This window comes from Passer montanus, unplaced genomic scaffold (genome assembly GCF_014805655.1).
Source record: "Passer montanus isolate IOZ18808 unplaced genomic scaffold, ASM1480565v1 scaffold19, whole genome shotgun sequence".
NCBI lineage: Eukaryota > Metazoa > Chordata > Aves > Passeriformes > Passeridae > Passer > Passer montanus.
Window position 1 is genome coordinate 10,463,471 of NW_024366480.1, and position 144,179 is coordinate 10,607,649.

At 41.7% G+C, this 144,179-nt stretch overlaps 1 protein-coding gene and 1 long non-coding RNA gene across 3 annotated transcripts; both read right to left on the reverse strand.

Annotated features, from left to right (window-relative positions):
- Positions 1 to 14,135: 14,135 nt before the first annotated feature.
- On the reverse strand, positions 14,136 to 116,791 carry MTCL1 (microtubule crosslinking factor 1). The gene is made up of 16 exons (XM_039706372.1): positions 116,162 to 116,791; positions 104,665 to 104,889; positions 102,997 to 103,155; positions 63,020 to 63,079; positions 55,826 to 57,151; positions 54,721 to 54,876; positions 47,114 to 47,206; positions 44,073 to 44,303; positions 42,328 to 42,516; positions 36,106 to 36,273; positions 32,174 to 32,428; positions 27,657 to 27,962; positions 25,377 to 25,408; positions 22,194 to 23,748; positions 18,501 to 18,558; positions 14,136 to 15,380 (listed from the first exon to the last, which is right to left on the reverse strand). Exons 2-15 carry the CDS (start codon positions 104,860 to 104,862, stop codon positions 18,520 to 18,522), a joined length of 4,767 nt encoding a protein of 1,588 aa, XP_039562306.1. The 5' UTR covers positions 104,863 to 104,889; positions 116,162 to 116,791; the 3' UTR covers positions 14,136 to 15,380; positions 18,501 to 18,519.
- Positions 116,792 to 120,590: 3,799 nt separating this feature from the next.
- LOC120500839 lies at positions 120,591 to 139,853 on the reverse strand. Of its 2 annotated transcripts, XR_005627186.1 has the most exons (4): positions 132,310 to 139,853; positions 131,987 to 132,065; positions 130,378 to 130,435; positions 120,591 to 125,806 (listed from the first exon to the last, which is right to left on the reverse strand). It is a non-coding gene; the product is annotated as an uncharacterized LOC120500839 (long non-coding RNA). The 2 variants fall into 2 exon arrangements; XR_005627185.1 differs by lacking the exon at positions 120,591 to 125,806 and having other exon boundaries at positions 128,844 to 130,435.
- Positions 139,854 to 144,179: the final 4,326 nt, after the last annotated feature.

The following is a 144,179-nucleotide window of genomic DNA, read 5'->3' on the forward strand; positions in this document are numbered from 1 at the left end:
ACATGAATACCTCTTACCTGGCAGCCCAAATCCCCATCTCCACTTCTGTCCAGCACCTGTCATCCTTGCTCATGTCCTGGGATGCTGATTCCTCATTTCTGCCTGGACATACTGCAGCACTCAGGTGGCTGCTACAGGAGGGCACTGAGTTTCTTCTTCATTCATATCTCCCTTCACACCAGGCTTCCTGTGAAAATCCAAACTTAATTTAACAGGACCTGGAAAACAGGTTACAAATGGAATTGGCGTTAGACGTAATCCAAGCCTACTCACACTAGAAATTCTTCCTGGCTTCTTTGATGTGTCTCACCCAGGGGCCCTAAGGCATCTTTTAGCTTTGTATAGTCCAAGTGTCAAGGCCATTACAGTTGTTTTCTTCTGTTTCTACACAGGCCAGCTGGAGCTACTAAAACATTCCTATTATTTTACTAGATAACTGTTGAACATATATTCTGTACAGATTTAATTCTCAGTTGGTTTTGCCAGCTTTCTACAGACCACACAAGATGTTATTAACTAGAGAATGGGTTGTGTTACTTTTCTGTGTTACAGGTTTATTAATGATGACTGTGATGAGGTCCCTTCTGGGAAGATAGTTACCTTTTTCACAATAGTTGACACAGCACAAATTGTTTTAGGATTGAAGGAGATAAGTTGAAACAGCTGAGGGACTGGAGCATGACTGTAATTACATAAAGCAGAGAAATCCACATGTAAAAAAACATCCAGTCTGTCAAGCCTCCCTTTCTAAAAATTTGGAACAAACTCATTTTGCATCTTGTATATGACTCAAATGTTTACAGAGCTCATGTTGTTTAGTAAGGATTTGAAGCAAAGCCTAAAGAAAACAGCTACACAATACACAATTCATTTTAAAGATGCGTCTGGCACCTACTTTTATGAGAACATATGGTGAATATTTAGAGAACAAATCTATGCAATTCAATTTCACCTACAATATGCATATTTTCAGAGTGTGGCTTAAGGCCAAACAGGATAATACCCCTTGTGGGATCCCCTACACCACTCCCAATTGATTCAAGACAACAAATTTAATGGGGGGGGGGGGGGGTGCCAGTCATTTGTGGATTCTGTAATTTGAATGCTTTTCCAGACATTAACCCACATGGGTCTAAGCACTCTCCTCTCTCTGGTACACAGGGGAAAGCTCCTATGGTAGCTAGATGCATTATTTTTGATTTGATGGTAATTTAGGAGTTTGATATTCTCAGCTCATGGAGCCTCTGTGGCATCTTAATATTTAAAAATATCCCTTATTTTATAGTGGGAAACTGATAATGTACTGACTCTTAGCTAGTATTAACAAAAATTGAAGCATTTTTTGTTTTAATACTATTTTCTCTGGTAATTTTGTGTGGTTTTCTTGATTTGAAACCACACTGTTGTAACAGGATCAAGATGAGTGAGTGCCCATAAAAACTCTAACTTGGAAAAGCTGGTTGGTTGCAAAACTATTTACCCCTGTTTAAGAGGTTTAGAGCCAATACTGCTCTTCAAAGCATTTTCTCAATTTTCCTTGATGGCAAGAATAGTTTGAGCTATTTTGTTTTTCAGTGGAAGTTAAAATTTGTTACCCTACTTAATATAAAAGGTTGGAAATCTTCCATCCCCAAGGCAGCAAATATTTATTGTTCTAATGGCCCAACCGTAGAAAAACTGTTGCTGTCACAGTGTATTATCATGCATCCTTACCGTTATCTTCATTTTTATTGCTATCTGTAGTATAATATGACTGACATACTGCAAGGCTGTTGCACATGGAACAGTGTATGAGACAGGAACAAGAAGTCTTAAAAGTCAGAAAAGTTGATTCTGACTCTGAAATACATCTCAGCAAAATCCAGGAATTTAAGTTGGATGAAAATCAGGAGAAGAATTGCACCTAGGAGTACATTTTGAAATGGAGTGGAAGAGATCCCAGGGTAATCTCTGCTCTCTATCTGTAAGGGGGGTCCTCCAGACATGCTGGCAGTGCTCTGGTCTCTGTGTCTTCATTTTCCTATTCAGAGAGAGCACAGAAATGGCATTGAGTCAAAGTATGTAGGTTGGCCTTTCTGCCTGTATCACTTTGGTGACTCTCAGTGCAAGTAGCAGAGTCATTTCTGCAGAGTTTCATCCATGGGCTATTTTACATAGATGTAAATGTCTTCAGAAGTTGCCAGGAGGATCAAGCCTTGCAATATATTTTCTGGCCAAAGTTTTAAAATCAGTAAGAATTTCTGGCAAGAGCCAGGGTCTTGGTCTGTGTCTGAAACATTTGTGCTTTGGTAAAGAATGGAATAGAGCAATAACTGAAACTTTGCCTGGAAATAAGAAACAGCTTAGAATGAGTCCTTTCTCTCCTGTCAGAATGTGAGAGATGAACACACCTGTGGATGGACAGAGGGTGGTCCCTGGGAGGAAGAAGAGGTGCTCATGAAGATATCTGCTAAATTCTTAGCTTCCTCAGCTGTCTGCACAGCCTGAGAAGGCAGAAGTACTCCTCCATCACTGTAATCCTTGTGCTGTTGATCTTTATCAAGTAATGCCAGTTAAACTACAGGCTTTAGATACACCTACACATAGGATGGTTCAGTTTGTTTTTTACCTGGACACTTATTATGTCTTCTTTTCAAATGTAATGTAAAATGGAGTATGAAACTTTTGATGAGTAGTTTGGATGCCAATCTCATGAAATGCCATCTTCAGGCCTGAGCAGCTTTGTGTCCTGCCCTTGCTCTGCTGCTCAGCAGGAGCAGGGAGTGGGTTCTGTTTCTGGGCTCTGGCACAGGGATTGATTTGCTGTGAGAGCCACAGAGCTGTAAATGCTGCCAGCTGGGGGCCCAGTGGGAGCCAATTTCTTTATACTCTGCATGCTGCCAGGGCCTGATCCCATATCCTCTTCCTTTCTAAATCCCTCGTGTGCTTTGTGTACATGGAGAATGGAGAATTGTGGCCCAATACCACAGAAGAAAGGGAAGCTGAGTTCTGTAAAGAAATTACAGAATTACCAATACTTCTAGAGCCCAAGCAGAGTAACTGGCCAGAGTTACTGAATCACATGAGGAGAGGAAGATGCAATCTATAGTATTCCATGTCTGCCTTGGTTTCTATCAATAATTTGAATGCTTAAGATTTCAATGAAGAATTATGAAGAAATACGAGGGTGACATTTGAGAGGAGTGGAGAAAATTCAACTATTAATAAACAGAGCAAAATTATGTATAATGATGAACAATGCTCTAAACCCATGATCTTTCTGCCCTCCTCAAATTTTGAAGCAGAAAGCAGGCTTCTCTTCTTGACACTAAAGGAGAATATGTTTCCAGTTTCGCTGGAATGTCATAGCGAAACTGCTCGGCCATAAAAATACCAGGATTATTTAGAACAATACGAGGGTGACATTTGAGAGGAGTGGAGAAAATTCAACTATTAATAAACAGAGCAAAGTTATGTATAATGATGAACAATGCTCTAAATCCATGATCTTTCTGCCCTCCTCAAATTTTAAAGCAGAAAAAACAGGCTTCTCTTCTTGATACTAAAGGAGAATAAGGCTGGAATGTCATAGCCAAACTGCTCAGCCATAAAAATACCAGGATTATTTAGAACGCTTTGTCTTTTAAAATTGTGCCCTGATCTTATTGAGAATGTGTGAAGGAATCGTTTGATGCTTTGATACTGCTAACAGCAAGTCTTACTCATTTCCGAGAACAGCACTGGATTTCCAAGAACAGTTTTGCCACATTTCCCTCTAGAGGAATCCAGTGCCCACAGAATCGATGCTGGAGTGGTTTCACTCAGTTTCACTGGAGTGCTCAGCCGACAACAGGCACTACATGAATCCTCCTTTTCCATGCCAGGCCCTGAGGAGCTGAGTGAGGACAGAGCTGGGAAGGAGGGCTCTGCAGGTACTGAGGGCTCTTTCAGCAGCACAGTAAAACCCTGTCCCAGCTGCTTTGCTATGCTGGTTCCCACCACAAAAGAGTACAAGCAAAGGTTCTAGGCACAGACAAGCAGGCACAGATGAAAACCTGGTGCTATCCACAGAGCTGAAAGGGGCATTAAACAAAGCTGACCTTTTTGTTTTGTTCTTTCTTTTTACTTTTAACTCAAGTCCCACTCTCAGTGCAGGAAGCATAAATAAGTGGTTCAAGGTGATACCAGAATTCATTTTCCCAACCTGCAGCACTGTACTTGCTGTACAGAGAGCTCCACACAATGTCCTGCTCCTTGCCAAACTGGCCTTTAGATGTGCTGAGTGGTGGCAGGAGGCCAGCACCACCTTTGAGACTGATCTCACTGCCAGTCTGTGACATGCCTGCAAGCAACATATTTTGTAAGAATCCATGATCCTCACTCACCACTGAGACCAATCCCCATTTGGGTTTAAATCCCCAATATGGCAGAGTGCCACCTGCAACTCCCAGGAAGTCCTCAAAAATGTTGGCTGAACTGAAAGGTATTTTCCATGATTGTACACAAGGCGTGTGCATATTTCACACTCTGGGTGCTAGGAAAAGAGTTAAAATGTGGTATTTATGATGCTGCTGTTTTGTGCTGTCCTTTTTGGCAAAATTGGGAAACATAAATGGAGGTGGATCTGTGGAGACACCCACTCGAGCTGCCCTGTTTATCCTGCTTCACTCTCCCTCGTGTGCCAACCACGCAGCACAGCAGCCTGGTGGGAGGCAGGTTCTGTCCTCTGCCTCTGGGGAGATCGAGAGAGACAGCAGTGAAAGCCCATGGCCAGGATCCTTGCAGCCAGGGCTGCTCTCCTCATGGAGAAAGCCCAGCAGCACCCAGAGCTGGTCTCTGGACAGTTTTGCCTTGAACAGGATGGTGCAGTCCAGAGGAATCCAGTCCAGGTCTACAGCAGCTAGAGGTCATGTCTGTGGCTGTAATACTCTGTCTGCTCTCACTGGTGAAGCTTTAGGCAGTATGAGATGAGACTCAGTAACTTCCTTAAGGAACTTGCCAACTAGAGTATTTGGCAATGCTAAGACACCAGCTCCATGACACCAGAGGATGCTCTCCTCCTGCAGGTTCACCTTCTCTAGACTGATGGCCCCTTCTTGGAAAAACTCACAGACTCACAGGATTTGGAAACTTTTATTAAACCTTGCCATTGATCCACTGGAAAGGCAGCCTGCTGTACTCAATGCAGCCTAGTAAGGAACAGGAACTGGGTGTTTTCCAAGCCCTAGTGTGCCTCTGTAAATAAATTATTTAACATCTAAATACCTCAGTTTTTCAGCTGGGAGAACAACAACCATAATCGGAGAGCAAACAAACTTCCGCATGTTCCCAAGAAGTAAATGCCTGTGTAAGCACTGCCTGAGCTCAGATAGAATCTGAGCAGAGAGCCAGTAGCAAAATTCAGACAGGTACATGCAAAGCAGGCTGACAGTCAGACACAGTCCTGCTGAGTTCTTCACCTTGGCCCCTGGAATTTGGATGAGCAGTTGTAGTTTCTTACATCTGCTGTCACTTATTTTCTCTGTGATGCTGCCTGACCCCTCCTGCTCAGGCTTGCTGAACTCTCTGGATTAGCACCATTTCCACTGCTGGATTTTCCATCCAAGTTAAAAACATACAAATTCATCTGCACAGAGAGCACACACATCTAGAAAAAAAGAGCATTCCTGTCTTCAGTCATGGGACAGAGCCAGCTAAAGGGCACACAGGCTGTATTATGACAATAACTAGAAGCTGATAATTTCTTGCATAGCATGGCTACTGCATTAATGTATTTCCTGAATGGCTACGGATATTTCCTATTCAAAGAGGCCAGGTTCCAAAAAGCTCCCTGTAAATATATTTCCCCTGCTGCCAAAAACAGAGAGACAAAGAAATTCCTTTCTCCTGCCTCTACTTGCTTAAATTTAATTAGTACCAAAATTTCTTCCTGTACTAAGGAAATGGCTTCTTCTTCTCCAGGTCACTCCAGCACAACAGACACTACTATAAAAACAAATTCCCAGTAAAATGCTGTAATATAGAGAAAACTCCTCAAAACTGGTAACTGGTATATGATAATTGGTCAAGCTCTTTGGGTCCATATTACCAGGTACTGTATGTACCAGCTATGGCTAAAACTCATGTAAGACTCCAGATTTTCTGAAACCACTCAGTCACACTGTTTGTTTATGCTGCTAAAAACAGTGAACACCTTCCTGACACAGCTGTGGTGTATCCAGAGAAGGATGAGATGTGTCTGGGCAGCCCCTTCTGGGGGCCCTCCTAAGCCTCAGCCTCCCCATTCTTTCAGGCTGAACCCCAGCACTCCTGCCCAAGGTATGAGCCACGTTTGCTTTTATCTTCCTCTCTCTGCCAAGCTCACATGGACGTGTGTGTGCCTGTGTAATTGCGTATTTTTCGGTGTGCACACATAAGAAAAGCAGTTTCCAGTGCACACAGGTCTTTCCCGAGGGAGATGACAAGCAAATGCATTATGAGACAGATGTTAGTCATACTGCTTATTAAACCACGGCATGGTAGTGTCCAAATGCTGAAGTGGTAAGAGTGACAGGACTGAGTAGAAGAGGGAAAGTTATTTTCAGGTGTCTGTTTCTAATAACAACATTTTCGGAGGGGGTGAGCACACAGAACCTCTTTGATTTCATTTGGGACATAATGTTCCATTCCCACTGCTCATTTGGAAAACACTGGGATAACTGGGGGTAGCTCTACCTCAAGTGATACCTTCCCATGCAACGCAGTTGTTCAATCAGGTGCCCCTTGAACTCTTCAAAACCTCCCAGTGAACACTGGTGCCTTCTTAATATTATTTTTATCTTGCTGCTAAAACTAGTTACCAGAAAATCATTCAATAATCTAAACTCCAGTCAACATGGTTTAATCTGAGATTTATGCCCATTTCCTCTGCTTTCTAATCCATAAAGCATTGGGACATTTAACTGCTGTTACGTATGGCTTTTGAATATACAGCTGAGGGCATAGGTGTTCCAGGGAAGGTTTTGCAAAACATCTGCTCTGTGAAAGTAATGCCTGCCTGTTCTAAAGAGACATTGTGCCATAGTCCTACAGAATTCGTTGGATGTTTTACATTTTTACAATCTGATGGCACGCTATAAACCGTGTCTTTGGTGGGGGAGGATTTGCATGCTGTTTGATGTATGTGCCAGCTCGTGGCCTGCTGCTCCCTAAAGCAAAGGCTTGTTTGCACAAAACATGCATCAAAAGGAGGTTTGCTTGCGTGGTAGCACACTCAGATGCCTGCTGGAGAAAGGGAACTCACCGTGATGGAGGTTGAAAATATACGCATGTATCTTTTGATGTGTCTGTATGCTCCATCTGATCAAACTGATACAGAAAAGAACCCAAAATTTATCAAAGTAAATGATTTAGAAAGAAAAGAGAAAACAACAACACCAGCCATGGCTTATGTTCTATTCCCCAGACATTTCTTCAGTGACCATCTTAACTAGTCCCTCATTAGCAGAGAAAAAATTGCTAGACTTTAATCACAAAGACTTCCTAAGTAGATTAAAGGCCAATTTTCACTGTCCATTTAACTTATCTTTAAAGCTCTGTATTGTATTTCTCTTCTTAATCTGAGCTGAGCTTTTGCACACAAATACTGTTTAAAAACAGCAGAGCAAATACTATTTCCAAAGATCAGGTTTGCAGCAGTCTGGTTAAAAGTTGTGTGATGCTGGTATGGGACAAAAGACAATACTAAGAGGTCTGGGAAAGTCTGTTTGGTGTAAAGAACGTCTCCTCCACCCTGTTGTGGAAAAGGCCACTTCATAGACCTTGCAAAGTGTCTGTTATTAGGGGTCTGGTGTTATTCCTGTACTTACACATATGCATTGCTAGACATAAAAAGAGGCTTTCTGTTTTACAGATAGACAGACACAAATTGATACTTTTTTTTTTCCTCCATCTTCCTTTAGGAGACTGTTTTCAAGATATATATTTAATTGTGCTATCTTCTGTGACTACATCAGCTGTTGGTCTTTAGCTGATGTACTTTTAGGAAGATTTAATGCCCAGTGTGCTGCCTGATGTATTTTATTTTTCCATAGCAGCTGTGGAGGTGCTGCCTCTAGGCAGCTGCAAATGAACCTGCTGCATGTGATACATTATTTTCTCTTTAAATGATTGTTTCTAGGCTGTAATTACTGTGTCTGCACTGCAATATGCACCGAGCTTAATCAGTTCATCTGTCAGCATTGTCTGCTACACTGACAAGAGACTAAAACCACTGCAGGCCTGACCTAATAGATGCCAAGGTTTAAACATGTCCTACTGCTTCTTCAGGTTGACTGTTTCTGCTGCAAGATCAATGGAGGCTTCAGAGAAAATGTGTGTGGATTTTTAAACCAGATTTTACTGAGTGACCTGACTCCCACAGAAAGAAGCATTTCCACATATCCAAAGCTTTCTAGTATGTAGGTCACAATCAATTTAGTTAACTTGCTAAGTGGCTCAAATGATAATTTAATTTCGGTGTAGGGTGGTGTGTTTTCTTTTTTCCATTCAGGTCAGAAGTGGCCTCAGGTAACAGTGGTCTAGTTCCTCACTCCATTCTCCATCCTGGCTGCACTGGAGTTTCAGAGTTGCCTCTGCCTAACCTGAAGAACCAGCACCAGAAGAATATTCTGTGCTCGTGGTGGGATGATTTCAGGGTAACTAACTCCTCTTGGAGAAACCAGAAACCCTGGTAGTGGGAGTAGCTAAATAAACCAGTTCTGGTTCTGGGAGCTGGCAGGAGCTAAGTGGTGCTTGTGAGAGGGTGTCCATAGCAAGTGGAGGTTCTCCCAATTCTTCATGGAGGATTGATGTTGATCAGAGGGGCTGCTGGTCACCTTAACCAGGCCTGCTCACCAAGAGTTCAGGCAGACTCTTCTAAGTGGGGAAATTCTAAGTACTAAATTATTTAGCTCTGTGCTAGGAAGATGCACTAATTATTGGCTGAATAAAAATAACCCACCTACCCGAGGAGGTGTTATCCCATAGTGCTGCAGTTTCTGAATAATTTTGCTTCTGTTCTTGATGTGAAAAATATTGCATAATTCAGGGAATAATGTCCCACCATATCTCCTCCACTGAGTGTCACTGTGCTCTTCAGGACTCATGGCTTGGCAAGTCAGTCTGTCCTGCTGAAGACTCTGGGGCTTTTTGAGATAATCACAGCACAGTGCAGCTCATCAGCTGGAGTTTTCCTGTCACTCAAACGTGGACTGCTGCTGAGAGATGCTGTCAGTGTTATAGACAGGCAAGGTTTGTCCCTTTGTGTGTCCTCCCATGAAAGTGACACCACTCAAGGTTTGCTAAAGCCAAGGCACAGGTCCGGGGCTGCTCTCCAGGAAATCAGAATGAGACTCCTTGTTTACCAAACACAGTTCAGGGTGTTGGTTTCCAGGGCTCTGTCTTTCCCAACTTCTTATTGCTGTTTTCCTTCCAACTATTTAATTGTCCTATTGCTCAAAAATAAAAAAATCTTTTGTTCGAATATGCATCAGAACCTACTTGTAATACATCTAAGATGCCTGTGCAACATATTTAACTTACATTTTAATGTGTACATTATGAAACAGAGGTGTTGTTTGTCAGAAGCATCCCAGACTAAGAGGAACACAGATAATTTGTGAAGCCAGGGCTTTGTTTTTTGTTTGGAATGTGATTTCCATGACAAACCACAGTGACATTGTAGTAAGAAAACTCCCTCTCAAAAGTCTTCAGTTTTGTCATGGAAATAGCTGTGACAAAATCATGGCCTTTATTGTTCTTCCTCTCATTCATATATGCAAAGTGGATTTTTTCAGTCCTGACAAGGCAGAGTGCAGAAAATGCAATGAGGAACAACACAATACATGTCTTCTCCCAGAAAACATCAGGAATTGAGGCTATATTTTAAAGAAAAACACACTGAAGCTGCAATCAAGGATTTGTGATAAAAGTTCTCCCAACGTCTTAAGCTGCATAATTTTCTTCCCTGAGCAGATAATCAATGAGATTTATGTTCTAAATTGCTAAGCACTTAATATTGCAATTCTTAATAGCTAAAATGTAGGGACTGCTCTTCTCCTATTTTAAAGGGGTAATTTTTTCAACCCTAGAATGATATCCTATTCCATTATGGCAGAGCTTGATATTTTTGAGCTAGGTGGGTTCCAACCGGCTCCGTGAGAAAGAGGTACCTGCTGAGCAAAGCCTGTGGGATGAGCCTATCCATTTGCATGCAGCTCTTTCTTTCCTCTGCAGGCTAATCTAGACAGATCACAGTAGGAGACAGGAGCAGGAGGAGGATTAGGACAGTACCTCAGTCCATGACATTTTTGTGTGTAAACATATTCTAAAGTCTTACTGTAGAAATTATAAAACACAATTAAGATATATTAAAAAAACCCAAACCCCAAACAAACCACCTAGAGATTTAAAAGGACAAACCAAAATTTGCTATTTGCTGTTGTTGAAATTTAATAGGATTCACATTTCATAGCCTAACAGCACTCTTCCCTTTTAGTGCAGTATCTGCTTACATTGCTCAGCCAGGCTTGTTCCCATCTAGAGAATCATATAAAACTCAATATCCAAACCACCTTCTTTATTCTCCTCATTGAGATATCCATCTACTTGCAGCTGCCAAGTACACTGACTTTTTCTTTTTCTAAGTCCTTCTTTCCTCAGATCTCAGACTACCACCCTGGGCTCCCTGGCTGTGTCCCCAGAAGGGGAACATTCTGCCATGCACCTCTTGACCTCCTGCAGCTCTAACCTGCAAGTGGTGGCTGTCAAATCAGGGGCTTGGCTGTCAAATCAGGGGCTTGGCTGCCAAACCAGGGACTTCTGAGGAGCTACTTTGGACCTGTGCAGCCTCAGCCCCAGCTTTGCCTCCAAACACTTGCTCAATATGGAGCATCACCTTTCTTCACGCCAGCTTCAGGATGAAGGTCTGCAATGCCTCTGCTGAGCAGCCCATTGATCCCTCCCTCAATGGTGGAATCCTTCCCGAATCTCCAAGTGCTCTCAGGATTTCTCACGTGTTTTTTCAGAGGGTGACAATACTGGCCTCCAGAAAGTGTTGGTATGCCAAAAAAAAGAAGATTGAATAATGACGGAAGTCCTAAATCTGCTCTGATAGGGAATAAAAAATGATTTTCAGCAACAGGTGTTAGTCTTTTATTCTAGAGACATCTATAGCAAGGCAGTAACATATTTCACCCAAATCTGAAGGCACAATGTCTCATATTCCCACAAGATGGATAAGGGGATGATAACAGGGAAGGGAAGCAGACTTTGCTCAAAGCTATTAAGCCTCTCTGTGAAGCAGGCTGGGCTGTGTGGAGACTGAAGACATTAACTGTCATTTTGTATGAAAATTATATGTACTCAGCAGCTTAATAATACACCAGCAGGTTACAATGATTTACATATAACAAAGTAAAAACTGGGGAACAGGGAGTGAGCGAGAAATGGGATACCTCAGAGAGATCATGGAGGAGCTTGGGGGTTCCGATACTCAGGAAAGGAAGGGATGAGGGGAAAATTCATACTTTGGGGTAATGTATGGTCATGGAGATTCCCTCTGTGCAGAGGAGGATGTGAAAGGAAAAGGGTAATGGGGTAGGATGGTCCAGGATTGGTCATTTTCTAGGCACTGCACAGGGGAGGTATTGCCAGGTTGTCCTATTTTGGGTATTTTCTTGTGAGCTTGGGTCAGTGAATTAAGAGGCTGTACACCATTGCCACTGGTATTTTGATATTTATCCACTGGTATTGTCTCCCTGGCCTGCAGAGCAGAGGGCAGCGTGCCATGAGCAGGTGACTGTGAACAGGCAGGAAGTAAAGTGGGAGAAAGGGGGGACTTCTCCTCATGGTACCCACACAGACACAGCAGTGTTGTGACATGAGGGATACCTCATCACCTTGGGGTGCCACAGCCACCTCGAAAGCTGTCTGGACTGGGAGGGATGCCACAGGTCACAGTCCTGCTCCTGATATCATATCAGGCGATATCCCAAGGCCATTGTCTCTGGCACCACAACCCCGTGGGTGAAATCCAGCTATTTCAGCCTTACCAAAAAAAGCTGTGACACATGTATTCACATCTCCTTACACTAACTTGTGTGCTAATCTGTGAGGCTTCTCTTGCCCTGATTATTCATGAGGCAATAATTCAGATCCCACATAGACACTGAGCTGCAGACTTTCTAAAAAGGCTTTTTAATTTTCTCTCAGATTGTAAAAGGACTTCAGATGGACTAGAGACTTGTCATTTGTTTTATGATTTATGTAAGCAATTATGGAGCATGATGGAATAATGTGAAGGTGGGTAGGAATGTCCCAAACCCACCAGTAGCTGTATTGGAAGAGAAAAACCCTGTTGTTTCCAAAGAGCCAGTAGAAACATGGGATATTTCTCGATGTCACTGTATTCACTAATTAGACTAGAAAGAAGATTATGTTTAATTAATGTTGTTCTTTTTAAGATTGCCCACAGAATCTCTATTTGTGCTTAACTGTCTCCTTCTTTCTATTACTTGCTCTCTCACTTTTGTTTCAGTGATTCCTGCTGTTTCAGAAGCACTTTACCTGTCAAACCACAGACAGCTGCTTATCCTCATGGATCTTCAGGATGGCCAGCAGCTATTTCAGCAAACTGGGGCATCCTTGACTTGGAAGGCAAATACCATCCTCTGGCATCAAAGTAAGAGATTAGTACCCTGAATTTTCTGGTGCATAATTAACAAAAAATTACAGCTGTCACAAGAAACAGAACATAATTTTTACTTGCTGGTTGTCAACATTGCTAATTCATTTGCAACTTGCAATTGCTTCATGAAGGAGAAATAGCTTTTAAGAAAGCAGTAAACTTCACCTTATCCCTGCAAAGCTACTATGAAAACAAACAAGGATTTTTCAGTTGTGGCTTAGTCTTCTCCAATAATCATTGTGACTCTTGTGGTTCACCTTCAAAACACTTTTTGCATGTACTTCTCCTTCCACTCCCAAACCAAAATTAGTGCAACAATTCAGCAATGTGTTGCACGAGGAAGATTTTCAAGCAAACAGGGTGGCCACCACTGACAATTTTAGGTATTCAGACTTGGGGATTACATTTAACTAATGAAAAAGGCTACACTGAGGCTTTGAGACAGTTGGGAAGGCAGCTATCACTAACATGGCTATTGCTGCTCCTCAGGCACTGGACATCCGTTGCTGTGTGACTGTGACTGTGTCACCAGAGAGCCATCAGAGAGCAGCACTGTTCAGTCACTGCCCATTTGGTAAGTGGCCATTTTTGTATGATGTCCCACAGGTGGACATTTTGACCCCAGGTCAATAGCCACAGCCCTACCTGATACGGGAGTAATCAGAACTAAATTGGCTGAGATTTGGGAGACAGGGAGTTTGTTCTTATCCAACAGCTGAACTAAACTTCCTAGAAAGCCGGCTTGACACAGCAGGACAGGATGTGAAGGGCTTATTTTTTGACAGAGCTAACCAGGAAGGCTTCTAGGGAGCCCAGATGGTGCTCTTCAACAAATGAGCCTCAGAAAACCTCAGCTAAGGAAACAGAATAGGAATGAGCCAGTTCAGCAATGGGATAACTAGTCCGAGCAGTTCTGAGGCTCCAGAGGAAGCATGTGGCCAAACAGATGGTCCCAGGCAAAGTAGCTTGAGAGGTTTCTACCTCTCAGAAGTGTGAACTTTTGGCTGCATTTACTTCTCACTGTTAGCCTTCAGTTTTACGAAAGCCCCGTTTATTGGTCTCTGTGTGTAATGCAGATGGTACATAAGCTCAGATTAATACTGGACATGTCATATTTCTGGTGCTCCATTTAGCTGGCTGGTTTTCACTCCCATGAGTGAGAAAACAACAAGCCATAGGGCCTCAGAGAAACTAAGAAGATGGGTACTACAATCCGTGTGAGTAGATGTGGAGTTCAGGGAGGGAATTTAGAAAGCTTCCCATGGTCTGATCCAATGTTCACAGGAGTCCGTGGAGCACAGCATAATAGTTGGTTTTGCTGTGATTTATATCATATAAGGAAGTTTTTTCTTCCCTTATGAATAAAGGAGGAGCTCAGGGGTCTTTATGTCCCCCAGTTAAATGAAGCTGAGAAGTACCATCATAAAAAAAACATTATGAAGCACTCGAGCAGCTTGTAAATACTGAGGGTTTTATTTCCACTTCACATGGTCTCAAACAGACTCTTCAACAAGACCAGTTACAATTTTGTGTGCCCAGAGATTTCCATGGTTTTTCCAAAACAAAGGAAGTTCTCAGTAAACACTGTACATAGCCAGTTGAACTGCTAACAATAATTTAAAAACTCTTTTTTGTATAGTCAATGCAAGAATACCAACAATAAAAGTACAGTACAGGTAAATTCACAACAATATTACAGTGAAACAGATCGACTCACATTTACGTGATGGTACAGTAGCAGTATGTACATGCACTAAAGTGCGAGGACCCAGAGGCATGCAAGTCAAGTATTGTAGGTGTATTTTACAGCTAACTCTGTAAGACTTTCTGAGGCATTCTTTTCTTTTTTTTTTACACATTTACTTGTGTTTACCTGTATTCCCCTCCATCTCAATTAATTACTAGTGAACGAGCTTAATGGCTTTCTTCACTACTTAAAAGGTATCGCTTCAGACAGTTGAAGCATCTTTAAGAACCTTACCTTTAAAAACTGATAACACTGACATTAAAATAGAATAAAATTAACTTAAGACCCTAGTTTTACATGAAATTAAAAAAAATACCAACCCAAAATACCCAAAACCAAAACTGAAAACGTAACAGTGCAAATATAACCAAAAGGCAGTCAGTATTTGGAGAGAGCGCGAGCACGTATTCAAATTCCCTTACAACTTAATTTACATTTTATTTTAAATCTTACTTTATATCATTTTAACCCCTTTTTTTTGTTGTTTTTGTTAATATACTGTATGTAGAAAAGATGGAGACAAAAATAGTTTTCTCAGCTATGAAAAAAATTAAGTTATTACAGGCACATTAACTGTTTCATTCCAGAAACACCTCTGTTTCCCAGGTTGCACATTCAGCAGCTGTGTCTGAGAACATTCTTTGACCTCTCCAAGCGGGCCTCCCTCCTTCGTGGCAGAGACGGCTGGCGGGCGACCTGGCGGAGGCGAGCGGTGGCCCGCCCTGTTCCCGCGCGGAGTCAGGCCGGCTCGCCGCCCTGGCTGGGGGTCTCTGCCAGCAGCTCCTTGCTTCCGCACTCCTCTGAGGAAGTCAGGTCTCCGGTGGACTGCGACTGTGAGGCAGTAGGGGAATGTGAGGCCCATCGTGATGGTGGGCGCCGGTTCGCTGGTCTCTCTGGCCGGGAGAAGCAGGGTTGGAGGGACGGGGCTAGTGCAGAACAAGGCAGTTCCTTGGCAGCCAAGAGAGCAAAACAGCGGTTAGTGACTTGCGTTAGAGACCGTCGGGATGCGCAAAGAATTAAGAAACAAAACCGCCAAACTAAAGCTAAGCGTGTGTCAAAAGCAAGCAGCGAACACCCGGCTGCGTGAGGGCTCCAGGTATCTGCACGTGTGCCCGTGATTTATGGAACAGGTAAGGAGACAATGAAAGAAAGATGGTGAGCTGGAGTAGCTGACACACTTTCAACTGCTATTTTTCCTTGTGCTAGAAAGAGAAGAGCTGAAAAGTACATTTGAATAATAATTCAGGAAAATCCACTATTCAACACTTAGTACTCTAAGAGCTGACCTGGCAAAAAAGGCTAGGTTTGGCATTTGCAAGACAGGTGAAATATCAACCACTGTCTCCTTTTTTCCTCCTTCAGAATTCAGACTTGACATGCAGGAGACCAGGGCACAGGATAATGACTGCAGGGGTAGTTATGATCTCCAGCTGGGTTAAAGATGAGGATTAGCTACAGATTTCATTTTCTGGAACACTACTGTTAACTGCCAGCTGCTGAAGCCTGAATTACAGGATTCAGAAGTACTCTGTGTTAAAGGCAACATTCACAGAAACTGAAAAAATTGGAAATTTTATTCCCTCACCAAGTTTCCACTGCTCTGGCTTGGTTAGCTTCCCATTGCAATTAGAAACAATCTGCAGTTGTGATTTTTCACCCTGTCACTAAGTTGGTAATGCCTCTAATATCCATGGACTTTGCTCAAAGTACAGTTGTGCTTCCTGCCTTGCTCTGAATGCTCCCTACATCAAGATGAGTGACTGTGGAACCCAGTCTGTCTCATAGGGCCAAAGCCAAACTTCTGAATTTCACTACATACTTTGAAATTTATAAAAGCAAATCAGAGCAGTTTGCCAACATCTAGCAATGTGTACACCAAGCAGCAGTCACTGGAATGTAGTTAAAAAAAAAAAAAACAGAGTTAGAATGTAAACCAGTGATAAATGAAGAGAGAGATCAGAAATGATTCAATGCAAAGGAAAAGCTGTGGCACAGTAAGACGCAGGGACACCAAGGCAGCAGGGAAGCCAGGATTCAGCACACTGTTTCTCATGGAGAAGGAGAAAAGTCACTAAAAGTGGAGAATATTGGAGTAGGTAACATGATGTGATTGACAGTGAACAAACAAGGTGATACAACATTGAACTTCTCAATTGCAGTGGAAGACCAAACATGAATGTCATAGGACAGAAGGACCAATTTTGAAGACACAGAGCTGAGGTATGAGAAATGGAGCTGGTGACATCTGTTTTGGAGAGAGTGCGTTGTTGGACTCGGGGAAGCCTCGGTGAAGGGTCAGCCCAGGTGCTTTTGGGCAGCATGCAGCCAGTGGGGTGATCTAGAGCTGCGCACCAGTGCTTGAGGAAGAGCCATGACCAGCTGCCCTCAGCACCTGCAGAGCACCTCAGCCTGCACCCCCTCCTCTCTGCATCCTCACTCCCCACCCCATTGCTGTGCCATTAACTTCACAACCCTTGCTAAAACAGCAGTAAGGCTGAAATGGAAATTGGTGCTAACAAAAAGATTGACTGTGTGTCCTTACTTCACCTTATCCCATAGTGCCTGGGGCAGCATATGGTGTGTGAAAGCTGCCACTAGACTCAGATTTGTTGAGAAATCCATCTGCACAGCAACAGTCATGGGCAGCACAACACACTGAATTGAGGCTATGAGATTTGCGGGTTTTGTCTTAGCCTCTTTCAAAAAGGAGGCTTAAAATGATATCTTTATAGTGCTGCTTGCTCCGGGCTGCTTTATCCTAGTTTCAGAGCAGTAAATCAGAGTTAGGACAGCAATAACAAAATTTATTTCCACTGCTGCCTCCCCATTCAAAAGCCTCTCTCCAGCATGCCTGCAGATGTTGGTCAGCTTTTACCAAACAGAAAGGTTAAGCTCATCTTATCTGTGATGTACACATGCCCAGCAGCACACAAGGCTGTGCTGGTGATGGATGTTGCTCCAGGGCCAAAATTGACTGGCAGCATAATCTTATAAAGTGCTGGCTGCTGAGTCAGTCACCCCCACCTGCAGCATGGAAATCCAGCCATGACAAGGAAACTCTGCAGAATGGTTTGTGAAAACCCCTCCTCCCTTACTACATGTAGCTGTCATAGCTAGAAATGTTTTTTTTTTTTTCTAAATAAATAACCTGTGGATAATTTAGTTTGGTAGTTGCTCAGGAGTGTGGGTGGATAGGCAGCATTTCTTAGCCTGAACACTGGAAATGGGAAAGATGATTTCAGCTTCAGTTTCTAGCTATTTCCTAAAACAGGCTGTCAGCCACCATGGCTATGTCTACATTAATAAATAAAGAAAACAATTTTCTCTTCTCTCTGAGGCAGAATGGATGGTCACAGCTTATGTCTGCAGTGTCTTCCCTCTACTGTGGCAACTGCACCCACTGGACAGAACTGGGCCCAGAACTGCTTAATGAGCAAAGGTGACTTTAACCTTTATCCCCAGGCTGGTGCTGAAGCCCCTTCCCAGCCCTCTCCACCTGCTGCTGTAGCCAGAACTGGAGGGAAGGCATTCTGGGGCAGCCAGAAGCCCTGTGCAGTGCTGTGCATTTGTCAAAAAAAAAAAGAAAAAAAAAAGGAAAAAAAAAAGAAAAAAAAATTAAAAAAAAAATTAAAAGTTTGTCACAAATCTGAATCCCTCCCCAGCATTTTTGCATACCTTTGTGTTGGTCTTAAATTTTGCTAATTTTTAAAAGCTTAGCAAAAAATCCCAACAGCACAAATTTTGACTTAAGTGTGACGTCCTCCCAGCCTGTGCTGCTGCAGGACACAGCAGATGAGCTCCTGTCCTGACCTCTTCCTGACTGCCCCATACAAAGAACCCCAGGGATGTCAGGTGCGTGCCTCTTCCTGACTGCCCCATACAAAGAACCCCAGGGATGTCAGGTGCGTGCCTCTTCCTGACTGCCCCATACAAAGAACCCCACAGGGATGTCAGGTGCGTGCCTCTGGATACCTCTGGAGCTGTGGTCATTTATTTCCCTCTGTTAACGCACGTGTTCAAGAATGACCGGTTTCGGAAAGCTCTGGAAACAAGGTAGAAAGGACTTACAGCAGTGAGGCAGGCAGGGTTAGAGTCCCCAGGGGGTAGTTAATAAGACAGTTTGGTTCTGGACAGAACAGACAGAAAAGAAAAAGAAAGCAAGTAGGTTGGAAAGAACTGTTTTAATTGATTATTTGTTTAAAGTGAAGATTTCATGTCAGCAAGGAAGAAGTCTTCTGATGTTACTACTCATTCAGATCATGTTACCAGTGTTATCACAGGGAAACTAATAATCAAAAATAAAAGCCAAGCCACTGGAAGAAAAAGACTTAGAAAGAAAGGAAGCAAACAAACCAACCTTTTATAATCCTAGCACAGTTTCAGAAGTGGACATAGCAATAAACAAATCAAACATTTCTACTCAGCAGAGAAAGATATGTTTTTCTTTGCCAACCTTGATTGGGGCTAGGGAAAAACCACATGTTTCAGAAGTGGACATAGCAATAAACAAATCAAACATTTCTACTCAGCAGAGAAAGATATCTGTTTTTCTTTGCCAACCTTGACTGGGGCTAGGGAAAAACCACATTACTATGAGAGGAATAAAGCTGTATTTTTTTCCCCTTCATTTGATTTCAGGAGAGAGTTTCTGCTTAGGAAATCTTTAACAAGCAAGAAAATGGCTATTATTGTTTGTTGCTTACACTTCTATTGCTCAGGTTTAATGACAACTTTAATGCCTCACCTTTCTCCGTTGTTTCTCTTCAGCGGTGAGGCTGGATGGGAAACTCAAACTTAACCAAAAGCCCTTTAATTCTGTCAACCACTTCTCTGATTTTCAACATTGCTTCTCCCATGCTGAATGGTTCAGTGACAAGCCTGTGGCAATTGCTTTGTCCTGGCGAGCAGAGGGTGCAGCACCTGCTCTCTCATCTGTGGGTCTGTGTGGATGGTCCTTTCACAGTGTTGTCTCCAGAAATGAGTCTGACTCCCAGTCCAGGAGTGTTGTGTAACCTCCAAGATCTACACCCTTGCTAGTCATAACAGCAAAAATGTTCCTAAAGCTCTTATGTTGTTACTTAGGTGATGCTAATGTGCATTTTAAAAAGTAAAATGTATAAATCCTATGATACACACCTAAGATAGGGGTTTAGTGAATTAGCAGGATAAGACACTAGGAGGCCATACTCTGAGGATATGAATTTGCCTGTAAGCAGCTCTGGGCAAGTCAGAAAACACAAAGTTATTGCTGTTCTGTATGCATATACACTGACATGCACATGCACTTGTACATAAATAGATAAATATATGAACTAGATTTCATATTTGCAGCAGGAATATAGAAGGAAATAATGTAACTAAACAATTCAGAAGCTCAAATTGAGGAAAAGTCACCAACAGGTGCTGCATGCAGATTTAAAAGTCATTAATATGCCATGGCTGCAGAACCCAGAAGGCGTTTGGTGGTAAGAAGGGCACTTGTCTTGGCCAGAAACCCACAGGTCAGAGGGAAGCAGAGCAGGGATCTACTGGAGGGTGGAAGCATTGTGTCAGTGCTGCCCCAAGCACAAACCTGCCTCCTTCAAGATCATAATTCTCTGAACAGCTGTGTCTGGCTTTGTACAAAATGTGCTAAGAGAATTTGTACAAAGTGTAATTTGTGTGGTCAGGGTAATCCACAAATAACCCAAGGCACCTGCAGAGTCTAAACTTATTTGTGGGTGTTTTTTTTCAGCAGTAAACCCACGCTTTCCTTGAGTACATCTTCCAGAGCACCACCTCAGTTAGGAAAAGATAAGCTCATTGTGTGAATGCCCACCAGTTTCCTTTTCAATCCACATTCCTGAGAAATGCCAAGAGCAGCCAAAGAACAAAACCTGTGCATCTAGACTACAGTCATAACAGTCATGTAGGAGGTTCAAGGAGAAACAAGTCTTAGCTCTAAGGCTCGTAACTCAAACAATTAGACAAAAGATACTGAGAATTCACAAAAAGGAGCAATTTTTCTGCCAGTTTGATGGCCAATGGGTTTTTGTTAAATAGCATTGACCCAAATCTCTCTGTGCATCAAACTCAGGTACTGTTGCTAGTTTGTGTTTTGCCAGCAGCAATTTGTGATATCTACCTATATTTGAAACCTACTGAGGCAGTTAAAAGATACAGGAGGAAATCAAGAGTTTCCAGGGTTACTTTGAAGGAAAAGCTGAATTGAGCTAGTTAGAGTACAGCACACTCCCTAATACATACCAGTAGTGTATTCCCAGTGTTTCAGACTAAGGACAAAATACAGAAATAGCTGGAAAAAGTCAAATTAATGAGGCTGCTTCCCACCTTTATTCACTCTGAGGTTTGTGCACAAAGACCACTTTCACTCACTGGTATTTATAATGTGCATGTGGTTTTCTTTTCTTTTCCTTTTTTAATTGAAAAATTTCCCTGGTTATAACTGTTTAAACTGCACATAGGTAATAAATCCTTAGGTTTGGATTGTCTGTCAGGAAAAAAAGATCACATCCTCTGAGCAATACCTACAAAAAAGGAACAGACTGTACATTGAGAACCACCCACTAGGGCAAGGCGAGCTGCAGACCAAAGGTTTCAGCACTCAGGTCCTTCATGCCAAATGTTGAGTTTGAGAACAGGGTTTGAACCTTCCCTGTTGAGGTATCTGAGGCAGGGGTAGTAGGAGTCTGCCCAGTGGAGGCAAGGTGGATGTATGGGGTGTGCAGGGGTGTATGGGGTGTACAGGGGTCACAGAGCTGCTTCCCTGGAGCTAAGACTCACCACCAGGCCAGGATGCTAAAGGGGCAGCAGAGAGGATGAGAAATGCTCACCTCTGCCCTGGGGACTGTCACCAACCCGCAGTCCACACCCCTTTTCATGGCTGCACCAGAAAGGCAACCTATGCATGTAAGAGCTGGGCATAATTCAGCTTTTCTGGGCTTCTTAAGAGTAAGAGTCTCAAGTGCTCTCAAAGGTTCACCAGAAACAGGAGGTTTAAATACTGGTAACTGAAAGCTTTCATCCATCATTACACCTTCTTTTTCTGTTGATTGCTGTTGCACCTGAGACTGACCCCCAACATCTGGGCACACTTGCCGAGACAGATGATGACTGGACAAAATATCAGCAAGGAGTTCTTAAACACAAAAGAGGGATGTGTCTAGATTAGTTGATTATATGTGTGTTTTTTGCTTTTTGTTATTTTTGTGAGGCAGCAGCAGTCAGTACCAAACATCATGCCATTCAATCACATTCACAGACCTGAGCCAAACTTAATCAGATACATTCAGAAAAGATATGCTGAAGGCCCTGGAATTTTGCTCCAGAGTACTGTAGAGACTATTTTTCACACAAACTCATTAAGACCCATTCTTGTGTAGGAGAAAGAATCTGTCTTTCCATCCAGCTTAAAAATTTATTCAAACCTAGTATCCCTAGAGCATCTGTAACATGTTGTGTATTTTGTGACAGAAAACCCTTATCCCAGCCGTTCAGGGAAGAACCATATTTTATCCCATAAAGGATAAAAACTCTTCAGATGGTTTCAAGCCAAATAAGCTGCCAGGATAGAAATTCAATTCTTTCATGCATTCTTCAGGGACTAATCCAAAGTTTCATGCCTGGAAATTGCTGGTGGTACCTGGACAGGACTAGGATATTCACTGTAAATACTCAGTAGGACTGCAAGAGATCTCATAATACATTTGCTCAAAGAAGAGTGCACTTAGCTATAGGAGGAAAAACAAGCAAATTCATTACCTCTATGGACCCTGGATCTACTTTGACAATTTCTCCTGTGCTGTTGTCATTGCTAAGATTTGGTGGGCTGTGTGAAGGTAGCCTTCTCTCTTCCTTTAAGGCATGCTCCAAAAGTTTCTTATTCAAGATCCTGGCAGCATTTTCTGCAAGTGTGTACCCTGGAGGAGCAGATAAGTCCTGCCTGATACTTGTCACCTCAGATCCTTCTTCCTTTTGTGTCTCTGTCCCCAGACGGAGAGGACTGGGTGATCTGCCACGGGCATTTGTACATGGCTCCTGCAACGTGCCCAGTTCCGGTCTGGGTTCGGCTGACCTGGACCGGCTGCCAGATCTGGGGCATTTTTGGAAGGTCTCATGAAAGATGGGGCTATGGTCAATGATGTTGAACAAACTGGACAGGCCATCGTTGATAGTGGTGTGGACAGGACTCTCCCGTGTGGTAGTTGATCGAGCCCAAGCGGACTCACTGAATCCTTTCTGAGGTGTGCCAGGCAAAGTCCGGTTATTTGGCTGGTCAGATTTGGGAAGGGCTTTTCTTTGCAGCTTTGGAGAGCCGTATTTGGGGGAGCAGCATGTGCGTTCAAACTTAGCCTGGACCTTTTCAATGACGGGGGTCACCTGCCTGCTTCTGAGGCTTCTGGATGGTGAAGAGACAGGCGTGGACCCCCCCTTTGGTGTCAGACACTTGTGTGGACTGCTGGTGATACTGCGCAGGGTTTCCGTCTGCAAGCCGACGCTGATGGTCTGGGTGGTCTGCGTCCCTGTCGTTCTCATGCCGTTGGTTTGGCACGCCGTGTCCTTGAACTGAGGCTCCGTGGAGTTGGAGCGTATTGCGTTCCGGACAGAGAAAGCGACCTCCTTCATGTCATCACTCATGTTCTTGGACATCTCCAAGCTGTGCAAGGGTGAGGCAAAGCCCACAGTAGTGCAAATAGGACGTTCAATGGGATGAAGACCGTTCTCCAGAAAATCTTTGTGGTGTTTGGCCAGGTCACAAGACCACCTTCCAAACATGTCCGAGGAAGCACCTTTTGTCTCAGTGACATTCCCCATAGCTTTGGTCACAGAAAACAGGAAGTCTGGCTCAGTCTGGTTTTTCCCTTCACTGCCAGCTATCACTGAGTTATCAAACCTACGGACAACGGGTGGGCTGTGAAATACCCGCACTCCCATTTTGTCAGTAACACTGTGACTCCTTGTTGGCTGCTTTTGGCAGTGCTCTGGGCTGGTCATGGTGTTGGTGGTCATAGTGACACTGGTGGTGAGGTACCATGAGGATGCCTGGAATGGATCTGAAGCAGGATCATTGCCGGCTTTTCCAATTTCTGTCCTTTCTGCCCAACCCTCTGCAGGCTTCTCAGTTGCCCCACCATGGTTCCTAGTATTACTGTAATCCCAGTTTTTGTTGAACTCCTCAATGTATTTCAGATCATCAGGAGACAAGGGAGGTGTTATATCATCTTTGCTGCCAGATGAAGGCAAATTTTTTTCTGGTAGAAATGGAGAAATATCCATCAGGCGCTGAAATTCGGACATGGAAGAAACGGACATTGCCCTGGAGAGAGGAGCATAAGAGAGTCACTCATGTGCGTGGAAGTTGTTGCAGAGTAACTTATTTTCACCAGCAAATTCTGGAAACCCAAAAATCACCATCTGCTTACATATAAAACCACTTCAGTAATTGAATTGTGGACTGTCCTGAGTTGGAAGGGACCCACAAGGATCATCCAAGTCTTGCTCCTGCACAGGATACCCCAAAAATGACACCATGTGCCTGAAAGAATAGTCTTTCTGACTATTCTTTCTTCAGAAAGACTATTTTCTTTCTTCAGAAAACACTTTCTGAACTCTGACAGGCTTGACATCATGACCACTTCCCTGGGGAGCCTGTGCCCAAGTACCCTCTGTGTGAAAAATTCTACAAAGCCCTTTCTTTTATTTAAGTCCCCTTTTATTATCTCTGAAATAGCTGTGAACACAAACATCTGTGATGTGCCATTAAAAGTACCAAATGGTTCAGCAGAGGTTCTTAATTTACTGCTTTCTCATGGATTACTGCTAGGCAAATATCTGTAATGTGGAGCAGTAGGATGCATCTCAGAATTATACCATTCATGAGAAATTAGTGTTTGACAACACAAGCCACCCTGTTCAAAGCAAGTGTAGAGTATTTCTGACCTGCCGGGGAATCATCAAGTCCACCCCCACTCCTGAGACTGCCCAGGCTGCACAGCTGGTGTGCAGCGGGGTGGCACATCCAGCAAAAATGCTGCTACATTGAACTGGCTTGGCGAGTTGAGCTCATGCTGAAATTTAACCAAGGGAATCTCTCTAGGTGATAATGCTGAATTCTTGGCTCTCCCACATTTCACTATGTTGTGCAAATCACAGGCATTCACATGAATTATCCTACTGCTTTATTTTAAGGGAAAAAAATTTTGAATGGGACTAAATAAAAATGCAAATGAGCATAGTTATCAGAGTTAGTTAATGAGGTAACTCGTTGAGAAGTCAGCAAGCAGTGGTTTTCATGGATCAGTGATCCAAAGGATACAGCCAAGTCACACTGTGAGTTTTTAATCAAGAGCTCCTGCTGGAGTTTGGGTGTGTCTCTGTTAGGGATTCGGGTGAGTATGGTTTCTAAATGGATCTCCTAGTCACATGCTCTGGTTTGCATCAGGAGGGCAATCTCAGAGAGCACAGGCTTTGTTCCTTTGGGATGAAAATGAGCTGGAAGATGCTCTCCACAAGCACAACTAATGCATTCTAGGGTTAGGTGGGTATTCAACCCATGGGATAAGACCAGAACCAGTCCAAAGCAAAATATCCCTGACATGCAGCAGCATATCAGGTCCTCAGCACTGAGTGTTTTCCCTTATATATGGATGTCTGCAGTGTGTACTGCACTGCTTGCTAAGGCAGGCATAGATTTCACTGTAAGCTGCAGCTTCATGTACTTTCATAGAGTTTGATCTTTATGCATGATAGCTGAATGTGGCCCAAGTGAATCAGAGTAGAACTGAAGCATATTGAGACAAATTAATGCCTGGGTGAATCCATTAATCTGGTTTGCAGGCTGTTTAAGAGGTGGCATGGCTATGTCCTGGGCTTGTGGCTTGGATGCAGAGTCATACCTCCAGCAAGTGAGTATTTGTTGGGCTTTCCCCTGTAAGTTTTACTCACCTTTGAAGATTTCCTTTGTGTGTTTCTTCCTCCTGAATGAAAACAGAAACAAGCAGGATAAGTTATTTCTAAAGGTGTTGGTGGCATTAGCTTATGGGTGTTTTGTCATTCACTTCCCATTAGTTGCACCAGGTATGTTTGTCTCTAAAAAGTGTCTGATCTTCTCTCTGATATAGATTCTTAAAGTGCCAGTGGGAATATTCTTCACTTTGTACATAGGCAGGAGAGTGGGCAATCCCATCAGGATACCATACTGCACAGGTAAAGCCTGTATGCAAAATCTACAACAGCTTTGAACTTTTATATTCCCATGCAATCACAAATAGAAGTAGGCCAAAAAAGGCTTTTCCCCCCCAATATTTTGTTTCAGACTATATATTATTGAATGACTTTTTTCTGTGAAGGCAATCTACTTTATGCTAGAGGCACAGCTGTGCTGAAATAAAAGATAAACTGAGTTTCTTTGACATAATATTTCATTATACATTTTCTAGGACCCAACAAGTGGCACCAGTTGAAATTCCTTAAGCTTGATATATTGTGTGGGAAGACTTGCTTGTTTCATAGGCAGAATACCTACAGCTTGCTAACAGCATTAAGATGTTTTTATGGCAGTTATTTCCCTGCGACAATTCCCGTAATGAGTTGGGGTTTTAAATAGCTACTTCTGAAGCATTTGCTCTACAGTTATTCTAATATTTACTTATATTTCTAAGTAAACTACAGGGAACGCAAAATAGGATTGGGGGGAAAAAAGGGCATTGGTACCATACATATTTTATTTGACCTCGTGAAATCAAGAGCATTACCAAAAGTGCATTTCAAATTGGGACTGTTTAAGAAAAGCAGTGCTTAACTCAGCAAATACCTTTCTGGTATTTGGCCCAGGTCAGGGAAAAAAATAGTAGTAAACTGATCCTCCTTGCATTCACTGTGGTAGAATTCTAGAATAGCATTGGTAACTTCAGTGGAGTTTACTGCAGAGTAAATCTGACCTAACTGAATGCATAATCAGGGTGAAGGCTGGATTGACTTCTACTGCAGTTAGTACCAAAAAGAAAATAGAGTGGAAGGTAGAGTCAGCAAGCTGCAGTTGCCTCTGTGCATCCTCAGTTAAGCTACTCATTAAACTTCAATCAGTTTTGCTTCAGCAAACCTTCTGAGGGGAAAATTACTTTGCCCAGGTTTGCCCAAAACATGCTTTGAAGGAAAGAAGCTATGCAAATATCACCAAGGACAAATTTTGCTGCCCACCCTTTTGTTAATGGTGGTAATATCTGAAAAACAGAAGAGGGAAGAGAGATTTTCTCTGAAAATCAGACTGAATTTGAAGGAATGGGAAGGGCAATCAAAATTAAGCACAAAACTTAATTCCCTGATAGTGTTACCAACATTCTTCGCTGAGCACTTGGACATGTAGGAAAAAAAGGCTAAGAAATAATAAATATGGGATCCCACACTGCCAGCAATACACTTATGGCACTGAGGGAAGAAAATCTAACTGGAACACATAGCTACCTACAGCTATGTAACAAGGACAGTCACATTTTTTTTCCTCTGTAAATCTTTTTTTCTCTTCTTCCTCTCAAAGAACTTGATTTCTCAATTCTTTAGTTTTTATACCAGCATTTGGGGACAGGGATGCTTGGTTTCATTCAGAAACAATATAAACAAATTGTGAAGATCTGGATTGATGAAACTAAGCCTGCCATGGTGGAGGACACAGACTTCATTCACCATTTCCTGCTGTCATCTTTTAGCACTGTGTTTTATATCTTTATAGCTTGATGGTGTGACTTCAGGGTAAGTACTTTGCTGATGAATAATATTATTTTTTTAATGTCTCACTTACTCATGCTGATCTGTTCAGAAGGAACCACAGCAGAACAATCAGAAGTGCCTCTCTACAGCACTTACCGCTTTACTAACAAAGTAAAGCCTGTGTTTCTTCATAAATATGTATCTACTTATAACTGGAAAAGATTTAAGACCTTCAAAGCCAATATGTGGTGTCAAATATAGTTCTCATACATAACATAAATGGCCACAAGATGAAGTAATCTTTGGGACCTTCAGGCTGGCTCCCAGTTTCTCAGGTGACTGACGCTGGTCTAATCAGCTTACAAGAAGGAATGAAAACTTGTCCATACCAAATTTACCACTGGGTAACTGTAAGCAGTGTCTGTGACACAATATCTCACTTCCTACAGCAGGGAAGCTGCACTGATCCTGACAGAAGAGATACCATGACAGCATGATAAAATACAGAAGAGCTCATACTTCTGTTAGTCCAGTCAAGAATTTCTCCCTCTCCAGCTGCCGAGAGCGATGCTCATCAGGCTCGTCGGGGGAGTCGAGGGACAGCGATTCCAGAAAGAGGTTTTCCGTGGCACTGCACCGGTCGCTCTCCTTCAGCTTGGACAGCGAGCGCTCGTCAAACTGAATGGTGTCGGAGTCAGAGTAGGACCTGGACCCCATGGAACGGGGCACGCGGAGGCTCCCCTGCGGCGTAAACGGCCGGCGGCTGCTCTCGCCCTGGTCGCACATCAAACCGCCTCCTCTCCGTGGGCTCGCTTCCTTCTGGAGCTGGAGACCAGGCAGATCAAAAGGAACAGCAATTACTTCTGTGGTGTATGGCATTTGGCAGAACTCATCCTTCCCCAGAAGCAAGGCACCCATGCCCTGGGGATTACAGCCCTGCCCCAGGGGTGCACCTCCAAGGGACACTGGCCTTGCTCTACTGGTCATTCCACAAAGGGAGACTTCTCCAGAACTTTGATCCCATTACTCATTGGATTTTGAGTGAGGAAATGTGTACACGCACAGTTTTGCTTATTTACATATGTATGTATACATATATACACACTGAGTATATTCATATATACAAAATAATGCATCTGACTGTAATCTGGTTTTTAAAGAAACAAATCAACACAAGCTGTTATTTAAAAGCAATCTCGATAGCAATACAAGTGGAAGCTGATGCAAGGGTGAGTGAATTGCCTTCTCATCAAAACAAAGACATTTTTCTTCTGGTCAGCAACACAAAGATTGTGCTTTTATGTATATCACTTGTTTCCAGAGGTGGAAAATTATGCTTAAAAAACCACAAAAGCTTTATTTTATAAATGGCCTAGCCTGAATGCATGGCTGGAATGCTGAGCACAGAACAACATTGTCAAAGGGATGAATTAGGCATGCAGCACATGTTCAAAGAAAATGTGTATTTAGAGAAGGGGCATCAAAGCCATTTACTCTACTGTTTTCAAAAACTGCTGAAGAGAGAGTGAACCATTAGTGAAATTGCCAATATTAAAATTAGATTATGTGATCAGATTCTCTTTTAATTATAAATACAACAGGATAGATTAAGTAAGTGAGCATTTCAAACATGATAAATGTCCACAGGAATCTGATAAGAACTCTGATGTTTTGCTAGAGCAGCATGTTAAGATTAGTGACAATAAACTGAAAATGCAAGTCATTCCCTAGGGCCTTGGAAACTGAGAACCTACAAAACGTATTCATCTTGCTGCTTGTGTTTGGAGAAATAAACAGACATTGTATGGCTTAATTTAGACCAAACCATTTTAGGTCCCAAATGATTAAATTTACACTTGAGCTGAAAACAGTGAGATTTTTTCTTGATTTTTTTTCTTGATTCTGAAAAAGGGAAATGCATCTTCAGTGTTTTGCTCATGATATACAAAACCTGAAAGAGTTTTATTAAAAGGAGGTGTCCTATAAAGGCAGGGGCTGGAAGGTATATATCAAGAAATTCTGGAGGCCATTCCTAGCATATGAGCAAGATTCAAAGGAAGAAGAAAGGAAAACCTGAAAGAGTTTTATTATAAGGAGGTGTCCTATAAAGGCAGGGGCTGGAAGGTATATATCAAGAAATTATGGAGACCATTCCTGAGCATATGAGCAAGATTCAAAGGAAGGAGAAAGAGCAATTACATGCTTTCTGTATAGATAGCTCCAATTACAAGCCCTTCAGAGTTTTAGGGATCCTATAAGGATAACGTTCTGGAAACTTTTATGAGAGGACAGTACCAATACTGTCCTACTCTCTGAAACTCAGAGAGCTGACAGGAGAATTAAACTGACAAATACTGTCCTAACTTTTTAATAATGGCTAATAATTTTGAGTCCCCATGTGTTTATACCTTTAAATACACAACTTTTCATACAGGTGATCTTGTGGGTTGAAATATTTGTCAGTGTGCTCTGTGCACAATTAGCTTTAGGAGCACAGGGGAGGGAGATTCTCTAAGGGAAAATGAAGTGACAGAGTACTTAAAAAGAAAAAACAACTGTGAGCTCTGAAGAAAGTAGGTCATCATGTGTTTTTCTATGCGAGCAGTATTCCCATCACCATCCAGAGTAAAGTACTTTATATATTTTATACATTGGTGTGACTTCCCTCTTATCATACATGTATTATTCAGGAGCTGTGTGAAAGCAGACTGGCATAAAGCATTAGAATGAAATGTGGCACACACTCTTCTGCTATCTCTTGGACTTTGTTTCAAACATACACAGTGGTGTAGTCTCCTCACCCTCAGTGTATTGCCATACATGGAATACACACACCAAAACCCTGGAGAGTAGGACTTCAGAGATATACTAATTGTTTCCATATAAAGCAGGGCATGACTGCAATCTGAGAGGATATTCAACTAAAAGCTTGCAAATATTTGGAAGCTTTCTGTCACACAGGGAAATGTTTGATTATAAGCAAAGATGGAGTTATGAAGTTTTGTAGGGAGGTAGCCAAGATTTCAAATGCTATTTCTGGTCATTTAGTCCTCTGAAGTTAGCTTGATATAATATTTTTTATTTCCTCTATTTGTTGCCAATTCTGTGTACAACTCTGTTGGCACAGTAAATACATAGTTAAAGCCCAGAGGTTTCAGAAACATAACAAAGGAATCAGTTCCAGCACTAGCTAAGAGCTATTTTGTAGGGTCTCCCGGGATGACACTGAGAGGTTATGTTAGGTTTAAGAGAATTAAAAGCTAGGTAACATTAACAGGGATTTCTCTGTGGCTTCCTTCAATGTGCCCCATTCCCGGGGAATGGAAAAAGCAGTCTTTAACCAGTTTAAGTTCCTCAAGCTATTGAGGATATACCTAAAACCCCACAATTAAGGACAGGAAAAGAAACATACAAAGAGATACCAGTGTCTCTCCAAATAAAAGTTTCTGTCTATGTCCTTAGGATATTGGAAAATTTTCTGAGGGTTATTTAATTCCCATTGTGCATGAAGAATCCATAGGAGGTAGTTTGGCCACTACAACCCAACAGTCAGAAACCAGCCCAGTCAAGCCATGGAGAACTAAGTAAGTACCTTCTGCCACTGAACTCTGCAAGTTAGCAACTTGTCATGATGAGCTTTGCTATAAGGCTCACAGGCTCTGATGATTTTAACTTAGGAGATTAACTTAGGTTTTAACTTAGCACTACTGTGTTGCATTATAAAGACTAGCTCAAAAAGCTGCATGAAATATACACAAAACCCCTCAGATATATAGGAGATTAAAAAATCAGAATAGAGTTTGTTGATATTTTGAAATTTAGAAGCTCAAAAATCACCTTTCTTGGTCTATAAAGCCTTCATGTTTGGCACTGTCCACCCAGGCCTACACTTTTAGCATTGATTTTTGAAATACCCATATGAGCTTTGGATTTTCCTAAGTGCTTCTCTGTGGGTTTAATAGCCACAGCAAGGTTTAGTCTTGTACTCATAATGGTTCCAGCCTAGTCTCTTTTCTTTAACTTCTTGTTGCAGCCCTGACATGGGAACATGAGATGCAGGCAATGAATCCTTTTCAAAAATTTGTCATGAAGTTACACTGGGCTTTCATTGATTTTAACCTGTGAGGCCATTCTGTGCTTTTCTCAAGTATAATGCTCTCTAAAGAGCATGCACAGGTCTGGGGTGGTTCCATTTCTGATGTCCTAAGGACAGAAAGCATTCAGTTAGTTGGAGACCCACAATTTCAGTTCTTTCTCTAGCTTTTCCTGGAATGCATGACTCAGAGCTGAACAATGTTCAGTCAAAAGAGGTGTTTTAACTCCCCCTCATAAAATTTCATTTTTTGTGCTGCTTCCAGACTAATAATAAATTTCTTAGGTATTATTTGTCTCTAGTACTAAGCAGATGAAAATACAGATAGGCATGAAAACAAGAGGGTAGGTATGCTTTTCCAAAATTTGCAAATGATAACATAGGTTTGCACAAAATTCATGTGGCCAATATTCATCTGAATATTTAGTACTGATAACTGTGTTTGTTATCAGTCAGGACTCTTCAAGTTAACCCCTGTGCTCCTTTGCCAGAGAAAAAGAATCCAGTTAAGACTGAATAGTTGCAGCAGCTGCATCTTTGGTGGCTAAATCGCAGCTGAACAGCCTCTTTCAGCAAGAAGCTGTATACCAAACCCCGAGTAACTCTGTGGGTTGAGTGTTCTAGCACAGAGATGCACTAAAGCTTTCAAACAGAATGTGACCATGCTTGTCCAGGGTAATTGAAATGACCTCTAACCTAGAGCTGATTTCTCATAAGTGGTCTTTTATAGGGATTATGGGCATTTTCCTTTTACTCCCTTGTGTATATAAATTGTTTCATAACATGAGAAACATTGATGTAGCCGAGGAAGAAAGATCATTCCTGCACTGCTTCTTAATGCTGTCCCTTGAGCTTGGCCTGAGTGTAGTAATGGTGCAATGGCCTCATTCTTTCAGACAGGCACTGCTCACCCAGGATGACTCCTTACCTGGCGGCTCCTTACCTGCTCTATCCGCCTGAGCAGCTCCTTCTTTTGACGGTCCCATTCCCGCCGGTCTCTGTCAAGCCTGTCCAAGAGCTCCACCTTCTCCCGGTTCCAGTTCTTTTCACTGTGCTGGATTTGCCAGCGGAGGTCCATCACCACACTGTGACTGTCAGCCAGAAGCTTCTTGTGCTCCTCTCTTTCCCTTTTAAAAGCTCCCTTTGCATCTGAACCAAGACCTGTTTCTCCAGAGGTGTTCTCACTCTTCCCTTCCAGCTGGCAATAAAGTCAAATGTTACTGGGATTACTTTCTGCAATAAAAACCTGTGCCTGTTTCTCCAGAGGTGCTCTCACTCTTCCCTTCCAGCTGGCAATAAAGTCAAATATTACTAGGATGTTAAACCTTCTGCAATAAAAACCTGTGTCTGACAATAGATTAGAGTTAAAGACCTAACTTTATACAGGTAATGGTAGAATAGTAACAATTATAACATCTTAGGACCTCAATAAATGATCAAATATGTTCAGAGTGGAAAAAGTTTTAAAATTAGTGAAAGACAGTGAAAACTACAGGGAATAACTTCTCAAGCTCTACCAGTTCATGTCCCGGTTCCAGTTCTTCTCACTGTGCTGGATTTGCCAGCGGAGGTCCATCACCACACTGTGACTGTCAGCCAGAAGCTTCTTGTGCTCCTCTCTTTCCCTTTTAAAAGCTCCCTTTGCATCTGAACCGAGACCTGTTTCTCCAGAGGTGCTCTCACTCTTCCCTTCCAGCTGGCAATAAAGTCAAATATTACTAGGATGTTAAACCTTCTGCAATAAAAACCTGTGTCTGACAATAGATTAGAGTTAAAGACCTAACTTTACAAAGGAAATGTCAGAATAATAACAATTATTACATCTTAGGACCTCAACAAATTATCAAATATGTTCATAGTGGAAAAAGTTTTAAAATCAAGACAGTGAAAACTACAGGGAGTAACTTCTCAAGCTCTACCAGTTCATCCTCTTAAGGCACCAGTTATGGTCTTTCTGATGGATATATGGGTACCAGCAATGAAGGAAACATGGAGATAAACTCCAACCTCATCATTATCTCTGAGACAATTTCCAGGACAATGTCCTCAGCTACTGCTCTGCTTTTGTGCTCTTGCTCAGTGCACCTGAATCCTAAGGAGAATGAATTAATCTTCTGAAGAAGCCTATCTCACAACAACCCTCAGCAGTGGTGCTCTTGTATGACTCTCCTGCCTTCCAAAAAGAGAAGTTGTTAGCAGCAGCAGCAGCAGATGCACCAAGATCATCCCCCTCATCTCTGAACTGCTTTTGTGCTCTTGCTCAGTGCACCTGAATCCTAAGGAGAGTGAATTAATCTTCTGAAGAAGCCTCTCCCACAACAACCCTCAGCAGTGGTGCTCTTATATGACTCTCCTGCCTTCCAAAAAGAGAAGTTGTTAGCAGCAGCAGCAGATGCACCAAAATCACCCCCCTCATCTCTGAGGTTCTGGACTCTGAACTGATTTCAAGGGCAATTATCTGATGCCACCTTCCCTCCCTTCTTCAATTTCATGGTCAGGGGTTAGCTTAAACAGATCAGAAGAGCTGGCCCAAGGTAATAGATTAATAGGAAAATATAAGCTTCGTGGGGTGTCAGGAAGTCTCTTGTTGAACCCTCTCCTTCCAGCATGGTACACTCTGAGGTCTCAATGGGTTGTACAGGACTTTGTTCAGTTGGATCCTGAAAAACCTCCAAGTGCAGAGATCGTACAACCTCTGTGGTCAAGCTGGGCCAGTGCTGGACTGTCAGAAGGAAAAAGTGCTCAGTGGTTTTGTGTAAGTTCAAGTGAGTGAAGAATTTATCCTTGGAATCTGACCTTCTGTTGACAGTTCAGTAGATGTGTGTGTGACTCAGAATGGGATACATCTCCATCCCCTAGCTCTGCAGGTGAAATGGAGTGAAAAGCAGCAAAAACTCATTTCCATCTCTGGAGGATGTTGAGACATTGTTTTTGAGACGTTGTCCTCAAAAATGAGAGGCAGCAGGTCTGCTGGGAAGCATATTCCTCTAGCAGGAGAGAAGGACAACACCTTCACCTTGCCCTACGTGGAAAATAAGCCCAAACTTTCTGAGCAAAAAAATTTCACACTGAGTTCAGGAGTGATGCTTGACTAGTTTCTGGAACAGCCTCCCCAAACAATTGACTGAGAGATTATTGCCTGAGTTACTTAAATTGTACGGAGCTGCAGAGAACATCCTGTTACGCCCACTTGCAGTGACAGGGAAATCTTAAAAACACCAGCATCTTCTACCACTAATTTTCACAGTCCATTTGTTTTCTTTGAAATGACCAAACAACCAAACAAAAAAAAATCAATTTTGAAAGAGCAGCATCCTATTTTAACGAAGTCTACATTATATAATCTTTCTCACACCTGTGTACCACATGATATGATATATGACATGATATATTATATTTCCCCCAGGCATCCTGAAGCTGGACCATTGGTCAGAGTCCTGGTGAGGGACTCCCATATCCTTAATGGGTCCCATGTCCTCAATGCAAATTCTCAAAGCATATGCAGGGCTTGGCCCCTAATACTAACTCCCTAACAAGAAACACCCATTGCCCAGACATTACCTAATGTTGTATATGATTTCCAGTGTAGCAGTGGAGGTAACAAAGTGCCTCATAAATGCCCCAGAAGGAGGGGTGGAAACCCTTAAGCTGGAGTGGCAGCAGTGTCCTGGTGCCAAACACCAGCCAAAGTGGCAGCCTGGAAGTTTATTGCCCATGCAAAGGCAAAGTAGGAAAGCTTGGCAGTTCTGTGGTCAAAATTTCTCCAAGTTTCATTCTTTGTTGCCATCTTGAGCTTAAGGTAAATCTGTGAGCAAGATTTTTTAGAAGGAGCCAAAACAGGAACTGATTTTGTTTCCTTTTTCAAGTGATGCAGTGTTCAGAAACACTGGTGCACTGAGAAGCAGTGGAACTAAGAATTTGAATCTTCTGGGGGAAGACTGTACTAAAAATGAAAGCTGCCTCCTTCATTCTGGGAAAGCAGCCCGCAGTACCTGGGCAGGAAAAGCAGTGCTCACATCTCAGCTCTGTGTGTCACAGTGAGTCTCTAAAATTTAGTACATCCTTCTAAATGTACCACCCTTCCAACAGTGAATATTTTTACTATATTTTATTTCTGCAGAGAAGCTCTATGATTTTTCTCAAGATCCAAATGTACTAATTCTCCCACCCCTTCCCTCTTCAATGTGTAAAATAAGAGCTTTTATGCCGTCAGCTTTGGAAATAAATTCTTGTGGGTTTTTTGCTGATTTCTTTTCATGCTGCTCCAGAGACGGTACATATTCTGTGAACTGCCATACATGACACTGAAGCACCTGGCACCAGGTTTTATACAAATACTTCTAACAGTATCCCATGGCAGGTAGCAAGAGCTTTCTCTTCCATCACTAACCAGCAGCTTTGAATGGCTGGTTTTATATCAATATATTGATCTATTACTTCAGTGTTGTTGAATCACTCTTTTCTCTGCTCTAAATCAAATACTGCAGCTGTTACATACCAAGGCACAGTGATGAACTAATTGTGAGCATGCCAACCACAAGACATTTTTCTCTCCAATAAATACAGACACCCACAAGTCTAATTACCACAGCTGATACATCACCACCCTACTCTGCTGAGAAAATACAGCAAGAGGTTCAGCTCCTTTGTTCTCACCTACGAGACATGGTGCCCACTGCATGGGCCCTTGTACTGGGACAACTGGAAATCTAAGAGGAAACTCAAAGGGCAAAGCTTTGATCAGGCTTCAGGAGAGGGCTTTCAGACACCAGAATAAAATGCATGAATGAAGTCCCTTTTCATTTTGTCGTAAATTTCCTGTTTCATCAAGCACCTCAGCTATTCTTTACAGGTGTTGGACTCAGGGCACGTTACCTGTTGGAGGCGACACTTGAGTTCAGTGACCTCCACCTCCCAGGCTGCCTTGTGCAGGGCATACTGCTGCTGGAGCCCCTGGCGCTCGCGCTCCTCGTCCCGCAGCTCCGAGCGGAACTCATCCAGCAAACCCTTCAGAGCGTTCAGCAGCTTCCGGTTTTCACTTGCCTGACACGACAAAGCAGACAAAATGCTGTCATTGATACTGGCTTTAATCCCCACTTTCATTTTTTTAGAACAAAAGATGACTGTTTGTCCACTGCACGGAAGAGAAAGTGCCTGGGTTAACTCTTGCATGAGAAAACTAAGAATAGCAATGTCTTAGCTCTGTCTACAGGCTGCTCAGGAAGTGGTTGAGTCACCATCCCTGGAGGTATTTAAATGATGTGTGGATGTGACACTGTGGTATGTGGTTTAGTGGTGGAATTGGCAGTGTTATGTTTATGGTTGGACTCGATGATCTTGAAGGGCTTTTCCAACATAAAAGATTCTGTGATTCTGCTTCTCATTAGCCCTAGTGCTGATGCTTCCTGAAAGCCAAAGGTACTTAAGTTACTCTGAAAAAGGCACTAAGCATCTTTCTGGACTGAGGACATCATTAATAACTTTTTTTTTTGTACTGTAAACCAAAGCTAGAGTATCATTCCTGAGGTTTGTTGGGTAGTTACATGTCTGTCTCACACATACAGTCATTGCTCTGTATCAAATGCCAAATATTTGTAAACTACATAAAAAGAAAGGGGATAACTTTTTAATGCTTTTACATTATCAGATAAAATTGTTTTGGGAAATACAGTGAGGCTTTGAGCTGAGTATCTCTGCTGAGGTGTTTCAGTAGTCTGTACTTCACATTCCTGCTCCACGCCAGGCAGCTGCACCCAGGTTAGCTGTGCAGCAGCACCCTTCTGGGTACCAAAGGCTTGAAGGGCAGGGAGGCCACCTTCCCTCTTGCAGAGGGGATCAAAGAGCAAAGCCCCATTCATGTCTTGTTGAGAGTGTCATGGCCATGCTGAAAATGTCAGAGCTCTTGTGGTAGCCAGAAGTCAAGAGCAGAGCTAAATTGAAAGTCTAGTCCAGAGGTGACATCACATATTCTTACTCAAATCTTATTTCTTTTCCCTTACTTTTGGCCTTTTCCTTCTGCACATTCTCTGGGCATTTGCAAAACTTGCCATTTTTGTGACAAATATAAAAAAGCATTTTCTAAATACTCATTTTGGATTAGTAAAAGAAAAGGTTTCCCACAATTTTTTGCAGTTATTGAATCAGAAAACAAAAATATATGATTCATTTGTCCAAAATTTAAATAAAATATTCCCAATGAGCCTCTCAAGCACCAGGGGGTAGCCAGAGATTGTATCTGACAAGTTATCCTAACTAGAAAATACTTTTATGAAAATTATACTTGACTAGCAGACACAGCAAGGGGTAGAAAAATAGGAAAACTTACTAAAAAAATTCAGCATTTAATTACCTGGTTCTCAGGAATGCATTAACTCCATTGGGAAGGCCTAACTCAAATTAGTTGTCTCCATCCTTGCATGATACTCTAATCAATTTTTTTAAAAATTTCTTTTCTGAAGAGAAGGCTTCCTGCATTCCCTCTTATCTGGTATTTAATGAACTAACTACATGGAGGCTTCTTTGAAGACAAGTCAAGTAAACAGAAGTACACAAAAATCTAAATATTTGTCATGTGCTTTTTCCAATGACAACACTTATAAAATTTTATGCAGACAACTAAGCTGACTTCATATGCTCATCAGATTTTTGGCATCACTGAACCCACCTCACCCATTTTTGTAATCACTAATTATACTTGCTAAGGTGCCTTTTTTCTTTAAAAAACAAACAAACGTGGTCTACTTTTTCCAAGCCATTTGATGCATCAGCAAAAATATGCTAGATGTAGGGAAATGACTGCAGGTGCTCACTGACTGACCTATCATCTTGGGCTAATGAAATGTGATGAGGTACAAGATGGGGTTTTGCAAGAAACGCACCCACAGAAGCAGAATTAATTCCATTAACATTTAATGCCAATTAGCAGTTTCCTGCTATCCAGCAGCAGTCTCCATCATGCATATAAGATCACCTACTATTCAATATGCAATGAGATTTTATGTTTCCACTATGCATTTTCATTCTACTACCTAATTAAAGCTAAAGTCTCCAAACATTTCAAGCCCCTTGTGTAATAATCAGAATAAGAACTCCTTTGAAGTTTTGCCCTTAATGTCACAACAGGAGCTGCTGGGTATTGGAGGCATCAAAATCTGGTCTCATACTCTTTGAAAACCCTGACTCCAAATGTCTGTGAAGTGCTTTCGTTCAACAGCCAAGTTCTGTGTTTTCTGGTGTGCTGTACAAACCTTTCTTTGGCAAAGCAGTCAAAAGGCTCCACAAGAGAAATGAGGCAGAAGAAAAACAAAGCCAAATGACACCAATGCAAGTTACAACTCTCATTCCTGTGCATACATTTGATAATTTTAGAGTTCTATAAAATTTGGCTTGCAAAGAAAGAAGATAAGGACTAGTACATAAAGTCCATAAAGAAAAAAGAGCCTCATTGCAGGTTTGTAGCCTACTGTGTTGAGGGCATTTCTTATTTCTAGAGGCATTACATCAATGTCACTGTTATGAGACAAGTAACCCAGGTGCCCCCTGGCTTGCTGGGATTTTAATTACCTTGCCAATTTAAATCCAATTTTGGTTACATACTTTGGACTCCTGCAGAGAAGTCTCTTCTGCATGACTCTGTATTTATAGTTTGGAGTTTGAGAAGTCTGTGAAATTATTTTTTCTGTTTTGCCAAACTGGAGTGGTTTTGGGGAACAAAGAAAGTACTTTTGAGAGAATGTGCTCTGAAATATAAGGTTTACAACTAGCCATGGTTTAGATTTTGTTTGCAAAAAAGCTTATTCAGAAGACCAAGTCCTGTAAATACACAACAAGTATTGTTATAACCTTCCCCTTCCTTTCAGACATGTTGCACAGCAGAAATTTGGCATGGCTGTGATTCTCTGGACAGTCTTCCATGCAAGGAGGCGGCTCTTTAGCACCTTAGCTGTTTATAAAATTTAAAGCTTAGAGGAATCTCACTGATTTACAACTGATCTAAGACAAGATAATTACAAAGGCTTTACAAAAGTTTAAGGACTTGTATCCACAGCTCTGGATTTATGGGAAAAATAGCTGACAGCAAACAAAACCTTTATGTAGGCTCCAATGCAGGACAATGGAGCATTTACTAAGTTGAGTCAACTACAGAAACAGGAACATCCAGCTCTAGAATAAAGTTTTGGACAAGAGCAGTTTGCAGTTTGGTTCTTCTTTCAATCACAACTCATTTTTCTCTGAGAATTTCCCTTGAGAATTTCACTGAAGACTTTAGCCACAGGCTGGTATTACAAGCAGTTTAGTAGAGCAGTCAATTAAAAACGCAAGGTCAGGAGCCTAAACAGCAAACCAGAACCATGTATTTTTTCTGTCTAATCACAGATCTAGGCAAAAGATAAGCTGGATCTTGGTGCAACACATTTCAGAATATTCAGGGCTTAATGACTATACCTTTGAGTTTTTCTCTTAGCTAAGCTTTGAAAACAAACATTGCATGAATGAAAAGAGATCTAATTGGGGATTTTCTTAAAAACCCTCCCAGCAACAACATCACTGTACTGTTTTTCAATGCTTTTTCTACTGGACCATAGATAAACTCTCTACTCCTTATTCCCATATCATATACCATCTAACAGGCATCTCACCCTTCATAGTCAAGTGAAACAAAGCTCTTCCTTTATCCACAGGCTGCTCTCCTCTGCTTTGCCACCAGTCCACCTTGTTTATCTCCTAAATACAAACAAACTTCCAGCCTGGCTCTTAACCTTGCCTGACACTTTCTGCTGTGTCCCTCAGCCACCAGCCAAGGGACAATGTCATGCAGGGAAATATGAACAGACCCCTCTCAGACTTGCGATCTACTCTGCCTCTTATCATTTTTACTTTTTTCTCCCCTTTCTGCTCTGCCTTGCCCAGATCCCTCCACACACTGTCCAAATAAAAATCCCAGACAAGACAGACTGGTGTATATTTCAGCAAGCTGACTATCTCAAATAATAGCAATATAAAATTAAAAGCTGCATGTTGAAATTATGGCCTTTGGGTTTATAATTTTTCTCAAAACAATTCCACTTTCCGGGCAGGGGAAGAAAGTCAGCAGCAAGAGTGCAGTCTGAAAACACAAGCCATTAAATATTAAAATGAAATGTTAAAAATAAATATGGGTAACCTCAGGTTACTGTATGCCCTTTCTTTTTTCTGACCTAGTTATCTCAGCCACTCCTAGACTAACTAAAAGTTTCATTACTGATGTGAAGTGTGTGCTGATGCATTTAATCTTGGAGCTTGTCAGGCAGATCCAGCAACTTTGGGTTCTTCTGGGTGGGTGCAAACCTTGGAGACTTCCAGCTGCAGCAGTCATTCCAATTTCATGTATAAACACTGTTTTTTTCCAGTTGTGGGCTTAAGGAACCTGCAGAAAGCCCCTCAAAACTCAGTATGTTTTTCAGCACAGCAGGGCTTGTGAGAAGATGCCCCAGCATGTGCAAGCAGAACAAATAATAGTGATTAAAATGAGAAATATTTAGCAAACTTATTCATTCTTGCAGTGTCAAAATAACATTTTTTCTGGTTGGGGAGAAAGGAATCTGTTTTATCCTGATAAGTTCATTTGGACTATTTATCATCTTGGGGGTCTTGGGGAGTACCAAGATGTGGTTAGTTCCTATGGATCAATTCTTCAAGCAAGATTAGCTGGAACTGCTGTGATTTATATCAAAATGAATTATAATCAATTTACTGCCCATTTCTGCCACCTTAACTGAGATTAATGTCTAAGCAATGATTATTTCAAAGAGTACATAATTCATTTGAATGTTCTATTTTAAGAGCTCTATATGGAAAGTTATTACATGATGGAGTTTGTAAAGAAACAACATTTTGGTACATATTTATTTTACTAATTCCAGAATAAATCAGTGTGCAGATGGAATGCAGTCAGATGGTGTATTCGTGAGCATCTCTTGATCATGCCTCCTACAGCCTTTTACCAGCAAAGAGCTTGCTGAGAGGAAGACAGTGATGGGTCTGGGTGACCAGCAAGACAGAACCTTTCCAAATGCCAAACCATCAAATGAATACTAACTTGGTAGCACCCTCCACAGAAAATATCCTTTTTATAGGCTAGAGACTTCCTGCTGCCTGCTGCAACACATAGGCAGTTAGTAAACAGGTTGTCCATAATCATGAGGGTCTGGGGAATTCAATGTGAAGAGCTCAGATGCAAAGAGACACAATCCCCAGGCCTGCAGTGACTCCAGCTAAATATTGTGATCATAGGGAGTACGTGTTTTCCTGGGAGCTGTCACTGTGGAGCAGGCTCCCAAGTCAAAGAGAAGGGACATCAGGCTTAAAGACTGAAGACTTTTTTTTCCCCTGAATTTCTTTTTCACATAGAATTCTTGCTCCATTCTATTTAGGATTGAAAATAAATCCATGTAACAGGATGGTCTCATATGAATGGTTTTCATTTAAAAATATACTAAACCTGTCTTCTTTTTCTATTTGTATTCTTACAAATAGATGAGGATAGTTAGTATATTAAATGTACAAAGGAAAAAGCTAGGATATATGGCAGTGCTCTGACACACACTCAGGGCACAGGAGATGCCAGGGAAAAGTTAGTATGATTTGATTTCAGGCTTTTAAAAATAAGTCCAGTGACAGGAAGGAACTTTTACATCATTTTCCCATCATCTCTAAGGGAAACATTAAATACATGTGCTAGTTTCTTAAATTATTTAAAGGAAACAAAATCACATGTTCTTGCTAAAAGCTTGACAGTAGAGTACAATAGATGTGCTCAGACAAGAGGAGCCTGTAAATTCTGTAAACCATCACACACTGATAGATGTTTCTGGGCAAACAGCCACAAGAGGAAATAGGATTTTTCACTGATAGCATCTGTCAACAGAAGAACAGTAATCATGTGGCTCGTGATTAAATTTAAATGTAAATATAATGGATGAAATCCACTGTAATTGCTGTGAAGCTAGAAGTATTTACACAAGGATAATTCTAGGTGATTTAACACAGCAGCACAGAACTCTTTCAGAAAATCCACAGTTTCCATTTCCAGGGCAAGATATATAAATAGTGTAGTACCTGCTTCTGCTGCTGCAGTAATTCTGCAGTCTGCAGCTGTGGTCCATGATCAGTGCTCTCCGTGGTGGGATGCTGGGAGAAATCTGTCAGTGCAAACACAACATCCTCTTCCTCCTCCTCTTGTTCTGCATCATTTGCCTTCTGCTCAGGCTGAATGCTGAAGTCTGGCAGGACCTCAGGGTGCTCGATCTAGAATGCAAGGAGACAGGAATGCAGGAACACAGGAACACATTTTTGCCATTCACCTCTGGGGCCAGGAATCTACTGAAGGACTAAGGGAAGGGACTGCATCTCTGTGGTGGCATATATTGACTTCAGCTCAGGCTACAGAACTCATCTTTGAGTGACACATCGCATACTGCATGTGTGAACACACCACAATGCAGGCCTGCAACACAGGGGATTTATGCAACTGAGATGGGTCTCATGTCACATGAAGGATATAATCCATCACACATTAATCAAGAACTATACAAAACACTGGTGTATTTTGTGATGAAGTAATGGAGATTAGGAAGTATCCAAATCTATTTTTTTATTTTCTGCAAAGCATAAGGAAAACATGGCTCCAATACATCTGGGCTGGTAATAAATTAAGCAGTTAAAAAATCCAAACAGTTCAGTATTAGAAGATGAGCTAATTTACACAGAAGCAAATTAACACTGCTGAAGTAAAGTAGAAGCTAATTATTTCTAAATAGCTACTCCTCTCTTGTTTCTGACTCATATTACCAGCAGATGAATCTAAAGATGTTAAGCCACTCTTTATCTAAGAAAACAAAACATTGGAGTATTCAGCTTAAGCACACTCTGACCAGACCTGAAAGATTACTTGTACTGCCAAATGCAGCAAACCTTGAAAAACACTAGGCATAAAAGGACGAGAAATACTGAGAAAAATTGCTTTGTTGCTTACCAAATCGCTTCAGAATTGCATGAACCTGCAAAACAAATCTATTGTTCTCAATAATTTAGTGAACAATATCAGAATGGGAAAACACTTTATTTTTTTTTTCTTTAGCTAAGAAGAAAATGGTAATCCTGGGTGTGCAATTCAACACTTCCTTCCCAGTGCATGTTGGCTGGCAACCACACCCCTGCTGAGATGTGTCAGCTTGGGGATTCCAGGTTGTTAAGTACTTCTGAAATTCCTGGTCTTGATTTAGCCTCTACTTAGAAAAGCACCATGATGACGACTGATGTACTGCTGCTGACGGTGACAGACGTGTGTGTATAGAGAAGGGGAACAAATAAGGATGATTCACTGTAAGTTCCCACATGAAGCTGTATAATTCTCCTGCCAACACAGAAACAGAGCTTCCCTCCATCTGTATTGCTGAAGGCTTTGTAAGGAACACACTGTGCACTGGATGAGAAAAACAACAGCACTCAATCCATCTAAATAGATTTGACTCCCTCACCTTGCTAATGTGCTTTTTTCCTTTTTTAAAAATTACTCAGGAGTCATATCTTTGAGACCTAATTAATTTTTCATTTACCATGTGAGAGTATTTAGGACCAGCTGTTTGTACTAGTTAAGTGTTTCGCTTTAAAGATGTGTGATCTGTAACATATCATGCAGAATATACTTCAGCACAAGCCAACACCAGCTTTCATGTTTAATTTGAATCCCCTTTCAACATATATGCAATTTGAAAGCTGCTGGTGTCACATCATATTTCAAGTCTACACTTAAAGAAGGGACATCCCAGTACTCATCAGAGTTATTAAGGTGGGACAGTTACCTCTAATGTGTCCTCCCCTTCCTCCTCCATTCGCTTGCCTTGCCGCCAGTGTTTCAGCAGCCACTTCAGTTTGACATACAGGAGAAAGGTGTCCTGCTTGAAATGCCTGAGTTCCTGCTGCAGCAGATTTTTCTCCTGACTCCAGGTCTTCTCCTCCAGTTTGTTCTGCAAAGTCAAGCTCTGCACTTCCAAGTCTTTTCTCCGCAGGGTCTGCATATGCTCCTCCTCCAGCTTAAATGGAATAACAGGCAACATGTCAACAGAGTGGTGTCCTGGGGCAGTCTCCAGGAGTTGTTCTTCACTGGGTGAGACAAACTGAAATCACTAATTTTCATCAGTAGTGAGTTTGGCTCAGTCTTGGCTCAATAAGTTCTTCAGCAGTTATGACTGCTGAGGAAATTAGAGGATAGCAGATTATAAGCTTTTCTGAGATAACCATATGAAAGTAACCTGCTGTGGAAGTGGATATTTACTTCAATGATGCACAAGATCTCTGAAGCTGGTTAAACATTTTACACCACTCATATTTTCCTCCCTCTCTTGATTGTATCTCTGCAGTAGGTTCCCAGCAGAGCTACCAGCCCACACTGCTGCACATATCACACTATGAAATGCATTTGCAGCCATTTGGACAAGGTGGGACCACAGCTGCCCTTCAGACAACCTGGAATATTTGCCTTGAAACTTCCCCCCACAGGCACAGGTTAAATCTGTCCACAGTTGCTACGTCTCACTCTGCCTCTGGAAGGGCAACACTTCTGAAGAAAACACTTCCAGTACCTCAGATACCACTACTGGTCCCTCACTTCTTGGAGTTCATACTGAATGATACCACAGTAAATGGTCTCTCATTCTGGCATGATTTTATCTGGGACACAAGCAGGAACTGAAGAGACAGGAACAGATTGCAACTCAGCACTCAACGTGTCTCAGCCTCAGTACTAAAATCACCAAGAAAAGCTCATTCCTTAGAGAAAACGAATAACTACACCTGTTTCAATGCAAGGTCACCTGAAACATCGTTCTTTAAACATGACCTCTCCCTCAATATATAAAAAAAACCCATGGCATGACCTGCAGCCAACAGAACTTGTACAAATTAGTTGCACAAAGATGAGAAAGTTTTTCCACTTCAACCAAGCTGTGCCTTCTTCATGGATGAAGAAAATGCAGATGGAAAATGAGTACAGAGTCACTGTTTAGAGGTGCCAGTTTTTATTTTCCAGTCTGCAGAACAACAGCCTCTCCTTTTCCTGACCAGCTCCATAGATAAAATCTATGAAAGCCACAGTACACTTACGACCACAACAATCCAAACCATCGGAACACGCCCTGCAACAAACAATGCTCACATAAGAATAAAGAATAATTCAGGGATTAGCACTCCCTAGCAATAAATACTGCTAAGAAATATATGGTTGATTTTCATGGCAACATTCAGATGCTTCTGAAATAGGGTGCCAGTCCATATGAGATACTTTCCTAAGGACTTGCCTGCCATCTACATGATGTGCTCCAGCATAATGCACATTTTTAGCATCTATGCTACTATGACTTAAAAAGTTCACGATTAAATTGAAATTATTTACAGTAGTGGCTAGCTTAAATGTGTTTAAATGAGGCTTAAAAGTAGTCTGGAACAAAATTAGCCATAATGGTCCAAAAAAACATACACACAACTCCTAATAACACTCAGGGAGATTATACACTGGTGGCACCCATCAATTTGATGTCATTAAACATTCCTAAAAGTAAAAAAGTAAAAGAAGAGCTGATTTTAAATTTAGTTTTTACTAAAACTAAAAGAAAGAAAGAAGTAGATTTGATGTTGATGACCATATTTTCACCAAATAAATTTATGGTTAAATACAGCAAAAATCTGAGTAATTTCCACCAGAAATCCTGGAAAGTGATAAAAAAGGAATATTATCAACAGAACGGGCATAATCTGGAAAAAAAATGAAGAATCCAGAAAATCCTTTTATTCTTCTATTTCTGCTGGCTATCAACATGAACAGCTAGCTTTGATTTTGGTGCATTTTTTATCATTTTGACAAGCTGTTATATTTCAAATCCTTGTGGTCATGAATTCTTGCAGAAGACCCTAGTGGAGGTAGATTCATAGAGTGTTATGCTTTTTCAATGGATAGCAATTGCACAAGAAAAGAACTTTAAGAGATGGACATAGCTTCCAAAAAGCATTCATAGGTGAGGCAACTAGGAAGGAAATCAATTGACTGGTTGCCTTCAAAACTCCAGTGGAAAGCTCCTGTGGAGATCAACTGGAAATTAAAGCTAGTTATGAAAAAACAGAGAGATACTACTTGGGCATAAAGAGATTAGTTGGCACAAGGAAAAATTCATTACAGTATGCAACAATTATGCTGAATTTAGTCCATAAAGTAAATTTCAAAAGAAAACTTCAGTTAAGAGCCAAACAGCCTGCAGAAATTAGCAACAGATTTTTTTCGCTCTAGGAACTAGAGATCAGAAAACGATTGACTAATCTTAGTTCCAGCCTTCAAAAGAGCAGGGGGAGCTCATGTAAAAAAAATATTATTTATTCACTAGCTATTAGTAAGAAGATTGGAAGCACTGAGTACTGAAAAATACAGGAATTAATGTCCTGATTTGTTTCTCAGCTATGTGCCCATAACTCCTCTGACTTCAGAGAGGTGCTGGATTTTCTTTTGACTAGGAGGAGTCAGAATGAGATATGGAGTCAAACTGAGCTCCCATGGATCAAACACACCCTTCCCCAGCTCACAGAGAGCTGAAGGGTGACAGAATTCTCCATGCAGTATTTAATATCTCTACCACAATTTCCCCAGCAGAGGGGAGGACAAAAATTCTGTCCACCAAGCAGAGAAGCCAGATTTGCAGTGGCAAAATGGGCTTGAGTTTAGATTTCTCAAATTCCAGATTCTTCATTTACTCAGATGAGGTCACACATCAGGACACAAGTTCCCACAGTCCTGACAAACAAGGCTCATGTCACACATCATGGTCATGCGTCTCTCCCAGGTGGGTTTTGTATTTACCTGGATGATCCTTTCTGAAAACTTTTCTTGCTCCTCTCGGTGAAGTCTTGTCTCCTGCTCAAGCTGAGCCTGAAGCTCCTGTATCGATACATTCTGTACAGGTAAAACATGGGAATCCCTGAGCTGATCAGCAGGACAAAGGGAAATGTTTAGCAGAAAATGTGTCTCGGAGGTGTGAAAAAAATGAAAAAGAAAAGAGCCATGGGACAGACATCTGCACAACTCAAGATTATCAATAGTTAAAACCAAAGCACAGTGTGCAAATAAATAACAGTGTCCTAAATCTGTGTGGGAATTTCCTGTGTGCCTTCTTCTGGAAACTAAAACTGGAATGCTGATGTTACACATTGGATATTCTCCTCAGGCCTCTGCTCTGGGTTTGGCCTTGAATAGCTGAGACTCCTGTTTGCAGGATTATGTATTTGGTGGTGCATTTCTTCATCATAATCAAAGCTGAAAATTTTAACACCTCTGCACAAGATTAATCTAATGCATGCATACTGAACTTAATTATTTATTCATTTGCAGCAGTTTTGATAGGGCAGTTAATGCGATAGCATTTATTAAACCAAGGATACATAAGATCCCTTTCTTCAGATACAAGACAGTTCTTTGCACAAATCAACTTCATTTTGTGATTTCTACTCAAAATAATTACGACAAAAATGTCACAGTGATAAGCTGTGTGAGCCTGAGATCTGACCAAAATAATTAAGTATCCCCCGCTTCAGGTCCCATACTGTTTTAATCTTAATAGCTTCAATTTTATGATCTCATTAAGTTTGGCATCCCATCAACTTTACTCCTGAAAGTTACTTAACTCAAAAATAAAGACCCAAGAAGGCAGAGTCAGATCTCATTATTCACACTACGGTAATTAATCTTGTGGCACTTATATTTCTGACCAGAACTTTCTGTGCCCTTCACTTTGTGTCTCTCACATTGGTGCCAAAACTGATTTATCTGCACAAAAGTGATGCTCAGCTGGATGCCATCCTCTTCACGTGTGCAACCACAGAAAGCTACTCCTACTTCCCAGAGCAAAAATGTACTTAATGACAGGGTTGCTTCAGGCTTCAAAGTGTAAGCCTAAATTCTTATCTGGCCCATGTCCTGTGTGCTCCAGCCTCAGCAGCTGCAAGGACATAACAAAGGTCGTGGGACCGCTCTCCTGGGCTGTGGTGCCATTTCTCCATCTCCATCAGCCCCGGCATCCACCTCCTCACCACTCCTCCCACCTCCCAGAGCAAAACCTCCATCCACCTCCTCACCACTCCTCCCAGAGCAAAGCCAGCAGCTGCTGCTGTTCAGGCCACACAGCCCTTGCTGGAACATTTTGGTTATTCAAAATGTATTTCTCCCTGGAACAGACACGCCTCACCCCTCCTCTAGGGAAAAATGAGATAAGGCACATGGAAGCATCCCAAAATCTAGCTGCAGGACCACACTCTGCTGAAAACCAAAAGTGGACCTACACAGACTTTCTGGGCCCTATCAGTTCCTTCTTTACTTGAGTCATTTATTGACTTGTGCATGTCTGTTTTGTACCTGAGGAAAAGACACTTCCATCCTTCTGAAAGGTACACATAAAGTGATTAAGAGAACATGACCTGCCTTAGCAATTTAATCTGTTTCTGTAATATGTCTGCAGATATTTTGTAGTGCATAAGGTCAAAATTTGGTTTTGAAAAGAACTGCTTATGATGGGATTTGTGAGTTTGGCACAATCATTTGTAAATTCTTTATTTAATTCTCTCATGCAATAAAGGAAAAATTACTTTCATCAGGAATTTCTGCATTATTTTATTCTGATCAGGCTTCTTTAGGAATATGGCAAACAAAAACCAATGTATCAGTTCATTAATGTATAATTTGAAAAAAAGATGTTATTTCCCTTTATGAATTCAAAATTATTAACCCATCCAATATTTTTATAAATATGTAGCCCATCAAAGCCAAATTTCAGGAAACTTCAGTGCCAGGATTATGTGGGAACTGTTGCAATTACTGAAAATAAATTAAATATATCATGAAGGCAGATGCAGTATTACATGTATGCTAAAATCACATCACAACTGCTTTGCCTCTTAAAGGACTATACATTTTTGTAGGTCCTAAAGTAAATTTAAGTTAGAAAGCAGCTAGTGCATGAATGCAGAGCTGCACACCTTTTCTCTTCCAATGCAACCTGAGAACTCTTCACAGCCCATAATTATATATAATGTTATTTCTAGCAGAGGTGCTGGGATAGCTCCACTGCTCAAAATCATGAGAAATAAGGCCTCTTACATACCTAATAGAGTGCTGCTAAACAATCTATTAGGATTGTAAATAAATAAGACTTATAAATGTATAGTGTAATATTTTTGTATGCAGTTCAGGTACCCGATACTGCTCTGATGGATGTCTGGATGCTTACATGTGGAAATCAGTCCCCTATCATGCAACCAGCAGGCTGCAGTCTGTGGCACAACTGTGGTTTTGTTTTGTTTTAAAAAGGAACATTACTACAAAATGGACACAACAGTTGATAACCTGTTATATTCCATTCTTTGTTTCCTTTGTTCTCATTGAGGAGCGTGCTACACGAGGAACAGAAGACACCCCGAATACGACAGCCACTGCACAATGTGCAGACATCACAGGACAGACACACACTCACTACAAGACGTACAAACACAATACTATGGGAGCTACGAGCTACTGCTACTCTACCACAGCACCACGGAAACAGCTGCACTTCATGCACAGCTCAACACCGACCAACAGTGTCCCATTATCCCAGGTATTGCATTACCAGACACACTTCCACTCCTGTCCCCTCAGACAGCACTGCCAAATCCTTCTGCCCAGTCCTTTTATCTCACCTGTTATCACTCCAGAACAAGCTAATCCATGCTGTTGTCTTTACCTCAAGAGGATGCACAGAGAAAAGTCATCTTGGGGACTTCACCACTGCTCCCTCATTTTACCGACCCCTTTCCTCACCTCTCAGAGTGCTGACAGCTTTTTAGGTTACTTTGCAGCTCACACAATCCCACATATCTGCCATGACTTGTTTTTACAAGATTGCCATCCAAGACAAAGTATGACTAGGTTTTATTTTTCTGCTTTCTCCATTTTACCGTAGCTAATTGCAACCTCAATTCGCCTGCAAACCTAATCAATTTATATGCAACAACCGTGAACATGAAATTTCATGGAATCTTTCTCTTAAGCTTTCCCTCCCACCCCCAGAAATCATCAAACAAATAAGTCCTGAGGAGGCAGGGTAGAATGATGCTTTCTTTCCAGCATTTGCATGCAATTCGAAGTCAAAAGATTATTATTTTATACTGCCTCTCTAAAGCTACATTATAATGCTTTGATATTTGGACCTTACATTTGAACACATAGTTTAAAAATTGCTACTTTTTCACAGACTGACAGCTGGCCATTGCATGTGTCAGAAAGTTCCAGTGCCTTTTGTTATACCTTTTACATGCAATTCCCATCTAACTGAATTTGCAAAGGCTGCTTCTGAAGATGTACTCTTCTTCTCACCCCTTAAAAATAGACAACACATATTTCATTTGCTAGTGTAGAATAGGCAGCTGTGTGGTTATTTGTCTCTGCTTATATGAAAAGTCTCTGAGTTTGGGAAAACACAGAACACTTCGAGTCTTTAAAAATCCCTCATTGTATGGATAGTACACAAAGTCTCACCAAGTTCAGTTAGAACTCAAATATCCAGATTTACATCATAAAGGATCTTTTAAGCCATTACACTGTCAGCCTCTACAGAATCTTACACAGCAAGAAAGAATACAATACATCAAAGTAAATTATTCTTGCATCCCCTAATCTTGGTGGGAAGGAATAATCACAGCAGCAGTTTATCTTTCTCCTTCCCACATTTTGCATTGGAGGAATAGTGGACATAAGACATACAACTTTCTATGTAGTCCTTCGTTGTTGTTGTTGGGTTTTTTTGCTTTTTTACCAAAAGAAAAAAAAATCACAATGTGTAAACGTTCACTGTTTCCTTTCTGGAAAAACAAAACCTTTAACCAGAGAAATGCACATGCAAATTTTCAGCACATGGCTGGGAGCTGCTACAAAAACCATCCAGCTGAAAAACACTCACATGGAGGTATGAAAATTGCACAGAAACAGCACCAGTCAAAAACCAGAACTGTCAAAATATAGGTCAAGATTCTCCTCATAGGTCCAAAATGGATCCATACAGAAGTTTTCATTCAAAGCAGGTGGCAAATTGACTTACCTAAGTTGCACATCACTGTATCTTGTTGGTCCACATTTAACCCAGTAATTAACTTAGACTTATACATTCCTTATCAGCATGATAAGTAAGGAGAATAGATAAACATATTAAAAGTGGCTTATATGCTATTCCTATTTTATTACTAGACCTTGTGGAAAACTTGGTGTTTAAGACATGCTCTCACCTTCTCCAGCCTAGTTGCTTTTATTTTAAATCTCTGATGACAATTCACTCCTTTTAAATGAATTCCCTTCAGTGGTTCTTTTTCCATAACATATGAGTGTCAGAGAGTTTATGGTAATTTTCTACACAGAAGTAAATGGTAAGTCTTTAAAAGCCATGTATGAAAACAATCAAAATCTGAAATGCAAAGTGTTTTTGCCTTTGATATACACTTGCTCAGGAAAAGGCAGAACTGAGATCCTCTGAAGGAAGAGAACTAGCAGAACAGCTCAAATTTAGAGCATCAGGTATTAAATGGACCAAGCCATATCTGGTCATTTGAAAGAGAGAATTTTTTCTTCTTCTGAATGTCTTCTGACTTCTGAATAAACAGGAAGCAATTGCTTGAGGAGACTGTCTTTTGTTTATGGATATTCCATTGGCAGAAATCACCAGGTGAAAAATTATTTACTGTTTTTCCCATTGCTTTCCATCTATTGCCATAAGATGTTTGCTCCATGCTACCTGTTTTAGTTCTCCTGTTTATTTTAGTCAGGGCAATTCTTACTAGTTCACCTGCTTTTTCCTTGGATAGTAAAGAATGATTTCCCCATCCCACCACAACAGAGCTCTGCTAAAATAATGAATAATGGATGGAACATCCACCCCAATGGGCTCCAGCCTCCCACAACAGCAGCTGAAAGGCTTGTTTCAGCAAGAAAACAAAGCCCTGCTCTTAAGGCAATTTCAAGATATAATTTCCCTTGGACTGGGACTCTAACCCACCTCTTTAACATGCAAATACATTCTAATAATCCTGTTGCACTAACAACTAAAGTGAAAAGCCCAAACAACAGCACATGTTTATAGTTAGGCCACAGGGTGGTTTCAAGCACATGTCTGTCTGCATTTATTATTTTTAATAAAACAATTAAGCTCCCATGGTGCTCATTTTTAAAAATAGAAGGAATTGTTAAATGGAAGCTGTGTGCCATTGCTTGTAAAAATTTTAATTTAAAATTCAGCTTGGAAAAAATAATTTAGACAAATAAGCTTGCTTGAATAAAAAGAAAACATTTTCCTCAGTGAAATGAAAGGCCAGTGCATATATTTTCACTTCTTAAGTCAAAGCAGATAAAGACTCATGTATAGCCATATCCACTGCTGGCATTTGAGTCTCCATTTGAAATTTCTGGGGTAATAAAAAGACACCTTCAGTATTCGAATAGTATTCTTTCCTGCTCATTCACCAGGAACAAAAAAATTACAGTTTTTGTTAGTGCAGTGTTTGAAATTAAAAAAAAAAATTAAAATAAATTGAAATACTTAAAGTGAATAATAACATTAAATTGAATAACAAAATAATAAAATGATATCTTCCAAAATGATTTTGAGAAATCTTCTGCTTCACTTGACCACTACAGATTTTAAGATTTCAAGATTTCAGTGGGCTGCCTTCCCACTAAAAAGTTTTAGCATAAAGCAATATAATATTCTTTTTTGCTTAAGTGATCATGACTGTAAAAACACATTAGTCTTCCACATTTTCTCAAGTTAGACTATTTGAGCCCCAGCCTAGGTCATGTTTTGAGCACATCTGGTGCTAAACTGGTTATTCTGTACCTTTGATTATAACTACTGGTTTGGTCCTTGCTAGGCTGCGGTGTGAAAACTTTCCCTTCTCTGTTCAAGTACAGTTTACTGTACATATTTTATACCTCATCCCATCCTGGGAGAGGAAAAAAAAAAGGTATTGTGCCAAAAATAGCCAAATCCCTCATCTAACAGAGGGCATACATATACAGGCCTTAATATAATAACAACACTGATCTAAGATGTAGGAGGAACCAATAAATATGACAGAATTTAAACAGAAATATTGTAATATTTAAATATTGCTGGAGTAATTTTCTGACCTTATCTACCGTAACTGTCAAGCAATATCAGTTTCTGATTGCAAAGGGATCCATGCTGAACAAGATTTCTTTACCTCACTGGCCCCTTTCACAGCTGAAGAATTACTTTACTCTTCAGTGAGAAGCTTATGGTGTCCTGGATTTATCAGATATCCTTCCTGAGGTCTATTATCACTGTTACAAGTGAAAAGTTGGAAGGGACGCTGCTGAACAAATTTATTGTTCTAATCCTACCAAAGATCTGTGCTGTTGGGATATTTTAAACCAAACCAAACAAAACCAGCAAAGAATTACCTGTGTTAAGGTGAAGGGCCACTTTCATATCCACATCATCACGCTGTTTGGCTACCAGCTGCCCTGAAGTTTTTATCTTCTTACCCCTGCTTTCTAGGCCTTGCAATTGCTTACTTGCTAACCCAGCTGTCCTAGCCACCTGTCCCCTTTCTCCAGACTGAGTTAGGGTTTCAGATCTATTAAGTCTTCTTCATGTGTCTATAGAATTAAAAGCACATTAAAACTCATCCCTCACTAGAAGCTACTCTAACCATCACAGTTTCAAGAACTGGCTTGCCAGTGGCCAGCAGAAAAATTTCTCACTAGTCCAAGCCCACCTTTATGGAGACAGATTTGAAGTTGTTTTCTTCATGACCAGTTCCATTGTCTGAACAATCTGTGTTCATGAGAAAGCAGCTAAGGAGATGTTTACTGAGGCAGATATGGCCTCTGCATGAATGAAGATTTAAATAAAAATGGATTGATGCTTTTGACAAATGGAAAAGTACTCAACAACTGAAACAATGGAGACTTATGCTTTAAATAAGCTTTTTTGGAAGCTGCAGGGTGCTGCATTCCTGCGTGGTGTTGAGAATCACCATGCACATCAGCATCTACTGACAGTCAAAATGCAAAGGATTCTGTCTGTGGACTTTCCAGATTTAAAATATCCACATGCTAAAACCTGGAAGCATGATCAAATATCAGGGATTGCAACCTCTTCTGGAGTTCTTTCATTTCTCTACTCAGTTGTAAAGGGTCCCTGAGCTGTACTTTCCCCCTTGGCAAGGCTACTTGGAGTAGGGTGATGGCTTAAAAGCTAGGACAAATTTGCTTTTCTGAAGCTGCATGGGGAAAATGAGATCAACCACAAATTTCACAACAGGGGTGCCGTGTTTGGTCTAATTTACTCCCCCAACCCTTGGCTTCTGTTACTCATCTCCTGGCTAAGGCAGCAGGAGGCAGTGAGTAAGATGGGCTGCTTTGCTGACCTCTAGACTGAAACAGCCCTTGTCTCCTGGCCTGTAGAGTTTAATGTCTCCATCAGCTCTGCGGTGTGGGTCGGTGGTGGCTCGCTGGTGGCGAATCTCTTGCTCCTCTCCACGATCTTGTCTGAGCTGCCACTCCATCTGATCCCTCAGTTTGGACTGTTAGATGCATGGGCGGTTTATAACAAAAAAACAAAAGGACAGGAGGGAATAAAGAAAACAAAAATGGGTAAGGTAGACGACTGAAAAACTACAAGACAAAGAAAAGCGTGAACAGAAAAAACAACTTAAATACAGTGGCATAAGAAAGTGAAGAGAACAAAACCAAAATGAGGATGAGCAAAATGATGGGCTGAAACATCTGAAAAGCAAAAAAGAGAAAGAGAGGAAAAAAGAATGCAAACACTGGTTATGAGGCGCATGCAATGAGGATGCATGAGTCAAACCAACAGCAAGCATACAAGTCATGAAGGATATGGGACACAAGGCTCTTCCTTCCTTACTTGTGCGGTGCAGAAAAGCCATATCCAGTGTGGCAGTTGTGGCAGTTTAGACATGCGCCCATGGGCAACGCTTTAGGCAAGGCAGTCCTTCGCTGGCTACAGAGCTTCTCACTCGCTGCTCGGTTAGGGGAGTGAGCTGTAAGCAGGCTTTTCAAAACACATCACTTAGAAAACTGCATTTGGTTGGGTTCTTTTGGCAAGGCTTTTGAGAACATGCCTGACCCTTTTACAAGAGAGCATAATAAAGACCTCCTCACATTTCTTAGCAAGGCTTCTAATTTACATTCACCAGATTTTTTTTTTTTAAATTAATCTCCTTTTTTTCATGGGGAAACACTGCTGTTACAGACAAAAACAAGACAGATCTCTTTAACACCAATGGATTAGCCTTTTTGCCACGAGGAACCGCCTCTGAATCAAAGGAGTTGTGCAAATAAATAAAAGAAAAAAAACTATAAAGTGTTTGTTTAACATTACACACTTAATACACTGCGGGTCTGAAATCATAACAAAGCAGCTGTGAGGAAAATTAGCTCTAGGGTAGCAATTGCCAGAAAGAAAGAGAAACGATAAAGAGAAAGAAGGCAAGTAAGAGGCTGACCTACCTGGAAGTCAGTGATCAATTCCTTCCCCAGGTTACCAATGGGAGAGTCTCGGGACATGGAGGTCATTGTGGATAGGAAACTGGAAGACTCTGTGAGATGGGGAAGGGGGGACAGGTCCTCCATCTGCTCCTTAAGGCCCTCTCCAATGTGATCGACCTTTTCCAGGAAGGTCTGAAGCTCCTTCCGGAAAGCTTTCATCCTGGAGTTGACAGTATCCAGAAGCTCTGGCTCATGCTTATCTTCTCCCCTTTCCTCACCACTTCTGAAATCCTGCTCAGGGGATGGGCTGCTGGTTACGTGCACCTTTGCATCATAAATCAAGCTGTCTGTATCGGTGATAAGGCGCTCCACAGTCCTTTCCAGTCGCTCAGCCTCACGTTTGATGTTAATTAATGACTCGGTGTCCTCTTTCACTCTCATGAGCTCGGTGGAGCACAGGTCGCTGACTTCTGATGGCTTCCCACTCCCAAAACCCGACGTCTTCTCATAGACTTCTTCGGAGTCGCTCTCGCCCCCAATGGGCCCCTCTCTCTTTGGCTGTGGTGGACGACCATCTTCGCTGTCACTCTCTTTTTTCCCGGCATCACTGTCGGCGTCGCTGTCCCTGGGGCTGGAGGTGCGCAGGCCCAGGTGAGAGGCAAGATCGTAACGCTGGACGTTGGACATCAGGACCCTGTTCTCATACTGGAGCTTCATCACTTTCCCACTCAGCTCATTGATTTGTGACCTGGCCGACTTCAGCTCCTCTTGCAAGGTCCCACCACCCTTGGATGCTGCATCATCCAACCAGCCTGGCTCCTGGCCTGGCTCGAACTTGAATTTGTTCAGCTCATTTGTTAGCTGCTTGTTGTGATCCTCAATTTCAGAGATTGACCTCCTCAGCAGCTCTGCTTCCTCTTCCACAAACTGCAGGTGCCTGCGTAGCTCCGTGGCTGACTCCACAGAGTCTCCGTAGGGCGAGGTAGGAATGCTTGAAATGTGGTCCCTGCTGAGACACTCTTTTTCATACTGGCACCTCATATCCTCCATCTCAGCTTTAATCCCCCTGTTCTCCACCTCCAGTTCCACTATTTTTCTGCCCAGTATGTTGGCTTCCTCCTCCACCAGCTTCAAACGAAGCTTCAGCTCAGCCTCCCTGGTGCTGGGTGGGCCCCCTGCTTCCCCAGTAGGCAGGGGACTGTCCACATCTCCATAGATGGACTTGTACTTCTGGAGCTCCTGCTCCAGTTCGTCCTTTTCCCTCCCCAGTTTGGCCATCTTCTTACGCATCAGCGCTGCCTCCTCTTTGGCAAACTGGAGCTGGCACTTCAAATCAGCACTGTCCTCCTGCCAAGAATAATCACCCCCCCAACCCAAGATGATATTACAATACAAGAACAACCAGCAGCTTATTTTCCAAAATCTCCACCTCCCCATCCTCTGAGCTGTATCTGTTAAGTATGCAAACAATTCACAGACAGAGCTGCGCAAACCACACAGCTGGCACGTTTCATGGCTTGGTCTTGGTTAAATTGGCAAAGCAGCTTGACCAGAGTTATGAGGGAGAAAAAAAAAGTGTGCCTGTGCAAGTGTTCAGTGATGCAAGACTGCCAACACAATATTTTTTCTCAAATGCTGAGCAAACTTTGTGGAAAATAATGAGTCAAATGAAAAGGTTCCATGATTTGCTGGCACTTTTTGTTCCATTTACTTTTTGTACCATTTACCTTTAGTGACACACTTGTTCCCCTTAAGCACCATGAAATAAAGACTACTCAGATGAATTTGCTCATCATAATCTCAATTTTTGGGCTCCTTCAGCTAGAAAGCAGAACAAGGGTGTGCTAAACTGCATGGTTGCCTTGAAAAGTGAAGACTTTAATTACTGTGATCTCATAATGCTGTGAAATAGACGAAGTTCCTAACTTGCTTTCCAAATAGGAAACACACTGTTGTCTCTACTGCTGTTATTATTAGGACAGAGCAGATTGTGATCTGTTTCTGGGATGAACAACTGTTCACAAGGGAGATGGGTGAAAACATGTGAAAAAGGGAAGAAAAATTCATTAAATTGTGTTTACATCCAAATCCATCCCATGTGAAAACCTGCATTTTTCAGGAAGTATCAGGGTATTGAATGACTGTTTGGGGTTTTTTGTGTGTGTTGGGCATTAAAAATACTGCATCTCATCTCAAATGAAAACTCCAGTGTGTATTGTGCTGAAATAAGAGACAAGGTTAAGTAAATTCTAAGCCAATGAACAATTTCTTTGCATGAATCACTTTCATGAATTGTTATGGAGATACAGGCACTTGGCCTCAAAAGAGACACATTTATCAGCATTAGCAGTATAATGGAAGGCAGGCTTTGAAAGATGATCTCCTGAGACAGCAGATTTTATCGTTGTTGGTAGGCCATGTGGACATATGTGCAATTATATATGGAAACTTCATTTCGGTCTCCGGAGCACTGTTATCTTTCATGAGCACCATTTTGTTTTAATTCCTAATAATGGAAACCAAATTCAGAGGAAAACATGACTGACTTTAATTGTTCACAGAGATCAGGCCATGAAAAATAAAAAAAAATTTACACAACTAATTATGTCTCAGCAATCTGAGGAAATTATTTAATTTGTATAGCACAGATCCTAGCATACTGGTCTTCTATGTTATCTAGATTAATTTTGCCACATTCTAGTTGCATAAATACTAATTATTACTTAATTTCAGCTGTTAATGACTGAACAGACACAAAAGTGATTGGTTTTATACTTCTGAACCCAGTTAGCTTTCTGATTGATACTGCCTGCTGCAGGTTGTGACTTTAAAATGCTAAATAGAAAAAAAGCTAACTTACATATTAAAAACATGATAGAGGTAAAAATTAGTCAAACTTTCTGTTAATATGTGGTTTTAATTGACAACCAAGAGCCAAACACAACTGCAATCAGCTCATGTGTTGACTAAAATTTTGGTCATCATGTTTCTGGCATCAGAAATACAAGTTTTAAATTAATTCAAGCACTATGATTGATTAGAAGCAGAGCCTCTAGGAGGTGGACTTTCTGTCCTCTCTATTGTCTCCTTGCATACACATTTCTTTTTTTCACATATATATTTATAAATTGCTTTTCTCTTTATAACTTAGAAATGCAAATTAAGAATCAAATTAAAGCCTTGCAAAATCCTATACAGCCTCTATTGCAGTCACTCTGAATTTTGCTTGCTCTGGCTGGATAAGGCTGTATGATTAAAGCGCCATCTTTGTCCAGGGCTGTGCAACACATTACCTCTATTTTTCCTATCATGGTGAATCAGTTTATCCTCAGAGCTCTAGGCTTTGCTTTTAGGGAAATATAAAGATCACAAGGAAAGTTACAGCCAGACTAGTGCTGCACATCAGAACCCACAGGTGGGATGATTACTCCAGGTTATTTATTTATTTATCTGTTAATAGCTGGTTGGACACTTTCTTTATTCTGTCTTTGTAATCCTGCATTTTTTACCCAACTTCTTGTCTGCCTGTGGCTTCAAGAGCCCAGCTGTCTGTGGCAGTAGCTGTGCCTTGCCCCTCCCCAGCTGCAGGCAGCTGGAGCGATGCCTGAGTGATGCCTGCCCCACTCCTCTGCTCTGCCTGGGAGCACCAGGGACCCTCTGCCACCCTGGGCTCAGAGGGACCTCCAGGCAGACACCCACTGCCCCTCAGACAGTACAAATAACAGCACTTGGGACAACATGCTCAGAGCTTGGGAGCTTTTGAAGAAAAGGGAAAGGCTTTGATGGGTTTAGGGTCAGGGCCCCAATGTTTTTGCTCAGCATCACTGCACAACTCAGTGCATCTCTGGAGTTAGTGTGTTATTACTGCAGGACAAAACCACTTTTAACTCCTTTAATGGAGTTACTTTATTGACAGGTTTTGTCTCAGCCATTTTTTTTTAAAAGGATCAAATTTTCCAGTTTCGTTTTTTCGCAAGAGCTGAAACAAGCAAGATTTTTTTCATTAAACAAACACAAGCCTCATACAAAACAACAGAGCTGATGGATGTTAATCTTGCCTACTAAATATGGATCCCATCTGGAAAGGTGAGAAAGCTCTAGATCTTCCTCTCTTCCCTGCCAGGGAACATCCCATTCCCCTGACAGCATTTTTTCCAAAGGAAAAGAATGGTCAGGAGAGATTTATCAGCCAGATCTAAGCATGCCAGAAGGGTAGGACTCCAACCTTCATGCATCTGTCCCTCTGAAACTTTGTGTACAGAAATATCACTGATTTCTTGATCAGTTGAAACCAAGTAGAAACAGTGAGAGGGTGAGACACCCACACAGGCAAAGCAGAATTTTAACATATAAGGCAAACTAAAGAGAGGCCAAATCACTGAAACTAAGAATAGCTCATTATTAGTTAAATTGTGAATGAAAAGACAGGAGAGGGGAAAAAAGAAAAAAAGAAGGAGAATAGCTTTTCCATGGTTTTGGAGGAACAAGAGGCTCAAATCCCAGGGGCTGAATACGGGCAATGGCCTCCTGACTGTATAAAACATCCAGTATGTGGATGCTTTCCTAAAATGTGTACATGGGGCAAATCATAAAGAAAGAAAAGAAACAGCAGTGCAAAGATGTGACAGTCACGGTGCCAGTCATGGGCTTTGAGAGATCATTAAGGATAAATGGGAGTTAACGATTACCGATGGTGATAATTTGCATGCGATTGCACTGTGGCTCTGCATGGCACTTCAGAAGGATGTAAATGGATAAAAAAAGCAGAAGAAAAAAACCCAGATTCTTCCCCACATAGTCTGTGCTCTAATGTAGACAGAATGTGGAAATAAAGAAATGAAATGTATAGGAAATAAATTAAGTTAATTATGCAATGTAAATACATAATGTGTGAGAGATGTGATGAGAATAAAGAGCTGATCAAAAATTCCCCAATACAATATTTCTTTTCTGGCAAGAAGACACAAAGCTAGATAGAGGCCAACACCATCTCCTCTACCACCACCACCAGCTCAAGGGAACTGCCAGGCAGAAGACTGGTAAGCAATTTTGGGGTTGCAAGTCTGATGACAAGGCAGTACAACCAGCACCCAAGCATCTGGCTGAGTGCCAGCACTCCTACCTTGCGCTGGAGAACCACTTTTCTTTGTGTTTTGCCTGGTGCCTGGTATTTTCCAAGAAGCTCCGTTTTGCAATTCTGCTGAATAAAAACTTTTTTTCTTCAATACTGCTAGAGGTGGGAGAGTGCTGCTACAAATTCTGCTTTACACAACTCCAAGACAATCAACTTCATGGGTGTTATTTGCTCTGTGTGCCTTGTGGTGGGTGTGAAGCTCCAGCTAATTTTCATTATGAGCTCTCAGTAAGTAAAAACACCAGTCTTGCCACATGCTGTGTGTATCTGTACACATGTGGATGCACAGAATCTAAGTTTGAGGCCTTCTCAGTCACAAAATATATAATGGGTGTTCATTCTAGGTATTTAAGATATCTGTCCCCGAAGAGCAGCATTTTGAACCTCCTGAGCTGTGTCTGTACCAACCCTTTAGGGCCATGCCCAGGACCTGGCAGCTGTTTGACTAGGTCAGGCATTGATGTCAACCAGCAAATACCTCTGAATGGATGCCTGGGTTTGGAGACAGCTATGGGTAAAATCCTAGAGCAAGGAGAAAGCCAGGACATGTACATATAGGCTGGACTATGTTAGTATATAAGGTTATTTCCCAGTCTTTTTTACCTTAAAGAGTTGGTGAAGAAAACTGAATGGCCACCTTGTAGAGTGCTGATACAATGGTTTTCCTTTCCAGCCCCAAGTCCTTTGCTTGCAAGAGTTATGATGTGTGTGTGTAGAGGGTAAAACTTCTCTCCCTGTGTCGCTTCTGGGATCACTTCCCTTTGTTGCAAGTGGTGCTGAGCTCACACTTGGTTACCCAGTTAATTTTGTGAAGTTAATTTTGTTAATTTTGTGAAGTCCTTTTTAAGGCTTTCCAAAGCAAACTGAGGCTGCTCTTAATGCCTGGATTTGGGTGGAGGAAGCAAGCACGAGAATCCATTCTCTTTGCACTGTTCTGTATTTCCAGGAATGAGGAAAGAAGGACAGTGCTGCTCACAAACCCCTATGGATACAATTGTGCCTGCATGTAGCTTCATCTGTAAATTTGCATGTGTGTGGGCATGTGCATCTATTTCATCCATATATTTTACATAGTTGCAGAAAAACAAACTCTGACCTGACTGATGACTTAAATAATTCTCCATAGCAAGTGCCTCATTTTAAGGTATGATTAAGCCATGCTTGTGTCATCTTGGCGGGGACACTCAGTCTGCTGTGTCCTGGGAAAGCAGGCTGAAGTGCCCTGGCCACTGGCCAGTCCCCCAGTATGCCCACTCAGCTGCCTGCCCAACCCCCTCAAGTTCAACATATTGTAGTGATTTATGATGGTTTCCATTACAAATCAATGGATATTAAGCCTAGACAGCCCATAGGTCTTGGCTGTGTCCATGAGCCTGCCGAGGGGGCAGCAGGGGAAGCGCATCCCTTCTCTAATGAAGGCACAGTGTCTCTCCTGGCTCCTTTCCCAGCAAGGTGAAATACTATCCCCATCTCCCTGGCTATAAACAGTAACTGTGCGGCTGCTGGGAAAAGCTTTAACTCCTACAGTCAGCACAAAAAGCAGAGGAAACCAGGCAGACTGCTTTCCTGAGAAGGACTGGCCAAAGAGATTCCAGTAAAACCCACGTCCAAGGAGAGACTGAGTGGGCAGCTTGGGCTCCCTGAGGTACCTCAGCTTTGGGGAGCACAAGTTCCTGCAACAACAGGGAGATCAAAGGAGACACGAGAGCTTGTGAGGTGTCACTGCAGTGTGTGAACTGCATTCCTGCCAAGACACTCATTAGCACAAAACCTTTGGCACAGTGTATAAATTTAGTTAGTCCCTAAGCTGTGATCCAATTATTTTGTGAGGCAAGGTGATTTGCTCCTCTTGTAGCAAACCTGCAGCCTTAACAAGCACAATGAGCCTGAGAAGCTGCAGAGTTTAGAGACTGCACTTTTGTCCTAAATTGCTTCTACATTATCTCTGGGAGGTCTCAGTAGATTAAGGCCTAATTGCACTCAAGTTAATATACCTGATGGCCCTGTCAAAACCCATAAAAATAAATTTTGAGTTGTATCATGTGATTTTGCTCAAAGTTGCATGTTCATGGAAACCATACCTGGGTAAATGTCTTTTTTTCTTTGTGGATTTCTCTGCTGCCTCTCCTCTTCAGGGAACTCTGCAACAAAAGCAACTCTGTGTTATTGATAAGCTAAATGCAAAGCCTGCAAGTCTGGCAGGTTTCACCACTATACAATTAATTAAGGAAACAGAAAGAAAGAAAGAATATTCTCCTAAACAGCAGGGGATTTAATTTTTCATAATAATCCTTAAAAGAACAAGATGATCAGGTCCTTGTCAGTGAATCTTTTAATGCCCAAAATTTCCCACCAACACAAGGAATAAAATTAGTTAAAACTTCACAGAGGGAGGAACATCCCCCCCCCCCCCCCCCATTTTCTTCTATGGACCACCACAACTTTTGGCTAAACTTTCTTTTTGCACGGGGCAATGATTCACGTTTGATTAATCCAGGGCAGAAGTCCAAGAATCTTACTCACAGTCAATGTGAAACACGTGGTGGAAACCTCAGAGGAAAGCAACCCCCCAAAAAATAGGCAAGGACATGCATGTTTAAGCTATGTGGCATAACATTATTTGTTAATCTGTGCTAGCAAACATGCTGAGGAGCCCAGATAAAGACCAGATAATTCTCCGGTATTTTTGAATTTACTTCATAAACCAGATTTTATAGGTTTTGCAAATCTTTTGCAAACCTTTTATAAGCAAATATTTTTAAGACATGGAAATTGTCATCATCACTCCTTCACTGAGAAACCTCTCATTTCCCAAGTAGAAAACACAGTTTTCCTGAGAAGTGAGAGGTAGAGCACTATCAGGATGTTACCAATGTTTACTTGTGTGTCAAGACTGGTTTCCAAACCAGTGTGAGCTGGGCATATTTAGGAAAGGCATAAATTTGACACTTTTCAGGTTGAGGCATCAGATGGGATCAAAAGGTATCAGAGAAAAAAAGAAAAAAAGAAAAAAATCAGAAAGCTGGGAACTGCAGAATTTGAATTCAAAGCAGGCCATGTTGCTCTGTCTGCACCAAGAGCCTGAAGGCCAATAGTTCCCAGATCACCCCGATATTCTGGCCTCTTTTAGTTATTACTTCTGTTTATATTTGCTCTGTGGAGGACAATTTTCAGCTGAGGTATAGCCTGGGCTATCATGGGTTGCCCACAGTTGCAAGATGGGTTGCCCTCCTCTCTGGTCCATGTGATGGAGCAGCGTCCCCAAAAAAAAAAAAAAAAAAAAAGCAGAAAGCTGGGAACTGTAGAATTTGAATTCAAAGCAGGCCGTGTTGCTCTGTCTGCACCCAGACCCTGAAGGCCAATAGTTCCCAGATCACCCCTATATTCTGTCCTCTTTTATTTATTACTTCTGTTTATATTTGCTCTGAGATAAAGCATGGGCTGCCATGGGTTGCCCACAGTTGGCAAGATGGGTTGCCCTCCTCCTCTGGTCCATGTGATGGAGAAGTGTCCCTGGACCAGAGCCTGCTCCCAGTTCAGGAGGGTAAATCCCAGTCTCTGTAACTCACACTAACCCAGCACTGCAAACCAGGAGTGAAGAGGAAGGGACAGCAGGGAGAGGCATCCTGTTAATTAGCTAAGTCCAGCCTCGTGCCCAGCCATGAGCTGGCAGAAAACACCATGTGAGCTCGGGGACCAGCACATGCACCACGCACAAATCTGAACCAAAAGCTTTCCCTGGCTTTGTGGTTTCTGCCTGTTCAGCTATGCAGCTACTGCACATTATAATTATTGCACACTAAGACAAATCTCTCCTTCTACTCTTTGTTATACACAGATAAGTAGTTAAAACCCATTCATACACAGCACCATATGCCCAAGACATACTACTGTTTATTCTTGCTAATCTGCTCTCTACTTTAATCCAGTGATTTCCTATAATTAATGAAGCTTAGTAAGAGAAATGTCTTTTTCTGGGTACTGAAACATTTCAATAAAAAAAAACACTTTAGACACTAAAATCATCGTATGAAAACCTGTTACACAAGCTTAGGCAGGATAAACAGTTACTGTTTTCTCTTTTTTTTTTTTTAATGTGGTGTTATTCTAGAAGCAGATATGTAACTGAAAGCAATCACCAGTCAGCAGCATCACTCCCAGGCACACAAGTGGGGTCATTCTGGTTGAAGAGAGATGGGACATAGCCCTGGTGCTCACATTCACTTCTTTTCCATGTGACTTCAAGCAAGAACAACTTGAGTGAAAGGAGGTTGTCTGGATACTGCATTTAATTTGTGAGCCCTTAGAGTCAGGGATGAGGCTATCAATTTCTGTAGAGGCCCCAATGCCCAGTTATAGCAAATAGCTACTCATCATGCTAGAAATGAAAAGCCTTGTGCCAAATGCTAAAAACCTCTTGCTCTTACCTGTAGGCAAAAGGTTACACTTAAACACATCCAGCTTGAGAAGCTAGAGGATATAAACACATGGACTATGGTGGACAAGAGAAACTAATAAAGACTTTGCAGTGTAGTATGGGATAACACTTGGAAAACAAGAGGAAGGGAATTAAAATTAAGGTAGATGACATGGATGACAGGCTGAGAAACAGGTAGGGAGCAATCCGGCTTTGGAAACTGTAAGCTCCACTCCTCACTGAAACAATGAATTTCACAGATCCAGACTAACAGGTTTGTAACATATTGTCCTAGATGAGGCCTCATTTTAAGCATTTTCACACTGTGCTATTTGGATTTGCATAAGAACAAACTTGTAATCAGTGCTCAGGTGGGAGCTTTGTATTTCCATAAGGCAGAGACTCAACCTTAGGCTGAGTCTGTCCTCGGTGTAAGAAAAAGACAGGAACATTTACCTTTAGGGACTGCCAGTGGATTACAGGGAGAAATTTCCCATACCTGTATCAGTGGAGGACTTGAACACAAGCATGGCCATGAGGCATTGCCTGCCCATAACCCCCTAAGCCCTACATGAAAACAAGGCAATATTTCCATTTCAGCACTATGGGACCAGGCTGCACACGTGTGTGAAACACCAACCAACACAGCTGCTGTTTTAGCTGGACTAAGGGCAGAGGCTGCTGCTGCTAAAAGTAGGGGAATGTGCTACAAGCTTAAATTATTTAAAATGCAAAAATGGTTAATAAATGAGCATTTCTATTTGTTGTACAGGAGATTGACATCAGAAGCTGATACAAATTAATGCTAGAAGGAACATTTCTATACTATTTTCTATACTCAAGAGACCAGCCAGGGTTGGCTGTCTACCAAAAAGTCTTTCAATGATGGTTAAACAAGATTTCATTCGTCCTTTGGTTAGGAGAGTCTCTTAAGAAAGTGGTTACTTGTGCAGACATTTCCTACCTCTACAGTTTCACTGCAATTTCTGATGGACCTCTTTGCTACCAAGGAGAGCTAATGTATGGAGGCCCAGTGTTTTAAAAGTTAAACTTCCCAAAAGATTATTGGGTGTAGGGATTACAGTAGTAACAGCGGGAAGAGTCACTATTACTTTTACTTTCCCTAGGAACCTAACAGGGATGGGAAGAGGTAATTTGCATTTTCTGGTGAATTCCATTTTTACCAGGTCAAAGAAGAGTTCTGCAAACTGAGCAGTGAAAGTGAGCAGTGAAACTCATGGTGGGGACAGCAAGCAGGAGTCAATGCACTAGAATTGGAGGTTGAGCAAAATATGGGAATAAAATTTGAGTTAAGCGCAATTGTACATGTAAACATATGATAGACTCCAAATTTTCATACTGAAGCAAGTGCTGAGTAGGATGAGAAAAGTGCTGCAAACAGGCATTTGCAGAGAAGGATTTGGAAAATGAGAGAACCAAGAGTCCCTAAGAGCTGCCATCCTGTCACTTTATTCACTGCTGCTGAGAGGAGCAAGTAATTTGGGTGGCAGTCTGACATCTGCAGGCAAGCGTGGGCTTGCTATCATATGTGCATCAAACTGAACCTGTAAAATCCAGTAGCCAGTCCTGGAATGACAATGTCTGCAACTCAGAAACAGAGAGGCTGCATTAGAAAGTCCAGCCCTGAAGGCAGTTTCTATTACTGTGATGTGCGAGGAATTATACACCAGCATCACTGGCACTTAAGAGCTGTACAAATAATGTTCTGTGCCAACGATGGCTTGCTACTGATTGCTTTGAAATGGATAATCACAATTTTCATTTGCATTCATTAGAAGATACTGCCTGTGAGGGACCTGACAGTAGTTTAAAAAATTATGCACAATTGACCGAATCCACTTGCTCCAAATCCAGCATCAGGTGAAGCAGACCACTTGCAGACTACCAGTAACTGCAAGGCTAACAGCTTCAGAGCTGCACATTGGCATTCCATAACAAGAGCTAAATTCTTGCTGTGTTCAAGAATATTCTCTCATGTTCAAGAATGAACAAACCATCCAGAGAGACATAATCTCTGCCCCACAGAATGTGACTCATCAAGAGATCCTGCCAATGGACCGACTTTTTCATAGCACTTACTCTCCAAGAAACACCAGTGGTTTAAATGAAGGTAATTCTGCTTGGCATCTATGAGAATCAGAAGAAAACCAGATCTTCTTGTTAACAGATGGTCAGAGGGTGGATTTATCCCCAAAAGATGTAAACTGGTGCTCATTAAGTGCACCACTAATCAGGAACATTTCACTGCAAGCATTTTCCAGGCACTGTGCAGGACTGCATAAGAAGATTCTGTCATGAGATGAAAAAGGATGAGGATCTCCATGTTCCTTCTCCAGCAAACCCCATCCACGCAAATGAAGCTCTGCTGGCCACTGCATGCTGTTTCCCTCTTAACTTTTTGCAGCTTTGGACTTGCCAGACCCTGATACTGATGATGTGCATGATTCTCCTTCATCTCATTGTTTTAGAGCTCTCCCCGTTTGTCCAGTCTTGCAGATAAAGGAAGAAACCCTTTGTGCAGAGGTCTGCCATTCTTAAATCAGTGATGAATAAACTCTTCTAAGAAGAAAAAGACATGTCCTGGACAATGACCAGAACCTGTTCCTTTAGAAGGAGTCTGATAGATAGTCTAATAGACAGTGCAGTGTGATACATTTCAGCTATCACACTGCACTGTCCTTTACTGTTACCTGCCCGCTTGGGAAAAGGAAGCATTTCCCATTTCTGTAACAATATCCTTTATTTAAGGTAGGACAGGGTGACTTTCCATCCTTTCTTTAGGCCTGAAGTGTCTCTAAGTCCCAAGTATTCGACTGAAGATTTGCTTTGCTGCCATCCCATTCTTCTCTATTTCGACAGCTGCGCAGTGAAAGTGCAGCTTTTTCATTGTGAACTCTTGTACATATCTACAGGATGGTTAATGGAACTGGAAAGTACAATGAAATTCTAATTGCTTTTCAATTGCTGTAGGCCCTTGAAAAAGATATCTCACCAACGCCTGATAAAGCTGGGCTTGACGCAAGTGATCTCTATCTCCATTCATTCCTGTGTATGTTTCCTTTACTGGAAACCTCTAAATACCGTGATATTCATCATTCACATGACCTAGCGAAGCAAGCTATGTCTGAAATATCATAAGCATTACAGTTCAGGATAAAAGGCATCCCTTGAGTAAAAGAGCAGCAAAGCACACTAGCTTTCAGCACCAGCTTAAATTTCCCTAACGCTGCATTACTCTATTGTGCTAAGCTTATGAATAGGAGCCTCTTTCTTTTGCCTCTCACAGAACATAGCGCACTGTCTGTCTCATGTGGCTTCCTGGTGCCCTTCACATGCAGGCTGTGATATTAGCTCTCTTGGTGTTTACAAATAATGTGGTGTGACAGGTCTGGGAGCATGCTGGGGATGGAAGCAGCAGGGTTGCACCTGCTGTCTGAAGTCCTGGAAGGTTAGACGGCAGCTCTTGGGAGGATGGGAGACAGCTGGGCTGGCTCTGTGTTCAGCTCACAACACTTAGGAGCCATTTCACTTAATATTTGGTCAGTGCAGGCTGATATGGGGACCAGAAACCAATATAATCTTTCTTATTAATAAAATAATTACTAAATAATTGCAGAAATAATTGGTAAAAGATATAGCCCAGTGATACAATTGTTATCAATATAATAAAATAAATCTGCCACAGACAGCTGAGATCCTAACCAACGTGTATCGCTACCTTACACAGTTCTTCTGCCCAAACATTTCCTAGTAACTTGTTAAATTCATTAAAATATATTTTAAAAGTCCCTGTCTGTCCCATTTTGTTAAGATATAATTTTATATACATTTTATTGCAATTTTATTACTTTTGTCACAATACATAAAGAAAATTTTAACACACTGAGATCAGACTTCTGTTTCTTAGGGGAGGTCTTATTTCAGGTGAAGAAAAACAGGAAAGAAGCCAGGCAGATGATTGCAGACAGTGCTGTTTTTTCCCCTCCTACTACACTAGTAGAGTGACACTGATGTGCCAGGAGCAAACATCTCTCTGAATGAAGGGTGAATGTTGTCACCCTTCCACTCGTGCAGCTGTTAAATGTGAGTTCTGCACACTGTGCCCGTTCCTTCACCCCGCACCACGAGCACGTGTGCTAGCCCTCTGCCCGGGCACCACCTGAGTCTGAGGAGGAAACCACTGCCACCACATCCCTCACAATCCTGCCAGGCAGGGTGGCATCCATGCCAACCGCAGCAGCAGGCTGCTGCCAGGCCTCTGCTGCTCCAGTCCCACCACATTGTGCCTGTAATGCCCATGGTAACCATCGCTAGGATCACCCTCCCCCTCCTCCCCACTGGCACAGGGGGCAGGAGCAGCACCCCAAATTCCTCTTCATCAGCTGAGCTGCAGTGACCAAGCACCAGCCTGCAAAAGGGAGCCATGTCAACCTGCACCCCTTTGGGAAAGAACTTGTGGAAGAGTCAGGCTTAATCCGAGTGGTATGTGCTGTGCTGACACTGCCTGAGCCCTCTAATTACCTCGTTAGTGTAATCCCCTAGCAGACAGCCCGTGAAAAATGTGCTGGGCACTATGTACACACAGAAACACAGAAAGAGACCTGCCTGGAACAACTTGGCAAGAGGAACGGTGCTTATCATCAGCCATGAAACCCCATAGCAAGACACACGCCTGGTGCTCATAGCCCAGGCAAGACTTCAGCGTGCCCAGAGGGAAACAGCATCTCTCACTGTGAGCGCAGGCACCCTGCCAGCCCCTTGGCCAGCACTTTGGGCTCCCTTCTCCACCTCTCTGGACCAAACAACTTGTACAACCATTTTAAAGCCTTCTTCTTCTCTCTTGTGATGACTCTTCAGTAGCCTGAGCAAAATAGACAGCTGCCAGAAAAAGCCACACCTGACATACCTGCCCTGCCATCCACCACCCACCTTGCACTGCTTGGCATCACCTGCTCACCCAGTGCTACATGTAAACTGCCTGAAAACAGAGGCTGACTGTCCTTCCCTCCTGTTCTCCATGAAAAAAATGCTTCCCTAGAATGCTTTACTGAATGGGACTGCAGGCCAGGTAGTGCTCAGAGATGGGATTGGGAGTTTGCATTCCCAAAGGAAGACAATGTGAGAGCATCTGTTGCTGGTCACTGCACACCCAGTAGCACAGCAGACCTATTGCAAGCATAAATGTTGTTTGTTTGTTTGTTTTCCAGAAGAAGGGTAAGTAAGCAGTATATACACAGGCAATAGACACCTGCTGTCCGGTTGCAGAGGCAGACTCTACTAATTCTCTGCACCAAGGCCTTTTAGAACGTAATACTATGTAGCTGAGAGTCCCATTATCAGGACAGACTTCCTGAGGACCAGAGGAACAAACTGGAGAGTTTGACAGTGAGGGGACAAAGCAGACTTAGACATGATTTGGACAGTGATGTTAAAGGAGAGGAGAGGAGCTGAGTAATGCTCCAAGCCCATACTAGGTCAGGAGGTTACTGCAACCATTTACAAAACTGGGAGAGGGAGAAAACATACAGCTCTGCAATCTCTGTAGTGTTCAAGGTATGGGCCTAAAGAGCAAATTTCACATAACCTAGAAAAAAAGAAGATTTTTGGAAGTCTTTTTGCAGAGAAAGATATTCACACCTGCACAACATCTGTGCTGTCCACACTAATAGATCAGCACTCAAGGGATTGTTCTTTACATTGGGGATGGAAAGGAAAATTTTCCTTGAGCAGACAACTATGAGTACAAGCATCATCAATTTCCCCTGGATTAGAGCAACTTGCTGTTTCTATGAAGTATTAAATGAAATTCTAAAGAAGCAGAGAGATTAAAGGCCAACTTCAATGATCTCCAACAAACATATCCCAGACAGTCTTTGTAATCCTCGGTTGCCCAGCTATTATTTCACAGTTTTAAGGACATTGCAGTCTGAAAAAGGGGCTTATAAAAATAGAGCAGAAAGACAGCAAATTCACATTTGGACAGCTGGTGACATTTTTGAACTTTGGATAGCTGCTACCTGCAGTGCACTTTCCTATACATCATTCAATGCACACACTAATTCACTGCCAGGTAATGGGTCACCCCCAAGACATTCGTATTCAGCCAGCCACAGGAGCCACAGTTCAAGCCCAAATAAAGATAGTTCTGCTACAATGAACAAGGCCATCAATTACAGGAATGAAATTCAAGCCAAAGTGTAGCATTTGTAACTAAGAAACAGCGAAACCATGGCAGGCACAAGAGACAAGAAGGGGACAGAGCTCCTCAGAGCATGTCAGTGCAATGTCCACCCACTCTCCCAGCACAACCTGTAAAGGAAGAGTTGCCCTCGTGGGAGAAACGTGCTAGGCTACCTATGTGCCAAACTGCAGCTGGAAATGGACAGGGAGGAAAGAAATTGTTAGGAGAGCATATAATTGCAAATCTGCAGTTCCTTAGTGAAACCAGTCTACAAAGATGTGTCAGCAGCAACCCTGTAAATATCAAATGAAAAGCTCTACATGGTTGATATAACTTCACAAAAATGTGCTTAGAAAGGAGTATGACAAGCTCAAGTAGGAACACAGTGTTTCAAGCATAAAAATTAAAAATGCACAGAAAAATTATAAATATTCCATAAATGCTAACAGAGAAATTGTGAAGCATGATTCTGAGGAGACCTCAACCTGTGCAGGTATTTGAGTTATTCTTAACTATTTTGCCTGCTCCTGGGGCTGGACTGTGATTGCCTGGGAATCTCTACTGATTGCCTATGGGGAGCTGGGGTGGCTGTGTAAGTGTGCAGGGGCTGCACTCTCTCAGGCTATTGCTGCTTTGAAGCCTAAAATGAGCTGCCTCAAGCTCCTTGCTGGGATTCAGGGTCTCTGCTTCTGGATACAGAAGGATGCTCTGACTCTGTGGATAAAAGCAAAAATTAGAGATAAACTGTGCATTACTGGGTGTTATGTGGGGAAGCAAGACCCAGGAGAAGGTGTCAAAGGTCTCAGACCTCTGAGAGATGGGTGAAAGCAGAGCTTGGGATAATGATTCTTAGTTTGCTCTGTAGCTCCTAGGAAGGACAGACAGGTTTTCCATGCCTTGACAGGGGAGCTGACTGCCCTGAGCCTCCCCATTGCACTGCCTCAGTGCTTCAAAGAGCTGGTTTCTGAGGAGGCCACAGTGCTCAGCACTTGCATAAAAGGAGAAATTCACATCTCAGCTTTGTTGCATTTATCCCTCTCTAAATGCATCCTATTGGGGGCCTAAGTTCTGTACTTTGATTTGATACAGATTTGTTACAAATGAAAATGTTTTATCTGTTTTCTTTTCCACTGCATAACAGAAAGAAAAAGAGGATGACCCATTTATAGTCCCCTAAATGAGAAAAAGAATTTGTTTCCAGACTTATCTGAGAACTTATCCCACTGCTTTCCTCTCTGCCTTGCTAATTTCAAAACAAGCACAAGAAGCCTGAAATAGTAACATGGATGCACTTTAAAAAAACCCCAACTAACCAAACAAAACATTAATCATACCACTTTTGCATGCTCTTGTGTGGGATGAGCTGCAGTCACACAGCCAGGGCTGGTTTCAGGAGCTGCTTCTGGATAAGAACCCTCCAGAAACTGTAGGATCCACCAGAGCAGTGCAAGGTCACCACAGCCATGGTCACCACAGTCCCAAGACAAGGCAGTGAGCAGGAAGGGACCATGTCTGTACTGTTAGGCAGCTCAGGAAACTTGTACCATTTCTCTTCTTTGGAGGGAATGAATATGTAACCCTAATCACACTGCACATGGTAATTTTATTATGTAATTATTATGATAACAAATGAAGACTGACAGCTAATGAGTCCAACCCCAAGTATAGAATAAAATATGAAAAAGGTGAGCAGCACTGTTGACTTCACAACAGTCCCTGAAAAATGATGGCAGTCAGTGTATCCTTGGTTGTAACCACACACCAGAACACGTGGGAAGAGCTTACGGATCCCTTTGCAGACCTTGCTGTTGTTGCTTCCTAGTAAAGGAATCATCTTTCTGAAGATGATTTTGCAAACCAGCTTCTGAAAAGTCATTTTTAGACTGTAACTCCAAAGACCTTCTAATCTCTGTGCGCCTCTCATGCTGAAGTACATCAGAGCAGGAACATCCTGATGTGCTTTGTATTTGATTTGCCTACTCCTAAGAACCGCTTCGTATGTGGAAATCTTTGCAAAGCATTCAGGTAGAGCAAAGCAGCTCCTGCTGGGGACTGCAGTCTGGGAAGATAATCAGGGGAAATACCCTTTTGTTATACTTCTTAACCAAAACATAAAGTAGCACTTTGATTTTCTTACTATAAATGAGCAAATGAAGTGCAGGATTTTACCACATACAAATGGGTAAATACCTGATACCAGAGTGGAATTCAATTCTGTGCCAAAATCATACCCATCTCTACTTCTTTAATGCCTTTAAAAAAAAAGTCTCACATTTTCATTAACTTCAGTAAGGCTTGGAGTAAGGCCTCAGGCAGCATAAGGCTCTCATTGTCCCCACTGAAACAGGAGTTTGTAGGAGACCAGGCATCATTCAGGGGCTGCTGAAGAGAGGTATCTAATTAGGAACAACTAATCCACGATTACTGTTGTTCTGCAGTGATTAAAATAAGGCAGCAGGGATGCCTGATGAAAGGAGGCGATCAGGTCACATCCTGAAGCCCTACCAAGGTCTGACAGGCGAGGATACAAATCTAGGATTATTCCACAAAGCCTGAAGAAAAAGCAAGCGCAGATTTGGAGGGGACTTGATAAATCTTCACCTTTTTTCTCTGACTAGCAAAGCAAAGCAAAAAGGGAAAAGAAGAAGGAAAACTTCAAGCCATGAGCTAAATAGTCTTTCTCTACCACTGGTCAATGCAAGAATTCACAAAAAGCTTTTACTCTCCCAGGAATAACAAAATGGAAATGCCGGGGCTAGATCAGTGGAAGAGCTTTTGAACTGAAACATGGCAGCTAATAGCAGAATAGGCTTTATACCAGCCTGGCTGCAGGAGGATAATGACTATGAATAATATGTATGCATTAGCGTGAATAATGACAGCCCTGAAGAAGGACTGGCAGAGACCAACAATTTTTTTTAGATCATTATTTCTCAGATGACAGAAACTATTACCACAAGGAAATTATTGCACTTTTCATTTTTCTAATTAAAACACGAAAACTGTTTCTCTCTATCACTCAGTTCATTGCTGGCTCTTTCTTTCTCCCTCTTTGGCCACCTGGTAAAAGCATCTCCTCATAGGTAAGCTTTTTCTTTAGGCTGAGGGCCCAACCTATCTCAAAGGGTACTACCATATCAGTGCTTAAAGTGAGGGCAAAAATAGCTATGTTAAGGATTTCCACAGCAAAACAATTGTGTAATTTGAATTCTTGGTGCTTCTAAAGCAGGCATGTTAAGGTCACTACCTGGAATAAAACTGCATGTATGACTGATCTTCCCATGCTCATTAACAGGGCGAATTTTACGTGATTATAGGTTTTATGGAGGATTTTGATAAAATGTTCATTCCTAGTCTGTTCTTAGAAGTTTCAGTGCGGTGATTTTTTGCTTGTTTGAGAAACCTGAAGTCTCTGGATCCTTTTGTAAGCTCTTTTCTAAGATCCTACCAGCCCTGACACCTAAAATATTGGGAGGGACAGACAAAATAAAATCACAGGCAATTAGCATCTGGTCTCAAGCAAGGCATCACTTCCACCACTTACTTCTCCTTCCCTGGCTGCCCTACCCTCCTGAAGGGAGCTCTGAGATAAACAGAAATGGAGAAGCATGCATTTTTTCTCCCTGTAAATCTCTAAAGTGAGGCAAAGCCCAGGAATCTCTCTCCAGACACTGATTCTCCCCCATCTTTGGCAGTGTTTTGCCTCTAAATGCAAAGCAGGGAGAAGAATACTCTTGTTCTGAGGGGGACATTGGACTCTGCTTATTGGGATCAGGGAGTGAGGAGTGAAAGCCATCAGAGATCCCTGGCAGCTCTTCAAAAAAGAGCCCAAAACCAGGAAAAAAAATAGAAGAAGAAGGTAGAAATTAAACGAATGCTACTTGGCTCACCTGTCAATGCAGGAAAAGCTCTTCCTGGCCACACCAAATGCCCTGAATGACACCCAATTTCCTAATCTGGCTTTGTTATTTTCTCCTTATTTTGCATATAACTAGAGTATGAATTTATAACATGTTTTCATTTACATAGGAAAAACTGGAGAAAGCAGTTTGTGTCCCAGAAGGAGACAAAGAAACTTGAAGTAAAGGTAGATCTAGAATTACGTAAAATAAAACTCTAATTGGCATAATTATTGCTAATGACTTGGAACTGAAACTCATTTGGATGAATCCTCTTCAGATTTTGCCTATTAATTTCCCTAACTGTCAATATAAAATGGCAGTTGTTTGTCAATATTTAGCCAAATAGTCTAGGCTTATAAGAAAATATAATAGAAATGAAAGAAATAGAATGAAAGCTTGTTGCAGCCTTAAATTCTAAGAGGAACAAATTAACACTTTTATTAGAAGGCATATCCTTATCTGAAATCTCCTTCCCACTTTTCAGATAATAAATAATAGAACTACTTACTTTAGAAACAGCAAATGATTGATTCTGACTGGTGCATAAAGTAAATACTTCAGGTTTTTAACATCACTTTCTGCCACTGGGCTCTCTACAGCCCAGTATACACTATCACTTGTTGCTATGATTGCAGCAGTGCTTGCAGACACTGCAAGATGAAAAAAGTAGTCTCTACATTCCTTCCAAATGGTTTAGCAGGTATTCTCTTTAAAAACAAAACTTCTTGAACATCATTCAGCAACACTGAGACATAAAAAAGGTTCTAGCCACAAATGAGAGAAAAATAATATCAAAATAAAATGAAAAAACCTGATCTACCCACAACCAAAATTCAGTGCCCATCTCCATTTCTGCAAAGTGAATCTATAGCATTCACTGCAGCTATTCATGCTCCAAAGCTGTGCTGCACTATTGATGTGAGCGGTTCATTATTCCTCATGCAAGGCATCCCACTGACCTCACCTCTGTAGGAACTGCAGAATCACAGTCCTATTATGGGCAGGCCCAATATTTATGCACACTCGTCAGATTTCACACAGCATCTCTGAATGACGTGCTGTCCTCTGGTCCTGCCTGTCTTCTCTTTAGGCTCTTCTTTTTTTCCTCTGCCCTCTAACTTGTGTGTGGCTTTTCACAGTAAGTGCTAATGTAACCAGCGAGCCTCCCCACAAGCTCACACTAGGACTGTTCAGCTCTCACAAGCAGCTCTGGACATATTCATAATGACCCCAGGATGAAATATTCAATAAACCTGTGAGTGAGGCCAGCCAATGCTAAGGAGCTGAGCCCAGGGTAAGAGCTGAGGGAGTGGAAGACTTTTAAAACTTCACAATTACTGTCTGCAAATAGTCTGCAGAAAACACTCCAGGCAACCAATTGATTGTAGTTCCACTAAATATTTCAAAAAGCAGCTTTGACAACATTTCTTCTGAACCAACTGCTCTTCTTCCTATTTATTTTCTGGAAACAGTTTTCTCCATAGATGCCGGGGGGCTCTGATTTCCTTAAGAATAACAAGGCTTTAATACGAGAAGATTGGAGATTAGAAGCAATGCCAGGTGTCCCTGCACGCTGCATGCAGGGAGCAATGCCCCCAGTGCTGCTGTTGCATTAACACATCCCCAGCACAGAACAGCACTTCTGGATATATTTCACAGCAAGAAACTACATAGGGCCTAATGTGGGAATAAGCTCCAAAAGCAGTATTTTCCTTTTGGCTGGATTTTAACAAAGAATGTGAATGCATGTAGGCTTTTATAGTCTGAATGTTTCTGCTCAAATCTTTTGATTCAAAAGCCTTTTTTTCTCAAACACTGATCATGAAAGCAGAATCTAAAACCCAACCAGTCCTTTTCTGAATCAATATTCCGGGCACAACAGCCCAATAATGTCACCTAAGGGGTTACAATTTTTAAGAGCATTGTTAGCTCTTACATTGTTATTTGGTTATTCAGTCTTTTTAATATGAAAACAAAATAACACAAAAAAATGCAGTTTTGAGGTGTTTCTTAGGATACTGGCTTGATAGTATACAGTCAGATGGCTACACCCACATTAGAGACAGGGTGGTATTTTCAGCTTTTCTGGCAATTTTGTACTGTTTTATTTCCTTATGCTCTTTCTGTTGATTTCTTATCTGTCATTGTTTCACCTCAGAGAGATTAACTGAAATTTCAGACTCCCTTAAAGCCTCTTGTCCTCTCCTGCATGACACCAGCTGAATATTGACAAACAAAAAAGAGCAACTAGCAAGAAAGTGGCCCTAGTGCCCACACTGCTGGTGCGAATTTCTTCAAATCATGAGCTTTAAACCATATTACACTTGGATGTTTGTGCAAATGTGCCTGGGTCTTTGTGCACAGTTGTAAAAAGCTGCTAAATGAAGAAAAGTGATATTGATTTTTCTGTCTTTCCCCACAATTAGATATTTATGATGCAAACAACCCCTAAAATATGTAGACTTTCTTGAAGAGCCTTGAAGAGGCTGCACAGTCAGCAGAATCCCAAAGTTCAATTACAAAGCTCAGGCAGACACATAGAAAAAGGAAGAAAAATGTCCTGGGACTACACCCACTTTGGAGAAGAACAAGCAGTTTATTCTCCAAGAGAGGTCACAATTTAGATTTCTTTGCAGCCCCCCAAAGCAGCAGATGCAAACACGGATGTGGTAAACAAGAATGCTGAGCTTTTGCCTAACACAAATTTCTGTAGGCTGTAACTTCTAGCGAGCAGTTTGCCCATGTATGTACCTCACAGAATTTTTGCGAGGATTAAATCTTTGCAAGGATTAATCTTTAAATCTGTGTTTTGAAAAGATCTGCATATCATATTTAGAATAACAGCTAAGAGTTAAGGTCACTTGATAACTTGCCAGGCAATAGGAATTAAAAGATAAACTGTTGTGTAATTATCTTATGCTGCATTTAGAAAAATTCTCTCTTATTATCCTGGGATAAAACCTGCGTATAATTTGTCATGAATTAAAAAACACGCAAGTATTGAAAATAAATATACCTTAGATAGTTCCACAGTTCCATAAACAACAGTCACAACTTATTCTTTGATTCCACTGATGTTCCACCACACTGCAAACACGTATGTCGTTTTATGTTGTGGCAGCGTGATGGGTGTCCTGGGAATGATCCAAATTCAGCGTTGGTATTAAGGTGCAACTGGCACAAGCCAGGCATGATGTGCACAGCTGCTGCCACAGGGATGGAGTTCATTGTGTTAAACTGGGAATGTGCCAGGTTTACACCTTTCTGGTCAGTGTGTGCACTTCTGCTCCTCTATGTAATTCGTTACTGCAGTCTTCTTGAAAGTGAACCATTAAATCAAAGAGAAAAGTAAAATGTGGCAGTATAGATAAGAAGTTCACCACAAAACACTGCTGTTTTTCCAGCTCTGAGGGGCTACTTCTCAACTGTGGCTCTGAGGTCAGAGCTGCTCAGCTCTCTCTGTTTTAAGCTCTGAAAAAAAACAAGGATCTTCAAAAAAAGCAGTATGTTGAAGGCATTAAAAGAGGCAGGCACTGGTATGAAGACTCAAGCAGAAAAACAGGCATGCTGCAGTGGAAAAGGAGAGTGTTCTCACTGGGAACTCTGTGCATCCTTGGTGACCTCCACTTTTTAATGTGAGACCATAAAGGCTGCTTTGGGTGGAGATTTTTTTTTCAAGTCACTTCTTTTAGTTATTACCAGTGGCTTCCCAAGAGCTTGTAGGGTCCAACTCCCAGCGATGGGCTGCAAAGGTTAGGACACCCACAAAAAAACCAGCTCTTCATGCATGGCAAAGGTGTAGCCCAGGAAATAAAAGGTCTGCAGTCTGGAAACCCCCTTTAGGGAAAACCCCAAGAAGAGATCAGTTGTAAGGCAAAGCTAGTGACAAAAGCAAGAACAACCAGGGGTTTGTATAAGTGGAAAGAATGGCATGACAGCATGACAGCAGTGAGGACTACTTGGCACTAAGAAAAAATAAACACTTAAACCACATTTATACTTGGAAGTAACACTACCACCAACCATGGAATCAAGCTGCATCAGAAGTTCAGATTGGACATTAGGAAAAGGTTCTTCATGGAGATAGTGGTTGACCCCTGGAAAAAACTCCCCAGGGAAGTGGTCATGGCACCAAGCCTGTCAGAGATCAAGGAGCATCTGGATGATACTTTTAGTAATAAAATTTAGATTTAGGTGGTCCTGTGAGGAACTGGGAGTAGGACTTGATGATCCTTATGGATTCCTTACAACACAAGATATTCTACGATTCTAACAATTAATGAGGCTAAAGCCTATCCCAGCTGCTGTTGATCTAGTCCATAACTAAATTCACTCTTCCATGTCCTACCAGTTCTTCCAAGCCCCTTCCGGAAAAGTGAGAGAGTGTGTTAGTCAATCACCTCATTTGGTAGGGAAATGCACAGTCCTGTCTGTCTGTAATCTCCACATCACAAGAATAGCAAAACACTCTCTCATCTTATCTGCAGACCAAAGTCTGACATTAGTCCCATGCTGGCCTGGGCCCTCGAAGCTCCCGCTGGATTCCCAGGGGTTTTCTGCCTGAGAGATGATTGATTAATCCCCATCCACCTAACAGAAGGTAACCAGCTCACTCCATGCTCTCCTGAATACTGTGCAATCATAGGATTCAATTTAAAGTTTCTAAGGACAAGAAATTGGCTCCTCAGACACTGATCTACGAAACAGTAGGGTGCTCAGCTACAGAATAAAGGAGAAGCCGGAGAGGGCATTTCAGGAACCTATTGCTAATGAGTGAACCATCTGTCTGTCTTCTTTGTGAAAATTGGCTATTTATTCTGACATTTTCTTTTCCCCAAACAGTTTTTCTGCTGATGACCTTATTATTTTAAAGTAATGTAATCTAATTTTAATGCTAGTACTTGTCAGAATTATTTTAAAAAGCAATAATGATAACTGGAGCTATCTTAGCAAACAGAAAAATAAAAATGTATGATGCCTCTGAGAGAAAAGGCGCAAGTCCCACCACAAACAAGCCTCACTGGTGATAATTATACTCATTATTCAGAATGAAAACCATGGCCAGCTGTGAAATGAGTGACCAACACTGAATTTTTCGTATGGGATCATTCTTCCATCACAAATGAAAAAAGATGATGAATACAAAAAAGACTGTTGGCAAAAGCTTAACATAAATACATGAGCTAAGATGGACTCTCCCTGGTCTGCCTTACCCAATTTATGTCTCCCGGAGGAAAGTGTCCATTTCAGGACTGCAGACTGTCCTTGAATGCCTCTAAAGGTGAACACCATTTTAGCAGAAATGTAAGAAGAGGATACAGAGACTAATCAAATTGTCCGTCCATCTTCCCGTATCACATCTCTGCTGCAGACACCACCAGCTGTTTCACAGAAATGGGCAAAAAGCCTGATGGTAAGTTAATAGGGATAGTCTTCCGAGCCAGGAAGTCTTCTCCTTATTCTTACCAGCTATAGATTTGTTTCAGACCTCAATTATGAAACTGTGTGGCCCTTTCAGGACTTTCCTTCACAGTAGTTTTTTGGGGCCCTTTGGCCTGTTTTCAAGCAGTGCCATTGCAACCCTAAATCTGAGCAGCTAGGCATTGCCTAGGCACTTCTAATAAACAAGAGTATTCTAGAATGTAAAACAGCCTGAGTATACCAAATTTTAAAATGACATCTGAGCTCATGTGAGTAGTTATTCTCCCTTTTATCTCTTGTCTCAAATCAGCAAGCATGGGCTGATTAAGACCTCAAAAATGAAGTCACAGGGAAGGCAGTTTCTTTGTATGGGCAGGTAGCACTTGATAGTATCTCTCCAACCATTTTTTGATATTAATTTTAATCTCAGCTGAGCCTGTATTTCTTTGTGCATGGTTTTATGCCAGGTGAAGAACACCACATTTGGACTCATATTTTGACTTTTGGTGAGGCAAGCATTTACCCCAAATGAACACTTTGCTAAGGAGCTTTGTCAGCAGCAGCATTTTCTGATATTTAAACTGAAGTTTGCCAGACTTAGGGAGTGAAAGGAGAGATTTATTGAGAAAGAACTGATACTGCCATGAAGGTCTTGCAAGAACACACAACTCATGATTACATGTGACCCCGCTTTCTTCAGTCTGATGCCATTCCCATCAGCCTTTGAGATGCCTCTGACATACAACAAAAAGACGGATAATGAGCCCTGAGCTAGTACTAACCTAACATCTTTGGGGTGCACACCAGCCACCAGAGATCAGCAGCAGAATAACAGAATAACTAAATAACAGCAGAATGTAAAAATCAAAGTGGTACAAGATCTATATCTCTTTTAATAATTTCTCTTTAATGAGTGTCATTCTAAAAGGAGGAAGCTGATCATGTCTGGCTTGTACAATGTGCTAAAGCACTGCATAAAGGTAACAGTAAGCAAAATCTTTCTTAAATCAATCAACAAAAGCCATACAAAAAAGGAACTCTTAAGGCAAATCAAACTGGAATAAACTTCTCTTCTGATGGTAGAGATTGAGTGATTCCTGCATATCTGGTGATTTATCTAAAGCACCTTGAGTATGTCCACTGGTCTCTAAAGGCACTGTGGACAAACAGCTCCAAGCAAAGCTGCTTCACTAAAACGGGACTTCAAAAATCATGTTGTTAGCTTTCATCTGTTCCTCATTACTCCAAGACAATATTAAATCTGAACAGATCTGGAAAACTGTACCTCCTACACAGACATTTTTCCCTCCTTATTGTCTTTCCAAGTCCTGAAAATGCAGCTGAAGGCATGAACAGCTGCAATACTGGAAGCTATGAATATGCTGCTTATACAGTAGTGATGCTGGAATAACCAGAGCAGGGTGCTACACTTTTTTCAAGAGGAAGAATTTCAAGAGTGAACTGGTAAAGCAGATTTTCCTGCTCTTCTAAGAAAAGGGACTGCTCCAGGGCCATGCGTTCATCAACAGGACACATATTTCTGGTTTTACCATCCAGTAGAAGATGCTGAAGGCCTAACACCTCCAGAGCATGTCTCAATATCTCTATTCTGAGTTTTTCTCCTTCTAGGAACATTAAAAACATGATAATTTGGTTTCTTTTTATTTGCATTAAGTGATGAACCCAAGTATAGTTGATAATGTGACATGGGGAGGAAGACTTAAGAGAGTCTAGTGGCATCCACTGCCAGTTTGCTCATTTTGTTTGGTCTGAGAGTGACTGACTTGGGAATATAAATGCTATTGTAATAAAAAAGCTACAGCTCAAAAAATGAAAAAATAAAAGGGACAACAAGTAAGGATACAAGGTTGTCTGATGAAAGGCTTTATCACAATAAGCATAGAGACCTGGAGAGGATCAGAGAAATGACAAAGGGTGGAGGAACCCCAGTGACCAAATCAGTGAAATCAGAGCATGACAAAGGATGTTATTAAACTGCTCTCCCTAGAGTGAAATCCATGAAGAGCTGGGGGGAAGAAACTTTCTTCTTGGACTTCCAAGCAGAATATGAGGGTTACTGCCTAAAGGGACATAGGACTAACTGTGAAATGTATGAGGAAGCAAATTTGGGAATGGTGTAAAACTTATCCAGTTGGCAGTTTGTCACTGTAGGAAATGCTGCATTTTGCAGATCTGGTTAAAGTGGGCAGAGAAATAAAATTAGGGAGAGAGATGGTGCAATGAGACAGTCCTTACACTTATTTTCTTTTTCTAGTTGGCACGGTTTATGTATCTTCATGCATGTGCCCACAAAGTCATAAAGTACATAATGGCTGTATGTCCTATATACAATACACCTGCATATTTTATTTATAAGGCTGAATAAAGCAGCACAGATACTTTTACTTATTGATTACAGTCTTTACTAGCTGTGTTCAATTTCACTTCAGCATTTCTTTTTGACATTAATGGGCTGTAGTCAGCCTCACCTATTCCATGCTCACATTGAGCAAAAGACCCCACCATGTAGGTTTCCAGGAATGCGAATTTGTTCAGAGAAAAAGGATGAATGGGAATTGCATGCCTCTTTCCAAAACTGGAAATCCTATTCTGAAGCTTCTGACATTCTGGACAGGAACCCAACAAAATCTAAGGTTACTTTAAGCCACAAATGTCAGTGAATCACAAATTGTTCCAATGGTATAGAAAATACACAGCTTCAAAGGATTAACTGAATCCCTCTTCATATAATTCACCAGTAAACTCGGAACATGAAAATCACAGGAACTTAACCCATTCTGGCTTGAAATTACCCTTTCAATGCAGAGCACCAGGTGCAAATGGAAAATGTCTGGAACAACCTCTAACAGAATATAAAAAGCAACTGAACAGAAGACAAAAACCAGGGTTTTTTCTTTTTATATCTCATTACCCCTGTGCAGGAGGTCAGCATGAAAGCTCTTGGTTTGCAGAGGTACATCATAGTCACTAAATTAAGAGAGTCTTAAGGAGAACAATTCTGCAGCCATGTCACAGGAGAAAACTGGAAGTGAAGAGACTGCAAACGTTGCTTGTCTTCTCACAGGTGGCAATATCTTCTCCTGACTCATGCATATGTAGGAGACCTGCCCACAGTCTAAGTCTATGCAGGAGCTTCTCAGTAAGACCTTATTACAATCTCTTTCAGTGCATGCCCATAAACAAGTTTGTCTTCCTGGCATAAGTCTTTTACATTATATTTATGCTCCACTGTATGCCTCAGGAAAACACTAGAGGGTTTATCAGTACTAAAATTTCAGATATACTACAGCCAATGATTCAGAAAATTACTCATTATCTTGTGAAACTGTTAATGTAAGCCTCACTTTTAAACTGTACATTCTTTATGACAGAGCACTTGTCTTCTGCCTTTTCTGTAAATTATTAGGGATATTTTTGGGCCTCATAAAATTATAATAACACCCTCACAATCAAGGTAATGAAACTTGGCATTTTATAATGGTGTCTCTTATTGAAAACAGGTTTCAGAAAAGTTTGGACATACCTGCCTCTAACTAGAAGTTTTAATTATAATAAAAAAAAATGTTTCTAGTTTGACACCTCTTGATTTCACCCCTTTCTACTTTTAAACACCTTTTCACTTTAAATCAGATTTTCAGAGGAAAAAATTGCTTCAAGTTTAAATCTTCTTTAAATCTTTGCTTTCAATTCTCCCTTATGACAAAAATACCATGGAAATAATGCAAATGTCAGCCTCCTTGCCATAGGTCAGAACCAGAAAAATGTGAAAGTCTTCAGTTTTTATATAATACTCCTTCTTGTCTGCTACATACATTAACATTTACGATGGAAAATGCTGAAGACCTCCCACCTCCAGTTGTTCAAGAATGTCTTGTTTAGTATCCATGGCAGACTATAAGAGATTTGCTGGAATACGCATCTCTGCATCCTCAGATGAATGCTCTGTGTGTTTGCAAAGGTCTACGAGATGGGCACGCCAGAAAGCCAAGCTTGTTAGCAGCTCCAGACAGTTCTCCCTGGAGTTTCTGTGTGCCTCTAATACACACCTCAGTATTCACCCAGACAAAACCACATGTAACTTCTCTGCACAGAATCTGTGCAGTGGACCCAAAGAGCCTTGTGGTTGATAACAGTAATTTCCTGCTATTCCATATTCTTGAATATTGGCTCAAAGGAATAGCCTCCAAGGAAGTTCAAACCTTCAATTTTTCTGCCTTTCTCAACATTTTGGTAAAGAACTCCCCTATCACCTTTTGCATCTACCAGTTGAATTCCTGCAGAACACAATGATCATGAGTCAGAAGCACACACACAAAGCATACCAAATTCCTGAGGAACAACAAAATTGCATCTCACCACTAACCTGATGAATCTTTGCAAATCAGTGATTAAACCCTCTTTGTCTGATTAGACTCAAATGGATGTGTGTGATGGGAGGGACATACTTTCTTCTCAGATTGATTTCACCTTCCAGATCATTCATGGCATCACCTATCCTATGGCATGTGCCAGGGTTTCTAAATCAGTCCTGTCCCCAGAGAAGGCCACAAGGCTAATTTCAAGGCTGCCATTGTTCCCAAGTCCCCATCTAGTACTAAGAGAAGTGGTTCCTGCCTGGGCTTGGGGCTGGTTTGGGTGCAAGCAGCAATGCTGCTCCAAGCCTGGTGCTGCTAGGCTAACAGAGCAATCCTTCAGCAAGGGCAGCATTAGAAGGACACGATGGATGCCGCCTTTGCAGGGATGGGAGCATAGATGCTTCCCAGGGGTACCACACAGCTTGGGATCAGGGGTGTATTGGTACATGTAAAAGGGGGACCAATAGATTTTATATGACTCCTGTCCAGAGGATGTGAAATCTTGGAGAACATTTTTAAATATGTTTCAGTGAGCAAAGAAAAGAACTACACAAATTCCTGCATGGAGCTTGACCCTTGCTAAATTCACCTTCTCCAATCCCAGCACAAAAAGCAATGCCCAATGGGCTGTGCTGAGCTCTGCCCCACCGTGTCCCTCCCTTCATGCCCTGGAGAAGGAGGCTGCCTGAGTCTGGCATGGAGTGGCAGCTCTTCCCCTGCAAACCCAGAGCCCAAATCCCCCAATAATGCTGCAGCCCACAAGTGACTACAGATCTGTTATGCAGCTGTTCCTCTCACATACCGACCCACACAAATCCTGGTGCTCCAACTTTGTTGGGAAGACACAGAGCACCACTAAATTCTGTTTTATTACAGTCAGGATTAAGTTTACTTATCCATGATGGCACTGTAAACCTTGCTAAAAGGACTTCTTAAAACCATGCACCATCTAAAAACTGGACTCTCAGGTTTCTTAGAAAATCTGTAATATTTTCTTTGCTTGCCTTTGGGAGAAAATATTAAAAGTAAAGGCCTTTCAGTTGAATTACTGAGTAGATGTTGATCTGGCAATTTCCATTTAAAAATTCCATAAGTAAGCAGCAAGATGATATAGCCTACTGTAATTTATTTTGTCAGAGAAAAATTGCACAAGCAACTGCATTATTACAATGGACTATTTTTAATTAAAGTTCCTGAGGAGAAGATAGGCATCAACTAAGAAAAGCCACCCATGTCTGGAAGCTATATTGAGAATAAAAAAATGAAAAGCCAAAACACATAGAGAAATGGACATTTGACATTTGAATGAGGATTTTTAATAGCTCAGAGGAAGGAAGAATATGAAACTGGAGTTTCAATTTAGGGCCAATTCAGATATAATCCCTTCTGTTAGGGATTTGGGGCTGTGAAGCTTCTCAGCTTCAATGAGTATGCTTTTAGCATAGTTATGCATGTCAGACTGACAGACACCTGCATGTTCCCTTTGGGAAGCAAGCTGGGGATGATCATTGACAGTGCCTGAAAGAAGAAGGTTTTGCAGGAAATCTCTTCAAGCTAATGGGACCCCAGGTAAATCTCAAATTAAAAGCGTACTTAAATTCTAAATCAAGTGTTGCCTTCATTCCTAAAACTGGTGGTAGTATTTGCACTTGTATGACAGGTCTGGTTGCTCACTTTATACAGATGCATGCCTAGTCTCCTTTGAGTCTTCCTAAATCCTTGTCCTTCAGTGATAACCATGCTGCAGTGAGATTCACAGACTGGTGACTTGTTTACGCTGTCTACCCAACAAGTTATTCTGTAATAGCTTCTGCCTCGGGCAACTCTCTGTGCCAGTATAAAAGTCACTTTGTCTTAGACTGGGGAAGCAAAGTCAGCAGCCAAAACACTTTTCCTACAGTAAACACCAAGGAGAAATGATGGGGGTTTAAAGATTGCTGTTAAGAGCTGTGATTTGGAGGGCAGCCAGTGAAAGGATACCCAACACAGACAGTAACTCTTTAGGCACACACATATATTTCCATTCTAATCAGAAAAACAAAATAAAACCAAAACAAAACAGAGCTGCTTTCAAACATATTCCTGAAAATACTACTGTCGGAGCAGTTAAAGAATAAGAATTTATTGTAGTTAGGCCTTGAAGCCCAATGGCCATCCCTACTCAAGACATCAGGAATAAACAGACAAAAGATAGTATATGTTTTAAACTATCCTGTGCCTCGCTTTCTCCCATCAGTAGACCTGGAGTAAATCTCACAGATAAAATAACTCCATGATGTAATTTCCTGAAATTACAGTGAGGGTCTCTGACTAAAAACATTTAGATGGCCCCAAACACATTACTAAATGTCAGTAAACACTCTGAAACACCTTCTTTTCATTTTTGTGATTATGAGAGAGATACTAGTACTTGAAGCAGTTACACTGGCTAAAAATTTGTTTAAGATTACTCAAAATCCCTGTACATACAACAGCACTGCACATTCATGATTTTTTTTCTCATGGACTGTTTTCTATCTTGTATCTGTAATAGTAACCAGTGATACTTTAAATAAATTTTTAGCACAGTTTTTATTTATTTATCGTTTCTCACTACTGTTTAAATCCCCCTGGAACTCAGTGGAAACAGTCCTCAAGCTCGATGGCATTAGCAGCGAATCTGCCTCTCCTGAAAGTCTCAGGCTGGCATTAGATAGGGCTCCCTGGATGTGGCTCACAAGCAGTTTGCATGTGGCTACTCCCTGCCACACCCAAACATGAAAACAAGGCATCAGTCACTGTTTACAACACTGCAAGAAATGCTGTAAACATAATGAGATCATCACAGGAAATTCACGTGGTTAAAAACCAGGGAATTAATAATACAAACAGAGGAATGCTTCCAAGCAAATGGACTTAATGCAAAATAAAAAAAAGAAGGACAGTGTTTTCCAACCTCTGCTGCATCAAAGAAGAAATCCCAAGTGCAAATTAAAATCAGAGTGCTTGTATTTCATTAAGGTTAGAAAGGAAACTCTGTCTACCCTCTGATAACTGTTTGTGCCAGCCAAAAGTGAATTTATGGCATAATTGAAATTACATTCTTTTTCTGCTACTCACTTTCTTCTGATGAACATCATTATGCTGAAGCAATTTATCATGCTTTATATCTGAAAGAGCTGTTCTCTTTCCACAATCCTCCCCTTTGTACCATCACTCTCTAAAAATCTGGGCATTATAATTTCCTTCCTCCTTCTGCTTCCCTTTCATGAAAACTCTGCTGACAATAGTGAGACAAAATACAGAGCATGCACACAGTCTCAGATAACTATTAAATCTTCTGAGAATTAAGACATACTTTCCCTGCCACAGGTGAATTTTCACTTTGAGTCTTTAGCTCCAGCGTCCCTCATCCAGCAAATGCTCCAAAGAAGAGCAGAAGAGAGACAGCCACCTGCAGCTGGTGTATCTGTAAGCAGGCAAGCAGCTGCCTCAGGTGCACAGCAGATCAGGTGACTGCTCTGCAGGAGGAATATTTGTACACTAGAACTAATTTTTTTTTAATCATGGCCATAGCTTGGCAAAGAAAGGAAAGGAGACGTGTTCTTTTCCATTCCTCCTGGCAGATGAACAAATTATCCCCTACCAAAGGCAGAAGCTGGTGGGTTGGCTGGTGCCCTCAGATGTGCAGTTGCAGGAGGCTACCTCTGCTTATCATAGCAGAGAGCAGCCAACCCATGCCAAGGAATACAGTCTGTCAGCAGAACCTTCTTGTGACTGCTGTTTACAAACAAACCTCATTCCATGCTGAGATTTCAGCACTGGCAATCAAAGGTACACTAAACAGGTTTACCTTGGAGGTCTGCTTGACCCAACAGCAAGCCCCAGATGCTGCTTTAAACACTATTTGCAAGAATAGAAATACCTTTTGAACTTTTAACTGCTCAACCTCACCTAGTCCAGACTTTAGTTCATTACCTGTTGCCACAATGTTGAACTGGAGCTGACAACATGCTACTACATCAGGGGAAAAGGGATGGTGTGGTTGCTGGATCCCACACCGTATGGGCAGGAACAGGCACTCCAGCACGAGACTCTAATCAAAGGATTTTTTACTAACTTTTGAGAGTACCCACTATTGCAAAATATAGAAGCCTTCAAATTTTATTTGGCTGCAGCCAAAACACTTCATTAAACCTCAGGCACTTGTTTGCTGGAGGACATCAAACCAAAATATTGGGTGCTTTGATGTATACGTATTAGTCTAAAGGATTAATTAGGTCTGCAAGAATAATCAACAGTTTGAGGCAGAAAAAAATCTCTTTGCTTGGAAGTCTGCCTCTGGAGATAGCCACTCCAGTGTTACCTGTGAAGGCTTGACTTGACCTCACCACACAGCCAGCTTCTCTTTAAAAACTGCACACAGAAATCAGACCTTTGACTCCTCTCAAGGTCCAATTCCCCTACCTCCAATGCCTTGTAAATATCTAAGTACTGTCATCAGTTTCTCCCATATTTAAAAATTCCCTTTTAGAGGAATTCCTACGTACTGAAAGGTAAATTCCTAGAAAGCTTAACATGGACATATTTTTTCCTACCTAGACAGTAATGGGATATTTTAATTTTCGTTTCATCATCTCACTCCCCAAGGCTGTGTTTGTAACACAAACTCGGCCATGATGAAAAAAACCCAGTTCTAATTAAAGAATGAAAACAAAGTAAAAATCCAAATTATTACTCCACTAAGTTAAAAAAACAAAAAAGGAAAGAAACACAGGTAGCTAAGTTCATTATAACATTTTTATATCTGCTCACTTCTGGTCAAATTCTCCTATCACAGAGGAAAAGATAAGTTGTCACTGCTATGCATGTCATACTGGGAGAGACTGACTACCTGGCTATAACAGTTAGGAGTGCTGTCAAAAAAATCCCTAAATGCACAGTCACTAATGATTTCATTGTGGTACATCTTTCATTTGAAAATAATAGTCAGTACTTTAGTGGAGAAAATAGAAGCTCAATAAATCCTTAATGATGCCGAGTCTCTTTTATGCTAGCAGTTTTACATGGCAAAAACAATTCTTGGAAATGTCAACCTGCCAATCTGGTTTAAGGTTTTAAACCTTTATTATGAATTTCAGAGGTAGACTAGAAATATTTCTGTTAATGGCTTTGTTTGAAATGTGTTGACTGTGGATAATCAGGTATGAGCAGTAGAGTCTTGCAACACAAGAAGCCCCTGAATAGAAAATTAAAGTTAAATCAACATTATCCCAAGGCTTTCTATTCCTCATTCCCCATCACAAGGTTCCAAGTGGTTACTGCCACATCCTCCTCACCCAGCAGGTCTTCATACGAAACAGAAGTAAAATGAGCCTTTGCTGGTGGGAGATTTATCCAAACTATTTCCTCTCCTAAATGCCCAAGAGGAAATCTCATATTCTTCCCCTTCTCCTCTCTGAGCTGCCAAGAAAAACCCAACTCCAGGACCTCAGAGGAAGAGCTAGAGAGTCCAAGTGAGAAACCAAATCAGTTGCAGACCAGGAAAGGGAAGAAAAGATGGCTTAGATTTTAAAGCCCAGATTATAACATGACAAGAAAACAACATGTGCATTTAATTAGTGCTCTTGTCCCCTTCAATTATGTCAGCTGATGACCTGGAGTAAAGGTGCTAGGATCCAATCAACACCCACATTTAAAACCAGTTAACAGACTGTCAGGTTTAGTTGTGAAAATGCCTTTATTAATAAAGATTTGGTTTATTGGTTTTAGCAAATTATGGAAAGCACTGTCAGTCTTTATACATGGAGAATTACATGCTGGTTGCTTGAGGAAACTGAAGCCTTCAGAAAAGGTTTCTTTTTTCCCTCTCTCCTGATTTGTATTCACAGTGAAAAATCATGTAGTAGCATGACAAAGATCTTTCTTTCAATACCAGACTCTTTGAAGAGGTGTGGTACTTCTTGTGGAGCATTACATTGTGGATACCTGTGGTATATTGTGTCCAAAGCCTTCCTCTTGCTCTTACTTTTAAGAAAAGTAAGAAAAAAAGAGCTCCCTCTTCCTTCCCTTTGACTAAGAAAATTACTGTCAAATTTTCTCCTGATCATCTTGCAGCAGAGAAACAACAATGCCAAAGCTCTCCACAATGTTTATTCATACCAGCTCAGAAGGACAGAAATTCATGCAATGATTCTGTTTTTTCCAACAACCTGATAGCACAAAACCATGTTCAATGAAAGGCAGCTGCAGGAGAGCCAATGGCTCATCTTCCTGTTCTTCCTGTGCAGAACCACAATAAATCTTTCTATTTTTTACATTCTCCCCTCAAAAGAATACACAATTTCTTACATATGGTTATTTTTGTAAGAGTTGAGTCCAAGAGAAGCAAGAGACATCTCTGAATTTGTGTTATTTAAATTACAGTCTCCTCTATGGCTGTGTGAACTGGTGGGCTATTCACTCAAACAAAACTGAACAGATGCAAAACTTTACCCAAGAGTGAAATCAACACTGTAGGATAAAAACCACCCTGACTTTAATATTCACTGACATATTGTTTTGCATTTTGTTTGGTTTTTTGCACTTACTACAGTCAGGCCCAGAATGGAAGTGACAAATTATCCCACCATGGGAATGTTCTCACAGTATTTTCGGAGAGATTGAGAGCAGGTGGAACCATAAATAGCAGAAAAAGCTTCCTGTTTAAAGATTGTTCTCACAGTATTTTCGGAGAGATTGAGAGCAGGTGTAACCATAAATAGCAGAAGAAGCTTCCTGTTTAAAGATTTTTTTTCCTTGCCTGAAGTCCTGAGCTAGGGGAGCAGCTTTTGGCAGCAGTTGTAAAGTAACTTTCCAAATAGTGTAGCTCAGCCCTCAGCACAAGAGACTGCTGTCCCAAGGTGTGTCTGAAGTCCTGCACATCTCAGCTGCCCCTACCCTGAAGGGCTGGTTTGCATATACTGGAGAATTTAGCGTTCAGCTCAGCATCCGTATTTGAAAAATGCTGAGGAAAAACCTAAAGTGAAGAAGAAAAGGAAGGAACAAAAGGTGAGAGAATCCCTCCAAGGAGGAACCTGTAGAAGGGGAGAGAGGAAAGCTGATCTGTTTGCCTTCAGAGGAGATGGAGGGCACAAAAAGGGATTTTTTTTTTTTTTTAAGGAAACCAACCCTAACTTCTTTTTCCTTTCTCTTGTGAAGGTAATCCAGAACTGTAGCCTCACATGTAGTCTCACCTCAACAGTGGAGATCATAGTAGCTATCATTCTATAATTTTGATTCATGATGGTCAAGGTACAGCAGCAGCAATCAGTGGTTTTAATACAATGGTCAAGGAAGCTCCTTCCAACAAGTGATTCCCACCCTTTCACATCCTTATAAGTAATGTAGGACCTACATTTCAGTTCTCCCCCCAAACTATTATGGGAACCTTCATCTGTAATTGCCCATAGTTTATGATACCTGTGGCAGAATGCACTACAATTTCTGGTTTGGGAATAATAAACAAATTAGTAAATTCATCTTAAAAGACACATGAGCATGGCAGTGGAAAAGCAGAAGGATTCCTATAGAAAGGAGGACTTTGGGAACGACCAACCTGTCAGCTTCATCTGTGTGCCTGGGAAGAGCATGGAACAGATCCTCCCAGAAGCTGTGCAAAGGCACATGGAGGACAGGGAAGCAATTTGAGACATCCAGCACGGCTTCACCAAGAGCAAATCCTGCCTGAGCAACCTGATGGTCTTCTACTGACTCCATAAGTGGGCAAGGGAAGGGTTAGCCCAGATTATACCATGGCAAGAATGATAAACTGAGCATTTTCTCCAAGCAAATTTTTCCTGAACTGGTGGGGGGAGAGGGGCTGCTTGAATTTGCTTTCCAGAGGGAACCCATTTGGAAGTTTCCTCCCAAATTTGCCCTAAACCAGTATACCCAGAGAGGTGGTAGATGCCCCATTCCTAGAAACATTCAAGGTCAGACTGGGGCTCTGAATAAGCAGATCTAGTTGAAGATGTCCCTGTTCATTGAAGGTGGGTTGGACTAGATGACATTTAAAGATCCCTCTATGCTATGAAGGACCAGACCCTTGAAAACTGAAAGAAGAGATGAACGAAAAAAAAAATCCCCAATTATTTTAATTGAAAAATATATGAAAAACATTAATGAGGAAAACAATTTAAAGGTTTGCAGATTTGCATCTGCTTTAGAATTGTTTTATCATATTATTTAACAACTTTATTCCCTCCTCCATCCCTTCAAAGTCTTTTGTTTTGACAGAGGATGGGAATTTATCCTGAACTCCGCACACAGTAAGAATGAGGTGAGCTGCCTTTACCAATCTCTGCGCAAGACCCACTTTCTCTTGGCACAGCTGACTGAGGCAAGAGCACGCTGAAGATTGGACTGTAACTATTTTGGAGTGATCCCTGAGAAAGAGGCCTTAAATAGACCAATACGTACATCTGCCAGTCTCAGATGGATCGTTGTGCTTCTTCTGCCCACGTAGGCATTATGCTGATGTCCCTAAATATCAGCACAGATTACCCTCCCCAGCTCTGGCTACTACTTATGGAGCAAGACGTACAATATGGATAGGAATATCTTGTAATTTTTGTATTGATTTCAGCTAGAGCTTCCATCTTGCGACAAAATATACAGTGCAGAGAAAAGGAAACAGAGAAATCACAAGCAGTGTACACATTAGGGGCAGACTGTGTCATTTTTCTAGAATGAAGGAACCACCATGAGGGGCACTTAAAGAAAATTCAGGCTTTCTCACACCAAGGAACATGAAACCCAAACCCAAATCAAGTTAAGGCTTTGCCATGCCTCCTCCCACAGAACAGATACTGTCTCCTCAGCAGGCATTCTTCAGCAGGCTGAGTGTAGGAACAGGGTGAAAAAACATCTTAACCTTTCAGCAAGCTCCCAGCTGATATAACTGCTAGCAAAACCAATGGGGGTGTGGGGATCACTCCTGTGGGGATGAGAAAGAGGCTGAAATACTGCACACATTGCCACTCTGGCATGGATTAGGTTTGCAAGAAGAGCCAGATAGGTGAAAGTCCCCTCATTTGTGGCCCAAAGAAACAGGTTATTTACTGAGAACAGCAAAATGTGCTGATTACAAATTGCTTGAAGAGTCACAACTGCGTAATTCCACCTCTTTACCACTTAAACCCCTTTCCTGACCTACTTGCACCAGCTGACTCCATTTTTCCCTTTCAGAGGAACGGAGAACTTCTTGACAGATCCAGGCAATGTGTGGCACTCTGCCGAGCTGAGCTGCATTTCAGCCAGCAAGGCTTTGGGCAGAGGAGCCAGGCTTACCTGCACAGTGCCAGGCATAGAGAAGGAGGAAAGTCCAGTGCCGTGGCATGTGGCAATGGAAAACTTGCCAAGATGGTCAGATCTCTGCCCCTCATTCATTCTCTGACAGCTTGAGTAGTGCAATGTTAATAATTCATAAGTTATCTCTGCAATAACTTACGTTCTGCTTTTAAAAATAGAGCTAGAGAAGCAAGTCTAAATAATTAATTTCAGAAGAAAAATAATCAAGCAACCCTTTCAAAGAAGGACAAAAATCAATAGCTCTGGCTTTTTTTTCACCTTGTTAAGCATTTCCGGAAAATACCGTCCCCATGGATGACAATGCCCCAGTGTGACACATATTCCTAAGTGCAGCATCATCACAACAAAAACCACAGGCAATCTGCAAAATTTGTTTAGAATCTATGCATCTCACAAAGCTCGCCTTCTCACCCTGACAGACTGTCTCTCCCTCTTTTCCATCCTGCTACCCAGCGCTCCAGATGCTGGGATGAAATTACCGGTGATGTGAGATGAAAGCAGCTGGCGCCCGCTCACCGGGAGCCAGCCAAAGGGCAGGGAAGCTGTGCCTCCCTGGAGTGGTGGCCCTGAGCTGGCCACCAATGCCAGCTCTGCACTGAGCACCAAATGTAGCTTCTTTACAGGTTTGCACACCGTTTCTCCTTCAGCTGGAGCTCCCTGATATGCACAAGGCTACATTCACTTGGGATCTGTGCTGGCTCCTCTGAGCCCTGGGAGGAAAGCAGGGAGGGCAGGGCATGAGATATCTCTGAAACTACAATGCCCTGGTATCCACCTCCCCCAAAACACTGCATGACACTTCCCACAGGAACAGTTGTCAGATGGTTGCTGATCTGAATTAGTTTCGCTGGAGAGTGGAATGGCAAGGGTTATACCTAATCAACTTCAGCATGCATTTAGCTGTGGATATTCCAGCTTTAAATCACAGATTCTGTTCAGAGAAACAGCAGCACGCTGTGACAGTTTATTTCTCCTGAAACAAAGTCTAATCCACACCTTAGAAAGGAAAACAAAGGGTACTGTCTTCACCTAGGACTTATGCCCCAGCTGAAACACAATTTAGAATATGGAGAGCATGCACTTATTTTTCCCCCCAGAATAGCACTTGAAGGATTTGCTACCAATGTTTTGCAAGGGTTTGCTGAAGAAAACCTTTAATTATGTTAGGATATATTAAGGGAAGGAATTAAAAGAAAAGAAGGTATTTTTCAAATTAAAATGTCACAGAGACTACAGTTTGTTTGCACTGTCACTGCTGAAGCCCATGTGAGAGACAGCAGGATTATTTTTGGTAACTGGGTGGAGGATGGGGAGACTGATACACTATTTGAACTTCTCCATAGCCAGTCTCTGCTATTGAAAAAGTTACCAAAAGGCTTCTGCTATGTAGTAAGAAAAATGAATTATCAATGGAGCACAGAGAAATTTAATTTATCATACAAAGAAGGTTTCCTTATAACTAACTGGTTTCTAGACAGTCATGCAGCTATGGCAGGTCATTTTTCCTGCTGTAAATGCTGTCACCCAAACATAATTTCTCCATATGCAAAGGCCAGTTGTGGTTCTTCAAAGTATTTGGGAGTAATGAAGGGGGTGAGTCAGCAGAAGCCCATGCCTGGAATGAGAAACTCAGGCTGAGTAACAGAAGACATTTTGCATGAGACAGATCTCTGCATCTGATCAGCAGAATCACTGTCACTTTATCTCAAAATCACTCACTTCAAAAATTATAATAGGATTTGGAAGTAGTGTCAGATGATTGCTGGCCAGTCTGGACAAATAGCAAATACCTAGAAAATAAAGACTAATGAAGCTTGGTGGAAACTTATTTGTTAAATCATAAATCTTAATTTCAGATATAGACACTGCTCAGGGAGGGCATTTATAACATAAGAGAGTAGCACAAAATATTTGGAAAATGTGAGGCGTCCTTTGGTTTAAAGAATTTTTTTTAATTTCTAAAAATAAATGGGGACAGTGCATTAGAAGATGTATAATACAATGACTTTTAAAAAAATCATGCTACTTAGTTTACTTCCTAACTGCTGTGGTTTTTGAGTCCAGAGAGATCCATTCCCATGCATGGCCTCATACTAAGAAGGAGCATTTCACTCTCTGTACAGTTCCTGAAATGCCATAACAAGTATAAATCATTCACTGTGGGTAGGTACCAATTTATTATTTATCACAGTGAAAAAAAATATACTGGAGACAAAAAGGTGCTGTGGTAAAACTTTCATTCAGTTAATGGGTTTAGTTATGATTATTGCATAGGAACGTTATTGCTTAAAACTGTCACAAGCACTAAATTCTAAACAGGGTTATTGAGTCAACATATTGTTCTTACTTAGTCCTTTTAGTGTTACTTGAATCCTGTCCTGTTTCTCATAAATTTCCATTCAGGTAAACTCACTGATAGCTAAGAAAAGGTAATGTATTACAAAAATTAAGGAATTTTCACAGTATATCCCTACTTCTGTGAGTAAATTTCTTTTGAAAAATGTCTGAAAAACATTATGTGCCAGTTTAATAAATATGTATAAATTCCTAGCTAATGAAAACATAGGGTAATGTTTTATGCAAACAAGTGTGTTTTCACCAAAAATAATTTCTTTAGCACTTGTGTACCACTTCGCACCAGATCTGTATTTATATCAGAGCAAAAAGACAGAAATGTGATTTCAGCTTGGAATAATCACACTTCACACACATGCAGCATGTGTTTTGCCCTACTTACGAGGTTCATGGCAATGAAACTCACTGTCACACTCAGCTCCAGATTTCACACACAGCAGCCTCCAGATTTCATTTTGCTATGTAATTCTTATAGAGCTGAATTCTTCCATGAGCAAAATGCACTCCACCTCTATTGATGAGTTGAAAAGAGTACTGCACTTGCACTTTGGAGCAAAACTTGTCTCAAAATAATATGTCTGAAAGACTTCAACTTATCTTGTATATTTCTATCATTTTCATAAGGTTCTGAATATAGGTTTTAATTCTGTTATACAAATATACAAATATTTTAACAGAAAATTTGCTTTTACTGTTAAAAGCAGCAGTTCTTGAACAGTGCCTCAAAAATCAGGTGCTGCAGAGGAGGAGCAGGGAATAAGCTTAGGTATTACACCATCCAAAACAAGAAAAGCTCTTTGATGAAAGAGCATTTAGAGAAGTCACTGTCCTAAAAAGCCCACAGGTAACCTAGGAAAGCCTATTTACAGTAGGTGCTGGTTCTCATCTCAGTCTGTGTCCTGAAGAGACACATTGGAGGCATTACTATGGGCCAGAGGACTTGTACTTCTTCCCTCTTCAGCAGAAATGAATGGAAACAGGATTTCTTGCCTTTTGCCTCTACTCTTATTTGTAAAAACACTACTGAACGTGAGCTGCAGCCATAGCCCTCCATCAGCTGGAAGTGGTTTCCTGAGTGAAGATGCCCAGGGAACAGCACTTGGGTCTCTGACAGTCCCAACAACCTGAAGGGCTTGAAGCATTTCAGCTGAAGTTAGGAGCTGGCCAAGAAAACTTCAGTGTCACATGGGAGGCTGCTGCTACAGCAGAGGTCCTTGCAAGACAGAAAGTAACACTTCCAACTGCTCCCCCTCTGGTCCTGCTGCTTTCAGTGGCCACAATAAAGACTGTCACCTGCTCAGTATGGCCAACACACAACCAGTAAATTTCTTCCCAGTAAACCCCTGTCTTCCCAGTTACACAATTCTCATTCATTTCTTGCTAGCCCATTTCACAGTACTCACATCAAATCTTCCAGCAGCTGCTGCCCCTGACCTTATTCCTCCCCTTTCTTTGTCTGCTCTGACGGGGCTGCCCATCCCCAGCAGTGTCAGTGCTGCCACAGCTCTGCCTCGTTCTCTACCCTGGCTCACCACAACAAATCCAGACAAAAGGAAAATATACATTTAGCAGCTGCAAACAAGGAACCAAGCAACTCACTCTCCTCAGGGGGAACAGGAGCTGGTCCCGTGCCATCTCAGTTCTTTTCTTCAATAAGCAGCAAAAATGGTTTGTTTTCCCCAGGTATGGAGCTTTCAGAGACAGGATTACTCTGAAAGGTGCTGCTTGCAGGGGAATTAATGATCACTGTACATAAAGGCACCCAACACTTGCCAAGCATGATCTCCTACCTGTTTATACTTAGACTAAAACCAGAAAATCCTTTTGTGAAGTATCTTTCCTGAGAAAGTATAAGGAAGAAGTTCCTTAAAGATGCTCTGGTGCCTCCAAAGAAATTAAGTTTGGGGTGAATTAGATGTCAAGTGGAGATGTTGAGTTCTCAAAGAAAATCCACTTGCTATTTTCAAGTCTTTGACAGAAGTTCTGATTTGTAGATGCTCAGAAGAGAATTGGTAAGGGCTTTGCACTGCTGCAAAGGAAAGTAAACTTTGAGGAAAAAAAAAGTGTTCTGAATGCTTTCTGGTTGATTGATAGAGAAAAATTCTTAATACACATCAAAATTTCTCATGAGGTGCATTAGGATATTAGGAAGGGGGAAATGACAGCTGCAGGGATGTTGCTGAGGTAATTTGTTAGTGATGGAGTCATTTTTTTTCTGTCCTGGCAGCCTGCTGACTCAAATGGCAATGTTAATAACCCAGACAACACGAGGAAAAAGCAAGCAAGCCTTGGCAGGGATATGTGTTCTTATCAAATCTGTGAGGGCACACTGCCTTTGCTTCCAGAGCTGTAAGGAGGAAGCAGCTTTGTTAAGTCACAGAAAATCCTAGCAAATTCCTAGAAGGGACAGTTCTCACAAACATCCCAGGATATGCTACAAAGAAGTGTTCACAGCAGTAGGAAATCTCTGCAGCTCTGATAGAGAATGCCACAGAAAAAGGTATCAAAGGGTAGTGCAAAACCAGTTGAAATATTCACAGTAAAAAAGGATAGAAAGGGAAGATTTGAAAAATGAAAACTGAAAAAGTAGGTGAGTGTAATCATGGATAAAATCAATGAACCATAGTGCTTCAGAAGATAGAGAAGACTGACACACAAAAAAAAGATCTTGCTGCAGTCAGTAAAGTTAAAAAACATGCAGTGAGAAAACATTATTAACCAGTGAAAGAAGTATCATCAAAAGAATCAGTGACAGTATTTCAGGCAAGAGTAGCAGATGATGAACAGTTATAAACAAGTAAAATCTGAAAAAAATAAGGAAGTATTATGGGAAAGGAAAGAACTATATTATCTTTTGGCTAAGAGAACTGAAAGCAAAAAAGGAAGTACAGTGGCATGAGTAAGCAAAGTGAATGCCAGGATACTGATGAAGACATTCAGAGCAGAATGATGTCTAACTGGAAGACATAGGAATTGGACAAAATTCACAAACATTCATTAAATATCTTTATCAACTCATATCTTAGCTCAAAACACAGGAAATGCAGCAAAAGGCTGTTGGGATGGAGCACATTTATGAAAAAAAAAAAAAAAGAAAAAGACAAAGGGAAAGAAGGAGGTGGAATCCTAAAATCCTACAGGGGACTCACCAGTTATCTGAGAGCTCCACAATGAAACAATCAGTGAAAATCGGACTATTTTGTCCATGGGGAGCATTTGGCAGATAGTAGAACAGAACAAGGGCCTAGATTCTGTTTTGATAGATTATGCAAAAGCTTCTGAAAGTGTGTCATGGAATGGGAATCCAGAAGCACCTGGGACCGGGAAGGGAAGTGCATTAGCAGCAATTCACAGGGAGAGAGGAGAGGAGAGGAGAGGAGAGGAGCATGAAGGATTATTTTCACAGTAAGACACAGTGAGAAATATTTTTTAGTGACGAGAGAGGAAAGTCTCTCTCATATGCACTTAATAAAACAAATTGAAATTACATGGTCAGTAGGAGGCAAAAAATTTTGCCAGTTGAAACTGTAAGGCTTTTTTCTTAAGGAAATAAACATTTTATTTAGATAGAACAAGCCCATATACCCAAGAAGTCCTGTTGAAAATATCACAGGAGATCAAAACAGGTATTTGTGCAAAAAAACCCAAAAAAACAACAAAAGCCAGCACTAAACATAATAAATGTTAGAAATTCTTCAAAAGATTATGATAAACACCAAAGGTGGCTTTAAAGAAAGAGTGCTTTCAGAGACATGTACAATTCCCAAAGGTATTTCAGCATGCAAAATACATTAAAGATAATCAACATATATGCCATCTACTGCAGTGAGAAATGGGAGCCAAGGGAATTGCACGGCACACCAAAGCAGAAGCGAGCACTGAATTAAGCAATAAACAGGAACATAGATGGGAGAAAGCCTTTCTGTTGATCCAGTGATAGAGAACAGTCAAGGATATTACAGAGAATGAGCATATGTTTGCAGGAAGCTATATCAGAGAGTGAACACTGTCTAACTGGGTCTCAGGCAACGCTCCAGGACCAGATAGGAAAACGCTCCTCGTAACTGTCAGCCCTTAGAGAGACAATATGCAGAGTCAGGGTGGACTGGGAAGAAGCTATATGGCTTTGGGGTCACTTTTGTCCTGATATATAAAGCACCAGCTTTCCCACTGGCACGTCTATAATACACTCCCTGCACACATTAAATGTTCCTAAGGAGGTGCCACTTCTGGCAGTTATTTGAACACATCTTGAGTGAAGAATAATTGTTTTTTTAGCAATGTCAACAACACTGCAAACACACTTATGTGACACATGCGTAGCTGTGTTTCTCCAGCTTTTGGCTCATCTGTCCTTGTGTGACCTGCCAAGGACTCCAACCTCATCTTCTCACCTCCAGTGACCTTGTGAAATTGTGACTGCCAGAGAAACCACAACTCATGGCATGCAAAACCAGACTGTCTCTACTACTACTACTACTACGACTACTACATCTCATGATCCCTCTTATGCCCTGCTTTATCTCCAGATCAGCATGAATGCATCCCATCATTCTACCTATCTCTCCTTTTCCCTAGCTCCCCTCCAGCTTTTGCCTCTTACGGGCAAGGAATGCATACAAAGTAAGGGTGCATTCACCTCATCTTGCAATCCAGCAGAGAGACAGCTGACTTAGCAGCACTTCCCAGCACAGCCAGGCTGCAGCAATCTAAGCAGCAAGGTAAATTCAGCCTGGTTAGAGCTAGCTTGAGCCTTCAGCACTGCTGGACCATTTTTTCCCTCACTTCTCACCCACAATTTACTTTCTGCTTGAACCCCAAGACTATTAAGCAGTACCCAGTGGGCCTGCATGTTAATCAACAACAAGCAATAAATTAGGTACTGTTGATGAGATGGCATTTTTTTACAGAGCAGAGACTGCAGACCCTGTAACATGGTATCATGTCCACTTAGCACAGCATTCACAAATAACATTGAGAAAGGAGAAGAATAGCTAAAACCATGCAGACTTTATCTTTTATGTCAGGTTCACAAGTAACCTAAGCAACACTCATTTGTGTACCAGCTGATGATCTGTTCTGTTAGGTACAAACACTCCAAATCTCCTGCACTGGACTACTCATAACTCAAATGCACAGAGAAATTAAATAGGAGCTGTCCTTATAAAACTGAGCCAGGCTTTGTGCCAGTTGACTCACAAGTAATGTTGGAAAGATTAAAATAACACATAATTGCACCAGCTCTCTAAATCTGACCAGGGCTCAGAGGATAAATGTCTTACCTCATTACTTTTAAATGCTCTATCTCAATCTGGTTTAAAACAGAGCAGGGGCTGTGAACTGCCAATCTGCTGTACTGTTAAGGGAACAGAAATACCACTGCAGATTGGGATGTAGGCTCCAGCAAAGAGCTGTGCTTAGTATTTGGCTTCCCTTTACGGTCCCCTGCTCCTCAGCTCACTTGCTTCCAAGGATCATCACTTCCCCCAGTATGACTGTGCGTCAGCACCAGTTGAAATGATCCCTTTTCTCAAGAGACAGCATTTCTGTGTCTGAAGTGCAATGTTATTTATACATTACAGACCGTTCTGGCTGCCCAGCTCATGCTGATGGCTCCATCACCACCACTGAGGAGCACCAGCCAAAACAGCGGCTTGCCTATCTGAACCCTGTTCCCAGAGACAAGTCATGCACACTTCATTTGACTTTCAAGTAGGTGGAAGCCCCAGTCTGTGTAAAGAACAGCCAGAGCTAGCTGGAGTCAAATCAGAAAGGGTTTTGCTCCAGCAGGAAGAGAGTTGTTAAGGAGACAGTTTAAAATGGGACAGAAGCCCTGTGAGAAGCCCCAGACAAAAAGTGGAGCATCATTCATCTACATCTCTATTGATTCTAAATTACCAATGACTTATCTGGGACATGTAACAAAGGAGACCTTTGGGGCAATTGTACAAACAATATTAGCAAGCATTTCATGTAAGAATCAGTCTAAGACCCCTCTTTGCAAAATTTCCATTCTAACCTCATGCTCTGCATGGTTTTTCTGACAATTGCTTACCTCTTTTAACTTGTCCAGCTCATTTTGCAGTGTCTGCTTGGATACTTCCACCTCAATAATTTGCTGCCGAAGGACTTCATTTTCATCTTCTGCTTTAACTCGCTTCTCCTCCACACTCTCCAGCTCATGGTGCAGTCTGACAGAAACATCTTTGGCTACCTGGTCAAAAGAGCACAAATGCATGAAGATCATCCACGAGCAGCAACAGCTATGGTATGTCTCCTACAGTAAGAAGCATATCACAGCCCTAGACAGCCAAGAGATTTTTAATTCAATTATGACACTGTTGAAGGAACATTCCAAGCCTTCCAAGTACCAAAATGAATATTCATTTCTAATAAAGGAATCCAGAATGAAAATATATTTGATTACCCATCTCCAGCTCCCTCTCCACATGAAGCAAAGGCAATGTCATGAGCAGCAGGAGGAAACAAGCAGGCACCAAAGCTGCCCATCAAAGTCCCAGCACATCACACAGATAAAGCCAAAGACAAGGAATTGTGCTGTAAAGCTGATGGGCCATCAATCAAAGCAGTGTGTGCAGCAGTCACAGCCACACAAACTTGCTGCTCTAGCAGCAATCACAATTAGGCAAGAGTGATAGGAAAGCACAGAAATATATGCTAGCTTAGGTTTTCTGACCCCAGCCTAACTAGAATAGATATTTACTCCAAAAACATTTGTAAAGGTGATACATCATACAACACAAAGAATTATGGAATTACAAGAAGTCAGTAATAAAAACACTCAATATCTTTTTCATTGAAATCTAGGCACAAGATTTTTACTGAGTAATGTATCATTGCTATTGTTATAAGGTTATAATTCGGTTTCCATCATAACAGAAAAAATTAGATCTGACATTTTAAAAGGTTTGATGACTTGATATGTTACTCTCATTTCCACTGCTGACAACAAATCATTCTGCTTTCAGAAGGTTTTATGTTTTGCATTTTTAAGAACAATATTCTTAATCATTCTAGTTGCAAGCAGTCCCTCTCTACAGAAAATATTTTAAAAACAGCTACAAGATAGCAATAGTAAGAAAGATAAGTAAAGCTAGATAAACACAATGTCTACACAAAGATTTACTTGGTCTTGATGGAAGCATTTCTGAAAGATACAAAAACTGTTTCAGTATGAAGATAATTTTGACAGGTTTTTGTGTTTGTAGGGAATGAGCATTTTGAATCCCTATCTGCCCTGCAAAAATATTATAACACTATTCCTGTTACAAGTAACTCACTAGACACTAAGAAATGCAACTTAAGACTATTTTTTTCCCAGTTACTTTGCATAAGCAAGAATTGAAAAGGAAGGAAACAGCATGAACTGGAAAAAGCATATCCGGTTTTGTTTACACAGTATTGCAAAGCTAAGGTTTTCAGTAAAACCAGTAAATCAAGACCGACCCTTTAAATCTTTCAAATGCAGAAATGTAACTTGACTGTATTTCTTTCATTTTGAATCCGAACACATGTTTTTCTACTCACTGACACATCTTTTTATGGCAATGAGCTGAATATTTGTTCTCCACCACAGCAGAAGGAAATTGGTTGTGACGTTTGGAGAACTACTGCTTGTTTCATGTGTCACCCTCACTTCCATTGCAGAGAGCCACATCACAGTCTGCTCTCTTTTGCTGTGAATACGAATCTCTCAACCCACCTTTAAATCTTGTTCCAGGCTCCTAATGAGCTCTCCATCCACATGGCCTGTTTGTGCAACTTTCAAGCTTTTCTGTTCAGCTTTCCTGAGACGATATTGCAGAATGCGGCAATTCTTGTTCGCCCGGTCCAGCTCTCGCCGGAGCTCCTGCAGCTGGTAAACATCTTCCTCTAAATAGCTGTCACGCATTTCTTCCATTTCAGCCCGAAGTTCATCCAGCTCATCCTGTGAGAAGTCAAAACAGTGCTCCATCATACCTCTAAATCTCACCCGTGGGAGCAAAATAGGAAACATGCTCGCTAGGATACCACATTAATGAAATGGTACAGACTGCAACACGCAGCTCCACAAGCCACAGGAACAGAAGTTTTAACCCAACACTGAGTAATTATGCTGAACTAAATTAATGAATACTTGTCATATTTCTTTCAACTGCTTTGATAATTAAAAACAAACCAGATGCTCATGTCTCCTGAAACTGGTAACCTTCATTTTACCATCTCAAGTTAAAAGTAAAACTGCACAATACTTTACCACCATTCGAACCGATTCCTTGCTTTTCTTAGACAACAGTAAACCTACTTAATCAAGCACCTCAACATCTCTGTGTGGTGTGGCTTTTAACAACCACACCTCCTAAATATAAATTTTTCAGGAAAAAAAAAAGTCCCCTACATGAAAGACTGAAATGCTGCCTATGGAAATGCTGCCTATGGAAATGTTGTCCCATCTGAGCCTAACACTGTGCACTGGCTTAAGGACACGTGGATTGTGTGCTGGAAAAAGTGAGGTTTTGTTGTGTGCACACACATCTCAATAACAGGACCACAGCAACAAAACAAAACCTGTGCCCATGGGAATAACCTGCTTGTTATTTTCTGGGCATCATGAACTGTCCCAGTTCCACATTGTACCATGTGTAGCACTTTGCTCTCTAAAGTCAGATTAAAGATTTACGGCTGAACAGGATAAGCTCTATCATTGCCATAGGTTTAATACCTGCATGACTGAAGCTCCAAAGCTAGAACTGTTGTAAAGGTCTTCCAGGCAGAGGGGTACAAAGTATTAAACTATTGCATGAGAGAACAAAAAAAGATCCTACAAACTGAACAAAACTGAGAGGAAAAACATCAAGAAAAATAGGCAGGAGAAGAATATTTGAAATTAACTAATTATTTTTTAATTGGTTTCCTAAAATTGTATTCAATAGTATGGAAACCAAATTTTCTGTGGAAAACTTTGCTTAAATAATATTCCAGGAGAACTTGTACTGGGACTAGCTGTGCTGTGACCCCACTTCAGATCTGTAAATCATTCTAGAAATACCAAGGATGGCTGGAGATTATTTCACACTTGAAATTCCAAGGGTGGCCAGAGAATATTTCACACTTGTCTCAGGTGGAGAGGGCACTGCTATGAAGTCAGTACCCTTGACAAATTCCCCCCTGCCCCTGGCTGAACCATCTCTGTCCAGTCCCTGCAAGAACACATCTGCCCATACTCTCCTGGCAGTCCTCTCGACCATTCCCCTTTCCATGGCATAACCAGACTGACATACTAATCTTGCTTCATTGGAGCTTTGACAACAAATGCAGGGCAGATCTTGTCCCTGAGCTCAGTCCTGACCAAAGGAAAGTGGGGTTTTGGGTTCTTTAGCCTTCTCAGTTATATTAGAATTACAGCAATATTCTTACCAAAATCCCATCCACGTATAAAAACTCCAGTATTTACACAGTTATGGTTTAATTTCAATTAGTTGAGCCAGCATAAATTTTGGGTACACACAAGGCTTGTTATTTCCAAAATTACAGCTCTGGGCTCACCAGTGAGGCTTTGCTCCACCAGTACAGCCCGCTCAGGACCCTACACAGTTCTCCCTAGATGCTCTGAAAGGACAGAGAAGTACATTCTCAATATATTCAGATTTCTGCTGCAGGAGCATCCAGTCCCACAGTCTCTCTGGGACAGGGGCAGGAACAGGATATTTGTGTGGATGGATAAACTCAAGGGTTACACTGTCTGGAAAGGAGTAGTGCGAGCACAGTCATTGAGGTTACCCTTGCAGCAATAACATCCTCAGAAGTTCCAAATGCATTAATTAAGCACAAACAGCTGACTTCAACGAAGCAAATGAGCTCTGCAGACCAAACCCAGCAGGACTATTTCAAAACAATTTAGGATCCAGGCTCTATCTACTCCTCCTCAGGACACAGCCAAATACTCTGGCCAGTTTACAGCCGACACACTGGTGAAGTTTTGATAAATGATGTATATTTTAAAAAAGAAAAGCATAGCAAGGCATGATTGGCTGGATTGGGAACGAGACCTGCTTTTCTTTCCTGTGTACACACTTATCACTACGCTTCACATTTATAGACACTTCCAAGAGGTAAAGTAAAAGTTTACCCAGTGAAGATAAGAGATTCACAAAAAAATGTCAAGGTTTTAGAAACTGCTTAGAGAGTAGTAATGGCTTTTGAAACTAAGAAAAGGAGTACACTTGTGCATTATCAGCTTATTAGTGAGGTATTTTGGCTAAGGTACTCATACCAAAAGTAGAGTCTTTACCAGTCAGAGCTAACACAGCTCTGTGGAATGAACAGGACCAGAGTTATTTCTTAAGGGTTGTCTGCAGACTCAGGTGCTGAATTTACCTCAACTAGATTTAAGTTCAATTAACTTTTTAATGTCATCTTCAGAATGCTAATGTTAGATTAGTAATTTGGTTGTAAATTAAAATTTTGAAGCACAACTCCACAATAAAGAAAAACAACTGTCATCAACAAATTAATGGGATCTGGTTTATAATCTGCTGTTTACATTTATGAACTAAGCAATGGCTTTCATGTATAAAGTAGCCTGCAATTATAATGTCATTGCTCATCTCTTAAATTTCCTTCTTATCTTTATCAGGTTTTCTTGGTAGTAAATTTGGTTGGCTTCTAAAGACAAATAATAAACAATATTTGATTTCAAAGCATTTATTGCAATCAAATTTGGAAAGTGAACCTCACATAATTTTAAACAACCCAATCCCTGAAACACTCATCCCGTTGAAATGGAATATTTCCAAATGGCATCTGTGGGCATGGGAATTCTCCCAGCTGTAAAAGTCACTCTGTCTCTGTTGGAGACTTCAATCCAGTGTCTTTCCTCACAACAAAGAAGTTCCTCAAAGAGTTGCAAGCATTGACGTGAGCTATGTTTCAGGACATAGAACTGTCTTTAACTTTCTGGTAAACCAAAGTTTTCTCAATCTCCATTATCAGCACAACTATGACTTTGTAAGGCAGTGTTGTGAGTTTTTATTTTGTTTGGTTGTATTTCTGTTTTGGTTTTTTCTTTGTGATATTTTTTGTTTATTTGGGGATTTTTTGTGTTATGTTTGCCTCTGGTTTTGGTTATAAACAGGTAGTTTGCTTTTCTTTAGTGTAATTTTGCAGATAAATTAAAATTTAAAATACAATGAAGGAAATTGTACTTTAAAATCTCACGCATTTCTCCTCTCTGATATTTTTTGACTGACACTATTTCTTTTCTACAATTAATTTCTTTTCTACTCCCAAAATTTTCACATAGAAATCAAACTGTGTCCTGACTTCTTGTATTTAGAGACACAGCACCCTTTGGATGAGCCTTAAAACAAGGCAACATGAGGCTACAAACAGTTTTGACTGTATTAGGAACAGAAACCTCACTGCACAGGCTGCATGCAGCATCAGACCATATTCTGCTCTATTGCTGCAGTGCTTGGGGCTTGAATCTATGTAGTCTGTCCAGTCCAGAGAGGAAAAGAACCAGATTAAATCAAACAGATTAAATCTTTTTGAATAGCAACATGAAGTCCTATTTTTATATAATAAATGTATAGAGAGGATCATGTCACCTCTGGAAAATCTGGCTCAGATTTTGTATGTCAGTCAGCACATGATTATAGATACTGGGATAACCTTAAACTAAACCATAAAAGTTTAACTTTAGTTACAATAAAGACACAATCTTGTTTTCAATACAGGCCACAAGGCCAGTGACAAGGGTGTCGATGCTTTCATTTCCTAACACTTCATTCTCCTTGGCAAGTACTTGTGGTTCTGCTGTGGACACTGAAACTGTATGGTGAGAGATCCTAAGTCACAACGGTAACAACTGCACCTGGAAAATCAGAACAGCTTTAACTCCTCTTCTAAAGTGATCCATGCACAGACAATGAAGGAAGCTAAGTTAAAGACCCATGGAAGGGGAAATTACAACTGAAACTATGATGGTCCTACTTACTAAACTGGCAAACTACTGCTTTGAAAGAAAACATGTCAATCATTTGTGGAATCAAAGGTAAATGCAACAAAGCCAAAATTCTCAGCGTGGTGGTTTGAAAAAAGGGATGCTCTGGCTGCAAGGCAGATGGAAATAACAGATAAGCCAAACCCTTGAGTTTATTAAAACCTATTGTTCTTACTACTCTTATTATCGTGAGTTAGAATTAAAGCTCTTTCTCCCAGGAAGTATTGAGCTTCATACCGTAGACTTTAATATTGTAAAACTGAAGAAAGAGATCAAAATAAGCACTTAAAAGTAATTAAAACAAACAGGCAAGAAAGCAGCCATCCCTCTTTGTCCATCTACAAATGGAGAGCTGCTCCCTTCCTTAAACAGGGAGGACCTGCTCCAGCACTCCAAAGTGGCAATTGAAATTGGGAGGTTAAGTGCTGGCATCAGAAGCTTCACTTTGCTCTGCATTCCTGAAGGGGATGAAAGCCTCCTCCTGATCCCTTTTAATTTAATGGTAATTATGCTATTGCTTTCAGTAAGAACAGCATGAGGCAGAGTCCTGCAAGAAGGAATATTGTTTAGGAAAAGTTAACTGCTTTTCTTTCCCTATGTCACTCTGGTCATCAGAAAAAATGACTGGAAGTGTGTTTTCTAACTGGCAGCTCTTTCCAAATTTGCAGTAGAAATCCAAGATGCACCAGCTCCTGAGCCGTTCAGTTTATGGTTTCACTTGTTCCAAATGAGTTCCTAAAGGCCAGCTCTTTGGGGTCTAACAGGAGCTACCCGTCTGAGAGTCACAGGGTGGCTGTATGGACTCAGGGCCACATTCAAACAGCCTCTCTGTCTGCAGGAGTCCCAGAGACTGCAGTGCAAAAGAAACAGAATCAGGATTCCCCGTTTGCCTGTCAGGGTGCCAAGCCAATGTGAACTGGCTGAGAAGGGGAAAGCCTTGTGTGCAGCTTCCATCACTGTGTAGCCCAAACACATACTGATAGGTCATTTTCTGTCTGTACTGTGCAAATTAAACACTTGTCTGTCAGAAGAGAAGCCATTATCACATTAATACCTTTACTGATGTCATGCTTGTTTATTATTGATTTAATTACAATGAAGTATGATTAAGAACAAATTATAGGAATATGCCTTGTTTATGATTCTTAAAAAAAAAAAAAAGGAGAGAGGGAGAGAGAAAGAGAGAGAAAAGGCCAGGCCATGCAGCTATTACACTGAGTAACCCATACTCATCTGAGTCATTCCCACTGAAATGACCAGGAATACTTGCATAACTTATGGGCTCTGTCCACCCAGCCGGTCTGGTTATGATCTGTAACAAGGTTTGAAAATGAATTTTCCAATCATCTCCACCAACTGCACACTCATTCTGTCCACAGAGCAAGCAAGAAACAGATTCCTTCCAAAATAAAACAGAGATCTACACTCCAAGTGTGCCCCAAATGCCATTACTTGAGTCCTCCAGACAGTTTTAAAACATATGCATGATGGGGATGCTTTGTTCAAGGGGCCAGACTAAATGCAGTCCAAAGCAAGACCACTAACCTGCATATAAATACAGAGGAAGGGTCATCTTCACCACTTGCATTTAGGTCAGCCTGCTGATCTACCTTCACTGAGATGAATTACTGCCTAAAATAAAAAAGCTCTTTTCTCAGAGCCACTAAATAGTGGAACACAACCATGAGTCAAAGAAAACTTGGAAATTATTATTAGGGAGAAATTACATGCAAAAAAACCAGCATAAAAGACACATGAATATTGAATTCATTACTCTGTGAATACAGTTATACACACTGGCAAAGTGTTTAGGTTCCAGTGAGTTAAAACACATCTGTATCCAGAAGTGATATATTAAGTTGAAAATACCTGCAAACTACGAAGACAAAAACACACAAAATCAATACATTGTATAGTATTTAAGAAAATGCAAATTAATCAGGAAATTCACTTGTGTATGTAAAAAATATGCTTATTAATTTACCCAACAGTCATATTTATAGATTTTTTCAGTACCCTTTTCTAAATAGAATGTTATTTCATATAAATTAAATCAAATGAGGGGGGAGTGGGGAGGGGAGGAAGAGTGGCTACAGGGGGTAGCTGCTATTGCACTGGTGAATCCAGAGCTTCTAGAAAATCCTTGATAAATCTAAGATCCATGAACTGTGATTTTACATAATCTCTGTTTTCATGTTTTAAATATCTCAAACTGTCTATATGTAGGAGATGCTGCTGCTGCTGCTAAGGAATATACACATCCCCCACGGCATTTCACAGCAGAACTGCAGCAGGGATAAATATGTTCTGAAAGGCTTTGATTGGGAAGAAAGCAACAACCATTATTTTTGCCTCATGCAAAATATGTTAATGAACCCGAAGTCCCTGGGCCCCGATGTTGTTATTTAGCTCTCAAATCAGACTACTTTACAAGTCATGCACCAATCCAACGTGGTCCGAAGCTTGTGCACAAACCAAGATGTGAACTGAAAAGTCACAGGACCGTGAACACCTGTTGACTCCAGGGCTGGTTTAACTTCGCAGGATCTGAGGGCAGCACCTGGCAGCTTTTCTGCCTCATTCAAGCATTAGCTACAGTATTGTTCCCACACCTATCCTTGACTGGGGCTGATGAAGCTCTTGGAGCACTCATCAATGGCATCATCGATAGCATTTCGAGGCAAACCATTGCCCGGTGCACCACGGAGCTCATCCCCTCCAGGCAGGGAGGGGGCTGCCAGGGACTCAGCTGGAGCTAGCAAGGCACATGGCCTCGCTATTCTTGCCCCAGATGACATCCTGGTGGGCAGCCGAGCGTCCCCCGGCTGAGCCCGGCCAGCTGGGGTCTGTGCCCCGGGCAGGGCTGTCACCTTCCGTTCTCCCCGGGGCCGCCGCTCTCCAGGTGGGAAAAGCAGCGCGTCCAGCAGGGATGCGCGGTGAGCTTTGTTTTGCTAACCCTGGTAACCCTCACTAAACGGAAAAAAAGCTGGTGCCGTCACTGTGCATCGTTTTTGCTCTGCAAAACCCTTTGACATCCACAAATCCCTGCAGGTTAATAAAGAAGTGGTGGAATTACTCCCCCTGAGTTCAGCGCGAGGCTGCAACTCGAAGAAATACAGTTTCAAGTGAGTAAAGAAATACAATGTAACCTCATACGACACACATTGTGATTTTAAACAAAAAATGAACGTAGTTTAGATGCATCTGAGTGGAATACAGGGCCTGGAGTGGTTCCTTAGTCAATTTATACCCAGAATATGTCACAGTTACAAATGAATACAGAAAGAAAAAAAAAAGACAAAGCAAGACAAAAAAGACAGTTATCTAATAAATCCAATATAGTATATTTTCTGTGCTAATCCACACTGCAGCAGCATTTCCAGCATATTGAACTTGTACCAACACAGGCACAAAGAGAAGAAGGGCAGGTAAAGAAGAGCACAGCAAGCACCAGTTTTATTTTAAGGGCTGTAGGAAGTGTCACGCCTCGTGTAGGAGGCTGCTTGCACATTAGGGCCATGAAGGGTGCAAAGAGAAAAGGGGCGTGTGTTGTGACTAAAACACCACTGCTGTTTCTGCTAGCACATTTATTTAATTAACACAGTCTAAATTAAAGCAAAGGAAAAACATGTCTAACACATGTCTAATTGCAAAAATTTGGGCCCTCTTCCTTAAGATTCCTCACCCTTCAGAGGGCTCTACACCACAAAGGGCTTTTTCCAAGTTTCCCAAGGACTCACATGGTGAATGACACTTCTCCGTGTGCTGGACACTTTAAAGCAAGCTTGAAAATCAACCATTTGTGTGGGCAGTGTTTTGCTACTACTACCAGGACTGACAAGCAATAACTAAAACTTTATCTACTACCAGCAGTTACCAAGGATCTCCTGGTCCTGCAGAGCCAGGCACCATGACAAAACTTCTCCTTTTAGATATCAACAACTAAGTCATATATTTTAAAATTCTGCTGTAGTATTACAGCCTTCCCCCACAGGTAGCTGAAATAAGGTCATGCAAGGAATACATGAAACTGAAATCAAGGATGAAACTTCACAGAAGTAGTAGAAGAGAGGTTTCTCAATGTAAACACGTCTCCTCATGCACTTCACCTACAGGCTGAGCTTTGCAGCTAGTTAGCTATGGCTAGAGCCAAATTCTTATCTAGGGTAAAGTCCTGGAAATACATAAGGTGGAAACTTGATATCAAGTTAAAATCTGGCTCTGGGTATAAGAAGTCTGAGATGTTTGCAGAAACAGCAGCTTGCTCTGCTGCATTTTGGGAGACTTTCTAGTACTTAGTGTGTAGAAACAAAAATAAATGATTGGGTTTGTTTTAGTTTTTTCTTTCTGATAACACTTTAATCTCTAGTAATCTTAAGCACTAAGTCTCTGTGTGTGTATGTGTATCTGCTATAACCTGTTACAGACTCATGAAAGATACATGAAAGACCTTCCTATGATAAAGATAAAATTCCCTGAAAAAGACTTTATTATGTGCACTTAGGGCCACACTCCAGCTGCAGGGAGGGATAAGGAGGAGTGAAAACCACAAAATTTGGCTTGTGGCCATGCTCAGGAAATTAACAGTTTCTTCTGGGATTTGTCTAATCATTTGTCTATTTACAGTTGACAGCATCCCTGTTATCCCTTAGCCCCCTCTGGAGAAACACAGCTCACTCCAATGCCAACCAAGAGAACTGCTTTGTAAAAAACACATGGAACAAACCCACAAGTAAGCAACTCAGACAGTGATGTGGTTTTAATTTGCAGACTATTTAGTAGGTTTTCCTAGGAAAGGTGAATGAGGTTTGGGAATTCTCCTGATAATTTTTGCACCACTGGGCTGTTTCCAGCCATTTTGAGAGAGGAGCAGAACTAAGACCTCACACACCAAGGTGTTGTCAAACCAAGGTGGCCAAGCAAAGCAGGCAATGTACTCATTTCCCTCAGAAGAAGAGGCAGTGGTGTTAGTTCATGGCTTTCCAGGCACCAGGACATGCCCACCAAAGAAACCAGTCTCTACTATCTTTCCAGACTCAGAAATACTTTTAACATGAAAAAGTCACAATCTGAAACAAAAAAAGTGTAAGGAAACAACTGCTGTAGATGATGAAGAAATCAAGGTGAAAGATCTGAAGACATTGCACAGGGTGAAAAATTTGGAATGAAGCAGAATAAAGTTATTCACCTAAGACTTGCCATTGTCAACTAGGTCCCATGATCACAGGGTTCCTCAGGTGGGACACACTAACAGGGGTCTGTCCTAGACAAATCAAACTCACTCTTTTTTCCCCTCAGTTTCTCATAGTTAAAAATCATTTTCAATACAAGGAAAGAGAGCTTTACACACACTTTGTAATGGGTTTAAGTATATAATACTCATATACTTGTTCAAATCCTGTAATGCAAAGAAATGCTCTTGGACTTCATGACTTCTAATGGCAGTGGCAGTTAGCTACTCCTAAAGCAATTCCCATTATCAATTCTGATTTCACTACATCTCCTCCTGCTTCTAGGCTGTCAAATTAAAACAGAAGCTTGTGATAAAGCTTCTCTGTGATGCTCATCTTTTTATAGACTATTACATTTCCCTACCACACTCTAGTTTCCCATCCAATGAGTGCTATAAAAGCTTTGCTACAAGCCAATAATTTTTATTGGTCTGGTTTTGTATTATCCTTTTCGAGATGACCAACAGTGCCCACAGTATTTCAGGTACACTCACTGACCTCTGTAACAGCTACAGTTCTATAAAATAATGCCAGATTTTCTTTGTCTCTGTTCAGTTCCCACTGTAATGTAACAATGTTTGCAGATTTTCATTTTTCCCTCTCTCATGATGCTCTCAAGTTAACACTTAAACAGAAAAGTGCATACTTATTCCCTCCAAGTACTTAAGACTTTGACTATTAATATTTATTTACCATCCTCTGCCTTCATTTTTCACATGTTCCTCAGGTGTTAATTTTATGATTAAGTTCTGTCTGATCTTGCCAGGCTTGACTTAAGCTAGAAAAACTTAATGTCATCTGAAAATTTTGCTGTATCATTGCTCGTTCCTTTTTCCAGTTCACTAAGCAGCACCAGACCTGGCAAAGAACCTTGCAGCACCCCTGCTGCTACCCTTTTGCTATGCTGAATATTGTTTCATGTACCTTAGCCAAAATCCCTTAACGAGCCTAGCCTGTATCTTTATCACTCTTGTTTCCCAAGGTTACACACAAAACTGCAGTTCTTGTTCGAGTAAGAATCCTAGATTTACATGGATTTCCTTGGTTATTTTGCTTGGCAACAAGGAGTTCCAAATATCAGGGAACAAAGGTTGTTTTCACCAGAGGCAGAGTCAAACAGTGGCTGTGGTTACAGGATTATCTCAGTTTATCTTATTTATAGATCTTTATGGATGTAGCTTCTTTGCTCTGCCAAAAGATCAGATTGTAAGTACAAGTCCAGCTAAAGGTTCCCACAGGTCAACCCAGCTCAGAGCTCGCCTGAATTTAGCTTTCCTCTTTCTCCGAGAATGTATTCATACCGATATACTTTTCTACCTGTACAAGGATGCAATAACACTTATTTCTTGCTGCTCTTGTTATTCTGTTAGTACTTCACAGCGAGTGGCTTCACTTTACAGTGATAAAGTAACACAATAATCAGAGCACATAATGCTGTCATCCTTTCCCATCAAATGAGGGAACCTGTTCCTTCGGCTTTTCCTAAAGGGTGATACTGAGGAAAACAGTTCCTGGAAAGCAAAGTTCTGCTAACCAGTAGCGTGTTTGCGGTGCTTTAGAAAGAGTCGGGGTTTGCTGAGCTATCACCACGTCAACCAAACGCAACATTGCCACGGTACATGTTGCATCGGACTGACGTTCATCCAGCGCCCACAAATCGGGCTTTGCAGGGAGCCGCGATCATACGCTGAAGTCCCTAAACTGTCCTTAAGCCGCGCCTCGGTCCCGCTTCGTGGGGCGGGGGAGGAGGGGGCCGAGGCGCCCGGCTGGTGCTCCCTGCCCCTATTTCTCTCCTGCGGGTAAAATTTGGCATTTGGTCCAGCGGGGGGGGTCCCACGGGAGGTGACTCCCGGCAGCGGGAATATTCTTCCCCCCTTCCAAGCGCGGTCCCCGCATTCCCGGGCAGGAGGGGGCCGCGTTCCTCCCGCTGCCGCCTCCCGCCCTTCCCTTCCCCGCCGAGGCCGGGCTCCGCGGGCGATGCTCACCTTGAGGTACTCGTTCTCCGAGCGCAGCTCCTCCACCTCCCGCTGCAGCTCCTCGGGGGCTGCCGGCGGCGGCTCCCCGCGGCTCGGGGCTCTCCCCCCGCCCGTGGCCGCGGGCAGCGCATCCCCGCGGGAGCCGAGGGCCGGCGGAGCTCCGCGCCCGGGGCCGGGGCCGGGGCCGGTGCGGGGCTGCTCGGCGGCGGGATGAGCGGCAGGATGAGCGGCGGGATGAGCGGCGGGCGCCTCCCGCTCTCGGTCGCTGGAGCCGGTGCCGGACTCGGCGTCGCTGCTGGCGGCCGGGGCCAGGCGCTGCTCGTCGGAGAGCGGCTCGGAGGGGCAGTCGGAGAGGTCGGAGCTGCTGTCCGTGTGGCCGACGCGGGCCAGCGCCGCCGCCGCATGGCCGCTGCCCGCCGCCGCTCCCCGCTTCGCCTTCCTGCCGGGGGCGCCCGGCGGCGGCAGGAGCGGCGGTCCCCGCGGGGCGCGGCGACAGGACGGGCAGCCTCCTCCAGCCTCCCCGCTCGCTCTCTCATCACTTCTGTTTCGCCCAGCCACAGCCCTCACACTTTTCTTTCTCGATCCCCCTCTTCCTGCCCCCCCACCCCCACCTTCTCCTCCTCCTCGCCGCTCTCTCCCGAGCACTGATTTGTTTCAATAAATCGAGCCCAAATCCCCCGGTGGCAGCCGTCTCCTCCTCCTCCTCCTCCTTCTTCTCCTCCTTCTTTTTCCCCTCCCGCTCCCCTCTCCGCCTGGCTCAGCTTGATGCTGCTCAAGTTGTGATGCAGCCCAAAAAACCGATCCTTTTCCCCCTCAATCCGTGGCAAAGGCGTGTTTCCCCGGCTGCCTTCGCCTCCGCTCGCAAGCCCCCCGCTCAGCCCACCGGCGCCGCTAACCCATCACTGCCCCGGCTCCAGCCGCCGCCTCCGCCCGGCTCCTGAAATAGCCCCGCGGCTGCCGGGGCCGCTCCGGCTCGGCGCTGCCCGCCCGTGCGCAGGATCCGCCCCCTCTGTCAACCAGCCAGGCAGCTCTCCTCCGCCCGGCAAAGTACTTTCCTCGCACGCTTTATGTTAGGGACGCCTCTGCCAGCCTCTTCCTATCACAAAGCCTCGTTTAGGGAGAAATTTCGATTTCCCCGTCATGAGCGTTTCCCGTTTTGGTTGTTTTGGTTTTTTATCCCCCAAGCTAAGACTTCATGGAAACGGTCTCTCCGGGGACTGGCAGCAGCAAAACAACAGCCACCGCATTATCTCCCTGCTCAAGGCAGATAGAGGTTCACCTAGAGGCAGAGCCGAGTATCCGAGGATATCAGCAAGTTCCTGGCTCCGGCTGAGCTACAAAAGGCACGGACCCGTCCTTTTGGAGCACGGGGATATGAAATTGCAGCCCTTACATTTGCAAAGCACCCGGAGAGCAAATGAAAGGGAGGAGAGGCTCGGGCGTGGGAAAGAGGCACAGCCTTAATGGGGAGAGCAGAGCAGCCCCAGCCGGGATGTTTCCGATTCTTCCCCTGGGACACAGCGGACCTTGGAGTAGCCGCGGTGGCTGCCTTATCTGTCAGACGAAAGTAAATGCGTGCTTAGACTCTGAAGTCCTTGGGAGGCGCGGATCATCCACGTCTGGATGTCAGGGACTGGCCGGAGGACAGTCCCGGACGCTTTGGGGGGCATGGGAGGGTGGGCAGCACCTGCGGCGCTCCAGGACCCCGCTCCGCTCATCTGGCTCAAGGCATTGCCCCTAAAAGCAAAAGCCCAAGGTCTGCTGGAGCCTGAGGGCAGCGGGCACCTCGGGGCGGATGGCCAAGGCGAGACCGGGCAGCTGCTTCTGGCAGTGCCAGGCCGGGCCGGGGCCAGGCCACGTTGCCCGGGGAAGAGACAGGACCGCTCGGGCATCCCCGGGTCCTTTCTCCCGGTAAACGAGGGGAACACTGATTTATCCTGCGGAACAGCGCTGCCGCATGAGCATGCAACAGGTAGTCCTTACTTCGTAAAGGCTGTAGAGGTGAAAAAAAAAAAATCATTCAAATCAGAGCTGCATTTCCAGGTCTCCAGGAATGGGGAGCAGCTCCACGACAGCGCCCCGGGCAGCCGGCGTGGGCAGCGCCAGCCGGGAGAGCGGTGAAGGGCGGGATGCCGGCGGGGCAGGGGGCGAGGGCGGCTCCAGCCCCGGGAAAGAGCCGGGGCTTGGAGCGGCAGAGGATGGGGGAGGAGGAGGCCAGGTCCTCTCGACAGGGCGCTGTGGTCCTTCCGCGAGTGGGCAGGCGATGAAGGCGCTGCTCCGGGGCACCCAGCGGTGATGGCATGCTGTGTTGGGTGGTTTTTTAATCTCTTGAAAATTCCACTTCTGTTAGTGCTCTTTATTTTCCACCCACTGGCCTCGCTGCCAGATGGCAGCGTGTTCCCGCATCCAAATATTCCTTCCAGGTCACACGGCAAAGCACCTATTGTGGCAAAGATGGCACTGGCCGGTATGTCCAGCTACTACAGCTACCAGCAGGGCTTCGAGGGGCCAAGCCCTTTAAAAAATACAGAAAACACTTCGAGGAGGGTCAAACACAACAAACCCACTCGCAGGTGTAAGTCCCCTTATTCTCCTTGGTGTAAAACATAAGTAATTTACTTGTTTGGGTGAGACAATCAGTTCATAGAAGCATACGAAGTGGTTCAGTTGATCTAGAAAAATGGCTTATAAAATACAAACTACTGTTACATTTTAATGACATTGCATTTCTATCAGGCCATCATATATTATCAGTGTTCTCTACAGAGCTGTTGTGCTCCTAGTTGTTGGGGTTTTTAAAAATTATTATTTTAATTTTTTTTGTCAGTACACTGTTGAGCAGTTCAAGGACTTCTTTATTGGAATGTGTAAGAGAGTGAAAGAAAGTGAAAGAGATGGCAAGTGCTATATTTCATAACGAGGAATAGTAATTATTATGGAAACACTAAATACTATAGATGTTGCCCCACATGGGAGATATCAGAACGATTGTTTTGCACTACTATGTCATCCTTCTCACTTGGTTTTGGCTATAAATTCCAAGAATAGATGGGAATTCCAGCTTCACCCACTAGATTTGCAAAGTGTTTATGCTTGTGATGAAAGGGGAACTGCTCTGTGATAATTTATGAGTGCCCTGTTTTGACTTTGCCCCATGAACAGAATGGTTCAATTCAGAAGGAAAATGAAAGGAAAAGTATGGCTCAAGATAAGCCACTTTTCTACAAACAATAGCTGAGGGACACTGCCAGGCTTCTTTGCACTGGAGGGGAAAAGAATTAGGGATGTGAAAAAAGGAGCACATTCACAAAAGGCTGGGAATTGTCTGGGAGAATTAATCTGAGACACTTAAGTGCCTGACAGAGTCCAGTTTCCTGTGGTTACCTTGTAAATTTTACATTGCAAATACAAGAATAAATATATCTTTTTTCTATCTTACTTATCTTTTTCTCCCTCACTAAGTACTTTGTTTCAAGTGCTAAATGTTAAAATTGTTTTTTGTATCGCTGTGCATCACCGACCACAAGCTCCTGCAGGCAAAGAGGACTAAAACTCACCCTGATTTCTGAGGAGGTGCCCTTGACAAACAGAGACTGAGAGTAATGAAAAGCCCATGACAAGGCAGGGTGACCTCAGATCGGAAAGAAGACTGGGGAGCAGATACCTCTGTAAACTCTGTGTATCTTTGCATTCTGTGCTCCTTCTTTGCATTGAAAGATACAGTAATGTTCACTGTCCCGGGCAGCACCAGTGCAACCAGACACCTTAATAAAGTGATTTATTGGCATTAATGCTCAAACAAAGCCGGGCTGTGCCCCTGAAAAGGTGCTGCAGCAGAACACGTTAGAGGGAGACGCCTGATCAGCCACACCAAGATCCCTTTCTGCTGTGCTGGCAGTGTAAGGCATTTAATAACAAAGAAATGCAGCCCCCCTAGCCCTCCCTGGGCATGTGCCTGGCTGGGGGCAGATGGCAGATTTGTATGGTATGAGGCCAGCTGTAGGATTTTGGCTGTGTTCCTCTGTCCTCTGCTGTCGTGCAATGCCTGCTGGAGACCCCTAGGAGAATGGTGTGAATGAGGATAAGACCCTAATATGAAAGCTAAGTACATACCACAGAAATCTCCACTGGGCTAGGCAAATGCCTAGTAAGAATTACTGGTATTATATTACTTATTTATTTATATCAAAACATTTTTTCCCCCTTTACTTAAAACTCATTATTGGGTCTTATAGGAAAACACAGTCACAGACTACCATGAACCCCTAATTCTCCTCTCTCTTTCTTTTTATTTGCTTGTAATGTCCAATTGTATTCTCTTATCGTAAATTAGTCATGCACTCCCTCCTGGTGGAATGGCTGCTTATATGCTTGTGTAGCTCTTAACATAATAGGACATCTGGGTGTTGGTTGAATAATACAAATAATCAGACACAACACTTTTACAACATGTTTATTTTGGCAATGCTGATATCCTTTGTCTGATTAATGCTGACATTTGATAACTGAGCTGTATTTGCACAAATAATTATGAAAAGTGGATGCTAAGCCTGACTACTTAGATTAGCTATCACACATCTTACAAAGCATAAGACAGTTTTTGGCAGTGCAGGACTGCCTAAATTCTTTTCTTGGGCTGAGGCATGAGAGAGTTTACAATTACTTAGAGAAGATGTGAAGAGGCTCAATCTAAATGTAAATTTGCCCCTCAGCCAGCCCAGCTTACAGTAGCCTAAGTCTAAGCTGTTATTTTCTCCTATTTCAAATCCCTATTTGAGATCTTCTTCAATGACACCACAAGAGCAGCCAACTTCTAATGGCCAGGCTCAGAGTTATGAGGGAGCACTGGTGTTTACAGAGCTAAATCAAAATAGTAAATGAAGACACAAATGCATCCATACAGGCCATATGTATGGATAACCCAGCATAAATCCAGTTGAGTCTATTATTATTCTCCCTTTATATGTTGCAGATCATGAGCTGTAATTTCTTTGTGGCCACATTGTGCTCTGTGATTATACCATCCCAGAGGAATCCTAATCAGGGCCAGCAGGTGTTACAGTGACATGTTAACAACAGCAATGAGACATAGCTTCAACAGAAAAGTGCATGACATTTTCAAGTTCACAAATTCACAAATCCTTTTTTTTCTTTTTTTTTTTTTTTTTTGCAAGCTCTCCCTCAACTGCTCTTTCTCCCTGAGGGATTGATTCAAAGCCCCAAAGACCTTTTTTAAAAGATTTATTCCTGCTCCCAGGAGTTACATCTAGGCTGTCTAGCTCTTTATTTGTACAAAACCTGATTATTAGAGGTCTCAGTTCTTCACTGGAGCTTCTGTCCTACAGTAATGACATTACTAATTGCCATAACTCAATCAGGGAATGGAAATAATTGCATGACCAGCTCCTGTAAGGGACTTTAGCAGTAGAAGAAGAGCATGAGATGTTAGGCACATTCATCCAAAACCGTGATCCTTCAAAACCCATTCAGCCAACATCACACTCTCCTAACTCCCTTGGTATACTTCATTTTAGCCATAAAACTCCATGGATGACCAGAGATTTTTCCTTGTCCATGCTTGTCCATTCAGAGCCAGCAGTGGAGCCCCTGGGCATTGTGCAGTTATCACCAATGCTTTCTAAAGGGATTTTTGGGGTCCACACCAACCACAGAGGCAATCAGCTTGGAGGAGAGAGCAGCAGCACCTCACCTCTTGCAGAGGTGGCCATGTGTCAGGGCAGCAAGTGGGAAGTCTGACTTTAGAGCTTCCTCAAACAGCAGGGATTAAAGACCAGACCCTTAAACACCAAGGGGCTGACGGGGCTCACTGGCTGCTGTCAGTGATTCCTGCTGGTGCTGAGCTTTTGTGAGTGCATGTGAGAAACCTCCTGGGATCAGGCTGGGAAGCAAACATGGCTCTTGCACCCTTGCTGGGAGGAGCTTGTGGCTCCCTCTGCAAGCAGCAGGTGGTTCCCATAGGTGAAGTCTCTTCCCAAACATGGAGCTACCTCCTGTCCCAGTTCCTCCAGCCCTGGGTTAGTCAGTGTTGCCCAGGCTGAAATCTACAACCCTGTTACAGGTGGGTGTTCCCAAGTGTGCACTGCTCCTCCTTCAGTATCCAAGGAAATGTCAAAGAGACAGAATGTAAAGTCCTTTATGTTCAGCACCACAAAGGCAGAGTTTTTCCAGTCTGGTGCCCACTTGAGAGTCACAAAAGTTCATGCTGAGGACTGACTTGGTCTGTTACCCATGGTACCATCTCTGCAGAGTACAGCCAAGTGTCATTTCCAGTGGGAAAATAACCTCCAAAATTATATATCATGCTATTGTACCAAGGAGTATACACCCTGCTGTTAGAGTTATTGCCTCTTTTAGAACTAAACAAAGAAATTGTGGTTTCCAATATTAATAAATTTGTACTTTTTCTCCTTACAAACCACCTGTGATGTCAATAAACACCCACATGCACACTTAAAGATTTATCATCTGCTTCCCATTGTGGGCACAAGTACTTGGGATCTGCTATTGTCTGTAGCACACCACTGTGTGCCACTCATTTTCCAGCTCCCTAACTTCCAAAGGATCACTTGTGTTTGATGAGATGCAATATTTGGGAGAGACCAAATAAGTCAAGAATCATTGAGAATCAAAGGCTGTCTCTAATCATAGACACCAGAAGAGGAACAGCTCATTTTGGGTCTTCCTCCATAGACAGGGTGCAGCTGGCACAGAAAGGTGGCATTAATTTATCAGGTGCTCAATGAGAAAAAAGAAAGATGGGTCATATACTTGTTACTTACTGAAGATGGATGCTTTTCACAGTTTCTGGCTGTTGAAATTGATATGCATTACTGGATGCATTGTTTGTAAGATGCAGTCTGATAGAATCTCAATGCCAGAAATATTTCACAGAATTATGAGACATTTTAAAAGCCAAGGAGCCAGACTAATAAGATGCCTGTTGGTTGGCACTATGATTAGTTTGGATATCCTGCAAGAAAAGTGTCACCTTACACTGGGCAAAACATCAGTTTTAGAATATTACAAATTATCCATTTCTAATGGTACAGTTGGCTGAAGAAAGTTACAGAAAATATAATTCTGCACCCACACATACCTCTGATAAGTAACCAATACCCCAATATAGCAAACATTCAGTAGGATCAACTTCCTAGATATATCTGTGCCAAATTTAGCAATTAGAGCCAGTATTTTTCCACAGTGCTTCATTCCCACTGTATTATTTCCTACCCTTAGCAGCTCTTCAACAATTTTTTTCTGACCATGACTAAGGAGGCTCTTCCCAGAAGAAAACAACCCCCAAATTTTTATTCATTCACACTTAAATTTGTCTTAAGATGCATGGGCAGACATGCTGTATTTTTTTGTTTTACCCCTTTTTAGTAATTTCTATAAATCTACCTCTATTTTATCCCAAACATTTAGGACCTCCAGCTTTAGTTCCATGTCCTTTCAAAGCTTTAGCCATTTTGATTTAAGATTGTTTTTTGAGACAGCTGTTCCTTAGTTTTTTTCCTGCCTCTGAAAATCCCAAACAATTACTTCTTACAAATATTCTGACTGTGATGGTTTAGGAGTTCCTTTGTCCTCAGTGCACCTGCTGTTCTGCTAGGTTTCAGAAAAGCTGATTGCCAAAGTCTGCTTCACAATTCCTGTGTTTCCACAAGGAATTTCCTCTCCAACGCTCCCATCCAAATCTGGGACATGCCATTGCTTTCCCACATGACACACAAGCTCTCAGTTTCGCAGCACCTTTGGTGCAAGCACAGAGTTAGCTCCTGCAGTTTAGACTACAGAGAAGGCTCTACAATGAGTTGAGGAATCAGGGCTTTTTAAGGAACATGCAAACAGTGTTTAAGGACCAAAATTAAAGGCTCAGAAGAAGCAGAGCCAACGAGCAGGAATGCATTATTCTGACACAAAGAGAAGTATTAGCAAGTAAGACTGATTTCCATGCACTGGAGGAATGTTTGGAAGATGGACCACCGATTGTGGGAAACGTGGAAGAATACAATACCTACAACCTCAGCACAATATAACTCACCAAGAATGGTATTAGGGGTATTATCAGGGTTCAATGTTCTTTTAGTGTGTAAGTCATTGACTATAATTTTTTAATTTAATTTCTAGCACCTCCTATTCAGAAGTCAAAGAAGCAACTTTGCTCACTTTCTTGTCTTGTAAGGTATTACAGTTTGTTTCTTATCGGTAGCAGAATGGAGAATGGCGTTTCCCTTCACCAGAAGTAACAGAAAGTTCAACAATAAAAATGTTCACTAAATCATGGAATTAATATTCACAGAAAAATATTTTTAGATCAGCAGACACCTGTCGCACATCAAAGAGGTGTTCTTAGCACTGAATTATTAGAATTTCAAAAGAGGCTAAAAACTTTGCCATGTATCTTTAAAACACTTTAGGAGTTTTCTTTTTTGAGGCTAGATGAAAGCAGTGCTTTATATAATTTAGTATTATAAATGATGGTGTTTTATAAAGAATAAGATACAACCTGATAACTAATTGATTTACTGTAATTCAGGTTGTAGAGTTGAGCCCTGAATGGAGTTGAAGTTTCTTGACAGGGCAGGAAAAACAAGGAAGAAGAAAAGTTTTCTAGTTATGTTGTAAAAAAGCTTAGAATCTGTACTCCAGTTTCTGAGGGAAGAAATATCTCTTTGTCACCTTCTTACCTGGCAATGGAATTACAGCTCTGCTAATCTTTATTTAAAATTGTGAGGTGACAGCATGGGGCTAGCACTGACCAGCCTTGTGATGTTAAATGTATTTAAATGCCTCACCTATGTAATAATTAGTCCAATAGTCATATGAAGATCTTTTTATATTAAAGAAAAGATAACCCAAAGCCTCAGTTTATTGGATATGTGTCTTGGTCTGGGAGTGATTACAAGTTCACACTGCTGTCCTTACACTGCTGCTGCAACTTCGTAAATTAATTTTATTCTGACCCTTGTTCAGAACAGGCACTTGTTGGAGGGATGCCACAGCAGTGGGTGTCTCAGGAGTGTTCTCACATCTGAGCCCAGCCCCTCAGCCTGTGCTGAGAGGAGATGGGACCTGGGTTTGGTTTTCCACCCTTTCTCCCATCTGTGCTGCTGTGGGCTTGGCTCTCTGTCCCAAGGGCTCGTGCCTTCCATCCCCAGGGAGGGGCTGGAGCTGCGTGGTTTGGAGTGTGGGCTGGAGCCCTGCACGTGCTGCCTCTGCTGCTGGTTTCCCTGGAGAAAGCTAAATCCACTGACTATGGCAGCACAGCTTGTGACTGCTTGGGTAAGACTAGATTAAGCCCAGAGGAAAAAAAAGAGTAGGAAGATATGCCTTCCAAAAGGGGATGTCAGCACAGAAGTGAAATCACAAACCAGCTGCCGCTCTGTGTGAGTGCGGAAGATGATTCAGCATTGGATGCAGCATAGCCATTAATTAAAAATAATAAAATGAAGCCATTCCATAGTAAATCTAAGAGTCTTCTAAACACCAAGAGCTTATGAAGTGCACAATAAACCCCTTAGTTAAAAATTTTCTGAAGAGTTTTGATAAAATCTGACTTCAGAGGTTCTTGATGGTTCATCTTGCAGTGAGGTAACAATTTGCTGCACTGTGGAAAGTATGCAGGGATAACTGGAAAAAATGGAAAACTGTTAATGATTGAACTTGACAAGGAATATCACAATACAGTTGGCATTTTCACCCTGTTTATTAGCAATTTAGAAAAGAAAGGGCACATCTTAATTCACCAAATTTGCTCATAGCAAAACACTATTCCGGTGGCTCAAGACTGTGACAGACTCTAGGAAAACCTTAATTAAATTACATAATAGAAAATTTTATGGTCAACTAAATTTAGACCCATGCAAGACTGGGAATTAGACATGAGCAAATAATTCTTTCTAAAATGCATTCAGCATATATAGCTTTTGTATGTGTTTGAGAAATGCTGAAGACATTTATGTGAATATGATAAAGAGAGGTTTCCAAAAATTTAGAATTCACTAAATTGAGTGACGTGAAAAAGAAATGTATATTAGAGTTGAAAATGTGACAGCTGAACACAGAATGGGGATGAACTTTTCTTCACCAGTTTTGTTTATAAGAGAGAACTCTGCAGGATTTTTTAAATATAAGCGAAACCACATATTCTGCATCATAGCTTATCAGCAATAAGAAAAACTAAACTAACAAATATAAAATAAAGTTTAGGATAACAACAGGAGTAAATACAGAATGGAGGAGAAAAATTGTATTTTGAAGGAAAATGATAGAAGACCAGTAGAGAAGCTCAGAGAGTTTGTAGATCCAAAATGATCAGTTGATTATCACAGGAACATATTTAATGTTTTCTCTTTATTGGGACAGTCAAGAAATATTTCAGTAGTTAAAGACATAACTTTTGTTTGCTTGGAAAAGGATTTACTCTGCGGGTTGAAAGTAAGAAATGTGTTGGCCAACATTATCTGAAGCCCCAGCCAGCGGGCATTGTAGCTGTGTGTGCTGAGAACAACTCAGAGATGAGAACTAGATTAACCTTTCATCATTTTATGAAGATCTGTGCTGAGCCTGTTTTGGCACACCTTACAGACAACTAGCATCAGATTGTAAGTTACATTGCACACACAGAATTCTGCAAATTTATCATCATCACAAAGCAAAGTGGAAAATTTGGGGGGAAGGAGACAAAATATGTATGAGGAGAAAAAGAAAAGCAAGCCTACAGATAAAATTACCTTCCTACCATAATAAAATGCCCCTAGGTCTAGGACATACTTCCTATTACAGTATATTTGGAAAACTATCCCAGTGCAGCCTGACAATGACTTGTACCTCCCTCTCTTTCACTTGCCACACACCCTTTCCTAGTGAATGAAGAATATGGAATATGGGGAGGGGAAGGGACTGGTGGAGGCTCCATGAGACACCGTGGCTGTGCACAACACCTGCTGGCTGTGCCTCCCTCCAGCAGATCCACCACACACACACAGAGCTTCCTTGCACGAGGATGTCCCTCAGTTTTCTGTGTTGTGCAGGGCAGAAGCCTTTCACCCCTCCAAAGGGGAGCAGCTTTGCTCTGAGGAGTCTCAGCATAACGTGGCAATTCATGAGGAACACAGCAGTGCAATTCCATTTCAACAACAATGAGTTTATGTTTGTGCCACCTCTCATTTTTAATTCATGAATACATTAATTTTGTATCATTTGCATCATAACTAGAGCCTTTCCGGCAAAAGAACACTAAGGATTCATTATTTTTGTCTTTTTTCCCTGATATTCTGCTTTGCTCTTAGTCACCTGCTCTATGTGAATCAATATTACTTTTTCCAAAAAACAGGCATGTGGGATTTATTCAGGCAAAGTGCTGGTATTAAAACTGGGACAATTCCCTTTAGCAATAAACAGTAAACAATAATGTAAAACATTATGGCATGACAGCCATCACCTGCATGAAGAATACACACCTGACTCATCCTTTTTGCTGTCTGTCAACAACAATTCATTTTGATGTGGCAGTGCCTCTATAAGCCACACAACAGGTTGCCTTCTCATTTCTTTTGGACTTTTGTACTAAAAATCTGTTTTCTCCACATTCCAGAGATGTTTATTTGTTTTCATAAAATCCCTTCACTGAAGGCCAAGAAAGATTTGTAATACCTATTAAACTGGCAATTGTTGCTGATTATTTTTAAGTTTATCACATTTTGTAACTTTAAAGCTCTCTTTAGTTGCTTGAATTTTTGGGTCAGTACACCATCCTTTTTCCATTCAAGACAGGAGTTCACTATTTCAGGAGGCAAAGCCATGCACTATTTTAACAGACCCCTGAAGAAATGAAAAAGTTATCAATGGATCCTGTGGTCTAGATGAATATCTATTGTGCTGATGTGACTGTATGAAACACAAAAAGAGGATAAAAAGGGAGGTTCACTTTTGGTGTTTAGATTCTCTTCCTTTACTACACTTTCCCTGAAGCATATCCCTGCCTTTGTTTATCTCCATCTCCTGCTTTCTCTTCTCTTCTAACTCCTGCCCATTCAGAGTATTAAAATCCCCTTTGTCCTTTGAGCCTCTCGTCAAATTACTCCTCTCGTCAAATCCTTGTTGCCTGCAGCATAATTTTTAAAGGTCTTATCCTCCCATCTTCACGGGGCTACCCGTGCGTGCTTCATGCTTTTTCCAAGCATAAAATATAATAAGGGTAAGAAAGATGCCAGAGGCTTTCAGAGTTTGAAACCATTGTGTTTAAGTCTGGCAGTAGGTCAAGGCAGAGATGCAGCTGCAGAGCTGCATTTTGGTGGTTTTTTTAATGTCTCATCTGTAGTACAGGTGAGCTGTGTAAACTACCTTTTGAAACCTTTGTGTGATGGAAAGTCAGAGTGCCAGTAAATATATCATCAAAAAGAGAACAGGGAAGGAGAGGGAAAAAGAGAAAAGCTGCTCAGTGAACTCATTACCTCACTATGGGATGAAAGGTGACCAGGAAAACCTATGGGTACTTGGCAGTGCTTTCCTGCCTCACCTCCTCAAGAGCAAGTAACACCCATCCACTGCAGGGACAGCAGTCACAGCCTTCCATGAAGGATACAAAATGTGGCGTCAATTTATCTTTTTTTTTTCCTCCCTGAAATGACATATTTATGGTGTTTATCCCTGAGGAACTTTCAAGAATACGTACCAATTAATACGTATATTTGAAATTTTACGTTGTATGAAATGTAGAATAGAGCCCAAGAAAAACTATCAAATATAAGGTTAAGAATTGAAATCTATATTGTTAACTCAAGGCTACCACACAGTAAAGAGCAAAGCCTTTTAAAGAATACCATACAATACATTACATATCTAAGCTTTTCAAAGCAGGATATGCAGGATTAAGGCTACATTTAAATCCAAACATGATAAAAGGGAAAAACCAAATAGGCAAAACAGGACTACTTTACAGTGTTACATAAGAACTCACATAGGAAAGTAATTCAACCCTTGATTCTGTTTTGTAATGGTACCAGGAGGAAAAACAATATTTAAATGCATGATTTTTTAAAAAATTTGTCCTTATCGGATCTGATACCATAAATATCAAAATACTTTAATCCAAACTGTATGGATATTGCCATCACAGCGCAGAGCTTATTTTGTTAGTGAGACTCAGTCCTGTATTTTCTGTTTCAGCACATATCAGTGTCTGTTCAGTACCAGCTCAGCTCTGACATTTTGGGAGTTTGTGGCCACTGAAATACCCAGCTTCGTGACGCTTTTCAAATAACCACGGCATTATCTACACTGTGTTCTATTTTCAAGCTTGTGACAGATATTCTCAGCACTGACTCAGTCTTGAAGTCCCTCGCATTTTCAGGAAAAAATGTTAAGATTACACTATCCTTTGGGACTATGTATACTGCCTACATAATATACATCTATTTTTTAAGCAGCTTAGGGTAGGAACCATGTATTATATAAAGTTGAGTGTATAGCCAATGCCCTTATTTAGTAATAACCCATGCTTCCACTCCTTCTGACTGCAGTGCCTGGTGGCAGACTGGGATTTGTTTGTGAGGAGATGAGTGGTAGCACAATAACATCCCCTAAAATGCACTTGTTATTCCTGCCTTTCTCATTCAAAGATGAAGAGGCAGCGAGCAGCCAGCGGCAAAACCTCCTCGGTAATTGATATGCGTAAGAGGCTCCTAGATCCTACCCATGCCATTCCAACTTCTACCTCCCCAGGAAAAAATGCTGTGATGGAGAGAGCAGCATTATCCTCAGGAGGGTACCACTGCTCCCTTCCTTCCCTGTCTCCCTCGCACTGTCCCCTGGGCTCTCAGAGAAATATGTTGCTTTTGAAACTCCTGTGCCAGGATATTATTCAAAGATTTATGGTTCCTGATTCTTGCTACAGTCCGCTTTTGCGGCTTTGTTTACTTGGCAGGGTGAGGGAGGGAGGAGGGAACTGGATTAGCCTCAAAACCCCACAACAAAAGGCAGAAAAGCGCTGCTTTAGGCATTTAATAATCTGCATTTCTAGAGAATTACTGAATATGCTGGAATTATCTCTTGAAAATCTAGTGTATTTTAAAAGAGTTAAGAAACACTTCACATCAAAATAGATTTGAAATCAACAGGAGTTTTGTTCTGATCTGGTAACCACTGTCACATACCATAAGAAAAGTGCAAACAAAATGTTCTGGTTTTACTTACTTTACCTTTAGAAGCATAAACATTACACCGATAAAAATAATCAGAACCACTGGGATCCAAGCACTGGGAAAAAGAAAGGCAAACAATTCCAGTTTTAGGTCAAGTGAAAAATTTTCTTCCCATTTTTAAAGACATTTACAGCTGAGAGGAGACTACAGTATTTCCCTGAACATCCTGTGGGGAGAGAACTGGAGTATTGGTTTTGTTGACTTTTTTTTTTTTTTTAGGAGTGGAAGAAAGCTACCTTGTCTTTGCTCACGGTATTGGACAGATATCATACAGTGGCTCAAAACACTAATTTGCTTAATTGCATTAGTCCACTCCCCTCCTGTTATGGGAATTCAAGCTTCAATGGCAAATTCAACCTCCTAATGAGATTATGGTGCCATTCCCAATATGAGGCTGTGGGGTGGCAAAGGAGCCACGTGTTTCCGTGGTGACTGGTTGAGTGGTTAACCCTGGTAAGATGGGGTGGAGGGGAGAATCAGCCTGAGTGACAGTACTTCATCCTTTAAACTTCCGTTCATGGCTGAGCAAAGCAGAAATAGTGCCAAGCAATGACCATGGGGAAATTACCCTTGTTTTAATCTATGTCTCCTCCAGCTGCTGTCAGTAGAAGGGGACAAGACAAAGGACCTCAAGCTGTGGTAAAGATCATTAAAACAGAAGAATATAAAGCCATGGACATGCCTGTGCCATCTATTAAATATTAATATTAGTTGAATGCAGATATTTTTCTTTGTTATGCTGTTTGATACTATCATTATTATTATACCTTTAATCCATTTCATGTCGTTTTACTCCTTTTTTAAGCCCCTTTGTAATGAAGGTGCCTTTTAGTCAGTTCCACCAGCTAATCAGATTGCTTTCCCTTCATTACTCACATTGAGCTTTTAAAGCCTGAAGCCTAAGCTAACTGGAATATATGGTCATGATTTAAGTAATGTGGAAGAGCTGAAGCTGTGCCAGAAACACAGCACATGGCTACGCTTTTATTGCCTTCATATTAAGAGCAGGTGAGATGCTTTTGAATCAGGGACTGTTCAATCAAAAACATGCCTAATTACTGTACAGGAGTATAACAGTGTGAGAAATGGATTTGTAAAGAATTCCCATATCTGTAAAGAATTCTCACATCTGTTCATATAACAGATGTGTTTATCACTCACATATTTCAGTGGAAACAACTAATAGCCTTTTTTGCCATTTATCCAATAAATTTTGTGATGACAAATGCAGGGCAATGTTAAAGAGATCAAGTCTGTGAATGGAGAACAACAATAATTTTTTGGGAGTATATTATTTTTTTTCCCAAGGCAAAGATATTTCTGAGTCAGAGGACAATGCTGCCCACATGCAATTAAGGAGTCTATAACCCACACACACGGTTCCCCTGAGCCCAGTTTAGTTCACAGCAGTGCAAATCTAGAGAATTTCCATACTGGTCAGTAAAGTTAAGCTGTTGTAAAAAACACCCACAAAGGCAAAATTGTTAACTCTTTTCCCAAGCCTGCGTATGTAAGAAAAGATTGGAGATGCATGCCTGTGGGCAAGGCTGAATGAAGGGATTCAAGGGCTAGATGAATTCAAAGGTGATAAAAAACTTACACTGACCATCAAGCACCACTGGCATGTGATTTGCCTCTCTGGTATGTGGCTGCTGCCCAGGAGCGTGGTGGTGGGGAACAGCAACCTGGTGCAAGGGCAAGAAGAAGAGGAGATACCATTACTACACGACACCACCAGCAGCAACTCCTAATTCCTCTACGCTCTAATTTAGTACAACTGAGAGTGTCATCAATTGCTGAAATATTTTCACTATTTTTAAACCTCAGGGACCAAATGGAAATCACATTTTAAAGATGGAAACTTAATTAGGGTTTTTGAGTAGTCATTTACCAAAGGAGAAGCGACAAGGGCAGCTCTACATTCCTTACCTCTCCTCAGGGAAGGTTTCTGATGTCTGCTGCCGATCCACGTGGTGTTTCTTTTATTGTGGATTTGTCTGTGATGGCTCCCGGCAGATCAGTTTGATGTAGCTGGTCATCAGGGTTAAAATGGAAGAATCAATAAGTTTCTCAGTTTGTGTTTTTGTTTTCCTCAGCACTTTTAGGAAAGCCTGTAATTCTCATAATCACGTCCTGACCTTGATTCCCAAGATCATCTATTTTTGAAGATACCTACACTGTAATCAAAGCTGCCATTACGGCATTGCTAGTTACACGTGTAACAGCTTTCATCTAGCTAGGCTCAGATTAAAGGTTCCTGCAACATTTAGGCTGCTGAAGCCAATGGGAGGAAGGCTGTTGCAGCAGTGGAGCCCTTATAGCCCCACAGGGGATGCTGGGCATCCACTTGTGAGGGCCAAGAGCTTGGTGGCCCTTCCAATGACAGGTCCTGCGTCTATGGCTCTGCTGGAGTCACACTTTTGCCTCCTAGAAAAACCCTGTTAGCCCCATCATGATCAATTGCCTGCAGTTAGGTCTTTAAAACATGACCTTCTTCAGCCCTTCAACCCCAGTATTTATTAAGTGCTTGGACAATTTTGCTCATTAAGTTCTCACAGCCCATGTGGGGTGAGAACAGCAGCTACTGTTGTGGCTGTGACACACATTTGCAGCTCCTCCCCTTCATCTCTGGAATTTTTTTCTGAACATTTTTTTGTCTTGGCTTTCTTCAAGTTTCTTTGTTTCCTGTTGCTCTAGAGCTCCGGAGAAGCACTTCTGGTATATTTCTGAAAGTTCAGCAGGATCATTAAGTTAGCAGTTTAAGAGGCTGAGAGGCTGGGAAGAAGGCAAGATAATCAGAGCACATTTATAAGATATTTAATGCATAATAAAGAACAATCAAATATTTTGATAAATAAATTAGGGGCCTAATCTCTCTTGGCTTTCCTAACAGTGACAGAGATGACTCGTTCTGATTCCACTTGGTGGAGGAACCTAATTTAAGCATCCAGATTTAGATGAGTTAGTACATGATGTGATGACTCCTTCCCACTCCTGTTCATTTTTTAACTGCTCACATGGGTAGGAAATTCAGATGTATGATATTTTTTTTTTCCCCTGCCACATGATGTGACCCCTTATTGTTGATGAGAAGAGATTAACCTTTTGAAATGTGAGGATGAAATTACATTCTTTTTCAGGACTAGAGCCACAAGCTAATATAATAATGTAGAGCCTAGGAAAGAGCTACAGAGACACCCAAATCTCAGATCTGAAATTTGTTCCTATAATGAGAAAAACAGAACCAATAAATGGTTATTTAAAGAGGCTCAGGATCACAATCCCAACCAATTCTGCTTTGGCCAGGAATAAAGAATAGTTAAGAGAGTAAGGATGCAAACCCAAACCTCCACCCACAGTTTCACTGGAAAAAAAAAGACATCTTTCAGATGGATTTTGCCATTGACTAATCCTGCAACAGTAAGAATTTTTATTAGCATTAAGAGGCCTAGGAACTAAAATGATCTCTTAAAATGCAGCCCCAACACTGTCTGGAACTGAATTTTGGGTGTGTAACATGCACTCACAACAGACTTTGGCTGCACTATGTTTTGAACACAGCTGCGAGCACTCATGTAGTTATTCCCTTAGAAACATCCATCTTGGTTATGGAAATATTAGGAAATATGGTTCTGGAAATCTCTGAAAAATAACTACCAGTCCTTATGAGAGATCACTCTTATCTCATGAGATCATCTCATCTCTTCTCTTCATCAGACCAGAAGAACTGTGGAATATAGGCAATATTATGTAGAAATTAGCAAAATTTGGGTATGGAGGAAAAGAAATACCAGAATATACCTTTGTTATCCTGCATTATCATAAAATATAAACAAACGGGAGAAAATGCTTTCATTTTTCCAATTCAGAATTTGAGGGATTCCTAAGTTACAGCTCTGCCACGGGCAAGGGGTCAAGGACATTTGTCCCTTCTCAATGCCAGCAACATTTTCAGACTACCTGACATATGCTTAGGTTCTTGTGTATCCACAGGGGAGGAAGAAAAGGGTGTAATGCAATGGGCATTAAGTAGGTTCATCCAATTGTTGTGGTTTACCCCCAGCTGGCAACTAAGCATCACACAGCCTCTCAACCACTGCCCTCCCTACCAGTGGGGTGGAGGAGAGAGTAGGAAGACTCAGAGTCATGGGTTGTGATAAAGACAATTTCATGTGGCAGACAATTAAGAAAATAATCATTATAAAATATAATAATTTGAATATACAAATCAAGTGTTGCACAGTGTGATAGCTCACCACCAACTGGTACCAGTCAGTTCCTGAGCAGTGGCCCCCAGCCAGCTCCCCCCCAGCTCATATAGAGAGCATGATGCCATATGGTATGGGATATCCCTTGGGTCAGCTGGGGTCAGCTCTCCAAGCTTTGTCCCCTCCCAGCATGTGCCTCTCCTGCCTTCTCACTGTCAGGGCACAAGAAGCTAAAAAGTGCTGTAAATTGCTCAGCAACAATGGGAAACAGCAATGTGTTTCAAAACTTAAATTTAAGTTACTGTCATACTAAATCCAAAACAGAGCACTGGACCAGTTACTAGGAAAAAAATTAACTTTGTCCCAGATGAAACCAGGACAGAAAATGCAGAAAATACTTACCTACATTAATGCATCTCCCTTTTGGTTCTACTGTCTTGCACATCACTTGGAATGTCATATTAAATATTGCAATGCTAGAAAAAGAGGTTTTGCTGCTGAAGTTGACATAGTTTCAAGAAAAGATGAGGGTTGAAGTTTTCTGTCCACCACAAATGTAGCCTGACATATTGTATGTTTCAGAAACAAAGTACATACAGACCATTTCTAGTTGAAAGATGCTTCCACTCATACGCTAATGATTTTGTTGGCAAGATCTAGACTATGCTTTTAATATTGTCAACATTTGCTTCAGTTTCTCTCTTCCATTTCAACCTGGCTGCTTCTTTCTTACTTCCTTCATTCCATTCCTTCTAATTCTGCTCCCCCTACAGTAGTGCTCTGGAGGCTCCTGGCAGTCCTGTCCAGTGGGTCCATGCATGGGATGGGACTTTCATATGACAGCTCCTTGGATCCTGGTCCAAGGGTCTGAGCCCTGCTTGCTGGGGCTGCCAGAGGGGTGCTGGTGTGCACAGTGCTCAGCCAGCTCCCTTCTGAGTGGCCAGAGGCTGCTTTGGTGGCTCATCTGGGCACACCAGGAGCTCAGCTTGGCTCAGCTAGAGCTGACAAGGCAGGCACTTCCCCCACTAAATCTGACAGCCTGACAATACAGGTTTACTCCTAAGGAGGACAATTTCCTTGCCAATATTTGCTTGACTAGTCTCATGTCTTCCTCCTTTTCCACTTTCACTCTCGCATGTAAGTCCAATCTACTTGTGACATACTCCCATCCATTTTCCATTTTCCATTTTAATTTTATCCATAACCACTCCTGTAATTCTCTTCCCTAAAGTAGCAGTGGCCAGGCACACAGAGTGGTTGAAGCCCTGAGTTGTTACTGAGCTCCTGAGCTCTCACTAACACAGCTTTGCATGGGGTAAAATGAGTCAGAAGGGGACAATGGATGTCCCTCTCTCACTGAGGAGAGAGGTCAAGGTGCTAGCCATGGCTGAGACACTTTCTAATGAGGAGCTTTTAACGGAGAGCAAAGATGAGGCTGTCCAGATGTGCTACTGCAGTGTGCCAGAGGAGGAAGGACACAGGCCCACCCTACTGAAACTCCTCACAGGAGAGTGAGGGGATCTAAGGAAAGGAGGAAAACTCCTCACAGGAGAGTGAGGAGATCTAAGGAAAGGAGGAAAGCATAAGGCACTGAGTGGCCCAAGCAAGGCAGGACAGATCTGACTCCCAGCTGAGTTACCACCTGGTGTGCAGCACTTGAGACATGAGGTCTGGCTGTCCCACACACCTACCCACATTTGCATTCACCTCTTATTAATCTTAATTACTCTTCTGTTTTGCTACAGGAGGGAGATGTGGACCTTTAAAGGCACACTGCTTTGAGAAAGCCATCACTGCAGCATAACCTCCTCCTCTTCTCATGGAAGAGACCTGACAAGTTACTTTTCTCTGAAACCACTGACTTGCTAAAGTTTTTTGATAACTGAAGCATACAAAAGAGCTCCATATTAATTCAATAGGAATTCAATTTCTGGATGGCAGCTGATTAGAACCGGATGACTGATTCAATTAAAGAACCCTGATGCCTGCAGATCAAACTGATAAGTGATTTACTGTAGGGATTGCTTTTTGAGAGATGGGCAGGCACCTGGAAGAAAATGTCTAATTTTAATTTAGACCACTTCATCAGACAAACCCCTCTTTTAGTTGTTTTTGTCTCTCAAACACTGATATTTACTTATGATGCCTACTTAGAATTGTGTAGTGCATAGCAAAAGTTGGTCTCATTGCAGAAAAACTGAAGCTCACTTTTTATTACTGGCCAAATTGCATGGTGTGTCCATTAGGAGGAAAAGGAGAAGTTGAACTGTTCAGAATAGCTCTCTTCCATCCTCCTTTGAGTTTCATTATCAATGACATTTTCTATTTCAGCAGACACCTAAACTTTCTTTATGAGCTTCCAGTGCAGCCTGACACAACCACCACTATTTAAATCTCTCCTATACAAATACATTTTATCCACAATTTTTATCTTGTGACCCAGGAAGACATAAACTCAATTTACTCATTAACCTTAGCTTTCTGAAACTGCAATTACTGCCCTGTGCACAGTCAGTAATTGAATTGAAAAGAGGTAGCATGCAAATGCCAGCCAGTGCTAGCTACTGCTAAACAGATAATCCTGCATGCTCACTAAAATTGCATGTGGCACACGGACAGCAGGTAAAGAAGCAGAGCATTAGAAAGGAAAATGCACAAAGTAGCATGTGAAGGGATTAAGAAGATGCAAAAGACCAGACTCACAGTGAAATCACTCAGTGGGAATAAAAACAACATTATATTAGCTTAGGTTTACGATTACAGCTAATAGCATGCAGTTATTACTTTTGCATTGAAAAGCTTTTTCTGAGTGGATGGTTTCACCACAGAATCAGGTCTTTTCTCCCTGCCTTTTGTAATTCAAGATGCTGGCTAGCATTTTATATAGCCTAGTGTCTCCTGCCCCAGCTGTCATGAAAGAGATCAAGACATTACAAGTAAGGACTGGCCTAACAGAATGAGATTCAACTTGAACTGTGCTCGTCTTTCAACATTGTTACTTTCCATTTTTTCCTCCCACTGAAGCATGAGTATATCTAGGCTTGCAGACAGTGCTTTTCCATTTTTCAGCTTGATCTATGTGTAGATGATCCTGGTCTCTTGCAGCTACATCTCATATCTCATCATGGTCCTTGCAGAAGTATCTCACTGGTTGCCTGAGTGCATTTATCATGAGACCTCATATCCCTCTCACGTTTCACACATTTTGTTTAGCTTCCTGGTCCAGTCCTAATTCCTTAATTTCTTCCTTCACTACTGGGAAATGCTCCAGTAAGTAAAAAATGCCACTTAAAAGCTTGACTCACCATGGTTCTGAACCGATACAAGGCATACCTGCATGAGTATTTTCATTCCGATCAGGACCATTCCCTCTTGCTGCACTTTGGTTCATGCCACAAAACTGTGCTGGAGAACACAAAGAGGACCTACTCACGGAGTCTCAAGCACAAGCTGTTCTTCAGGAGCACAGGCAGCAAATTCCGACTGCTATTGGCAGCGTCTGCCCAAGGCCAGACTACAGCAAGCCCCAAGCAATCCCTTCCCTAGCAAGAACTCAGAATTTCAGCAGAACTGCTCATTTTGGATCACATCACGCTTAAAGACTGACATAGCACCCATAACATAAGCATACACAACTTTCTCCTGTTTCAATTTGGATCTACAGCTATGTATAGAAAACAGCAAGTTATTTTGCTAATCTTTTTGTTGTAAATGATGCCTCTTTAATCTGGTGGTTATTAGAGTAGTTTTATGGTTCTCCTCTTTGGCTGAACTTGTCTCAGCCTGACTGGTAACCTTGGTTTAGCTTGCTTAGCTGTAACAATTTTTTTTTTCCCCCCCTAGTGATCTGACAGCTACTCCCCATTCTATGTACTTTTGCTTATTTTAATCACATGATGTAATAATTTTTGTAGAGGCAATGGTGGCAGCTGGTTATTCTACATCGAATGATGCATTTGGGACTCACACATACAGCAGCCAGTGCAATTATACAGGAATAACAGTAAGGCCTTCAAAGTGGGAATACTGGATGTGGTCTAGACAAATACAGGCATGGGTTGATAAGAGGAAGGTTGGAATCACACTAAGGATGCAAATACTCATCAATAGTAAATTAAAGAAAGATATTCACTACTTGAAACTGGACAAAACTAGTGTTAGGAGCACAAGAGAGCAGACAGCATTATCCAACACAAGAAAAATGCACTGTATATTGTAAATGCAGACGAGATGCACTTGCAGGCCAGTGAAAAAAGCAAGGTCCATTGAAGCATCAGCAAACATGAAAACAGCCCCAAGTGGAACCTAGAGTGAGGAAGAAGTTGCCAACATCACATTCCTCTTGGCAAGGAAGAGGAGGAAACCCAGTCAGAAACACCACACCCCACTCAGTGTGTGTGCATGTGCTTGTGTGCTTTTCTGTGCAACAGTTTAAATTTATTGTTTTTCATACAGTGAGAAGTATTTATTTAGTTGGATAATAGGGACTGTGAAACTTAGTAACTGGAGTAAAATCTCAGTAACCATGTATTGCATTTTATTTAAGTCTACTGAAGTTTCAGTTACATGAACATTAAATTCTTGGCTTCTCAAATAAGGCATGTCCTCATTTTTGCTTATAACAACACTTTGAGAATAACAAACTGATTTGAATTAAGATGTGTTTTGTTGCCAGTTTAATCCTTGTCTGGATGCAGAGTTCACAAAAACCTGCAAAAGGGAGTTATTTTGATATAGATTTGTATCCAGCACCAGTGGTGCTGGATGTAAAATGTAACCAAGCTTAAACTTTTAAATGTGTCAATGTGGAGATTTTCAAAGCTTTTGAACTGCTTTTAATCTGCACACAAGGTGACAGAAATAGTGTAACTTGCCTGTGCTTTCTTTGGTGTGGTGACTATACATGTCTTGTACAAAAACCAGCCATTTTTTCTTCCCTCTCTCACACACATTCCACTGAGGAGAATTCTCTAAGGGACATTGGAGAGATATCGATTCGGGATAGCTGTTAGATACTATAATCAAAGAACATAGGTCATGTAGAAAAATAATATTGGGGATCTAAGAATATCTGTTATAACCAGCCATCACAGACGGATTAAATCAGCTGGACTTTATTTACCTGGGTTTATAAAAAGCCATTCTACACATCTCTTGCTGAAGGCTCCTAGAGATACTAAGATGCCATGGAACAAAAGTCCTGTTCTGGATAAATTGCTGATTAAATGATAAGAAGGCATTGTGTAAACTGACGCTGAAACCACATTTTTTTTTAATGTAGTTCTGGCCCTCTTGAAAAGGTATGATAAAAAAAAAGGTGTACAAAGGAGGGCTGTAAGGATGTTTAAAGGTATGAAATGCCTTCAATAACAGGAACAACTGAAGATAACAGAACTTGCCAAGACTGCAAAGGATATGACTGATGGAAACACTTGATACAAGATCTTAAAATTATGGGAAGTTATTTTACCATAGAAATGGTAGAAAGGAAACAATTGTTCAGCTGTGTCTTCCTGTAAGAGAATGCTGGGGGAATGAAACAAATTAGTGGACGATAAATTCAAAATTAAAAAAAACCCCACTTTTTCCCATAGTCTATTTTTATGATGTAGCACTTACCACCACAGTATATTGAAGATATCAATAATCCACATGGGTCTAAAAAAATGCAAGAAATTGGACCAATTCCTGAGAAAAAAAATTTGCTATTATGATTCATCAGCTCAGGGACAGCAGTTTACCATCAAGACTTCCTGCCCAGCAGGGGAAAAACTTTATTTTCTGTAAATCCTTGTCTATTTTAGGATTGCAGTGGGGAAAAAGCCTCCATTTTATGTTTGTTGATAACACAGGGGATTAAGTTAATGAGGTTAGAGCAGCCCCTTCCATCTCTCTGTTCTTAAAAATCAAAACTGCACTGGAGCAAAAAAAGCAATGCCCTTATCCAGAGGTCATCTCTGGCTGCAAATGCATGTTTTGGTCTCCTCTTCTTGCCAGCGGTTGTTGGAGCTCTTTGGATTTTGTCCTTCCCCCCTGACATGCCACTAAAACCCCATTAGGGGCAGCTGCATTATCCTGCAAGAAGGACTACAGTCAGAAGCCTGGAGCATAAAGTAATTTTATAATTTGGCAGTTAAAACATTTTGGCTTCCTTCCCTCTACTGCCTTCCACTGCTGCCTTCTCTCTTTCCAGGCAAGCTTGGACAATTCCATAAAGCCTGTGTTTACATGGCTACTGTGAATCTGCATCACCATCCCTGAGGAAAAACCCTGACTTCTTTCTTCAGTGCTGGCCAGCTTTTAGGGACCCAAACTCTTACACCAGCTAGGGAAGGTGTCTGTGGGATTGTGTGTATTAACATACTGAGACACACATGGCAGATTTTATAATCCTGAAATACAACATAAGGCAGCTTTAGAGAACGTGATAAGGAACTTTGGGTTAGAAGAAAGCATAACAACTTTAATCTGAACAAGCAACTTAATTCCCTCATCACAACTAAAATCATAGTCAACACCAATCAGGATTCTTCTTTTCTAAGAGCCAAAATCATCTTCAGGAAAGGAAATAAAAATTAAAACTTTTAAACAAAATTTAAAAAAAATATTCCAAAACTATCTGTTAGGATCTACAGGGAGCTGGATTCTTTGGCAAGGGCTGGCACATGGCCAGACTGACATTAAATTTTATTTTAATAATATCAGTCCTGTAATCCTCTGTGACATAACAGTATCCTTAACTATTTAGTACCTAGCATTAAAATAAAAAGTTTACCTCTACAATTTTAAGGAAAACACCCTTGACAAGAGACAATTTACCTATATTTTGGCCAGAGTTAGAAGGAAAAATAGTTTCACTCCAGGCCATCTAATCAAGTACAGAAAACAGATTCCACAGGAAATTCTAAGAATAAAAAAATTGTTATGAGTCCTGAGCAAAAGCAAGGTAATAAATCATACTGAGGGTGGGGTTTTGGCTTTTGTGATGGCTTTTTTGGTGCTTTTTGTTGTTTGTTTTTGTTTTTTGTTTGTTGTTTGGGTGGAGTTTGTTTTTTTTTCCCCCCCCCCATTTTGATTCATTTATTAGGAAATTGAGAAGGCCCACCTGGATACTTACTGATTTTTGAATAAGTCACTGAAGGGGATCATCAAGAAGTACAACTGAACAGATTGTATCTATCATGCAATTAGCTAACTGGAAGTTAATTTAGAAGAGCTTTTCTGTCAGAAAACATACTTAAGAAAACAAAGTGTCTTTCTAATACTTCAGTACTTCCTTCCTTGCACCAAAACAACACACTCGTGCATTTATTTGGCTGTATTTCCAGTGCCCACAGCTAAGCACCGGTTTAGTTGCTGCTTTGGAAAAAGCAGGAGTTGTGCCGGAAGAGGCGTTTGCTCCGGAGGAAGCGGTGGGAAGGAATTGCTCATCCAGCAGGGCAGGGAACAGCCTCCTCCAGTGGCAGAGCTCCACTGACCCCTAATGGACAATCCCCAACAGTGCCTGCCCTGGCAGGAATTTCCAGCCGTGCCAGAACACCTCACATGGATCAGCACTCCTCCTCTCAGCCTAATACGAATTCTGACACCTCAGCTTTTCACTGTTTAGTGTCAACTTCTTTATTCCACCTTCGTATCTGACCGTCTGAATTGTTCTAAGAAGCCAGAAGGAAGAGGAAGGTGAACAGTGTTTAATGCAGCCATTCTGACACCTAGCTAGGACAGAGCAAATTCAACCTCAATTCAACAGCAAATTCAATTTCAAATTTAGTTTAAAAACTAAAGCAAACCGGTTTTACATCTTTCAACAAGAAATAAAAAACATTAAGGACTAACATCTCTAACTGACCCATTTAAACTGCTTTAAAAGGAAGACGTGCAATCAGCACAATCATGAACCTGTATAAACGATGGTAGTAATTTGAAAGGCGCAGTCCAAGTGTTTGTGCCTTTTCTCCCCAAGGAGTGACTACAGCTACCATCAGGAGAGCAATGAGACGTTTCCATTACAGGAAAAATCTCCCTGCTTCAGCAAAACTGCTACCATTTCCACTGAGTGAGAAACTGCCAGCACCAGAAGGGAGAATGAATCCATGCTGGCTGGTGCAGTTTCTTTTTGTCTTTCACAGGCTGCAGAGATGAACTCGTGGCAATGAACTCCCAACACAGAAAAGTGACCAAGCTGGAAACAGGCTGCATTTCCTACTCCCTGTCCAGAAAAGGGTTTTGTTTACATTCTTTTTTTACTCGTTTGGTTGCTCTGTTGCCCTTTTCCTATGCACCTTGGTTTCCTTCCTACCCCAGAAATGTACCTGCTATAAATCTTCCAAACTAGAGAAATTTTGATGTGCAGAAGTAATGGCCAGTCAGCAGAACAGCCCCGTTTAGACAAATAGCACTAGTTTGGATGAACTAAAAATCTCTGCCTAAGTCAAAAAGACCCACCAAATTTCAAATCCTGCTTAAATCTAGCACTTGGAGTAATGATCACTTTATGGTATCACTTTCACAAACAAAAATGCTAAAAGGCAACCAATTCAGGCAAACCCTTTGCTGACAGAAATTCCTGCCCCTTCAGTGTGGTGACATAAATAACAGATTAAATGAAATTACATTAATCTCTGGTTAACAGAGCCTCTTGGGAGACAGTCTTAAAGGGTAAAGGAGTCCAAGAAGGCTGGACATGCTTCCAGAAGGAAATCTTAAAGCTGAAGTTGCAGGCCATCCCCTTGTGCTGAAAGATGAGCTGTCAGGGAAGAAGACCAGTCTGGCTGACCAGAGCTTTGGCTGAAACTCAGGAAAAAAAGGTTTGTGACCTTTGGAAGAATGGGCAGGCAACTAAGGAGGACTACATGGATGTGCTGAGGTTATATAAAGAGAAAATTAGAAGCAACAGGGCCCAGCTAGAACTTTATCTGGCAATTGCCATAGAAGACAATAAAAAACATTTCCATAAATACATCAGCAACAAAAGCAGGGCTAAGAATTACCACCCTTTATAAGATGCAGGAATAAACAGTGACAAAGGATGAGGAAAAGACTAAAGGACTTAATGCCCTCTTTGCCTCAGAGTTTAATAGTAAAGCCAGTTGTTCTTTGGGTACCCAGCCCCCTAAGCTGGAAGACAGGGATGGGGAAGAGAATGAAGTCCTCACAATCCAGAGAGAAATAGTCAGTGACCTGCTACACCAGTTAAGACACACACAGGTCTAATGGGGCTGGATGGGATCCAAGGGTCCTAAGGCAGCTGCTCAGTGTTCAATGGGCCACTTTCTGTCATTTTGAATCCTGTGCTCAGTTTCACAACAAAACAGACATTGAGGCGCTGGAGTGACCAGGAAAGGGCAATGTAGCTGGTGGAGGGTCTGGAGCACAAGGCTTATGGGCTGAGGGACCAGCCCATACGCCGGTTCTTTAGCCTGGAGAAAAGGTGCCTCAGGGGGATCTTACTGTTCTCTAAAGCTACCTGAAAGGAGTGGGGTCAGTCACTTCTCTGAAGTAACAAGTGACCGAAAAGGAGGAAATGGCCTCAAGTTTTGCTGAGGAGGTTTAATTTGGGTATTTTAACTTCGAGTCCTTTTTCCCCTACCT

Excerpts from the sequence above, each read along its gene's own strand:
- MTCL1 (XM_039706372.1), bottom strand. The coding sequence starts at position 104,862 with ATGGAAGAAATGCGTGACAGCTATTTAGAGGAAGATGTTTACCAGCTG. Across the intron at positions 25,409-27,656 it reads TCTTGACTGGACTAACAGAA|GAGGAAGAAACACACAAAGG; the intron begins GTATGAGCTCTT and ends GTTTTCATTCAG. Across the intron at positions 23,749-25,376 it reads CACAAAGGAAATCTTCAAAG|GGCAATGTCCGTTTCTTCCA; the intron begins GTGAGTAAAACT and ends TCCTCTCTCCAG.